Below are 144,179 nucleotides of genomic sequence, written 5' to 3'. Positions count from 1 at the left end.
TGCTCCTTTTTTGTAGTTTTTCAAGGTGGTAGAATCTGAAATTAGTGATTTAAGATCTATCTTCTTTTCCAGTATAAATACTTTGTGATATATAGTTTTTTTTTCCCTAAATGCTGTTTTTTACTTTACTCCACCAATTTTGGGATATTGTACATTAATTTTCACTCAGAAACAAAATTAATTCTAAATTATCTTTCAATTTCTTCTTTTACAAATGGATGTTTGTTATATAGTTTCTGTGATGGTTCATCTTTTGTGAGTGTAAACTTGCCTGGAGCGTGGTGACCAATTGGTCAGACACTAATCCAATTGTTGCTGTAATGGTATTCTTTTTTAGATATAATTAGTTTTTACAATCAGTTGACATGAAATAAAGCATATGACCCTCCATAATGTGAGTGGCCCTTATCTACTTAGTTGAGAATCATAAGAACAAAAACAGATTTCCCAAAGAAGAAATAATTCTGCCTCCAGCCTGCAAAAAAAAAAAAAAAAAAAAAAAAAAAAAAAGAGTTCTGCTGAGTTTATATGCTTCAGACTGGAGATTGAAATCTGTTATCTATCTGTTATGATTTAGATATGCAGTATCCTCCGAGAGCTCATGTGTGAGACAGTGCAAGAAAGTTCAGAGGTAAAATGATTGGGTTATAAGAGCCTTAACCTAATCAGCATATAATCCACTTGAATGGATTAACTAAACAGGAGCTGTAGTAGGTAGGGTGTGGCTAGAAGAGGTAGGTTACTGGGGGCGTATCTTTGTAGTCCCCTGTGAGGGGACCTCCCCACCCAGCTCCTGGTGCCATATCCTGAGCTGCTTTCCCCCACCACAAGCTTGCACCCTGTTATTTTGCCTCACCTCCGACCCAGAGCAATGGATTCAACCATATATGGACAGTGACCTCTGAAATGGTGAGCCCCCAAAATACTTTTACTCCCCTATGCTGTTTTTGTCAGGTCTTTTGGTGACAGTGGTGATAAAGCTGACCAAAACACTATCCATCTATCCACCTGTCTATTATTGCCTCTGTTTCTTTGGAGAATCCGATTAGAAGAGTTTTCAAATATTTGGAGATATTTTAGAGATCTTTCTATTTTTCATTTCTAATTAATATCACTGTAGTCAGACAACATACTTTCTATGATTTGACTTGTTTTAATTTAATAAGACTTACATTATTACTCAGAATAAGGCCTATCTTAGTAAATACTGTGTGTGCAGTTAAAAATGATATGCATTCTGCTGCTATTGTGCAGAATGCATCAGAAATGTCTTTTCGGTCAGTTGATTAAAGTACTGTTCAAGTTTCTGTACCTTTGCTTTTTTAGTATTTCATATAATTAACCATTTTTACAAGAGGAGCACTGCAATGTGGCACTGTAATTATAGATTTGTCCAATTTTTTTTTACAGTTTAATTTGGTTTTGCTCTATTATTTTCAAACTCTGCCAACAAATTCATAGGATGTTTTGGAATGTAATGCCCTATATTTGACCTTCATTATTAAGAAATGAGTTTCTTTATCCACGGAAATACTTTTATTGAACTAAAATCTCTTTGTTTGCTTTTTGGTATGGAAACAGCAACTCCCAACTGAATTGTGATAACATTTACTTTCTGTTTATTTCATCTTTTTCTTTTTTCCATCTATTTGTCCTAAGTGCTTTTTCTGCCTTTCCCCTCTTTTTTTCTGTTTTTTATGGATTCCGTGTTTTTCTTTTCAATTTGATCTTTTTTGACTTATTAGCTATCACACTTTCTTTTGTTACTTAGTGGTTGGCTTGGTATTTTCACAGTACCTCTTTTTCTTATCATGGTCTACATCTAGTAATATTATCTCACTTCGCTTGGGAATAAGCTTACCTTCATTTTCCATCTCCATCCTTTGTGTTGTTCAAAATTCAGTTCTACACATTATAAACCCTGGTACACAAAGAATGCGTATTCTCCAGCTGATTTACATTCACAGGCTCCACTGCTAGTCACACTGTTTCTTTTTCCTTTGGTAGAAAAAATGAACTCTTCCTACCTGAGCTGAGAGGTACCTAGGCAGAAGAGAACAAGCTCAGATTTTTAATGCCCTCAGTAAATAATATTCTATTGTAAAAATAACTATTTTAATAACCTTAGATCTGTTTTGGCACATTTCAGCTAAGATTTTCTTACTTTGATCATGCTAAGCAATAATTGTACTAACATGTAGTGACATTGTGGGGAAAAAAAACCAAAATGCACTTGTCATTTTATTTGTTATCACTAACAATTAATAGGTGATAATTATTTATGAGCACATATAAATATGATCTTTGTACATCGATATTAAAATTTCTATATTGCATAACATTAACATCCACTATTTTGCATAGTAATATAATGCATGTCACATTTATAAAAATTGCAGGCATACTAGCATCTCTTGGTTCCAACTCTTGATAAATTTCCCTGTCTTCTTCAAAGTGGATAAAGTCACTGATGAATACATGGCAACATTTGAACTAGTGAATTATTAGAGTTATTAATTATTATATGAGAAGACAATGAAATATATGAACAGGTAAATAAATCACTTCCATATTTTAGTAACTTATGACCTAATTGAATGAAATATTCTATACAACATTGAGCTATTTCAATAAGGAAAATACAATTAATTGCAGAAATTTTTCTTTAAAGATGTACTATATAACCTGAATAAATGCTGAAATATTTCATGTTCCACTATTATTTGATATAATATCCTTAAAACATCAACTTTTGGCTGGTGGGGCACATTGGTAGAAGACACCTACAATCCCAGTAACTCAGGAGTCTGAGTCAGAAGGATTGCAAGTTGGAGGCCAGTTAGTGAGCATATATATATATCTATATACAAATATCTATTTACAAATTTAAATATATAGATCTGACTCTATCTATATATGTAATATATGTTTGTATCTATGTATCTATCTATATGTATATTTAATGGAATTAAATTACATTTGATAGAATTTTTAAGAGAATTTTTTGAACTGGAAAAAAATCATCTTAAATTTTATAATGAAGAATAAATTTATCAGAATTTACAAGGCATTGCATTACTTAAAAAGAAAAATGTATATCTATGTTATTTACATGTAAAGAAAAACATGGCATTTTGGTTAAAGGAGAACTTTATGCTCACATGTTTATATGACAATATATTTTGTATATTTCTTATATAAAGATGTATGTGTATTTGGATACATCTGTACATACTTTAGAAAACTTGGAAAGGTTATAGATCAAATGATTAGCAGCAGTTACACATGAATTATTAACCTATATGACAAATAGGTGAGATATTTAAATTATTACTTAATAAAATCTTTTAAAAGCTTGTTGGAAATGCACTTGGTTGCTTTTGTTTGGGAGGAGAGCATACTGGGGATTGAACACAGGACCCCTAGCCCATTTTTTTTTGTCCACCACATTTGGGCTGGGTTGCTTTTTGTGTGTAAAATTTTAAGGCTATTGTTTAGATGGGTCTAAGCTAGTGGTATCATCAAAGACACAGCAAGAAAAACATTACTTTCAAAATAAGTTTTTCCTTATTTGCCTTTGTTGAAAACTGTGAAGGAGAAACATGGATCAAAGTCACACTCCTTAAAATCCCTTCTGCTTCACTTCCTCATACGCAGATGATTCTGTGCTTCTTTCCTTGAAAATCTCCCAAACGTAGACTTTGAGCAAAAATCATACGATTTTTGCTCAAACTGCCACATTTCTCCATAACCAAACCCTAAAGAACCAGTCTTGCAAGCAATGGCTTCACCACATGCTGCATATTTGGTGGTATGTCCATAATATCCCTTCCTAATCCCAACAATGACGTGAGAGATATATATCCCCTCAGGTGATGAAATTGTGCTTGCCAAGTGACAGGTTTTGAACAATGGAATACTTAACATGTCTAGGCTTTAAAAGGCATCACCATGTTTTCACTGTGACTACCTGCATCCTTTACCACAATTAGATCATATTAGAACATGTCAGTGAAAACTATTACCCTCCTTCTGGGACCAAACTGACACACAGACCTGTTATGTGCTAGATATTATCTTAATTGCTTTGTATACATTAAGCAAATTCCATTTCAAAACACTACTGGGAGACAGGTCAGATTATCATCTTTATTTTACAAAAGCTGAAGCTGAAGCAAAATCACATTAGGAAATTACCCAAGTTTATAACAATGAGTTTTTAAAAGAGCCTAGCTCCCTTGCTATTATTTGATTGCACAATATACTTATTTTAATAATGTTTTCTGCTATAGAGTGCATGTGTGTGTTCCTTAAAATCCTCAGGTTGAAACCGAATCCCTGGTGAAAGGATACTAGGAGTCAGCACATTTTGGAAGTAATTAGGCAATTAGAGCAAACAGGATTTAAGCCCTTAAAAAGACCCACAGAGCTTCTTTCTCTTCTCCACCATGTGACGACATGGACACCCATGAATCATGAAGACCCACACTAGACACTCATTTTGTTTGTTTGCTTGCTTGCTTGGTTGCTTTTATATTAGAGATTGAACATAGGGGCAATTTACTACTGAAATACATCCCCCCAGTCCTTATTACTTTTTATTTTGAGATAAGGTCTCACTAAGTTACTAAGGCTGGATTTGAACTTGCAATCCTCCTTCCTTAGTCTCCAGAGTCACAGGAGTACAGGTATGCACCACCACACCTGGCAGTCATCCATTCTTTTGGCACCTTGATTTTTTATTTTCCCACCTCCAGAAGTGTAGAAATGAATTGCTGTTGTTTAAAAGTCATCTACTATTATGGTCTTGGTATAGATAGACTAAGGCACTTGCCTTTTCCAAAATATTACAAAAATATTATTGTATGTTTTATTCTAAATTTTTAAAAGTTTTGTATTTCAATTTTATGTCTTTCTTTCCCTTTTACCATCTGAGACTAATTGATTTCTGTAAGGAATGATGTAGAATTCTCTTTTTACTTGAAATGCCATTTAATACTGAGTATCTGAAACTTATTTTTTATATAGAAAGCAATCAACCAAATCTCAGTAGAGTTAAAATAATGTTTCTTTTGGTGTTTGAATTTTCTCCATTTAGATAATCATTTATAATTTATAGTGTAGCACATTAGTAATTGTCTACTCCTGATTCTCTATAGCACCATTGTTCTGATATGTATTCACAGGGGTAAATAAGTGGATACTAATATTATATAATATGTATAAAGAAAAATATTCAAAGTTGATACAAAAAAATTCGTTTCAATTTTATTACCTGGAAGCAACATGAGTAATCAACATGCTTGGATTTGTCATATAAACCAGACCACAGAAAGCTTCTTTCCACATAGCTAAGAGAATACTAACAGGAGAGATCAATGACCAAATTCATCCACAAATTATGATTTAAGATTATTAAGAACTTGAAATGAAGAAGAGGTGAAAGAGAGTTAAAAAAGTGAAATGCTAATATGACTCATGTACTTTATATAATCCACTTATTAAAAGTTTATACTTGCCTATTTTATTTTTGAGTGACAATGAAAAAGAGAGCAAGTATGATATATAAGAGGCCAGAGTGCAGTCATCTGTCACTAAGCCTTAAAAATACATTAAACTAGATAATAACTCATTATAGAGAAGAAATAATTGATAGTTTTATACTTACGATCACTAAATTTAAAAAAATAAAAAGGTGAGTTAAAATACAATTTAGGTAATTTTTAAAATTTGATTTTATGAATTATTTATATTCAACATATCAGTAATTTATATTGTGCCTGCTAAAGATAAAAGATTAATGAAATTGCTTTGGGAATATTTAAGCTTAAGGGAACATAACTTTTAATGGAAGTATAGACCCAATACTCTTTATGGATAATTCATTGTTTTCAGCTTTTCATAGCATTTATGTAAAGGTATATGCTTAAGGTACCATGCAATTGTTTCTAAAATTTGCCTTATCACTTTTCAATGATCTAATTCAGTATTTTAAGGTATGATGCAATTGTTTCTAAATTTTGCCTTATCACTTTTCAATGATCTAATTCAGTATTTTCATCTCCATATAACTGGAAGTAAATGTGAAGTTGAGGATTAATTGAAGTACATCAGCTTTCCATACAAAATTAGAAAATTTGGTATTTTATTTCTAGATCTTTTTGACTTAGCTATGAATTTATATCCCTCAACTCAGAGTATTTCTAATCTTAGCACAGAATGTGCTCAGGCAGGGAAAAAAATGTTTTAGTAAGGACATATCAAAAATAGGGGCCAAATTATTCCTCTAACCTTTTAAAATATTTATGTGCACACATTTGTGTGTGTATGTATTTGTGTACAATAACCACTCACCCCCAAAATTTCTTCCTAGTTTTCCCTGTTGTAGTACTTCTCCTAACATGACTGTAGTATAAAATATGATTCAGAACATAATGTCTAACTCACCCTCAATTATTTCCAGAATTTGCTTCCTGTAAATTGAAATCTCCAAATGGTTAAATGAATGGAGTAGATGCTGGAGCAGTAAGGAAGTAAGGAGAAGGGAAGAAATGAGATGTTAGTTTGGCAGGGATGTGAAGGTCAAAGAAGATATGGGAATTTATGCATGACTTTTCACCTGATGTATGGATCAGAATGATCTCTGCAGCCAATTAGGTGCCATCTCAACACTCCGTCTTTTATTCCCTTTTTTGACCAATAATACTTTTTGGTTAGAATATTAAGCATCCATATAGCTAACTTATTCTTTTAAAAAAAATCCTCAATGAGAATTTTGCTAATTAAAAAATTCCAAGCAAGTCTATCTTTAGACCTTATTTTCAAGTACACCTGCAAGATGTTTGTGTGTATGCATGTATATCTTTACACATGTTTTTTACAGAAAGTTTGGGAAAATGTTATTGGTCTCCAGATTTGCTGCTCAAACAATCACTGTCCTCAATATTTTTGGCATTAGAAACTTAACTAAATATTGTATATGAGCATTAGCCTGATTTCCAGGACTAGATCTGAGAAAGCAAAGTCTGCCAAGTAAATAAGCAGAATGGGGACTCTCTGAAAATAAATAGGAGGAAAAACAAAAACCAAAATGATATCAAACTTTGTCAAAACATTTTGCTGCAAAGGAAGATGGATTACCGAAAACACTAACTTTGCAAATTCCTTCATTGGGCATGGTGGTGTATGCCTCTAGCCGGAACTACCTTGGGAGGCTGAGGAAGAAGGATTGATTGAGTCCATGATGTTGAGACAAGCCTGGGTAACATAGTAAACTCTGCCTTCTAAAAGGCAAAGGGAGGAAAGAGAAGAGGAGGGGAGAGGAGGGGAGAAAATGACTTTACATAGAAAACAGAAGAAAATTTTAGAAACATGTTTCATAGCTTGCATAAACTTAAATGTGCATCTCCACAATGTACACTAAGCAAGAACAGCTGACAATAAAGTTAGAAATGAAAAGAAATGTGACCACATAAGAAAATGATTCTAGGAACAAGGCAGCAGCATGCGAGAGAGGAGGAGAAACTGTGGAGAGAGGGTTCTGACCTTTCCCTTCTTAAGAGAAACACTCAACCAAATTACCTCCCACAAAAGAAGAGTTATACCAGATTTCCCTGGGTTAGAGCTCCATCCAGAGTAAATAGGGAGAGAAACGCTTTTGTTATTGTCCCCAACCAGCTTAACACAAAAATGTTAAGGATTGATATTGCCAGTGGGTAACAATGCAAAAAAAAATCCAAATAAAATATTGGCAAGTAGAATTAAAAGAATATTTTGCTCTGATAAAACAGTCTCTTTCTATGAATACAAGGATGATTCGATGTAAAGCAATCTATTACCATGATCCCCCAGAGGGAAGGAAATGAAAATCTTCCTAGGCTAAAAGGTATTGGGTAAAATTCAAACATTCATTTACAAAAAACCTCCTATTAAATTAAGAGAAATACCCCCTATTATGATGAATGAATATGCATATACCTCCAAGTATGTGATGTGAAGGCTTAATCCAAGTGCATGTGAGTTAATACATCCCTCTAGAAGTTAACATCAGGCTAAAGGCAGCAATAATATAAACAGTCGTGTTAAAGACAAAAATGGGAAATGTTCATTACTGGTATAATCATTAGACAGATTTAACTAAGGTAAATAACAAGAGAAAAAATGCATAAATATTTAAAACAAGAATTCAATATTATTGTTAAATGTAGCTGTAATTATTGTTTACTGAGAAAATTCAAGAGAATACATTGTCTGGCTATTAGACACAACCAGAGAATTCAGTAAGTATACTGAATATATTAAAAACTTGTTGCATTACTATATATAAACAGCAGACAATTGGAACATATAATGGAAATAAAGTCACTTTATATGAGTAAACTTCTATATGAAATACCAAAGAAAAGCATTAATACGAAAGGTTTTCATTTTGAATGAGACTGAGAAACATTGAAAAAACGATTTGAATACATGCAAGATTTATCCTGTTCTTGAATAAGAATAATCAATATTGTAAAACTGAGAGTTGCAGCCTCAGCAACAAAGTGAGACCCTAAGGATGAGACCCTGAAGAACTCAGTGAGATTGTGTCTCAGAAGAAAATAAATAAAAAGAGCTGGGAATGTAGCTCAGTGGCAGAGTGCTCCTGGGTTAAATTCCCAATACCAAAATAAAAATTTTTTAAAAAATTTAAATAAATTGTATAAGTAGGATCCAACAGTTTGGCAGTGACTAACTGTTCTTAGTAAAGTTTACAGAGAATTGGCCTAAATAACAAAGATTTTATGTTTTATCAAGATAACTTCTTATATTTTCTACTGATATTGTTACATTTTTAATTTAATTAAGTCCTACAATGTTTAAGATTTATTAAAATCTTCATTTGTTCTAAAGTCTCTTTTTGGTTTATAACTCTAATTACTACTAATAACTACTTTTAAAAAAGGAAAGAGTTCTAATTTTTTAAAAAAATTAAGTAAACTTATTTTACTCTTCCAAATAGTAAATACATTTACATTATATAAAATACAAAACGGAAAACTATTTCAATCTATAATCTCACCATTGAGATGGCCGCTGTCAAGATGTTGTTTATCCTATTTCATCAACTGTAGGATACGAAATTTATCAGTTTTTAACATTGCTATGGTTTCCCACAATTGCTTCTGGCCTGCGCCGAGGTCTAGTTTGCAGAGATTTCTGTTTGCCTTAGTCAGCCATCTGGAGGCACCACCAACCTGAGACAACTTTGAGTTAAATTCTCTGCCTGTAAAATTCTTGGGACTACTCCAGTGGTGTGAATTCGAAATGCAAGCTAGCTTGAACAATGGCTTGTAGTTCAAAATCTAAAATTCTCTAAAATTAGAAGCTTAGACAAGCTAATTCTAAAGCCTGTATGGGGAAAAAATAACACACACAAAAATCAAATATTAGTGAGAACAGGCAGGCAATTTTGAAAAAGAAAATACTTATTCTAAATACTAATTCTACCAGACATTATGAAGTTATAGTAATTAAAACTGTACTTATAAAATACATATAATAAAGGTGCATAAAGGATGTATTATTCAATAAAAAGTTATTAAAGTAATCATTACCACATTCCTTTTATCAAATTCCTTTTATCCAATTAAGTTTGAAACAGAAATGATTTAGTGAAACCATAAAGGTTCTAAAATTAAATATGGGAAGATTTCCTTCCACAACAATCTTAGAATTACAAATGACTTTATAAGAAATAAAACACAGAAAGCATCAGGGAAAGATCGATCAATTTGACTGCGTGAAAATTAAAACACCTGGAAAAAAAAAAACTCTGAAACAGAAGACAAAATGTAGGGAAAATGCAGTATATCTCACAAACAGTTAATTTCTTTGATCTTTGTAGAGACATTTCAAACACCAGCAATAACCGAAGCAAAGGACAGATATTTAGAAAATGAAGACTATCAAGTGTCTGAATATTTTTTTACATTGCTTTACCTTACTTATAAACACATGCAAAAGAAAAATAGGAATATCACTTTACCTGTTATTTTAAGAACTGAGAAATACTTGAAAAAATCACACTGTTAGAGAGAATAGAGGACAAAAGATGTTCTCCAACACTGCCAGTGGGAGTGTAAATTGACATAAACTTTTGGAAAGCAATTTGACAATGTCTATTAATATAAGAAATGTATATACTCATTTATGTAAATTATCTATCTTGAAGTTCTACCTCAAGAATCACCAAAGAGGTAATAGTAAAATTACCAAAACACATACAAGTTTATAATTGAAGCATCATCTTAGTAGCAAATCATAGATTATATAAATGTCCATCAATGGTTAAATAAATTATAATTCACTTATACAAAGACACAATTAGTAATAATGAAATAGAATTAAGTATATCTGTATCTCTATGTGACAATATAGAATATCTTAGAGATAGATTTATAAAATCAAAACTATGATGCAGGATAAAGTAGATATTTTGCAGTTAGAAGTAACAAATTGTGAATACAGTTATTTACATATGTATCTACTTTCATGGAATATTCTTGGGATGACAGATGCTAAAAGAATCTGATAGTAATTATTGTGAATGTATCAATAATCTAAATATAGGACAATATAGGTTCAATATAGGACAGGAGAGAGACTTTTCCTTATAGAGCTATAGCAGTTTTTATACTATTCTAATATTTGCCAATATTGTTTAAATAGAGCTTTAAGAAGTGGTCCTGAGTGTGTGGGGGTACATGTGTGTATATCAAGAAAACACATGATAAAAGAAAAAAGTGGAACTATTATAATATTTTAAAATTTTAAAAATATAAATTTTTTTGTCTACAATGGAACAATGAGTCATTTTATGCTAACAAAATTTATAATTTAATAAAGTTACACTAGTTGTTATTCATGATGAGGCAAGTTATTTATCACTGAGCTCTTTAAATTATAAAAACTTAAAAAGACAAGTGGGAATTTTTAAAGATGCAGTTATATTGGGATACTGAAGACACTAACCAGTCCCTCAACATTTGTGCGAAATTAATTTGATCTAAAGCTGCCCCCATACCTGTAAATCCTATATAAAGAATGCAACCTAACTTACTATGTAAAACAAAACAAAAAATCTGCAATTTAATTTAAAAGTAGATTTATATAAAAAAAAATTTAAAAAGTTGATTCTTAGCCAGTCACAGGAGTTGTGCTTCACAGTCAATCACAAGCTGCCAACTAATCAGGCCATATGCATATAAGGCAATGCCTCATCACATCATACCTAAATAAGACAAATGCTGACCTATAACCATTCAAGTTTTATCTCCATGGCATTTCTTTTTTCTTGTTGTGTCTTATAGTCACAGTATCAAAAGAGCTGACTAAAACAAATTGCTATCAGGAGTAGAGTTCAAACCCATGCAGACATATGTCCTTGGAAATGTTGAGAATATGGGAACTCTTGGAGATAGACTAAATGAATTTCATATTGTGAGATGGTCATGAGCTTTTGGGGTCCAGGGGCACAATGTTGTGGTTTGGATATGAAGTGTTCCTGAAAAGCTCATGTGTGAGACAATGCAAGAAGGTGTAGAGGACAAATGATTGAGATATGAGAGCCTTAATCAAACTGATGAATTAATCACCTGATGAGATTAACCAAGTGGTAATTGAAGGCAGGTGGGATGTGGCTAGAGGAGGTGGGTCATTGGGTGCATGGCTTTTAGATATATATTTGTATTTGGCAAGTGGAGATCTCTCTTTGTTCTGATCATCACATGAGCTTCTTCCCTCTGCCACATACTTCCTCCATGATTTTCAGCCTCACCTTGAGCCCTAAGGAATGGCGCCAGTGGTCTATGGATTGAGATCTCTGAAACGGTGAGTGCTCAAACTTTTCTTCCTCTACAATTGTGCTATTAAAATCTTTTAGTCACCACCACCACCACAACAAAAAAGCTGATTAAAACAGAAACTGACTAAAACAACTCATAAATAAAAATTGTTGACTGAAACACAGTAGAAAGAGATAAATTTGTATACTGAAAACATAGAATATGCCCTTTCCCCAAAAAAATCCATTTAGCAATTTAAAAAAATGGCCTATTGTGAACTAAAAGAAAAAGAATTCCAAGGAGTAATTTTTTTTCTCTCATCACTTGCAATAAAATAGTAAGGGATATCTCTATCCAAATATGGGGATGATGGGGCTTTGGGGAAGTGAATGGATCAAGGGTCTCTGATCTCATTGAACTCATCAGTTGATGGGTTCATAGCTAAATGGGCTTTGGGGAGGTGGTGAAAACTTGAAAGTTTGGGATCTGGTGGAAGGGAGTAGGTCCTTAAGGTTGTACCCTTAGGGACTATATCTTATTCCGAGTGAGCTTCTTTAGCTCTTTCTGTTTTCCAGCTGCCATGAGTAAAGGAGTTCTTCTCTACCATGCCCTCTCCACCATGATGCACTGCCTCACCATAGGCCCACAGCAATGAAGCCAAGCAGCCCTGGGTGGAAAACTTGGAAATCAAGAGCCAAAATAAACTTTTCATCCTTTCAGTTGATTTATCTCAGGTTTTTGTCACATCAATGAATAGATAACTGGCACAAATAATGTGTTATCTAGGATCTTCTTTCAGAAACAAAACAATCACAAGTGGGAGACGGATACAGAGGAAATATTATTGGCTATGAGTTCATTATTGTTGTAACTGGATGGTGAATATGATTAATTATTATGCAATTTTTCTACTTTATAATTCCTTACAATTTTTCATAGTGAATAATTTTTAAAACATCATGCTTGCTTGTAGTTTTATCTCTCTTAGTTAATTATCTTTTGTTTAGTGTAGTTTAAAATCATTCTGTTTGGTGCTACAAATTTAGAACTCATTTATCTTCCTGGCCCACCATATATTTTTATATTATGAACTTTTTAGTAACACTTCTGACCTTAAAGTCTGCTTTTATCAATATGATAACAAATACTTGGCTAATAATTGCATTTTTTTTTATCCTGTATGGTTTAGATATTAAGTTCCTCCAAATATTCCTGTGTTAAAGATTTAGTCTCCAGCCTATGGCACTCTGGGGAGGTAGTGGAAACTTTCAGGGGTGGGACTAAGTCAAGGGAAATTAGGCCATGGGGGGCATGAAAGGAGGCCCTTGAAGGGGGTATTGAGGCTTTGGCCCCTCCTCTGTCTTTACTTAACAACTGCCATGGAGTAGGCCACCTTGATCTACCACACATTCCCTCCCAAAGGCCCGGATCCATGGAATCAATCTGACCATGGACTAAAACCAATGAAACACTGAGACAAAATAAACTTTTCCTCCTTTTAAATTAATTAACTAATTTTTTTGTCATTACTTTAGAAATATGCCAGAAACCATAGCATTAAAACATTTCTGGGTCCTGCTGGGTACGGCAGAGAAGAAATGGTAATTTAAGACATATATTAAGAATCTAAATCAGACATCATGGTGGATACCTGTAATTCCAGCTACAGGAGGCTGAAGCAAGGGATGATCACAAGTTCAAGGTCAGTCTGCACAACTTAGCAAGACTCTATCTCAAAATTAAAAAACAAAAATAAAGGCAGAGGATTTAGCTCCGCAGTAGTGTGCCTATAGGTTCCGTATTTGGTGCTACATAAAAAAGCATTTTGAGGGCTGGTGTTGTGGCTCAGTGGTCAACTATGTGACTTTTGTAAGATATATGGGCTTGGATTCTGTTTTCACCTAGACTGAAATCTGCATAACTTAAAGTATTTGACTTTAGTGGTATTTTTAGGTAAACTTTTAACATATTTAAAGGTAAAAATTATCTTATTAGTCTTCTTCCTTTTCTTCCTCTTCTGTTTCTTCTTCTCCAGTGTCTTGACTTTTCTTAGATTTAATCCACCTCCTATAAGTTTGATACTTATATATTATTTGGATATTTAGCATACCAATTACAGCATGCATTCTTGACTTATTAGAGTTTATTACTTTTTCTATTTTTTCAATAAGTAAAAATATCCTGTCATGCTATTAATTGAATTCTTTCCCATCTTTTAGTATTATTATCATGTGTTTTAATTCTACACATTGTTTGTAATGTATAAGTGGAATTACAGTATTACTCACTTGACATTCACTTAGATTTACCACATTTTACATTCTCTTCATAGTTTTTGTTCTTTCTACACTTTCATGCTCTTATTGGGCAGCATATTTGTAGACTTTAAGAACTTGTTTCAGTATTAGTATTGTGTGAATGTACCAGGAAAAAATTCTCTCAATTTTGCTTTTTTCAAAAATGCCCTAATATAAGCTGGCTATGGTGGTACACTCCTATAATCCCAGCATTTTGGGAGGCTGAGACAGGAGGATCACGAGTTCAAAGCCAGCCTTAGCAATTTAGCAAGGGCCTAAACAACTCAGTGAGACCTTGTTTCTAAATAAAATGTAAAAATTGGCTATGAATGTGGCTTAGTGGTTACGTGCCCCTGGGTTCAATCCCTAGTACAAAAAAAAAAAAAGCTTTAATTTCAACATTCATTCTCATGTTTTCTAATTTCCTTGGGTTGCAGCAAGTATTTTTCAACATGAAACACTTTGTTTCTGGTTTTGATTTATTCTGTAAAAAAAAAATAATAATAATCTAAAGGTCATTATGTTTGTTTGTTTTCTCTTTTAAATTAATGTGTCTGTTTACTTTTGATAACTTCTATATTCTTTGTCTGATGAGCCTTAATGTGCTTTTCTTATAAAGAAAATTATTATAAAACTATTATAAATCATCTTGATTAGGATTTGCAACAATTCTTAAATCTATCCTTAATGATTGCAATTTTCAGTTTGCAACATTATCAACCACTGTATATTCCAATCATCAGAAAGGGAAACAAGGAAAACTACCCCAGTAACAATAGCCTCAAAATAAAATAAAATAATTGGGAATCAACCTAACAAAAGAAGAGAAAGACTTCTACAATGAAAACTACAGAACACTAAAGAAAGAAATTTAAAAATACCTTATAAGATGGAAAGATCTCCCTTGTTCTTGGATAGGAAGAATTAATATTGTCAAAATGACCAAAATCACTATACAGATTTAATGCATTTCCAATCAAAATCCCAATGACATTGCTCATAAAAATAGAAAAAGCATTCATGAAATTCATCTGAGTATTTGTCACTGGTATACCGAAATGTCTTTGATTTATGAGTGTTGATTTTGTATCTTGATACTTTACTAAATTCATTTACTACTTCTCGAAATTTTCTGATGGAATTTTTGGGTCTTCTAGGTATAGAATCATATCATCCGCAAATAGTGCTAATTAAAGTTCTTATTTTCCTATCTGTATCTTTTTAAATTTCTTTCATCTAATTGCTCTCGCCAGTGTTTCAAGAAGTATGTTAAATAGAGGTGGTGAAAGAGGGCATCCCTGTCTTTTTCCAGATTTTAGAGGGAATGATTTCAGTTTTTCTCCATTTAGAATGATGTTGGACTGGGGCTTAACATAGATAGCTTTTACAATGTTGAGATATGTTCCTGTTATTCCTAGTTTTTCTAGTGTTTTTAACATGAAAGAGCAATGTATTTTGTCATATGCTTTTTCTGCATCTATTGAGATGAACATATGGTTCTTAACTTTAAGTATATTGATGTGATGAATTAAATTTATTGAGTTCCATATGTTGAACCAACCTTGCATCCCTGGGATGAACCCACTTGATCATGGTGCACAATATTTTATTCTAATAATGTGGTATATTGATTTGTATGGGGCACTTTCTTCCCTTGTCTTTTCATATTGTTTGTGTGTTTCACTTTTAGCACTGTGGATCCGAGGTGTCACTTTTTCTTACCATATAGGCTTATAGAATCCTGTAGGGATCCAATATCTCTCCTTTGAGGTGAAAGACAATGTTGACAGATCCCAATATAAACAATATACACCCTAAAAACAAATGTTTGCTGTTAAGACGTTTACAGTTTGGTCACAATTTACAGAAATGGTGAATTCAATTATTATCTACAATATACTCAGTAGGTTTATAAAAGAATTTACAGTTTCTGATGGTGTACAAAGAACTGGGGATGAGGAGTAGGATTATATGCAGAGGAGGTAGGAGGTAAGGATATAGAGTTATTATATTTTAGGAAGTGTGAAAGAGAAACCTAAAGAAGATTAGTAGCAGGATAAGGCAAAGGAAGTAATTTTGGGTAGATAATTAAGTGGGAAGAAAGTAGAGTACATAAAACAAATACACATATATTAAGAAAAATTAAAAATATCAAAATAGTAGAAATTGGTGGAAAAAAGAAAAAGAGAATATACAACACAACTATAATATACTATTCAGACTTCCCAGTCCTCAAAATCCTAATTCATGTCCTTGGTTTCACATATGTTAGGGGATGTGAGGGCAGGAGAATAGAGAGGCAGAGGGAAAAATAAATCTTGAAGAAAGAAGCAGGTATTATTTTGGTTGGAGATCAGTATCTTTCCTGCTTCCCTTCTCATCCAATAGGTGGGGTCTTCTGTTGTTAGCTGGTATCTCCACCCTCAGGATGGTGAAGGCAACCAGGTTGTTACTGTGCCAGGGTAGCGGCTGCTGGTGAGAGTGGGGGGGAGTTAGAAACTGGGTGCTTGGCCAGCTGGAGTTCCAGCCTGGGAGTTGCCCTCACTGAAGATGGTGATGAAGGTGGCCCAACATGAAGGTGCCTGCTTTCAATGATGGGGTGTCCCATCAGATGGGGGGAGCAAGGCGATGGTGTTGGCCGATGAGTTCAGAGACAGGTCTGTGGCATGCAGTGTGTGGATGTTGGCTGACTTCAGAGCCTGTGTGAGGTTATCGGGTGCAGGCAGGCCATTGTGCACAGGGGACTGTCTCTGTTACTGCAGAGTCCCAAGATGGGGGTGACCAGGGGAGCCCCATGTTAGTAGACGGGAGTCCACATGAGGGTGGCAGCAAGAGTTCCTACTTGTGGGAAGCTGCCAGGTGTCCTGTGTGGGAGCAGCATCTGTGCTTTCTGCTTGGGTGGGTGGCCAAAAGTTCTTTGCAGATGATGCTGCCATCAATGGTCTCACTGAGTACTCCGTAGTCCCGCATGGGTGAGTAGTTGGGAGACCTACTGTGACACTAAGGCCTGGAGCCCTGGAGGGCACTCACAGAGAAGCAATATTGTCAATACTTGAACTCTAGGTCACAGAGTGTCTCCTTCTGGGCCGCCATCTTGGATCCCCCCTTCTTGCTCTTTTTAATGAATTTTACTTAAAAAAAATTCAGTTTTACTTAAAAAAACTATTTAAAATACAATAATTTATTTTAAAGAACAAGTATGTTAATTTCAATATATTGATCATATATAGTTCTACTCATACTGCTTATTTTTTCTCTTTCAATTATTTCATACTAAAACTTTTTATGTAAGAAAGTTTGCTATACCTTTTGTTTTTAATTCCAATGTGAACACACATATTTAGGCTAATATGAGCCAAAGACATAGCTTCTTTTTCCAAAAAATATGTGTTTGTTTCTGTTAGCCTAATTTGGGAGATAAGCACCTTATCTCAGATGAACAAGTTGTTGAAAACATAAGTTTCAATTCATTTGAGGGGTAATCTATTTTCCATTTTTTGGTATTCCTAGGATATAATGTTCTGGAATCCCAATAGAATGTCTGGGTTAACTTCCACAGCCATCATACTTGGTAGGTCTTCAACTGAATTTTGTCTTCTCATACAATAAGACTTCTGAAAATTCTGCTAATTTTTTCCAAATTTTAGCTGCAGTTTTCTGTTTCACTTCTCAGACTTTCACCTCCAACCTCCAAATAACAAATACTTCAAGCGGAACAGTTAGGCTGATGGCATATTTTTCTTCTCTCTAGGGTTTTGGTCACTCAAATTCTAAATGTTTTCAGAGTTTTTTAATGTTTACCACAGTTTTTTTTTTTTATTCATAAAACTTTTTTAGTTATTCAATGGGAATGTAGGTCTTATACAAATCTTTTTTTTTTTTTTTTGGCCAAAATTGGAAGTCTGAATTGGACATTTCTGAGGTATTGAAATTGTGAATAACTTAATTACTATTATAATTAGATAAAAGCAATAAATTCAGTTTGTCTTACAGTATGTCTATTATATAAAACACTTGCACAGGTTAAATATAGGAGGAATACATTTACAGAGGACTAAAAAGAATTATACAAAGTAAAATCAAAAGGGTATATAATAGTGAAAGTCAAGGTGCAAAGATTGTTAATCAAGAATATGGAAGAGATTTATTGTCAACTGATATTGCAGGATAAATTAAAGAAAAAAAACACATGTGTAAGGATGTCAATATTGGTTACAGCTATTGAAATTAATTATTAAGCCATGAATATTATAAGTGTGGTACTGATGTCAGATCTAGCAATTAAATAAAATGAAAAGCTGATAAACAGACACAAAAATCTATACTAATACAAATGCCATTATTTTGTAATAGATGTGATGTTATGAGTTAGTGAAAATATAATAATTTGTTAAACAAATAGTATCACAACTCCTAAGTGCACTTAGTGGGAAAAAAATTAGAATCTTAATCCATATTTTCAATCAAAAACAAATTCCAGTTCAAATTCAGAAATCATATACATCATCATATGACAATAATGATAAATAGGTTTTGATTATTTTCTTATTAGGGTGAAGAAAAAAATTAATTCATAAATATTCAATAAGTCATTGTTTTCAAAACTTTAAAAACACTATGGAAAATACTTTGGAAACAAAATAACATTGTAATGAAATAAAGCTAGAATTATATAAACAGTTATATAGAGGGACCCTTAAAAGTAAAATCAAGAGAAAAACAGAGAGAAACCAGAAAAACATTAGAATAACTAACTAAGAAATAAGTATGACTGGATAAATCTAATTATGAAAAGTGAGAAAATAAAAATAATATGAAAAATAAATAAATGAATAATAGTTGGTGGCTGTAATTTAAAATAATGTTATATACAAACCTAAACTAATAAATCTCAATGAAACATATGTTCTTTTTTTTTTAATCAATCTGTGAGAAACAGAAATTTATTAAGACCATCCCTGATACAGCAGAGAAGAGCAGGGCAGGGGAAGAGTCTGAGGGGAAAGAGTCTCTGATGTCGCTGGCAGGTGGGGGCAGAGGAGAGTCCCTGTGGATCAAGATGAGCTCCTGCCTGGAATCCACATGGAGAAGCCTGAGCCAGTGGGCACGCCTCACTTCTGGAGCTGTCGTGGCATCCGCTTCCTGACCGGTGGGCGCACCACGATGTTCGGATGCTCAGACATGCCAGGGTCTTCTGACTGTGCAATGGTCCGTCTGTCTCACGGACACGTTCATGGGGCCACTCTGCCAGGGAATCTAGGGGGTCTGTGGCCTCCGACCATTGGAGCCACTCTTCTTTGGCCCACGGGCCCTTGGAAGCACGGCCATCGTCCTGATGAGCCCCCTCCAGCCTCTGCTTCTCTCATGGGCTTGCCCAGTGGATAGATCCTGGGAGGCCGAGCTGCCTCCTTCTGCCACCCGCCCTCGAGGGTTGGGCCTGAGGTACACACGCCACTGGGGCCCAAGGTCCTGCTGGGGGGCTGGGCTGGCAGAGGATGGTCTTCAGGTGGAGGAAGCCCAGAGGAATGGCAGGCACACTGGCACTTGGTGCAGCGTCCTTCTGCCCTGATGGCCAGGCCACCTCCAGCCGCTGCTGCTCACGGGGCAAGGCAAGGGCAGGTTCACTGGGGCACTTGCTGGGGCGGACACTGGGAGGATCTGTGGCGGGGCCTGGGCGAGGCCCAACCACCCCAGGACCCACAGGCTTCTTCGCCCAGAGCCCGCAGCCAGCTCCCTGGCTTCTCTGGTGCTGGAGGAGGAGGTAGGTGGCCATGGCCTCATCAAACTGGCAATTTGCCAGGGACAATCAGGCCTTAGAGGGGTTGTAACCCAAGTCGAACACGAGAGTCATGATGGTGGGATCCGGCTGCTGCTTGGGGAGTGGCTGGCTGCGACGACTGGGTGAGGAGTCCTCGCCCTGACTCAGCCACGGGTGCCCCATTACCTGCTCTAGGGTGGGCCTCTGCGTGGGGTCCACCCTTAGGATTTGCTGGATGAGGCTGCCTGCTCCCTGGTACACGTGCTGTGGGATGTGGCAGCTTCCCTGCAAGATCCGCCTCCGCAGCCTCTTCCTGGTGCTCGCCCTGAAGGGCCTTTTCCCTGTGAGGAGAAAATAGAGGGTGACGCCCAGGCTCCAGACATCCACAGGAGGGCCCTCGAACACCTTCCTTTTTAAGATTTCTGGGGTGCAGTACGGAAGCGTGCCCTGGAACTCCTTCAGCTTCTGCCCAGGCGTGAAGCTCATGCTCAAGCCAAAGTCCGTGAGCTTGAGGTGGCAACCCCTGGCATCCACCACGATGTTCTGTAGCTTCAAATCGAGGTGCGAGAAGCCCTTCTCGTGGTAGTGATGCAGGACTTGCACCATCGCCCTGACCACTCTGCGGACCTTCTCCTCCGGTAGGCCACTGGGCTGCGGGATGTGATGCTGGAGATGTCCCCCACCTGCATGCTCTATGACGAAATACACATTGTCCATGGTCTCGATGACCTGGAAGAGCTTGATCACTTTGCCATGCTCCATGGCCATCAACCCCTCCCATTCGCCTAGCACGTGCTCCTTCCTCTCTGTCTTTGGCATGACTTTCACCGCCATTTCTGTCCTGGTCAGGAGATGGCGGGCTAGTACCACCTGCCCAAAGTTCTCCTCCCCAATGGCTCACAGGACTTGGTAATGGTCTGTCAGGGCCCTCTCATAGCAGGGGCTGGGCCCCTGCGTTCCTACTCTACTCTCTACTCTCTCTGTGCATCCCTAAGCTGGAACACCAACTAAGGATGCTAGCTAAAAAAAGAAAATAAAAAACCCAAACAAAACACCAAAAACAACAACCCAAAAGCAAAACACAAGACAAAACAAACAAAACACCCAAATCAAAAAACCAACAGCAAATCACCACAAACACCAACCACCAATCCCCAAAAGCGCTAACTATCTGGGAGTCCGACAGGTCACTACCAAGAGCTTCCTGTACTTATGGACAAAACCCACCCGCAGCCAAGCACTTATATAGCAGGTGTTTGGAATTACCTCAAGTGGCTCCTTGTGAGGTCCCTGGGCATAGCTCCCAGGGGTCATCTCACTTTGGGGTCTCCAGGACCTCTTTGACTTCCATGATAAGAAGAAAGGACCCCAGAAGGCTTTTGTTTCCCTGGGTTGGGCAGACTGATATTTGCCTGTTTAGGGACAAAAACCACTAGGATGCTTTGATGGTCTTTGCATTTGAAGTCTGAAAATCCGTGATAACTTTCAGCTTTTAAAGACCTCATCCTCTGTACACCCAAAGTAATCAATTCCTCTTTCTTCCAACTCCCAGTGACTGGGGGTCCAAGGGACAGGTGGTGCTTCAACCCACACCGTGATGCTGTAAGGAAAACTCTCTGCTGCCTAAGACGCTCCAGAGCTAGGCATTGACACCTATGGGGTTGAGAGGGAGGGAGGGTCCATCCATCAACATTTCCCCACAAGGTCCTCATCACATTTCTCACTAGAAAGCCTGGAATGCAAAAGGAGTGGGTTGATAAGTTCAAAGTGATGAGGGATCAAAGGAGGAAGCCCATAATCCTAGAACCAGCTAAAGTGACCTTCCCACAGGGGGAAGAAATGCAGATGTTCCCCATACACCTGGGTCCCTTCCTGCTGCTGTTAACAAAACCCCTTACACTGGGTAGTTATTAATAATAGAAATGCACTTCCCACCATTCCAGAGACTGGAAAGTCCAAGGTCAAAGTGCCTTGCTGCTGTATCCACATGATATGGGAGGGGCAGGGAGTTGACCACCTTCTTCTCTCAAGAGGCCCTGCTTTTTGTTTGTGTTCTTTGGCCGAATACTGGCCTTGAACCCCGGGCCTCCGGCATGTCAGGAAAATGCTCTACAGCTGCAGTACTTCCCTAGCCCCCCAAATTTTCTTCACGTTTCTTTGTTTTCTGAAGACATGTCTCACTAAGTTGCTCGGGTAGGGCTTCAATGTGGTGTCCTCCTGCTTCTGTGTCCCAGGTTGAGAGCATCACAATCTGTCATGGCTCAGAGTTGAGGTGTCCCCCGCACAGGCTCCTGTAATGCAGGAGTATCTAGAGGTGAAACCATGGGACTGGGAGAGCTGTAACCTTATCACTCCATCCTACCTTGAGTGGGCTGCCTGAATGCTTACTGTACGCAGGCGGGACATGGCTGGAGGAGGTGGGTCACTGAGGCCTTGCCCTGGAAGTGTGCCTCATCCCTCTGGCCCTCACCCACCTTCTTTCTGTCTCTGGCTCTGGCTCTGCCTCTGGCTCTGCTGCCCTCGGATGAGCAGATTTTTCCTCCACTGGGCCCTTCCCCCATGATAGGCTGCCTCACCTTGGGCCCAGAGCAATTGAGTCAGCCATCAATGGTCTGATTCCTCCAAACCCCTGATCCCAGGTAAACATTTCCTACTCTGACTTGCTCTTGTCGGGTGTCTTGGCCACAGTGATGGAAAAGTTCATTAAAACACTGCCACACAGCTATGCACGTTGGCACATTGCCTGTAATCCCAGCAGCTGGGGAGACTGAGGCAGGGTGTTCCCAAGTTCAAAGCCAGCCCCAGCAACATGTCAAGGCACTTAACAACTTAGCAAGACCCTATCTCAAATAAAATATACAAAAAAAATCTGGGGATATGTTTCAGTGTTAATCACATCTGGTTTCAATCATGAGTACCAAAACAAACAAACAAACAAACAAACAAACAAAAAGAAAAACCCCATCGCTATATGCCATATCACCCAGCTTGATAAACTCAATTTTGTGTGTGTGTGTGTGTGTGTGTATGTGTGTGTGTGCGCGCGCACTGGTGCGCACATGCCCACACGTAGGGTGTGTGCTGGGAAATGAACCAGGTCCTTGCACACAGGGGAGAAGCACTCTTCAGGTATGCCTTCCATCTATGAGGTTGGAGCCTCATGGCCCAACTACCTCCTTAAGACCCAATTCTCAATGCCATCACCTTGAGGCTAAAGTGTCAACTGGAACTTTGGGAGACATACACACATTCCAAACACAGCACCTGATACACAAGAGCCCAGATCCCTGTCTGAGGGGAGTCCCTGAAGGACACCTGATTAGGAACTCAGCTCTCCGTGAAGGCAGAAAGATCTCTGGTAAAGCAAATTCATGGCAATTATAAAAGCTATAGTGCCACTTCTTTTTCCTACAAGATGTAAGACATCCATATAGCCGAAAACCCCAACTGTGTTCTAGGGCATGGAACACACAGTGCCTACACATGTGAGAATGTCTACACTACTGAAGTTACCCTGCAGCAGATTGCTAACAGGGTGGTGTCCCATTCTCTTGTTAAATGGATCCCTCAGTGGAAACCACAAAGGAATACCTGTAGCATATACCCAATGTGAGAGGTACAGGAATTAAAATGTTTCACCACAAATATCAACTAAATGGAAGAGAAGATAGTCATAGAACAAAATAAATCACACTATCAAAACTTGCTTTGCTCTCCTTATGAGGCAGCAATCCAGACAGAACCTTTATATGCACCCCGTTCTCTTTATATGGATGAAAGCTAGGCTGAACCATTTGCTCATCCTAGCACCTAGGATCTTTAGTAGGTCATTACTTCATAATAATATCACTTCTAAAAATAAAGCCTTATCCTCCTTAAATTGGATATCTGATATCTCAAATATTTTAGCCTTCTTCACTTCACAAATTGTTGTAGCTTTCAGTATATTAGTGTTTTGCTTCTTTAATGAAATTTATTTCAATGTATTTTTTCTTCTTAATCCTGTTTTGGATGGAACTGTTTTTTCATGTTATTTTCAGAATTTCCACTACAATAATATAAAAATGCAATTAATTTTGGTATATTGACCTTGTATCCCGCAACCTGACTCTATGCATTTATTATCTCCACCAGATTTTTCACATTTATTATTTTTTCTTAAATGTAAAGATATAAGGAGAAGGATCTTATATATAAGATCATGTCATCTATAAATGAGGGTAGTTTTACTTCTCACAATCTGTATGCTTTTTATTGCATTTCCTGATTGTCCTGACTACAGCCTCCAATAAAACATTGAATAAGTTGGTGAGAGCAGTCATCCTTGACTTATTCCTGATCCTAGTGAGAAAATATTCAGTGTTTCTCCACTAGAAATAATAATAGTTGTGGGGTTTTCAGGATACCTCTTAGTCATATTTTGGAAGTTTGGAATCATTTTTCTCTAAAATGTTCCTTTAGAATTTTGTCTGTTACAAGCCTGCTGTTAGAGAATGCTCTTGGTTCTATTTGTTTGGAAAATATTTTTCTTCACATTTCCTGGAAGATTTTTTTTTTTGCCAAATATAAATTCTAGATTGGCAGCTTTTTTTTTTTTTCAGCACCTTGAATATGACAGTCAACTGCCTTCTGTCTTTCATGCTTGCTGACAGGCTTACTGCTACTTCTTTGAAGGTAATCTCTTTTTTCTGCTATTAAAAACTCTCTTATTTGATTTTTGGCAATGTCATGAGTTGGCTATAGGTTTATCTCTTGTGATTTATCTCATTTAGGATTTGGGCAATTCTTGAATCTGTGAACAGATGCCTTTCATCATTTCTGGAGAATTCTTAGCGGTTATCTCTTCAAATTCACATCTGCTGCATTCCCTTTCTTCTCCTCACAGGTTGTCAAAGCAAAGGTCCTTATGTAGGCTCAGCAAATGTCCTCAGGTAAAAGTGACTTCCATCCTCATTCACATCTCAGGGTTCTGTTTTTCCTTCACTTTTAACCAACATGATTTGTATCACAGGCCCATCCATGATGCAAACACTGTGGCCAAGTGGGCAGGCTTCAGCCGTATGCCCACCTTCAGAAAGAAAGCCATCTTTCTGGAACTAGAATACTGGATAAGAAGTTGTTCCTTCAGCTCAAGAGTCACATTTTTGGCTCCCATATTCTGGCATAGGTCTCCCTCAACAAACCTCAGCCATGAGCCTCTCACAGGCTGTAGGGCAGCAACTAGCCCTGCAGCTCCAAGATTCTGCACCCATGGATTAGCCTGTTCCATGATGATGGTTTCCCCACCTTTCTGTTGTATTCTCTTGTTCTCTGCTCTGTCGTCTGGTGCTCTCCAAGGATAGCACGATTACACTGCACCTCCCTGGATATGTTCAACATCTTTCAAGGATAAGTAGGGGCAATTCTGGATGTGGTGGGATGGCCATCTTTGTAATTGTCCTCTAGTGTGCACAGACTCATGTATGAGTTCAAGGGAAAGTCCAATGGCAAAGGATCAATATTTTCAATATATGAAGAACTCCTGAGGAGGAATAGGTTCTGGTGATGGACAGCTGAGGCCATCTCCTGGGCCGCCTGGTGGCCATTGTGGTCAAACATGTACTGCTGGACCGCCAGGTGGTGGTGGTGTGCCTCCAGGTATGTTGATGCCACAAGGGCATCAACATTTCTGGAAATTTCTACAGAAACAAGTTGAAGTACCTGTCCTTCCTCCGTAAGCAAATGAAAAACAACCCATCCCCGGACCCGAGTCACTTCTGGGCCCCCGAAACATATGTTCTTGTAGAAATTGTACATCACCATAATCAATTCAGGAAGATATCTACTAATTAAATAGACTATTATTTATGGGAAATGCATTGTATCATTTGCATTCCTGAAAAGATTGGAGACCTACAGTTGTGTTGATGTAGGCATTCAGTATTTTGAAAGTATTATGGTTTGGACATGAGGTGTCCCCCAAAACTCCTGTGTTAAAAGTTTGAATAGACTACTGGGTGGTAATTGTAGACAAGCAGGGTGTGGCTGGGGGAAGTGGGTCACTGGGTTGTGCCTTGGGGATTCTGTATCTTGTTTCAGGCTGCTTGCAGTCTCTGTGCTTCAGAGCAGATATGAGCTGAGCAGCCTTCCTCTACCACGCCCTTCCACCATGATGTTCTACCTCACCTGGGCCCCACAGTGATGGAGCCAGCTAACTATGGAGTAATCTCTGATACCTTAAACCAAAATAAACCCAGGTATCTGGTTGTGGCAATGAAAAGCTGACTAATCCGGACAGATTTTTCTGATAGTAACATAATTTATTCCAGGCAAAGAAAAATGAGAAAGAGCTACCAAATTAATTGGATATAACCAGGATTATTCTAAACCAAAATCAATAAAGGATGCAGAATACAGTAATAAAGACAATTTGGTTTGCATAAAGATTCTATATTTTAAATAAATTATTCAATTTTAAAATAATTTCCCAGATCTTTAGATTTTGTTTGAATGATCAGGTACATTACATTCCATAACATGTGATAACATTCTATAGCCATTGCTTATTCAAAATGTGCTTTCGAGGAAGTATGTATTGTAGAATATATCCTCAACATAAATACAATCTGATTTCAATGGTCGAATAGTATTTAAGAGTAATTTTAATAGTGCCATTTATTTTGCACTTATGTCAATCATCTCAGCAATACTTCCAGGTAAGTTATTATCTTTATTTTAAAGAAAATTTTAGTTTACATGGATTGTAAATAGATGACCTGGGAGAGGAAGACTGTAATCTTTATAATGAAACAATATAGGCGATCCTATTCATTGGAGTCCATGACAGATTTCTTCATGAACAATAAAAATCCCAAGTCAGAGAGAAAAACAAAAAGTGAAAGATCATTTGAATTCTTGGGCATAACTCTTGCAACTCATCTGACAGAAAATAGGTTAGTGTCATTAATGTAAAATTCAGGAAGTTTTTTAAAATAGAATACTTTCTTAAAAAGAATCATGAATTCAAGTCTAACTCTGGGTGTTATAACTGTTTTTCTTCTGATAACATTTGAGACTTCTTTACTTCTTCCTCAAGCTTTCTGTCATTTCTGGAGAAAAAGAAAAAATAAGCAATGCTGAAATTCTTGATAAAAATTACGCTGTATTTAATTTCTATTAAGGTGCATTAGCTTTGATGATTCAATTCACTTTGACTTAAAAGTATTTTTAAAATATTCATGGGCTTTGTAGTAAGATACCATCACATTTGTATTTTTTGAGTCTTCAAAACATGCAATTAACTTTTCTCACTTTCGTATATTGAGTCTATTCTTAGCCTGAATGTGTCCTAACTGCATATTTCAGAAGACTTCTGTCTTGAGTCATTGAAGAAATTTCATTCTCTTTGATCAGTTAACAAGGTTAAATAATTTCATCAATAGATAAAATTTTAATTAACAAAAATGCTTTGGAATTGAAAGAAAAAAACATTGTTAAAACAAATTTAATTTAAAATGTTATCCATCTTTATTCGTTCATGTAAAAATATTAGCTGAGCATGTATGATACAGCAGGCCATTCGAGAATCCTTTTCTTGTGTACTTTTAATAATCCTTTTACTGAAAGCTTGATCAGTTGCCCCTTCTCTGTGTCACTTAGTTGCCAGGTATCATTGTATTTGCTTCACTACCTTGAAATATCAAGCCAACAGGCACAGTGGCACATGTATGTAATCCCAGCAGCTTGGGAGGCTGAGGCAGGAGGATGGAGAGTTCAAAGCCAGCCTCAGAAATAGTGAGGCACTAAGCAATTCAGTGAGTCCCTGTCTCTAAATAAAATACAAAAAAGGGCTGGGGATGTGGCTCAGTGGTTGAGTGCCTCTGAATTCAATCCCTGGTGCCAAAAAAAAAAAAAGAGAAGAAGAGAAAAGAAAAGAAAAGAAAAGAAAAGAAAAGAAAAGAAAAGAAAAGAAAGAAAAGATCAAGCCTTGACTGTAAGAACAGAATTATATCATGTTCATCTTTATATCATTACCATTGACTTATTGGACATAGTAGCCATTCTTTAAGTGTTTATTGAACTCAAGGAAACCACCTGCACTAAGTTAAATAAGTGAGTAAAATAAGTAAGAAGGGATATATTGTAAAATAAAAAATATGTATAAGATAGGGACAAAGTGTTACAGAATGAGAATGCAAAGAAAAGGAACTCATTTTGTTTTATATGTATTACCTCTCAGATCCGATCTCATTGTTTTTCTCAATAATTCTGGAACTGCCTTGTTGTTTTGTCAAAAGCAAGAAAGAGAGGGAGATTGTGTAGCAAAAAGAGGGCTTCCTGATTTTGGTTCTGCTTGCTTGTGGATCTTGATAGTGTTAAGCATCATTGTAGACTACAATAGTTGGTTCCAGTGTCTAGATGCTTTCAAGACTCTTAGAACCACACTCATCCTGGTCTTTCATAGATGCGGCACTAGCCAAGCAGGATCCCTTCTCAGGAGACTCAAGTATAGCTCCATGAGGTGCCACCTCTGAGCTTCCATATTCTGATAACCCCAACCTCATTCTTTTGTTTCCTAACTTTTGAATGGTAGTTGCTTCCTGTAGTAGTTATTCCCTAGTTACTCATGTTATGTGTTTTGATTTGCAAATATGTAACCAGTTTTTATCATCATCATCATCATTATTAAATACTTTATGTGGAATATCTTGGCAGTTTTAGATGAATTTTTTTTAAATCAACTGCTCCTGATGACTAATACATTCTACTGAAGATGAAGTAGGAAGATTACACAGAAGTAATACTGGAGCATTTATTTTTGAAGGATATTTGAGAAAACTACAAACATAAAAAGCAAGAATGTGCTAAACCAGACTATTTTAATAAACTAATCAATGACTAGGGTGATGCCAATTCTAAATAGAGTTGTGCAAAATGTCATATAATAAGAGAGTTCTTCTGAAAAAAAAAATCAATTTTGAGAAATAATGCCCTAGTCCAAAGATATGAATCCAATTGGGAACACATAAGTGACCATTATGTTCAATCCTATTAATGATACATTCTCTTGTTCTTTATAAGTATGATCTGCTTTGATATTTTTTATAACAATGAAAAATAGCCTATGAAGATATTATTTTTATAATTTTACATTTGAAAAAATATTTCAAGCAGATTTTCTAAAGTCATATAATTTATGAGACATTCTATTAGAATGTAGATTTTCTAATGTAAAATCTAATGGACTTTTTTGTTACATTAGGTGGTCTTTCACTGCAGACTTTGTTGTTTGAAAGCAGAGGGTGTGTGGCCCTGTCATATGACCGCATGCTCTTGGGGGGGCACTCTATGTGGGGGAGTTCTTTGTAGCAATAACTAATGCTCACTTGGACTTATTATTTGAAAGTGTAGTATTTTACTAAATGTTTCTCATGGATGTCTTCACTCAATTCTTACAACCATTATTACCTCCACTTTAGAAATGAGAATACAAAGGCTTGGTGATGTTAAATAATTGTCATATAGTTGATAAGATCATAATAGATACCAAGCATTCTGACCTAGAACCCATGTAATTAATCATTATACTCTGTCTCCTATACGGATTTTTTTTAAAAATGATGTTATGGACGGAACATTTTCATTCTAAATGTCTGAGTGAATAAATAAAAAAATTATATCACAAATTAAAACTGAATAAGTTTAGTTAATTTGTATACCTCTATAAGTTTGGAACAAAGTGAATTTGTTATAATGGAATATTTAAAATTCTGTAGAAGGGGCTGGGTTTGTGGCTCAGCAGTAGAGCACTCGCCTAGTATATGCGGGGCGCTGGGTTCAATCCTCAGAACCACATGAAATAAAATAAAGGTAGTGTGTCCAACTAAAACAAAATATTTTAAATATTTCTGTAGAAATCTTAAACAATTGAAACAAAAAACAAAAGGGCAGAAGGAAGTTTTTGAAGGTGATAAATATGTTTATTATCTGGATTGCAGTGATCTTTTCACAGGTATGTGCATGTATTTAAACTTACCAAATTGCACATATTGAATTTGTATAGCTTTTGTGTATGCATTATACCTCAGTGAAGTGAAAAACATAAAGCTGTTAGAAACAACTAAATTCTAACACTAAACTGAAATTTCCTTAGTTTTCCAGAAGAGTTATTAAAACTTACTAATACTGGAAATTGAAATCACCTAGATATTAATTACTGCAGTAGATATGTAAATTTTCATAATTATTCTAAATAATTGTGTTTCTTCTGTGAATTTAAAATATGATAGCATGTTCTAAACTGAATTATGTGGAAAAAAATGCTATTATTTTTCAAAAAGCTTTTATATTATTGTATACATTAGAAGCTAAAATATGCCTCATCTTCTTACTGTGCCTTCTTCCATTCATAAGTATAATGAAAGGCACGAGCCACTTTATTTTCTCTCACATGATCTGTCCATGACACTGCAATTTCTAAAGCACATCAATTACTTTTTAAAAGCTATTCAATTGTCAATTGAACTGGCAAATAATATTAGGCATAAAATATATCACTTTTATAGTCTAAATTGATTTTTAAGAACACTAATAAAGAAAACATTCATAGAAATTTACTTTTTGAAATACAAATGAGTGCCTAGTAATTGCATCAAATAACAATGTAAGTCACAAAAACATTTTTCATAAAGATTTGTTAATGATCACAATGAAAATCACCATATTTGAATATATGGATATGAAATACTTTAAAACTTGAGCTTATAAGGGTAATCAAATCTCAGTTGATAATAAAATTATTTCACTTTATTTGTATAGTATGTTGAGTTTTAGATTAAACCATATCAAGAATGATTCATGATGCCTGAAATACTTCAGTGAACAAATTCACTATGCCATCTCCTATATTGTTATCCTGTAATTACTTTATAATCTCCCATGCTTTATTTCTAGATTGAATCTGAAAGCTGAAGAATAATAAATCAAACTTATAGTACTATGTCTATGTAAATGTGATTCACCTCAAGATAAGGTACTTGCTAAAACTGCCCGCACTGTTCCTTGAAAAGAACAGCCCAGATCAAGTAGTTTGTTCTCTCAAATTAATTTCAAATGTTTCACCATACTTTAGATTCCCTCTTGTCAGTACCACTTAATTTTACCTCCTCTATATACAGTTTCACACTTTCTTTCATGTTTCTGCCTGGCTTCCTTTTTTTTTTTTCTCATCATAAGAAGAAACATGTCTTATTCCTCAAAATCCCCTGTATATGACGTTTTATTTATGCTGTATGTCTTTGATATTCACTGTAGTGGTCTTCCTGATAACACTTTTTTCTTATGGTACATTTGTCTTCTGATACCATTAGGACCAGATATTCTTGCCAAACTGTTATCCCAGAGATCCTGTGCACTGGATTCTTGGGTTATTTTCACCATTTTTTAAAATATATTTCTCCCTTTTAAAATTTTTCTTTTTCCTTTGTTCAGTGTAATCTTCTGGTGAATAAATGATTAGAACCCTTGCATTTCACAAAAGACATAATTTGCCCACATATTTTATTAACAGTTTAGGAATAGAATTCAATGTTGAAAATAATTTTAACTAGAAGCCTGAGGATTTTTCTCTTTTGTCTCCTAGAATTTAATTTCAATGATCAGGTATCAGATACAAGCCTAAATCACATTTCTTCATAAAAGAATTTTTCTCACTGTATAGCCTTATAGACTTTTTCTTCATTCTTGGCTTTGAAATTTCATGATGATATATCTGAGAATCTTCATTTTTTTTTTCATTCAGAGTGAACAATTCCAATTTGGAGTTTGGTGTCTTTTTTCACTACTAGGAACTTTTCTTCCATTATCTCTTTGATAATTCCTTCCCTCTATTTTTTCCCTCTCATTTTAGACTTAAAGGAGATTCAACCACATGGATTCCTTATCAATGTCTGATTATTTCTCCCAAACTTTCTATCTCCTTTTCCTTTTTGTTAAGCGATATTTTAGAAATATTTTTAAAATCGTCCAATTATACATTGAATTTCCAAGAGCATTTTGTTTTACTCTGGCTTACTTGTTTGGAAGAGGTTCAAAAAATTATCTTCTCAAAGATTTCTCATGTTAATTATAGTAGTTATTATTTGTTTCCTTGGAAATTAAAGATCAAGACATCAGGAGATCTGGTGTCTGGTGAGGGCATGCTTCCTGACTTGCAAGTGGTTGTCTTCTCATTTTATCCTCACGTGGAAAAAAAACACCCAGAGAACAATAGCTTCTTTCTCTTCTCATAAAGACACTAAGGCACTAATCCCATTATAGGGGCTCTACCCACAACAGCCTCAGCTAAATCTAGTTACCTTCCAAAGATTTCACCTCTTAATATCTTAAGAGGTCACAGTCCTCCTTCTTAATATCTTAAGAGGTGAAATCTTTGGAAGGTTAGGATTTCAATAAATTCTTAGGGGTGAGGATTTTAATAAATCAATTTCTGGGGGACAAAAAAATCAGGAGTTAACCAGTACAGTTAGTCCATCAGTCAGACTTTCTTCTATATTCTCCTTCTAGTGCCCTTTTGCGTGCAAATGGATACATTAAGTCAAACACCTTGAACAAGAAAGTATGATAAAATTTTGAACATTTTGATCAAGATGATTAAAATTTTTACATTTCCGTGTCACCAAAAAGTGCTTTATTGCTTCCACACTGCCTTTAGTCTACAGCCAATATATATATTTTTGGAACAGAACCACATCAGGCCCTGACAATTTGATCACTGTCACTTTCCTATCTATTTGGTTTAAAAATGAACTCCATGCTATGCAGCCTTCCAAAGATGCTCCATACTTTCAATTTTCTTTCTTTCCCTCGCTTTCTCTCTCCTGCCTCCCTCTCCCCCCTCTTTTTCTTTCTTTCTTTCTTGATTAGAGCTTTATGGATCTACACAGTTATATAGTAGTTGGGTTTTGACAAACTCATACATACATGGAAATTGATTTTAGTTCATGATCCATCCTTTTCCTCCTCTTTTTCCCTCCCCACTTCTCCTTCCTCTGCTAGACTTCCTTTCGATGGCCTATGAATTAGTATTTGATTGGTTCTTTGTGTAATCTTATTCTTCCCTCCCTCTTTCATTTATTTTACTCTAGCTTCCACATAATGAGAGCCAACATTCAACACTGGAGTTTCTGGAATTGGCTAATTTCACTTAGCATGATGTTCTCCATTTTCATCCATTTATTGGCAAATACCATAATTCCATTCTTTCTGATAAAATCTCAGTGTGGTTTTGATGTGCACATCCTTGGTTGCTAGAGATGTTGAACATTTTTTAATGTATTTATTGACCTTTCAAGGTTTTTCTAGCCATAAGTTTCTGTTTAGTTCTTTGTAAATTCTAAATATTAATTTTCTATTGGAGAAGTAGCTGGCCAAGATTTTCTCCTATTCTGTAGGCTCTCTTCACCCACTTAATTGTTTCCTTAGCTGTGCGGAAGCTTTTTAGTTTAATGGCATCCCACTTATTGATTGTTGGTTTTATTTCTTGTGCTTTGAGGGTCTTGTTAAGGAAGTCTGTGTTGGCACCTATATGATAAAGGGATTGTTTCTGATCTAATTTCTAAGTCTGATGCATTTTGATTTGAGTTTTGTGCAGAGTGAAGGATAGGCATTTAATTTTATTTTTTCTACATACAACTATTCAACTTTTTGGAGCCATTTCTTAAAAGGCTGTATTTTCTCCAAGATACATTTCTGGCATCTTTGTCAAATATCAGATGCTTTCAAATTTCTGTGTCCTTGTTCATGCTTTTATTCTCTGCCTGGTGTCACAGTCCTCCTTCTTCCACTTTTTGAAAATGCCATCATGTTTCTAGAAGCAGCTGATACTTTCTTTAGAACTTTCTCCAAAGCACCAGGCAGGACTAATTATTAAAACATTCAAAGAAATCTATTTAGCAACGTGCACTGTGCCAGGAGATGAAGACATTTAAAGAGATGTAAGGCGCCTCCCTCACACCAACTTAAAAGTGCTAAAATTTTATTACCAATGACATATCTAATCTCATATTACAAATCTATTTACCTTTCCCAATAAAAAGTGATTTGAGTTTCACCGATTGTTGCAGGGGGGAAGGGAGGCCTTCCAGGAAACTGGCAGCTTAAAGATCCTTCTTCAAATTCTAATTCTTACAATCAAGTCAGAATGATTTCAAATATGTCACTCAGAGTAACAAGCATGAGTTTCCTGAAAGGATAGGAAAAGGGACATTTTTTAAAAAATATTTTTTTTAGTTGTAGATGGACACAATACCTTTATTGTGTTTATTTAGTTTTTTTTCTTTTTTTTAATGTGGTGTTAGAGCTCGAACCCAGTGCCTCTCATATGCTAAGCAAGCACTCTACAACTGAGCCACAACCCCAGCCCAAAGGGACATTCTTATAGAAGAGAGTGGATCTTCTCGGTGAGAAGAAGTACAGTGTGCCTCTCCTACACTCCAGTTTTATTGGACATCCTACAGAAGTTTCCACAGAGTCCTGCCCAGGTCCACTTTTTGACTTGTAACCAAGAGCAGGAGGACATCAGACTTTCAAGTGTCCACTGCCATGACCTAGAGAGGTCACTTTGGCCCTTGCTAACCAGTTCTAAATAGATTCTTTTTTTTTGCATTACAATTTTTAATACACCATTATACAATAATTTATCATATCTCTGATTATATATAAGGTATGTTGACACCAAATTCACATCTTCATACATGTATTTTGTATAATGATGAGGGTCTCCTTTAACCTTAAATTCTTACAGATTTTATGATTAGGAGGAAATATCCTTGTCTTCCTGAGTTTCAGGATCTGGTCTGTAGAAAGGGTCATAAAAGTCTCCCCCTTCAGGGTATTGGGTTGTTCTTATCTACATTATTTCAGGCCTGCATTTCTCCTGCAGATAACAGGTAGTTTGCTGAAGAATGTGACATAGCTTGTCCACTTGGGCCAGACATGGCTACAGGTAAATTGCTTCTAGGTAAAGAAAGCATGTAGGGGGTCAGCATAGTGGACCCATTTCACATGTGGAATGTTCAATCTGAAATATAGATATTTGAGTATATTGTATTAGCTCTAAAACTGAAAAAAAATGTGGGGGGAGATGACTTGCTAAAAGCACATGAGCAGAATAATCAATGTATGCACAGTGGGTGTGGATTATATTAACTCTAACATCAAGAGAGATAAAATGCTGCCCAGCATTCAAAAAGTTTTCAAGCTCCGACATCCAAATGCATCCTAATTATGCTTTCACTTTCTGAGATGAAATATTTCTAATGTTTTATCTTTTAATGAAAGACTGCCATCTTAGTGACAATCCAAACCAAATTGCTTTTCTAAGGGACTTCATTATGCTTTCTTTGTTGTTTCCACTATCATTCTGATAATACTTCTAGGTGAAATCATCATTTAAAAATCTGAGAAACTGGAATTGTTCATACATATCTTCTCAGTGAACACACATAGCAGAAAAGTTTGAGAACCTTAGGCTATTCACAGGAGAAGGGAATATGGGGGTTCTTGTTAATTTTTATGTTGATATTTCACCTGAAAGAATTTTAGATTTATTTTATTTTAGAATTTATTTTTATACTTTTAGGCTTTTTAAAATTTTAATATTAGTTTATGTGAAAGACCTTCAAATTTGCCTTAGAAGTACTTAGCAAATGCTTTTTAACTTTTTTTTTGAAAAGAATCATCAGTTTCTGCTTTTATAGAAAGATACAGAACACATTTCTTCTTTTTTGAAACTTAGTGCTTGTTTTTCTACTAATTTCAATATTAAACATTGTATGATTTCAGCAGTGATCAGTTATTTTTCCTACACAAATTCAAATGCTATGATTCAAAGGTGTCCCTCAAAATTTTTGTGTTAAAAACTTAGTCCCCAAAGTCATATGTTAATAGTGTTTGGAAGTGGGCCTTTGAGTGGTAATTTGCATTAAATAAGGCTGCCTTCTATGAGGGGCTTAGGCCCTCACCAGATCCTGTGTGTGAGGATGGCCTTAGGCCTGAGTCTAAGCAACTCCATTTTAAAAATTCCATTTTAAACCTGCAGTCTCACCAGGCACATTCAACAGAGCCGTCCAGTATGGCCTCAGACAAGTTACTTCCCCTTACCCTGATAAACAGAGTAAAGCCTCTGGCAGGCTGTCCTCCCCTGATGAGAGGGAAGGCGAAAATAACTGGGTGGAGACCACCAGACCAGATGTTTCTGACCCCAGGGTAAATGATGTCAAGGAGAAATCCTGTGATAGCTGATAAGGATTGAAACAGGGGTCAAAAGCCTCAAAATTTAGTGTAAATAATAGAGCTAATAATTAGAGATTCAGCCAGACAAAACACGGATGAGCTTGAGCTGGACAGCCTGATGAGGACCTGACATCCCATCACTTGTCATCATTTTCCTGATCCTCTGTGTGATCCTCACCGCTCTCAAACTCTAGCACCTCATCTGGACCTTGGTAAGAGCTGCAACTTCTCCATAGACCCTTTCCTCAACTGGTTGTCCACTCTACACCAGGAAAACCTGCCTTGGCTCCGGACCTGATCACTGCAGTCTGAGTGAGTGTGTATCTGCTGGACTTAAAGCCTAAGGTTTTAGATTAAATTTAGCAAGCAGAGGGAATGTCTATCATTAGCCTGTCATGATTAAGTGTGTTTGCAATGCTTAGAATTAATCTAGAATTGTTTGCTGTGAATTAATTAATCTAGAATTGTTTGCTGTGAATTGATTATGTCTATTGCAGTGCCTAGCATTAAGGATTGTCATTTCCTTGATTAAGAAGCTATAGAGTGAAATTTTATTGAGTAATTTGAGTGAATAAAATATTGAAAGGGGCAGAAGCTGGTGGACATTCATTATTTCTCCCCCTCGGCTTCATATGTCCCAATTTTGCCCCCTTGCAACACTGCAGCTATGCTTGGACTTCCCAGTCTCCAGAACCATGAGCTAAATAAACCTTTAATTGTAACTGGATGTGGTAGAGCACATCTGTAATCCCAGCTATCCCCGGGGGCTTGAGGCAAGAGTATAGCAAGTTCAAGGCAAGCATGGGCAATTTAGCAATACCTTATCTCAAATAAAAAATAAAAAGGGCTGGGGATATAGTTCAGTGACAGAGCTTTGTCACTGAACTATATCCCCAGCCCTTAGTTAGGGCCTCTCTAAATTGTTGAAGCTGGCCTTGAACTTATGACCCTCCTAACTCATCCTCCCTAGTCACTGGGATTACAGGCATGTGCCACTCATCTTAATCATTCTTCTCTTTACTGTCCTCCATGAATGTGCCAAGAATTGTGCTGCCTTGGAGAATTTGAACGTTGTTTCTTCTAATGTCTCACTCCTTCTTTTTGGTCTTTTCTCCACTCTTACCCTATAAAACCATCCTACATTAAATAGTAGAATCCCTGACCTACTATATAAAATAAAAATATCCTTCACCCTGGCATTCTCTAACTCCCTTATGCAGATTTGCCTTTCTTTTTATACCCATATCTCACCTAAAATACTCTGGTATTTATTCATTTTAATAGTCTGATTCCACCTATTAGAATGAAAGTTACCCAAAGGTAGGGACTTTTTGCCTTTATTTTATAAGTTGCAGTAACGCCAGCATTACAATATCAATCTCTCAAGAACTAGATGCAAAAATATTTGCTGAAAACAAAACTAATCTAAAAGCAAGTAATACATTGATTTTGTTTTGAATATATACTAGCATAAAGTGTGTATAAGTGATTACAATTTTAATATCTTTATAAATGCTAATTTTAATATTAACAAGAAACCGTTTTACAGTTTAGCAATAAATGTTTCATGAATTGTTAATTGCCTGCCACACCTAGAGTTTTTTTTATAAAGAGCACAGCCACAAGTCATTCTTTCCAAACAACAGTGTCAAGCTTTGGGTCACGTAAGTAATCTTATTTCTCAAGCCATATCTTGTAGGGCCAGTGATTCCTGCCCAAAGCAAACAGTAGCTTTCAGTTACAAGCAGTGGAAAACCTGGGTCAAACTAACAAATAAGAGGAATTCATTGTCTCTCTTGATTGAAAAGTCCCAAGAGTCAGAAAATTTTCTAACATTAGCACTCTGATTCTCTTTCTCTAATTTTGTCTCATCATGATTCTCTTTTATGTGGTGGCTGTTTCTCAGAAGGGTGTACTTTATTACAAAATGGATATCAGCAAAATACAGGGACTCATGCTTCTTTATTCCCCTCCAAGGTATAGAGAAGACTACTTTCATGAATCAGTGCAAAAATCCCACCAGCCCAACCAGGCCATGAGATTTTTGACAAAGATCCGACAAAGATCAAGTTTTGAACACATCGCTGTGGCCAAGGCAAAGATACCAATAAACATATCACTTTACAACTAGGGTGTGTTCACTTCTAAACCAACTACACTGCTATACTCAGGCAGAAGAATGGTGTGGGAGCTGCACAACCAGAATGTTTTGCAGATGTCACAATCATCAAGAGTTTTATAAAATTTTGTGGGAAGAAGCCACATTGGAGAGAAAAGAGATATGAATGTGTGGCAGCAAGGACAGAAGATCATACTCACATGGTTTTTATTGGAGCAAAGGAATGAAGCAATCAGGGTCGTGGAGTGTCAGGTCACAGGATGATATGTTTGTCTTAAAATAAAAGTCCCTATGGCTTACTTTATCCTTTGGGGAATAATCCTGTTGTGAGAAGAGAAAACAGAAAACCTGGTAACATAGAAAGAATGGACCAGAACTGATTTCTGTCCCCCCAAATTCATATTATGATATCTTTTTTTTTTTTTTTTTTTGGTGCTAGGGATTGAACTCAGGGGCACTTAACTATTGAGCCACATCCCCAGCCCTTTTTTGTCTTTTATTTAGAGACAGGGTCTCACTGAATTGCTAAGGGCCTTGATAAGTTGCTGAGGCTAGCTTTGAACTTGCGATCCTCCTGCCTCGGCCTCCAGAGTTCCTGGGATTACAGGCATGTGCCACCATGCCTGGGTATTCTGATGTCTTAAAACCCATCCAGAGTGCAACCATACTTGAATACAAGGTCTTTGAAGAAATAATTGAGTTTAAATGAGGTCTTTAGGGTAGATCCTAACCCAGCATGGCTGGTGTTGGATAAGGAGAAATTTCAGACACAGACCAACCCAGGAAATACCATATGAGAACTCAAGGAAGAAGAAGAAGGCCATCTACAAGCCAAGAGGAGCCTCAAACTGAAATGAATCCTACCATATATCCCAATTGTGAGAAAATGCATTGCTGTTGTTCAAATCACCCAATCTATGGGATTTCTTATGTTAGCCTGAGCAAATGAATACAATACTACATCAAAGCAGAAGAGGCTTCAAGAGGGCTTGGGGACAAGAGCATGAACAGAGAGGCTAGATGAATGATTAGTCTTTCACAGTATGAGGGACAATTCTTCCCTTTGAATAAGGAAAGGTTGGTTTCTATACAACTGTTTGTTGAGGTGATCAGGTCTCATCAGATAATTTCTTGCAATACTGGGGACTGAATCCAAGGCACTCACCACTGTGCCATATCCCCAGACATTTTATTTTTATTTTTTATTTTTGAGAAAGAGTCTTGCAGAGTTTCCCAGGCTAGTCTTGACCTTGTGCTTCTCCTGCCTCAGCCTCCTGAGTACCTGGAATTTCAGGTATGTACCACTATACGCAGCAATTTCCATTTTTAAAATGAAATACAATAGGAGTTATTTTTTGTTTAGGCATGGAGAAAGATAGGCCATGAGAAGTGGAAATTTAGGAAGAATATAGAAGGCATAGAATAATTACTATACGATAAGTGAAAAAGCAGCAATGCTTGACAAGCTAACCCTATTGTTGATATTCCTGTGTGATTTTATAGGCAATGATTTCAGAGTTTTCCTGCTGTTTCACAAAAACTATCCTATCTTAGATAGATATTTCAGTGTCTTGCTTAGTTTAATGCCATTTAACAAAATATTCTCCTGACTTCCTCTAATCGAAATTCAATGTCAAAAAGCACTTTTTGGTACCCACACTGGTCTACCGTCATGGATAGGGACACAATGCCCAGTCTTCCATCCCTGTGACAGTAAGGTCTTAGGACAAATCGGTACAATTGTATCTTATGACTTAGATTTTTCCATTGCTTCACTGAAGGGAATGAATACAATGATTATGTCAAAATGTATATTTTGGGACCGTTTCAAAATATATCTAAGGAGAGAATCAATGGATTCTTGGATACATTAGATGGTAAAGTTCAGAGGGGAGAGGCATATTTGCATCTACATTTCTGACTTGGGTAATTAGTTTGATAGTCATACCATTCGCTGTGATATGGAAACAGGAGGGAAAACATGATTGAGGAAGGAAATAATAAATTAAGCACTACAACCAATATAAAGCACAGGAAATTATTCTGAGAGGATTAAGAATCTTTGTTTGTAGGCAGTTTACCCAGAAGGTAAAAGAAAACCATTTACACAGGAGGCAGACTGATAAGGTAGAGCAGGTGGGTCAAGGAGGGAGGAGGGAAAGAAAAAGCTCTGAGGAATGAGACTGATCAAATTATGTGCATGTATGAATATAGCATAATGAATCCCACTGTTATGTATTTTAAAAAGAAAGAATGAAAGAAAAAACCATTTACAATCTCTTGTCAAAGCAAAAAGAAATCTTTATTTTCTTTCTTTTTTTTAGCAAAGAAAAAAACCCAAATTCTAGTTTTGTACCAGTGTCACATTTGATACTAAAACTCTCTTTAAAATCCCTATAAATGAATATCAAATCCTAGCTTTGTCTATAAAGAACAAAATTCCTTTCCTGTAAGCCTTCTACAACCCTTCACATTAATTCAGATTTTCCCATATTTTTTCCTTTCTCATTCTACAACAGCCTATCATTTTTCTTTTTGGACAAAATAATTCTTCATGTTCTATAAAAGAAAACAGCCTATATAACTTGCATAATTAATTCATCATGAATCTAAAGTTTTAAGTTACCCAAAGACTTTGGAAACTATCTTCAAGCTGCCATACTTCATACACAGCATAATTACAACTGAAATCAGAGCTTTGGCTATGCCCAATTTCATTAGTTACTGGAAATATTAGGAATAGTCAAGATCTAAGATAGTAAAGAGAGTAAAGAGGTGTTGGAAAGGGAGAAAAATAAGCCATTTTGAAGAATCCCCAAGTTTCTCAAAGAGCCTTTTTAAGTTCTAAATTGCCTTTGGTAAAATTTGGCTATTGAAGATATTAAACTGGTTCAATGCAATAATGGTAAAGTATGTAGTCACATGAAGACAGTAGGAAACCACAGGAAAGAAGATACCCATAGAATGAGAGTTACCCATGAGAGCAACACGTGGCCAACACCAATGAGAGCCAAGGGAACTCATGCACTATCTGTGGGTCTCAAGTATTTTAGGAAACTCCCAAGTTTAATCCCTAGGTGAGTGGATTCTGGGTCCTAGAAAACACAGAGAAGGCCTCACAGAAGGGCAAAGAAAACGTCTTTGCCCTACAGAACAAAAGTGACTCATGCTGTAACAAACCAATATCCTGAGTCCTGATGAGATTAAGAATTGTGGTCCACCACCATGGACTTGATTTCTCCAAGCAGGAAAGGACACAAAGTGTCCAAGAAGCCAGCATGAATACCTGGGTAAAGACAGCAGGGTCCGGGGATAATCAGCACTGCATCCCAGGATAATATCATTAGTAGTGAAAAAAAATTTACAGATGTAGTAAGGTGATGACTTCTTTAAAAGTATTATTAATGTATGTATGTATTTATTAATTAATGTATGTATGTATTTATTTCATTGGGGATACTGAAAGAGGAGGTGTCCTGAAAGCTGTTAGATTTATCAAGTTGAGCCTTAAAACAGAGAAATCTCAAAATACGGATTGAATAGTTGTTGTCATGTAGAAGCAATTGAAACCATTCAAGTGAATGGAATGATTGTAACCAAAGGAGAACGTGTAAAGAGAGAGGAGGGTAAAAACCAAAATTCTAAGTACCACTAACCTTTAGAGACAGAGTAAAACAGAAAAGTCTTGCAGAGTAGCAAGTAGTACCTAGATAGACAAGAGAAAATCCAAATCCACATAATCCAACCAGATAGGATCTTTCATGAAGGAAGCAGAAATGGGAATTTTGGAGCAGGGAAGGTTAATATATCTGCAATACAGATTACAGATTGTAATGAAATGAGCCAAACAGATGTGAAAGATGGGAGTAGAGAAGTGACCTGTCTGGTTGAATTGCTTGTTGTGGCTGATCATTCCTCACTATCCAGGAATACCATTTTATATTAGGGTGAATTAGTTAGGATACCTCACAGTCTTCTCTGAGGCCACCATGAATGCCCAATAGGAACACTGAGGAATGTCTGCCCAACATCACCAAGGATTTCTCTTTTCTGATATTTTCCTGAAACTAATATTTATTTATGCAGTGTTCTTCAAAGAAAATTTAAATATTCATTTACTCAAGAGTTTATATGGTGGGTATTGAAAACACTGCTAGATGTTAGATGCTTCCATGTCTAACCAACTAATCCAAGCTTTGCCTAATTTAAAAACAAACAGAAAAAAACCTCAACTAAGTATAGGGGCATATGCCTGCAATCCCAGTGACTTGGGAGGCTGAGGATCCTAAGTTTGGGGCCAGGCTCAGCAATTTAGTGAGGTTCTGTCTCAAAATAAAAAGGGTGGAAAATGTATCTCAATGTGTTAATACCCAGCATTGTAAAACAAATATAAAAACAAAACACAAAAAGAGAAACAAACCCCCCTTCCGTTTTCCAGACTTTATGTAGCTATGGATGCTTTTGTGACACAGATCTAGTTAGTGAGAAGTGAGTGGATTGTTACATATTGGTGCTTCCAAAAACAGTATGTCTTTTCCTAGTTTTAAAAAGAAAGGACAGATTGGTGACATTTACATTTTTCCTTTTGCCTTTACTGTTTCTTCCTAATGAGAATACAGACTAAATAGATGCAGACTAAATATATAAAGGCAATCCACTATCCATTATGAAATCTTGAAACCATAAGCCACATACTAAGGATGTCAAGCAGGTAGCTAGAACAATTATCTCTTCTTGACTTCAGAATGCCTGACTTCTTGTTGCCTAAAAAAATAACAAACAATAACTCCTTATTTTTTTAAATTTACTCTAGATACTATGCAACTACGATAGACAATATACACCTAAATACTATTCTCCCAGACTCATCCTACCCAAGGACAAACTCATGGGAGAAATATTTGTTTTCATGCTCCCAACACTACTTTTGCCTTTGGCTTCTTCTCTTATTATCTCCTTTTCCCCACATTCTTGGGGACACTGTTTTTCATGTTTGTGCCACTACACATTCAACCACCCCTTCCTAGAGCTCACTCCTCACCTCCACACATCACTTACCTCATATAGATAACCAGATTCCCCATAAGTTTCTGCTTAGCTTCTGCCTCCTCCACCAAGCCTTCTGGACCCTTCATATTGAGGTTGGGGTTTCTTCTATGTGTCCTGTGACTACCTTCTCCTCACCCCTGACCCCTGCAATGCTGATCACATGATGCTGTCCACTTGTTTACTTTTTTTTTTCTTTCCACAACCCTGTCTAGAATGCAGTCCCCTCAAAGCCAGCATTTCTGTTTGGTTCACTGTTTAATATAAAACCAACAATAAGGCATGGCTCAAAGTATATATTGAACACATGCATTTGGAATTGATAAATATGCACACACAGATACATCCATACATACATGCTTACAAACAAAAATCATCTGAAGTCTTTGGCACTGGAAGAAGAAGACACGTAATTATAATTATATCTGTAGTCATACTTGAGTTTTACTACTTATTTACTAACCCTGTGTTCTGGAGTAATTTATGTATTCCTCTAGTGCCTCTAAATATTAAATAATACAATAACTAAAATAATCAGTGCTGTGAGTTATTGGTGTGTACAAAGTAGAATGGTATCATAAGTGCTGACTTTATCCTCTTTATCCCCAACACACATCTTCTCTTCCAGTTAACACAACCCTCTGCTCAATAATTCATTTAAAGCTTTCAGCTTCTCAGTGGTCTCAGTATCCTTGTTTACACTCAGATTCTTTTAATTTCCTCACCTATATTATCAGAAAAAAAATGCTACAATTTCTAAAGCATATAAAAAAGTGTAAAAAGAAATATCTGTTTAGATTTTTTTCACAAATATAAGTTAGGGAATATGCACACATGAGGAATATTACGTTTTTAGTCAAACTTAGTGAATGCAGGTTTTACATGTGATGAATGGTATCAAAAAAACTATGGACTGGGGCTGGGGTTGGGGCTCAGCAGTAGCACACTTGCCTGGCATGAGTGAGGCACTGGGTTCCTTTTTCAGCACCACATGTAAATAAATAAAGATCTATCAACAACTAAAAAAATATTTAAAAAATACTTTATGGACTGATGGAAATATTTTATGTTATCATTGTGTTTGTAGTTATGCAATTATATGAAATTGGCAAACTCACATTTAAATTTGGTGAATGTATTGAATATAAACTATACCTAATTAATGTTAATTTAAATTTTAAAACCAACGATAGCATCTATTTCCAGTAATAGAAGACTAGGTAATTGAGACCAACTTCTCTATCAGAAAAAAAGGAAAACAAAACAACAACAACAGCAAAAGACAAAACTGAGCCAGGCATGGAGGCATGCATCTGTAATCCCAGCTACTCAGGAGGCTGAGGCAGGAGGATCATGAGTTCAAGACCAGCCTGGGCAATATTGTGAAACCCAGTCTGAAAATAAACAAACAAACAAAATAAGAACAAAAACGTGAATTAAATATTCAAAATATATGAAATGTGATTTTTGTCTTAAAGGCTTTTGGCAATCTAGAAATATAGAATTTTAGCCTTTCCCATCTCATAGGAGTACACCAGAAGCCCATATCCTCTATAATATGGAAGTTCAGTGGCAGCATCCCATCTCATCTCCCACAGCAAACTGGGTTCAAAAGGGTTACACAGCTGAGTAAAGGATACTAGAAATTAAATTTAAATTTTCCTTAAATTTAGTTCTTTTTTTTCAGAATATAAAGGGCTTTAGGAACAAGTAACAATAAAAAAAAGATACTTCAACTAACCAAAGCAATAAAAACACAAATCAATTTATTTCTTCATATTCAGGGTCTCTGATATAGACTTTCAAACATGCTTGATAAAATATGTAATGTGGATCCAGGTATTTTCCCATCTCTGATCTGCTAACTTCATGATGTTGGTTTTGTTTTTTTGGATAAGTCTTGCTACCGTTCCAAAAGAGGCTCAATAGTTCCTGATGTCCTATTCAGAATCAATGCCACTGGATCTTCAGAAGTGAGATGAGTATCACATGATAGAAGTAAGGAGAATTGCATGTGGACAGAAATGAGTCCATCTGTATGTTTGAAAACTGGAGCTTCTATTTTCTTTATAGAAATAGCAGAGAGACAAAGTCACCTGCTGGGAGTAAGGAGGGAGGTTGGGCAAGCAAAGTTCAGAAGACATTTGAAACAGTCATTGCAGGGAGTAAGAATGAGAGCAGAGCAAAGGAACACAATAGAATAACTGAGCTTCAGTGAGGACCCAGCTGAGGAGGGTGATTACAAAGTTAAACTGATCATGGTCTTTCATGTACAGTGATTCTTTCCAGCAGTATAAAGTTCCTCAGGTGTGGATATTGAGACGATGACTAGTTGTTAGTATCCAATTTGGGGACATTAGAGGCACCTGCAAAAGAAGAGAAGCAGAGCAAGTGGTTTGAGTGTTAAAATAACTGGACTGAAGAAACAGGAGATCTGAGCTACATAGAGTTGAATTACAAGTTAAGAAAGCATCCAGTGAGACACAAGAATGGTATAGGGACAATATTGTAAGAACATGTTAGAACAGAAGGAGATTGTGCTCAGGAAACAGAAGGGTTGAATTTGTACATTTGGTGACAGAAGAAATTTTGAAAAAAATCTAAATTCCTTATAGACCAAGAAAACATGAATGTATTTCTCCTTTAAATTTAAGAGAAAAGTCAAAATTCTTTGTTGCATTTGAGTAAAAGCTAACTTCCCTGTGGATATCCACATTATCCCTCTCTCTGGAAAAAATCATGAGTTTTGATACCTATTTCATGTTCATAAATACATAGCCACAGAAAATATATATTATTGGTTTGCATGGATATATATGGATAAGTTGATGTATATATTTGATGTTTATAAATCATTGTACAACTTGATTTTCTAATTTTGTAATATTTTATTTAATAATCATATCTGATGCTCTTGGATATGTATAACAGTTTTTCATTTTGTTAATTAACTAGATCATTTTATCACATGAATATATGACATTTAATTTAATTTATTCTTCTTTGGAAATGCATCAATAAGGGTTCAATGCAAGAAACAAACATCTGTGTGTATATTAAGCAAGTAGAGATAGAATAGGTCTTAGAAAATAATTGGAAAGGTTAAAAATGGAGGATTCTCAGCAGGTTCTTGAGAACATCTTCCCAAACAATATGGAATTAACCAGTTAAAGCAGCTATTACCTCTGAGATTGTCTAAAGCTCTAAAAAATTAAAACAACAACAATGCTCCTATTGCTTCCACCAAAACTGCCTCTCGATTCTTTGGAAGCTGGAGATTGGATCCTGGAATGCTACTTTTGTCAGAAACATTCAATCAAATAATAGCAATAGCAAAATCTGTGCATTTCTACCACCTCACTTACAAATTAGAGCAGGAAGATAGTGTCCAATTCATTTCTGCCCTATGAATTTTTAATGTATCTGATTAGTTCACCCTAATTTTACCTAGAACCTTTTCTGTAATAGTTTCTGGGAAATGAAGTTTTAACTTTCCAACTTCTAAGCATAGGAGGTAATATGAAATGTGAGTGAGCTGATGTAGAATATCCAAAACCAAATGAGGGCTTTTGCATTATTCCCAATTCTTTGAGATTACAAAAATGCTATGATAGGGAACCCTGTGTGTGTTTAGGAATCTGTCTTGCCCTCTGAAGATTTTTTACAAACTTAAACTCCATGTAACAAAATTTGAAAAAAAAATTAACCTTGGTTTCTTGGACGATTATATAGATAAAACACTTGAATTTATCATAAACTTTATGTTTTTGTGTGTGTTTCAGAACTTTTCTTACATACTTAAAATTCACTTGCATGTATTTTTTTTTTCTGACAGTAAAAGTGCTTGGCTGAGTTGAAGTAGTCAAGAAAGTGTTTGGAGTTGAAGAAAATAAGGAGATAAGTAGATGAGGATGAGTAGATTCACTCAGAATGACTGCAGGATTTTGAGTTGAAAAACAGTGAACCTGATTACAAATATATCAAATGTTAAGAAGAGTTACAGAGAAGTAATGAGGCGGGCTACCAAAAACAGGTAGCATATGCTATATCCAAATTAACTATGGCTTGAGGGGTTGTGGATATGTAAGTTCACACAACCAATGAGTACCATAGGTTCTTGTGAAAGGCAGCAGGCTAAGATGGCTACCTTTAGGGAGCACATGGTCAGATGTTCCTCAACACTGTTGTCAAGTTATTCTTTTCATACAGCCAATTTAAAAAGAAATAAATCATTTTACCTATAAAATCCTTCCTGTTATCTTTTAAGAAGAAAACAATAAAGTTCTACCTTGTAATATCAAAATTTTTTATGACATGCTTGTAATAATAACCAGTCCCATGATAAGAACTATTATTCTTCCAAAAGGATAAAGTCAAGGTTAAAAATTGATGTTGATTTTCTATAAACATTCCAATTGCTGTCTCTCTCTTCTCAAAGTATGTTAATAATTTACTGCAAATTATATCTTTGTTTTCAAGAGTACTTTGGACGTGGTAGTTTTAATATACTTACTTGTCTCATAGTTTTTTTTTGGATCATCATTATTCACAGTCCAAATTTAAAAGTTGATTCTTTAGAACTTTTCAGTTTTCTTAATCTATATCTAACATCAATTATTTAAAACATTCCTACAGGCCAAAGTGTTGATACCGTTGGTCAGTTTTCTATTACTGTGACAAAATACCTGAGCTAAGAAACCTTCAAGGAAGAAAGGTTTATTTGGGTTCATAGCTTTAGAGTTTTCAATCCATGGTCTTGCTTAGGACTGTGGTAGCACAGTACATCATGGTGAAAGTACATAATAGAGAAGGTTTCTTTACTTCATGGCAGCTGGGAAGAGAAAAGAGAGAGTTAGGAAGGAGCCAGGATACCAATATTACCTCCTAGTGCATGCCCCAATGATCTGACTTTCAATAGTTCCCACCTCATAAAGACTCTACCACTTCCTATAGCTCTGTGGGCTGGGACAAAGCCTTCAACACGTGGGTATTTACATGCAGATACTAAGAAAATTGTTTAATGGGTTTCTTTCTGAAACAAAACTGCAATTTTAATTAATGATGATTAAAGAAACAAAAAGTTTCCTCAAAATCGTGCATTACAAAAATCCTCTTTCAAGCTTTGTATCATAACATAAAGTGAAAACTTCTCTTGCTCTGAGCAACTTTCTGAACTTTTCATGTCATTCACTGAAAATAAGCCTTTGAGACAACTTCCAGAGTGGCTGCATGTGGGGATCTGCAGATCCATTCCTCAGTAAAATGACAATAAATCATGAAAATTGTTGTTGTTATTATTATTGTTATTATAATTTTATGATACTAGGGATAGAACCCAGGGTCTTATGCCTGCTGGGCTCTACCATGGAGCTACTTCCCAGTCCTTTTATAATCTAACTTTGAGACAAAGTCTCCCTATGTTTCACAGACACCCTTGAACTCATGGTTCTCCTGCCTCAGCCTCTGGAGTCACTGGGATTATATGCTTTTTGCCACCATGTCCAGCTAAAATATTATTTACATTTTTTTAAAGTCTGGAAGTCAACCTAAGGGCATATGGGAAATTAGCAACATTTAACCAGGGAAGTCTACTGAATCTTGGTTTGAGCAGATTGGTAACTCTTAAGTTACAACTTTCTTCCTAAGGTCCTTCACTCCCAGCTCATGGTGTTGGAAGCTGTATTCTAGGTGCTTGTGACAATGAATACAAGGATCCCTCTCCCTCTAGGTCAAATTAAAGGACTACAGTAACCCCCTGTAGGAGAACAGGCCATCTATACTCCTGTTTCCCTCTCCTCTTCTCCCTGATGCTTAGGCTAAATGAGAGGCAAGTGCAGCCAAGATGAAGGGCACACTTATTTCCAATGCTGGCTCACAGAGACTCTGTCTTACATGTGACAGGCAGGAGTACTATGGCCCAGGTCATCCTTACACTGCTCAGGTATGGGGCAGAAGTTCCACACTCTGAGGACAAAACCCCCATGGTCAGATCAATCCACAATGGAAAAAAATATTTTTTTTTTGAGAAAAAAATCATTTAAACAATCAATGGACTATCTCAATCTTTTAAAAACATTCATAAACATGACACAGATAACATCAAACTTCAAAGTTAAAACTGAAAGCTTTCTGTGTAGAATCAAGACAGAGATCTTAGTTACAAAGGGAGGAATATTGCCACCAGGGAGCACAACCATCATTCCAGGACCACCTCCTGTCTCCTCCGAAGCAACAGAGAGCGAAGGGTGCTCCTGTGCTAGCCAGGTGACTGTTACAGCAGCATGTACAAAACACTCAGGGAGAGACCTGCTAAAGATTAATGAAACGGAGAACAGCAGAGCACTGCAATATGGAGTACTCATGCCAGAGAAAAGGAAAGTAAGGAAGCCTAGTGTGCAAGACAAGAGATCCCCTGGGGCATGTGTTGTTATGTTACTATGGCCAATGACTGCAGTCCATGGGAAACTGTCACAATTCAGACCAGATAAGACCAGCAATGGCCCAGAACCTTCAGAAGTGAAGGACTGGTTACCCCACCAGCCTAAGAACCACAACCAGCTGAGGTGCTTGCTTAAGGAAAAAATAACAACAGCATAGGGAGTGGAAGAAGGTAGAATAAATATCAGCTTTAGCACAAGACCAGCTGCAGAAATGTGGACTTTAATTGTCATGAGCATTTACTCTTTATTTTGGTATGGAGTGTGTGTGTGTGTGTGTGTGTGTGTGTGTGTGTGTAGCAAATATCTTGGTTTTATTTCTCACACTCCCTTAATCTGTGACAAAGATGTATTGAATTTATATTATAGTATTTAGAACTTGGTAATTTTACATCATAGTCATTATGCGATGAATTATTGCTATGGTTTGGATATGTGGATCCGCTAAGGCCTGCGAGTTAAAGACTTAATGGCCAGCTTATGGTGCTATTTGGAAGTGGTAGAGAACCTTTAAGTAGTGGGGCCTAGTGGGGAAAGTTAGGTCACTAACGACATGCCCTTAAAGGGAGATTTGGGGATGCCAGCGCTTTCCTAAATCTCTTTTGCTTCCTGGCTGCCCCAGAGTGAGCAGCTTTTTCCACCATGTGTTTCCTGCCATGATATTCTGCCTTGCCACAGACCCAAAGGCAATGGGACCAAGAGACCATAGATCAAAACTTTGAAACTGTGAGCCCAAACAAGCGTTTTCTCTTTGTAAGTTGATTACCTCAGATACTTTTTGTCTCAGTGATGGAAAGCTGGCATAGTTATCGAGGAGAATAGTAGTCATCACTTGAGTACTTTTCCTCATTATCAGGAAAAGGATTATTATGTTGACAGTTGTATTCAGTATAGCTGTAGCACATTAGGTAGAATCACGACCTTGTTATTTGCTTTATTTGTGGATCAAGCATAGTATAAGAAGATATATAGACACACACATGTGTATATGTGTGTGTGTATGTGTGTGTGTGTGTGTGTGTATTGCTAAAAGGGAAAGCCTCTCTGATTTCTTCAATATTTTCATGACAATCTCAATACTTCAGACATAAAAAAGTTGTATTTACCCCACAACGATTCAATTCAATTCTCAGACATCACCTAGATATCATATACTTCAATTCTATTCTGATTCTACCCAGAGTTAGAGTCAGATCCCAGAGGACAAGGCCTCAATCTCATAAGACTTTCCCCATCACCTCAGATGCCAATTGCAAATAGTTCATGTTAAGATTACTCACAACAACTGCCCAACTTGGCTACAAATCTAAGCTTCCTTAGTATGCAAAAGCTAGAATGGCTCACAGAACCAAGGAAGTTGTTTACTTATTAGGTTATCAAGTTTACTATAAAAGATAGAACTCAGAACCATCCAGAGGGAAGGGGTGCCGAGGTCCCTGTATGGGGTAAGGACTCCACACCCTCTCCAGGAGTAGCATGCGCACTGCACCTTGGCATGTTTACCAACTTAGAAGCTCTCCGAACCTCAGCTTTTGTGTCATTACATGGGTGAGGTCCCTTAAATCATTGGTTATGGATGATTAAGTTGATCGCCAGTCCCTCTGCCCTCCCTGGAGTTTAGGGAGAGAGTCTAAAAGATCCACTCTATCACATCATTGGTTCTTCTGGTAACCAGCCCTTGAACCTTAGGGGATTTCCAAATATACCATATCAACATAAACTCAGGTGTGATTGAAAGGGGTTTGTTTTGAGTAACAAATGATGCTCTTTTTTATCTTTATCACCATTATCATTAGGAAATTAAAAGTGTTTTTGGAGCTCTATCCAGAAATCACAGATGAAGAATGAATATACATTTTTTTGGGGGGGGTACCAGGGATTAAATTTAAGGGCACTCAACCATGGAGCCACATCCTCAGCCCCTTTTTTTCTATTTTATTTACAGACAGGGTATCACTGAGTTGCTTAGCACCTCGCTGTTGCTGAGGCTGGCTTTGAACTCTCGGTCCTCCTGCCTCAGCCTCCTCAGGTGCTGGTATTAGAGACATGTGCCACCATACAGGCTACACATTTATTTTTATTTATTTATTTGGTTCTGGGGATTGAACTCAGGGGCACTCAACCACTGACCCACACCCCCCAGCCTTATTTTGCATTTTACTTTGAGACAGGGTGTCACTGAGTTGCTTAGTGCCTTACTGTTGCTGAGGCTGACTTTGAACTTGTGACCCTCCTGTCTCAGCCTCCCGAGTGGTTGGAATTACAGGCGTTTTCCATCATACCTGGCTACATTTATCTTTATATTACAATATCATGGGTATCAAGTTGACAAGAGTTGGTCTTGTGATGGTTAATTATATGTATCAATTTTACAGAGACACAAAGCGCCCACACACTTCGTCAGTTATACTAGTCATGTTTGTAGGGGTTTCTCTGGATAAGTATAACGTTTGAACTCGTAGTCTGAGTAAATTGAATTGAATTTGCTTTCTTTGTTGTGGTCTTGTCCAATGAGTTGAAAACCAGATAAAACCAAAGGCTCCTACAAAGAGAGAACACTTTCTGCCTCTGAACATTGTTTTTCATTTTTTCCTGAGACACTGCAGTCCATCAGACTGGGATGATACTCTTGATTCCTATGTCTCTAACTTGTCAATATTGGGAGTTATATAGTTTCTATAATCTTGTGAAGTCTATGTCTTAAAATAAATCTGTATACATAGGTAAATAGATTCTATTTCTTCAAAGAACTCTCACTAAAATTAAAATAGCAAGAAAATAAAATAGAAGCCAATTATATTAGAATAGAAGATGGGAAACTATTTTTGTTTTGAAATTAGTTGATTTTTGTATATTTAAAATTTTAAAGAATCTTAAAAATACTATTAGAACTAACATTCCAGGTAAGCAAGCCTAGAGGATACAAGATAAATATTTTAAAAATCATATTTCTATACATTAACAACAATTTGAAGGTAAAATTAATAATGCAACTATTTATAGTAGCCTCAGAAAGAATATAATGTCTCAGAATGAATTTAATAAATGAAAATTTATATGCTGAAAACCACTAGAAATTTTTAAAATTGAAGAAGACTTAAATAAATATAAAGATATCCATATCTTTATATGAAAAATTCATTTTATTAAGATTTTTCCCCAAAAAATTAATCAAAAGAGTCAATGAAATCCCTACCCAAATCTCAGACTTTTATTTTAGAAATTGACAAGTTTTTATATATTTCATATGAGGAGACACAAGCGTTCAAACCACAGCATTTCAACACCTGTCTCCCAAAATTTATGTCTTTCTTACATGAAAAACATGCATTAATTCCACCCCCCTAGCCCCCGAAGTCTTAACTTGTTCTAGCACTGACTCAAAAGTCTGAAGTTCAAAGTCTCCCATAAATCAGGTGCAGGGGAGACTCACAGTGCGATTCATTCTGAGGCAAAGTTCCCTCCAGTGGTGAGCCCGTGAAGCCTTACAAATTGTGTGCTTCTAAAATAAAATGGTGAGACAGAAAGAGAACATGAGAGACTTTCCCACTCCAAGAGGGTAAAATATGAAAGAAGAAAGGAGTGAAAGGCCTCAAGCAAGTAGAAAATCCAGTAGGCCAAACAGCATTAACTGCTAATGTTTCACCTTAATGCTCTGCCCACCAGGTCCCACAACTTTGGACAGCTCCACTCCCATGGCTCTGCCCACACCACAGCTCTCCCTAGTTGAAGTTGGGTGTCTGCTTTTCTTTCAAGATATAGTCACAGCCTAGGAGCTATACCAGTTTGGGATCATGAAGTTGGTCATGCTTTCAAGGCTCCACTTGACTTTCTTCAATTGGGGTCCTCTGTAATGAACCTCTCCTTCTAGTGGTTCTCTGTACAGGATCCATGGCTCTTGGAGGCATCCTTTGAAATTTTGATAAAAGTAGCCAACTTCCACAGATTTCTTGGGCACAAGCACTCTGCATTTATCCTGCCAGAGCTGCCCCTAGGGGGAATGCAGAGTGAGGCTGCAGAATGCTTTCCCTGCGTGGTAGCACCAGTAGTGGGGATCCCTCTTTTACAATAGTATGGCCCCTCATCAGGCCCTTAAGTTCTGGCCTGATGTAGGGGGTCCAGCCCCCTGTGATCTCTAAAATGGCTTCAGGGTTTTCTACCATTGTTTTGAAGAACAGGTCCCTACTTCTGTTTAAATTACCAACTAATCTCATTATCCTCTTAATGAATCCCATCTAGCTTCCATGGAGGTGGCCAGTCCATACTAATATTATCAAATTGGCTGCATTCCTTATATTTTTTTTCTGTAAGAGTCTTTCTAATTTTTTAGCTCATGGAATTTCATGAATAGTCTCTGTCCTTTGGATTTTGCTGAAAATCATGTTTTCTTATTATTTTAACATATTTATTTATTTACTTATTTATTTATACAATAAATATCAGAAGACTTGACATTGCCAGTGTCCCATGATAGTGAGGGAAAGTTTTTAAGAACATATATTTTAGTTAAAACTGCAAACATCTCATTTCATTACAAGAACTAACCCCATCGTTGCTGTTGGGAGTCTGAATGAAATTATGGACAAATACAGTAAACATAATTTAACTTAAATTGATAATATTAACAGTCATAGGAATAAAATAATTAAGATTTATATAGCTATTTAGTTCACAAAGGAGTTCATGTGTATTGCTTTTTTTGATCCTCATAACCTTTGAAGTATCTGCTATTAATTACCCCAACTTTGTTGATGAGAAAATTGAAGTTAATAATTTGAAAGACATGCCTGAGTTCTCAAAGCTAGAAAGAAATTTCATGTTAAAAAAAACTGTACACTTGCAGATAATTGGGTATTAATCACAGGCTTGAGGTTATGGCCCTTCCATTAGCTCGTCTTTGCTTCACGTTAATCACCTAGAATTAACTGTTTAAAGGTTACAACTGTCATTTGTGCTATTCAAGTACTTTTGACCCTCTGTCTACCAAATACATGGTATGATTTTTGCCTCATGACACCCTTTAGGTTGAGTGAAACAACATGATCTGTTCTGGCCAAACAGTTAAGAAAAAAATAAACATAAAACAAAACAAAAACAAATGAGTCACTTCTGGGCCAAAGAGATGGGATAGAAAGTAAAAATTTTGCAAGTGGATTATTAGGGGTAACAGTAAGAGGTGTCTCTCTCACTTCCACTCCTTGATTCCTGGGACACATTTTCTACTTATGGGGGAGGAAAACAATATAATATATTCTGATGCAAAGTACATAATCTGGACTGAACCCCATTATTTCAGGATGTTTTCTATCAAATGGCACTATGACAATATTCAGTAAGCCAGTCCATATTTCAGTTAAGCCAGTTATTTCCAGAGTATTAATATTTGGTAAGAACAGTTTATTCATGCATGTAAGCCCATAATGACTTTCTTTGTTGCAAACTATGATCAGCTGTAATGCTAAGGAATTTCATGATGGTGAATAAGACATTCTGTGAATACACTGATGGTGGTGTTGGCAGGAAAGGTAAATTCATATCCAGAATACATGCATTTCAGTGAAGAGGAAGCTACCTAGTCCTAGAGTACAGAGGTTTAATGTAATTGGCCTGCCACCAGATGCTTAGCTTGCCTCTTACACACCAGGAATATTACTATATTGAGTGTTCATTGTTGTTCTGTGCTATTAGTAGATTAGGTACACAAAAGGACTACTAGCCAGGTCAGCTTTGGTGAAAGAATATCCATATTATTAAGCCAAAGCCTAGACTCCATTCCTGCCATCACAACCACTTAGTTCATGAGTCCAGTATGCAATGAATTTGATGGGTAAGGAGAAAGTGCGTATTATGGTTTGGATATGAGGTGTCCTCAAAAGCTCATGTGTGAGACAATGTAAGAAGGTTTAGAGGACAAATGATTGAGTTATAAGAGCCTTAACCCAATAAGTGAATTATTCCCTTGATGAGATTAACTGAGTGGTCACTGAAGGCAGGTAGGGTGTGGCTGGAGGAGGTGGGTCATTGGGGGCATGCCTTTGGAGAACATATCTTGTATTTGGTGAGTGGAGTCTCTCTGCTTCCCTCCACAACACTCTTCCACCATGATATTCTGCCTCACCTGAAGCACTGAGGAATGGAGCTGACCTTCTATGGACTGAAAAAACTTTTCCTCCCCTAAAATTTCTCTTATCAGGCTTTTTAGACACAACAGCAAAAAAGTTGACTAATACAGTGCATAATTCTGCCTACTTACTTGATCATTAAGAGTCACCACTGCAGTATTGGTTCTATGGTGGGTATTTCACATTTATAAACATCTGTAATCATTATGAAAAATCCATCCATATACTTTTTTCAGTTCCCTTTCCACCAGTTACCCAATACTGTTCCTTCCAAGTCCTTGACCATCCAACCCAACCATATGCAACTACTTAATACAAATCTGTATTTTTGGCCATTTTTTTCAGACATGAAGAATGAGAAGTTAATACTCCATTTATGTATTATATGTCAAAATTCAGTCTACTGTCATGTATAACTAATGAGAACAAATTAAAAAAATAAAAAAGAAATGTCTCCTGAAAAGCTCATATTTTGAAAGCATGATACCAAGTGCAGGAAGATTCAGAGATGGGTCTTTTAGGCAATGATGAGAGCTGTACTATCTTGAGGAGATGCATACATTTGGAGGATTGATAATTTGAATTAGTACTGGTTGGTAACTATAGGCAGTTGGAATGTGACTGGAGAAGTAGGTCACTGGAGGCATACCTTTGAGGACTATATCTTGTCCCTGATTCTTTTTTTCACTCATTTTTTTTTTTTTTTGGTATTGGGGATTGAACTCAGGGGCACTCGATTCCTGAGGCACATTCCCAGCCCCATTTTGTATTTTATTTAGAGACAGGATCTCACTGAGTTGCTTAGCACCTCATTTTTTGCTGAGGCTGGCTTTGAACTTGGCAATCCTCCTGTCTCAGCCTCCAAAGCCGCTGGGACTACAGGCTGCACCACCACGCCTGGCCTCTTTCACTCTTTGCTTCCTTGTTGTCATAAGCTGAGCAACTTTACCATGTTCTTCCTCCAATGGAGTCAGCTGAGAATGGACTGAATCCCTGAAACCATGAACCCCAAAAAACTTTTTCTCTTCTAAGTCACTTTTGTCAGGCATTTTTTAACAGTGATTAAAAACTGACTAATATATATGGTGTATACATGTTGAAAATTCTGGGTACTGAAAGGATTTTCTTTCACCACTATCCTTCAGGTCTACCCTTGATTGGAGCTGTGGTGATGCAACTACTTACCTTCAGACAGTACTAGCATATGGTAAAGAATAATGGTCAGAATTAGAGTCCAAGAAACAAGGGAAAGGGCTGGGTATAGCACCTTTTAGTGTTTTACCTGCATTTGAAGTTTTGGACCTTGCCTATTTATAAAATTTAGTATCCAGACAAGAATTCTTCCATTCATCCAGCGATAGTCCTAATTAATGTGAAGTTAAGATTATAGGAGTTATGCATATTAGAGTTGGAGTTGTATCAATAATGAATAGGTTTGGGGTTTTCTTCCTTTAGGGAGCTGTAGTCTGTGCACCCAGATGATTGAGGTTTAACCATACTATATGTATAGGGAGTGGCAGGACGGGGGAGGTATGTGACGAAAGATTAGATTGCCAAATGGGTGAATTATAAGTAGGAATTTTTTTCTCTCCTTCTCTCCTCTACCCTTCCCTTTTTCTTCCTCTCCCTTCCCCTGCAATTCCTCTTAACTGACCAGCATCAATATGCCCTCACTGTTTACAAAATTCTCTGCCTTAGGAATCTTATTGGTACCTGGCCAACTGGGCCAAGTCTATAAAATCTCTAGGGTTTTAAAACTAGGATTATCAACACAGAGAAAGAACTATGGGCACATTTTTTTTTTTTAATGACAGTTATAAAATGGGAGTTCTCAGAAGCAGTGTAGTCCTGTTGTCAGGGACATCACTGGACTCCAGTGATATCACGGTCAGTGGCACTATGTGAAGTGGCATGGCATTTAGTATCAGGTAGTGATGGCAACAGTGTCTTGCAGGAGCGGTCCTGTGCATGGTTTTGACTGTGATCTGAACTGTGTAGTCTTGGTTTGTTCTGCCTATTTTCTCAGCCTGTTCTCTATGCTCCCTGGGCAATTATGGTGAGTCACAGTATCATTAAGAATTTCCTGGTTCAGAGATTGCAATTAGGAAATGTTAAATTTTCCTCACTAACCACAATGAGCTTAGAGAGGGACAAATAAAGTCTTATATTTCTGTAGACTTCAGCAGAGAGCCTTTTTGAGTGAGTACATCTGAACAGGCATATCATGATCTCTATTCTAAAAATGTTATTGTTTTCTAAAGAATATAAAACACATGCATGAAGCAAACACAATCTATATAGTGCAATAAATTAAAAGAGACTGTCATTTGGAAAGTCTGAAAGAGATGGGACTATAGTTAATTCCTGAAAGATAAGCAGGAGATAACATTTTGGGTAAAGGAATCATAAAGCTCAGTAAACTTAACTGACAATGACCAACCTGTCCAAAATCAGTGAGAGGTATATTTGACTGGATAAGAAGGGATATATTGAGGCTAGCGTCAGAAACAAAAATCAGAAATAAAAAATATTCTCTATTTCTATAAATAGAAAATGCTTACATATATCTTTGGTTTCCTTAAAAATTTAAATAAGGCCTACAGAAGAGGCCAGGCTTAGGGGAATAAAGAATAAAATCTGAAGATTATTAAAAACCTATCAAAGCAATTTGCTTTCAGTTTTCCATGATTTTTGTAATTTTTAAATATAATAATAAACAGTGAACTAGCAGCTAAATAATTACAGCTTTGCACTGGCAACGCAAGGACTGCAGATAATTTCTTTCTAGTCCTGCTAGTTGTCCTTGGCACTAATATTCTTGCTCATTAACTTCAGGAAGACTTCCAGGAGTAAAGATACATTGGAAAGCGGCTGAAAATAGATCTGAAATCTCAACTTCCCTGGCCTGACCATGAAATAACCACAAAGTTCTGTTACTGGGTCAAAAATCAATGACAAGAACAGGGGAGGTTTTCAAGTCTTCTATTTTTGCATCAGCCTTTAGTAATGATGGATTCCAAAATCACAACCAAGGAGAAAGGCAACCTTTAAGGGCAGGAAATACAATATTGGTTTTTGTCTTTTGGCGGGTTGGGTCGGCTGCCTTCCAGCCCGCTGTGGATCCCGCGAACCCGACTGTTCCCTCCCAGGCTGCTTCCCAGACCAAGTCACCTCAGAAACCTTTCCTCCGCGGTCCCTGAGCTGCGTCAGTGCCCGCCCGCAACTCTCCAGTCCCCCTTCCTCAGCGGGCAGCCGTCCTTCTCCCACCCTCGCCGGGTTCCGGGCCCCCCACTCTCGCTCCTCCAGGCGACCCCAGGCCAGGTGGGGATGCACCCCAGGCCGCGGCGGCCCTTCCCGGCCCGGCGCTCGTCCCGGCAGTTCCGCGTCTGCGCAACGGGCGAGGGGCTGGAGCAGGGCCGGCCGGGGAGGCGCAGGATGCGCGGGAGCCAATGGGCACGCTCGGGGGAGCCGGGCAGGCGGCGGCGGCCCGACGGGCGCGCACTCTCGGGATGGAGGGCGAGCACCGGGCATCTCAAGCGCGCTCCTCGGACCTCCCGTCCGGGGGCGGGGGCGCGGAGAGCCCTGGGGGCGGCGCCCCCTTCGCGGGCAGCAGCGGATCCTCCACCTTGCTGCAGGCCGACGTGCTCGATTTGGAGGAGGACAAGGATGACCTGGAGGTGTTCAGTAAGGTGAGGGCGCGGCGGCGGCGCGTCCCGGGAAAGTTCCAAAGCAACTCTGGGAGTTGCCACCGTTGATCCGGCGGCCACCTGGAACGCGCCCGGCCTCTCCCGGCAGAGCCTGGGAGCTAGAGGTGGGGGAGGTCTCCTTAAACCGCCGGACCCCGGCTGCAGCGGTCCCGGCTCTCAGGGCTGCGCCCTGGCGGGGTTCCGAACCGTAGCCGCTCCCTCTTCTGCACTTTGACCTGCCACTGGGTAGGGCCTTGGCTTCACGAAGTCTGAACAAAGTTGTGATCCCCACCCCCGCTTTTTGATCTTTGTCTGCCAGGGACATCTCCTCCAGACAGCTGTCTGAACCCGGGAAGCGGGTAGCCTGAAACTGTCCCCGCTCCTGCCAGCTGCTTTTCGGGCGCGGCCAGCTCTGAACTCGGGGAGAGAGATCACCTGAGTATAGGGAAATTATTTTTTTATTTAGTGGTGTTGTTTTTGGATTTGAGAGTTGAGTGACACCCAAACTGAGCCTGGAATCCAGTGGGAGTAGGTGCGAGGATATCTCAACCGGAGAAAACGGTCGTGTGTCTAACAGGAAGCTCCTCAGCTGCTGAGCTAAGGGTATTTCAGAGTCAACTACTGCCATCCCAACCCACAGCCGGCAGCTTTCGTTTTCCCCTTCCACTTCCCGCTGGAGGAAATTGTAGGGCTAAAGGCTTTTCCTAACTTGTAATTGGAGGAAAGTCTTGTGGGGGTTAGTGGTAGACTTTTGGTGCGTGTAGACTAGTACTTGATATTTCTTAAAGGTTTTGGAAAAGAAAAAAATAACTTTCTTTTAGAGTGATTGAAAGCCATTCTGGTTTCTCAAGTTGCTAATAGAAGACTTGAGTTCAGATCAGAACAATGTACTAATGACTAAGAAGCAATAGATAATTGTTACCCTGAGATGTTAGTTAAAGCAACTAACCTACTTAACCATTGTCTTTATTCTGGAAGAGAGAACAGTAGCTAGAAAGTGAACCAGCATAGTCTGGCTCCAAAGAGGAATATGTAAAATTCAGTTTTTTCTTGGTGTTAAATGGAATTGTAGGCCCACTTGCATTCTAGATACTCGGACACAGTCACAGTTTTGTGCTCTTTTCTATTTAAATTGCAAAACAACGGAATTATGTTTAGTTGTAAAAGGTTAATATTGTCTTTTTATATTACTCACATACTTTATGTTCAAATCAATGACAATTGGCCAATTGGTTGATTTATTTTTAACCTTCCTTTTTTTACATTGCTTTTTAAGTCTGTGAATATTAGTCTATGCTTATACATTGTTTAACTTCCAATATTGGAAAGGGGAATGTTGGGATTGGCAACTGTGTATCAGAATCACCTGGAACTGTTTTAAAACTTGTCAGGTAGTATCTCTTTCCCCAGATTCTCAGGATTCCAGCCAGCTTTTCAGGACCAGTTTTATTGGAGCACTATTGTCAGATGTGGATCTAAGGTGAAACTGATGAAATTTAAGATGCAGAGCTGTCCATCTGCAAGGCCTGTGGGAATATAGGGAATGGCTGAAGTTGTAGATATTGGGTGGGAAGGAATTGACATGTTGCAACCTGAAGCATTTTAAAGGAATCATTCCTGGTAAATTATCTGATGCACTCTCAGAAAATATATCCATGGCTCCAATTATTTTTTGAGATTTTTTTTTCTCATTCTAAATAAAAATGTATTTTTCCTCAAAATTTTTATTAGTAATTTTGTATTTTCTTATTAAGGTGTCTTTCCAAGCTGAGTATGGTGGTGTATGCTTGTAATCTCAGGGACTTGGGAGGATGAGGAAAGGAGGATTGAAGTTGGAGGCCAGCCTCAGCAACTTAAGTGAGACTCTGTCTCTAAATAAATAAGTAAATAAATAAAGGATCAGTATTAAAGTGCCCCTGAGTTTAATCCCCAGTACAAAAATAAATAAAATAAGGTATCCTTATAAATTGTGTAACCTTCAGTTCTCTGCACCTGGATCCACTGTTTATTAGGGTTGTATAATTGCATTTGCTGAGCACTTGGACAGTGTTAAGAAACAACCACTTCTAATAGAAACTGGCCATATAGATAAAAGTAAAGATATAATATTGGTTAAAGTCTAAAAAGAATCCATATTTGGAAAAATTTGAAATTAGCCACTGTATTATATTTTATAAAGTTAAAAATTTTAACCACTAGTTATAATTAGACAAGCAAATTTAAGAAAGTTTCCGACATTTTTCTTACTCTTTAAACTAATCCTCTGTTAACCTACTTCTCTGCAGAGTTGTCTAGCCTACTCTAGGATAATATCTTCCAATTACTCATGAAGCAGACTATCATTGCCCTTCAATATCTTAAGACTGGCTGTAATCACATCTGTTCCCTTAGATTGTTTGTGAATGAATATAGCTCAGTGGTAGAGCACTTGTCTAGCATGTGTGAGGCCCTGAGGTTGATCCCTAGCACGAGGGGTGGGGATGTTGAAAGGAATACACTAGTAGGCTTAATTCCAATCCCCAACTAAGCCATAAAGTGAATTTAGTGTTTTTAATAAATACATTGGAAAGAAAGAGGTTTCAATAGAGGCTAACATTTTATAAGAATAATGTAAAATTTAAGATTATTCTGGTAAATCAGACTCTTTGAGCAAGGTTTTGAAAATAATTCATATTTTCACAGAAAAGGATACTTTTGAAAGAATGGTAGGTTATCATTATTGGGACATTCAGTTTTCCATTTACTATAACATTTCTAGAAGTTCAAGGGCAGGGTTCTGGCATCAGCCGAGCTTTCAAGGTCTTAGGGGGAGGGAAGAAGGAAGCCAGAGAGGCTGAAGAATGGCCAGTTTTGCTCTTTAATAACAGCCTTCTTGCAAGACCTAACTCAGTGTCCCATGAAAACACTTAATCCCTTTTGAGGATAGCACCGCTAGTGTCCTAAGAACCTCCCACTTGGGCCAACGCTTAATGATTCACCACCTACCACTATTGGACATGTGAACCCTTGGAGGAAAAGCTTATATCTTATTTGACCGTAGATACAAACCATACTGGTAGAGGGACCTAACTATGTTGTTCAAAAATTCTATCAAGTACTTTGAGGAAGATATGAGAAACCTACAGATTAATTTTTCACATTTGATTTCTCAATGTTTCATTTCTATGATATACCTGTATCGGTCATCACTCTGATAAACAGAATTCTCTCCAATGAGAGAATGTAAATGAGGTTTTAATCCAGGGTCTACTTATAGAGTTGTGGGCAGGGTTGAGAACAAATAAGGGGTATTGAGGCACTTATAGTCTTGTAGTAACAAAAAGCCATTAGGACCCCTAGCTCTAAAGTGACAAAGAATGGAAATACTGTTGCTGGAATTTAGTGGGAACTAGGGCTGTAGGGAAGAGGCCACTTCTGCAGAAACCATATTTACAGAGAGATGTGGCTATTTCCTCAGATTCCCTTGAGGGAATAGGCAGCATATTCTCTGAGGTTCTCTCCTTTGCACTCCTTCCTCCTGTCTGTGCCCTGCACTGGTTGAGCTGCTAAAGATATATCTTCCTCAGGGGTCAGACTCCTGGATGAGTGGAGGCCGATGGTTAAAACAAAGCATAACTAGTTTAGAACACTATAGCAAAGGGATGGCCACGTGCTCTTCCGTAATGTGACCTCCTTTTATCAAGAGGTAGGATCTGTGCTTCTCTCCTTGAATCTGGGGTGGGGTGGAACCTTTGGGGGTGGAATTTAACTGTTTCTATAAGTTCTGCTGGCAGTGATGCTGTGCAGCTTCTAAGCCTAGATCCTAAAAGAAAACAGAGAATTCACTTTCTGAAGCTGCCACGTGAGAAATGCAACCTAAGCCCTCCGTGTTGTGAAGTTACGTTGAGATCATGTGTAAATGCTCTACCAGCAGCCCCATCCAAAGTCCTAGTCCCCGTCCGTCATTAACTTGAAGTCTGGCAGATGTTCATGATTACAGCCCCCAGCATACAGGTACCCTCAGCCATCAAATCCTCCCAGTTGAGGCCTCACATGTGGTGAAGAAGAAACAAGCCATTTCTGCTGTGTGCTACCAGAAAACCAGGGATCGTAATTAAATATAAAACACTGAAGTTGTTTTCTACCACTATGTTTAGGGATAGTTTGCTACGTAGCAGTAATAACTATAACAATAGCTAGTAGTCTGTGTAACATAGTCAGTCTTCCAAATCTTTTTGTAATTTAGAATAGTGGGTTCAGGGGAAGACTGAAATTTAATTGGGATAAATGTTAACTTCTGAAGAAGAAATCTGTTACTCATTATAAATAAAAATATAACAAAGATATAAGCTTAGTGGTTAGGAGCAGAGATTCTGTAGCTATATTGCCAATATTTGAAATCCTGGCTCCACTGCTTGTTAGCTTTGTTTTTCTTTTTTTAGGCAAATTATTTCATGTGAATGCCTCATATTTATCATTTGTAAAATGAGGATAAACAGTAAATATGAGGATTGAATGACTTACCAGATGTGTTCCTTTTCCCTGAAATTTACATCTTGATTCTGGCTCAGTGGCTTTTACCATTTTGATGGTTTAAAATGGTTGGGGGAGAAACCAATAAAACAAAATAAGGCTGAGCTAGGACTATTTATATTATACCTCTTCTGGAAATTCCACTCACTGCCATCATAGTTCTCTTAGTATTAAGTACTCTTATATTTCTTTCTAAATGAAATAGAGAAAAGATAAAAAAAATCGTCAGATTTTCTCTTTGAATTAGCATATGCAATCAATGATAAAAATTAAAACATAAGGAAAATTCAGAATAAGTTTGAGAAGACCCTTCATAGGGTCATGATCATATTATGTTTAAATATTCCTTGTGGTTTTTTAGTACATGAAAAATCAACATGTACAAATACATAATGTTGAATCTAAACAAACACTATTGTTTTCAAGGTCACATGGTGTATTAATTGTACTGTAATCTAACCTGTCCATGATACTTCTAAAGATCCACTCCACCCTCTGTTTTGAAAAGGGGAGTTGAGAGTCTGTCAGAAATAGCAAAGAAATATCTCATCTTGAGATGCCAATGCTTTGTTATTGATTCTTTGGAACATTGTGTCTAGATGGAACCTAAGATGTTATCTGGGAGGATCTTGAATCCATTAGCAGTGCCTTGATTGCCACAGAAAGAGTAACCATTTTGTCACACATTTCCTATCCATGAAGAAAAATAAAGGATTTCTCTGGTTTTGGTACCATGGCCTCTGAAGAAAGTCTGGGGAAGAACCAAAGTGGTTTAGCTTAGAAAAGACTTATATTAATTCTTTTAAAGACTCTTTATGAGGAGTCATTGTGATTGAGGTGGATTAAATGTTTGTAGTTTTTGAAAGGCAGAAGGGGAAAACTAAGACCACTGGGTTAAAAATCTTTCTTTTTTCCCAGGGCTAGGGATGAAACCCATGGTCTTGTGCATGCTAGGCAGGAGCTCTATCACTGGGCTGAATTCTCAGCCTACTGGGTAAAAAGTATAGGGAGAAGTTTTAAATCAATTTAAAGAGAAGTTTTCTAACTGAAGTTTCCAAAATGAAAAAGATTGCCTCATACAGTCATGAATTATGTCACTAAAAATGGCTAATACAAGCTGGATGACTAATTGTCCCAGAGAAGAAGATGATGTGACAGTTGACTGTCCTTTTCCATAATTAAGAAGTAGTTTCAATGTAATTCTAGCTTACCAAATTTAACTGCAAGAGCAGTGGAAAAACTTAATTGGATGATCCTACTTATCCCTTCAACTTAATTCCCAAACTGAACTCTATTCCACCATTTCCCAATTCCTAATATTTCCCGTCCCAATCCTGTTGTCCTTTCCACTTAATTTTCTGTTAATGATGTCATAATTCCTTAGGTATCAAGGATAAAATGCTTAATGTTTACCTTTTATTCATCCTACTCACTGACTCTCCATGTCTGCCCATATATATGAAATGTTCTTGGAATTGGTGTCTTTACAAATGCCTACAGCTGCAATCAGAGCACTTATATGGTTACCTCTGAGAACCATTAATATGGCCTCATGGTCTTCATTCTCCTCCTCATATCTTGCCTTTCTCTGGTCTATCCCATGTGCTTTCAGAGCTCTACTTAGATTGCTCTTCAAGGCTCTTGGTGATCAGACCACACCCTGGCTCTTCTTCCTTCTCCCTCACTACTCTCTTTCCCTCTTCTAGAGCCTCGCTCATTACAGAGTGTACCATGAATCAACTATGTTACTAAGAGCTCGTTAGAATGCAGTCTCAGAACTCACTCCAAACCCAGTAAATCAGAATCAGTGTCTGAGCAGATTTCCTGGTGGGCGGTTTATTTTCATCTTACATTTTGCCCAGCATTGGTCCAGAAGTTCTGATCTAGTTTGATTTGCTTGCCACTGCGTGAGCTTACTCTGTATTTGTTTACTTTTATAATTATTGCTGGCTCAACAAAATGAAATCCTTTCTGATTTTTATGGCCCAGTGTAGAACTACCTTTTCCTTAAAAGCCTTCTTCCCTCCCCAGATAGAATTAATTTCTTTCCATTCTGTGCTTTCCAGAATAATGTTTGAATATCATAATACTTAATACATTTTTCCTTTTAAATAGATGTTTATTTCTCTTATGTAAAACCATGATTGTCTAGTTCCAATAGACTAAACTTCTTGAAGGTAGAAGGCTAGGGACATCACATAATTATGGGATATTTAGATTGCATATTAATCACATACTTACATTAATGAATGACATGGCCTCTGACTTTTTTTTTTTTTTAGATCTTATAGATCCAGTTAAAATAGTAATTTGTTGATGATCTTTCAGAAAATTCAGTTTGTATTGTATTGGTCTTTCCTAGCAGGATACTATACTGAATAGAATTAAATTCTTAATCAGTGGTGAGTGATATTATTGCTAGATTGGTGCACAGCTCTCTGGACAGGATCTCCTGCTTAGTTTGTATGAGAAGAAATAAACACAAAGCATGTAAAACCCAGGGAAATCATTCAGGAATGTCTTTTACTTAGAAAAATAAATTGCTTTAAGCTAATAGCACCTGACTCAGGATTTGGTTCCAAGCCACAGAAACCAACTCTGGCAGGAAAGGAGTGAATTGGTATTAGGCAGCTCATATACCAGATCAAAAGGTTGGAAATGCAGGTGCAGAAAGGGAACTACAGTGCTTTCCTGCAGAAACAATGGTGTTTTATTTGTTTTTTATGTTTATTAGGTGCCGTGGAGGAAATTATTATGAATATTTTGGGAAAATGAGGTCAAAACACTCCAGATTTAAATATAATGTACTCTACATATAATATTTTATCCTATGAGCTTTAAAAGTGGAGTTTCATGTTTATATCTTTGAGGATCCAAGCACAACTCTTAACTAATAGCCTTCTATAGTTTTATAAATAGCTAGTAAAAGAAACACATTTGGTAGTTAATGAAATTATGGTGCTCAAAATTAATTTCATTCATGCGCTTATTTATTTCTATTCCATACTTTCTAAGGAAGAAGTAAAACTTAAATATTTACAGTTAACCACCTCATATATATATTTTTAAGGTTTTCCTTATAAGTAAGTGAAGAATTATGTGATTAAAAAGTTTTATTTATTTTAAATGGAATGTTTGATTAACTCTGGAAGTGTATATATCAATCATACTTCATGACAGTTACCTATAGTATTGGTAAAAAGGACAATGAAAATCAGTAGCAAATACTGACATAAAAAATCATGAAAGTCCACTTAGATGGTAAAGCCAATAGTTTTTAAAATTAAAACAAATAATTTTACTATTACTATTTTTACTTTGAGAAATATTTTATATGACATGTTTTCTTTTTGTTTATTTTTGAAGATAACTTTGTGGAGGTATATTTTACATAGCATAAAATCCACCTGTTTGGGTGAATGAGTTTTTTTCAAGTAGGCTAATTGAGTTGTACAGCCATCCTGTAAGCCTGTTTTAAAACATTCTCATCTCCATAATAAGATCCATCATTGCCCTCTACAATTAATCCCTGTTTTCCCACCCAACCATAGATACCCATTTGCTATTTTCCATCAATCTACTTAGATTTTCTTCCTCACATCATTTCATATAAATAGAATTATTTAATATGCGGCCTTAATGTCTGCTTTCTTTCAGTTAGCATTACATTTTTGAGGTTCACTTTTGTTGTAATTTTTATCATCATCTTAAATTTTTTGGTATAAGAAGCAAGAGTTCTTCTTGTTGTTGTTTTTAATATTGGGGATTGAACCCGGGGCCTTGCACATGCTAGGCAGTTGCTCTACCACTGAGCTGTGTCCCCATCCTCAAGAGTTCTTGTTTAAAAATGAAAAATAGCTTCATTAAAAATGAAATATGAAGAATAACAAGTCTGTTTAGAATTAAATTGAAAACCTTACTCTGTGTGACAAAAATACATGGTAAATTCTTGTCATATGAATGCTGAAAATTGGAAGAAAAAAATCCCAAATTTGTTCTATTCTACTATTTCTGAGAAATCTTTTTAACCTGTTTGAACATTGAATATTACCTTCATCAGCTCTAAGTTATGCTGCAGTATAACACCTGAATATCTAGTGGCTTACCTACAATAAAGATTTGCTTCTTAGTTGTATATCTTTTAGGGGACTCAGCTGTGATTCTGTTGTAGACTTTGAGTCTGTTCCCCTTAGTAATGTGCATTTCAGTCACTAAGGAGTGACTTCTAACTGGGACACCATTCCTTGGCAGAGGGAAAAGAATGCATGTGCTGGTGGAAAGAGGCAGCAGCTCTCACATCTTCTGCCCAGATGTGTGCATTGTCTAGAGCAAGTCACTGGCCAAACCTATTGGAGTAGGGGAAGCACTGAAAATTGCCCAGCAATTAGCCAGCAGGTATAATCCTCTCAAAGGAAGAATACTCTTGCTACCTCCAACAATGGTTTTGTGGCCAAGTTATAGGCAAATTACTTGTTAGACCTTTCAGCATAAAGAAAACCAAATTTTTAATAGAGCATTCAACATAAAAAAAGGAAATTTTCCATTAGTTAAGAGATTATCCAAGCATAATTGAGATAAGCGGAGTTGCATTAGTTATGATGAGTAACCTCTAATAGACTAATGCTAATAAATAGGTGAATAAGACCTTAGAGAAGCTGAGCAAGCTCTAGCTGGACAAGAAATGTCTTCTTTTGGATTTTCAGGTACAATATTCATCATGGAGTTCTTCCCTCACTGTTTAAAGACTTACAAAATAAAGACATGAATACATGAAATTCTGACATAGTAAATGTGACAATTAAGCTTTGTTGGTTATTCCCCTCATCAAAGCCCACGTTGGAGTCTGGCATGTCCTTTTCTTGTCCTTGAGTATTTCAACCCTTTTCTGCCATGGGCTTGCTGGTCTTGGACTAGACTTCTCATCCCTCAGTATTTTACATAGTTGGCTGCTTCTCCCCTTACCTCCTGAAAGCCTCCCTGAATGTAGCTACTAACAGCATTCTTCCTGCTCTGGAACTTACTCCCTTATATATCAATGCTTAGTCTCTAGTCTTGTTTTTATCTGGAATTATCTTATTTATTGAGGTGTTGATTTGTTTCTTGTCTGTACCTCCTTTGTGTTAGCTTTTCATCCCTGTGACTGTAATACCTGACATGATCAATTTAGAAGAGGAAAAGTTCATTTCATTCACAGGTTCTGAGATGCCAGTTCATGATTGGCTGACTCCATCACTGTGGGCCTGAGATGAGGTGGAGCTTCATGGCAGAAGGGCATGGCAGAGGGAAGCTGCTCACCTCATGGTAGCCAGGAAGCTGAGAGAAAGCTGAAAAGAGATCAAAATACATAATGCCTAAGGCATGCCCTAGTGACCCACTTCCTCCAGCCATGCCTCACCTGCCTGTAGTTTCCATGCAGTAATCCATTCAAATTCTTAACCCATCAAATAAATTAAACCACTGATGAAGTTATCTCTCTCATAATCTGATTATTTCACTTGTATTAACACAGAAGCTTTGGGGGGATACCCATATCCAAACGGTAACATTCTTTTTACCCAACTCAAAATATAAGCTTCACAAAAACAGGACCCCTGCCATACTTGACCATGGTTTTGTTCCCTGCCCAGGGCATTTGACATAGCTGGCCTTTAGTGAAAATTTTCTAAAGGAAATAAAATTATTATTTTAGGTGCTTTGTGCATGTGTTTAACTCAATGAAATTAAGAGATATGTGATTTTGTAAAAATTATTAGAATCCCTAAGCCAGAAACTTATTTAATTGTAAAATATGGATGATAAAATCATACTTACTTTCATCAGGTTGTTCAGAGGATTAAATAAATTAATGGACATATTAACTGTTGTGAAGGCACAGTTGCTAGTGCTTAGGAAACTGAGTATTTACTTACACGTTGAATAAGATGAATGATTTTGACTTAGGTAAACTCCCACTTTGATTCATAATGAGATCTTCAGAGAATCACAAACATATACTTGTTTCTATCTTTATAGGGCTTGTATTTGTTTAAGGCAAGACATTGTGGTACTATATAGATGATCTAGATGGAGCTATATATTACAGCTTCTTAGATACATGCAGAAAATATATATTAAAAAATCCTTTCAGGTAGTCAGAGAAGGTACCATTGGGATGAAATTTAGGAGGATTCTTACTTTTCATTGAAGTAATTAGAGCATGTTTTTCCATTTTTGAGAGTAATGCCAAAATTCTGGTAATTGCTTCTTAAATGTATGTGTGTAATTCCTTCTTGAGTGAGTCATTGCCTATACTGTCTGCTTGTCAATTTAGAATTACCCAGGGAATAAGAGTATTTGGTGCATCTCTTTTAATCCCAAACTGGTTTTTCTAATACATGTGTGAAATGAGTAAGTACACATTAAGACTCTTCAGGAATGCCTAGTACATTTGTTACTGGAGATAGATATTGACACAGTTCAACCTTTTCCTGGGGAATGTCTATAAAAGCTACCTTTTGGTTGAAGGGACTACTTTTAGTTTAATGCAGGCCAGGATTGATTTGAGCCACACCTAGTAAGTGCACAGCTGGCTGGCTGCGCCCCTTAGGAACCCTTTCTGGACACACTCCTGGGTTCAGTCTGTTGTGTTGTCTGTGTACAGCACAAGCCTTCAACCTCCTTAGCAGTTCTGGTTAGAATATTTTTTCCTGGCTCATTCTGCTCCAGTCTGTTGTCTCTGGATCCACTTTTGGCTGATTCTACATTTCCTGTGTGAATCCAGTACCTTGGGCTTGCTTTAAGGAAGGTTCCATACATGCTCTGTCCTTGGTAGACTCAGCAGTCATGGTTTGAAGGATCTTTGATTGGCAGCAATGTGACTAAGTGTTGAGGCACATGTGTGAGTGCATCAGTGTGTTTGAATACACACTTAGTGACGGACAGTAATGTAATTTTCAGCCCTAACTCCCTAACCTTTTAGTTGTTCTTTGTCTTTGGAGTAGTCTTTATTGAGGTGAATAAAAACATTGATTTCTGAATGTGTGTGTTTGTGTGCTCATGTGTGTCTAAATGTTAAGAAAGAAACAAACAAAGAAAAACCCTTAACAGAAATGCAAATACTGAAAGTTTGAAATTTACCTTCTGCCAATTTGCCAGGCATTAAAAGGACTTTACTTTTATTTTTAAGTTCTATGAGAAACCTGGGCAAAGAAAATTAATGCATACTTTTCCATAATCAAGACCATATCGTTGCTGGTGTGTTGCTGCACACCTATGACTCTAGCTACTTGAGACTGAGGCAAGAGGATTGCAAGTTTGAGGGACAACTTAGGGAGACTCTGTCCCAAATAAAAAAGGGCTGAGGGGGTAACTCAGTGGTAGAGTATCCCTGGGATCAGTACCCAGTATTGCAAACAAGAAAAAAATTATTATTATTGTTCTACTTAAACGTACTTTTTAAAAACTTTTAAAATAATTCTTATGGAATATTCTGATGCATATAATAGTATATGAATATCTATATACATATTTTATTGTTATTTATAGAATATCTATAGTGTAAAGCAAGGGCAAGCAGCCTATGGACCAAATGTGGTTTTGTAAACAACATTTTAAACATTTTATTAGCATATAGCCACACCCATCCTTTTTTATTTTATTTTAGGTACCTGGGTTTTAATCTAGGGCCAATTTACTTGAGCAACATCCCTACCCCCTTTTCTAAAATCTTTTGAGATAGTCTCACAAAGTTGCTTAGGGTCTCACTAAGTTGCTGAGGCTGGCCTTGAACTTGAGATCCTCTTTTCTCAGCCTCCAGAGGCCCTGGGATTACAGGCTTGGGCCAACTCACCCAGCCCCACAACCCATTCTTTTATGTATTGTCTCTGACCTGTCACACCACAGTGACCAAGTTGAAAAATTTTAAGAGAGACCATATGGCCCTGGAAGCCCCAAATATTTGCTGTTTATCTTGTTCCTTACAGATAATGTTTGCAGACTCCTGGTAATAGAAGAATGAAATTGACATCCATGAACCAATCCCCAGCAGAAGAAATAGAAAATTCAAATATTTTAACATAACTGTACTACCTCCCCAAATGATTCTATTTAGTTAAAAAACAACAAAAACAAAACAAAAAACCCCAAGTAGTCTGGAATCCATATTTGCCATTGATTTGTTATTGTATATATCTTGAAGCAGTATATTTTAAAGATTTGTGTTCTTTTGGACTTTGCATGTTTTAGGACTTTTAAAAACTCTACACTCCTGTGTGAAATCTTTTATGATTTACTATTCTTTTCTCCTCATACTTAGTTTATGAGATTACTCCCTGTCATGGCACAAGGTTGTAGTTAATTTTCATTGTTGTGTAGTATACATACCCTTGTATGCATATGGACGATTTATGTTTCCATTCTTTTGTTTCTAGAACTTTTTTTCTAGTTTCCAACAGTGCTGCCTTGAATGTACTTGTACTTCCTCAGATTTTGTGTGCTATATAGGTATATATTAATCATAAATATTTATTTACTTGCTTTAGATTAATATTTAATTTCATGAGAAACTGAAAAGAGTAAATTCACTGATGACTCCCAGAGATCAGTATCATATTTTGATATAAATTTGACTTAATGGCAGTTAGAAGGTCAAATCCTGGTTTCTCCACTTAATAGCAGTTAGAATTTGAAAACGGAATTTAACCTATTTCCTCATCAGAAAACCAGGAATCAAAGAGTTCTTGCCAACAGTATTTCTATCTAGTTAAGAAGGGAGAATAATGCTAAGTGTGAAAGTAAACACCTGTAATTTAAGCTACTCAGGAGGCTGAGATAGGAAGATCTCAATTTTGAGGCGAGCTTTGGCAAGGCAATAAGACCCTGTCTCAAAATAAATTTTTTTTTTTTTAAAAAAGGGCTGGAAATGTAGCTCAGGGCAGAGTGTCCTGGTTTCAATCGGTAGTATCAAGAGACAGGGGGATGAAGAATAAAGAAAAGGAAAAAGGGGAAAATATATTCCCTAGGATTGTGGTGAGGTTAACATAATTCATATAAAGCTTTTAAGCAGGCATTGTGCACATCACTTTCATTACTCATTTTTGTGCTCATTTCTATCCTCCTTAATCCAAGGTGAAGTATGACCTTTCTAAGGAGTTAAAAGTGTGAAACTGAAACTCAGAAAAGTGACTTGACCAAGTTCACACAACTGGTATATAATCTAAGCTTGGATTAAGGTTAGCTCTTTTTTTTTTAAATTAAAGATATCATTCCTTACTTTGTTTTCTGTTGCTATAATAGGATACCAATTATACTGGCCAGTTTATAAAGAAAAGAGTTTTATTTTGATTCAATTTTGAGGTAAGCTTTGGCAAGGCAATAAGACCCTGGAGTCTGGAAAATCCAACACTGAGTGACCATATCTGGCAAAGACCTTTGATTCATAGTGGAGAGGGGCAGGACAAGAGGGCATGTTCAAAGAAAGAACAGGATACAGTGAGCTGACCTGCTTTACAACAATATACTCTGGAGAGAAGTAACCTAGTCCTGAGATAATTACACAAATCCTTTCATGTGGGCAGTTCCTCCATGACCTAATCACGTTTTAAAGGACCCACCACCACTCAATATTATTATATTGGCAATTAAATGTCAACATGACTTTTGGTGGGGACAAAGCATAGTCAAACCATAGCACGACAGTTTTTATTTTATTTAATTAATTTATTTTGTCAGAAGGAAAAATTATGTGCAAAATTTCTTTGGTCAGTGCGTGGCTCCATAAAGCATGAAACCAAAGAAAGCACAAATGTATTTGAGTTAGCACTGTTTGAAGGTTGAAGAAATAAGAAACAGACGAATGGATAAAGGAACTGTGGTATGTGCATGCAAGGGTGTCTCTGCTACATGGCAATGGAAATTATGTCAAACAAGATTAGAGTGTTGTATGCCCCTTTATAGAACATGACAGGCTGGCTTTTCCCCCAATCACATTTTCAGCAGTGTTCCGCAGAAGGCCTTTCTCATTTATTATTATTATTATAAGCAGGCAGATTGGAAGGATTTGTAAACCAAAACACAGCTGGTAGGTCTAAATTTAGGCCTATCAAGATGAGTGTCCCTCTTCACAACATGGTTTCTCAAACTCCTTCCACTTTAAGTTGCTGTTTTACCAGATGTCTCTTGGTGTGCATGTTTCTTGTGCATCAGCAATTTTATTTGCATGGCCTTTTCATGCCAGTATTCTGATTTATCACACTTCTCACATTGATTTTTTCCCCTCTTCTACTTGTAAAAAGAAAATAGCTGTTTGTGCACAGATGGTGGATGCAATTTAGTATTATCAGAGTAATTCATGTTATATTTATGAGATGTTCCTGAGTAGCATTTTAGTGAGGGATGTTAAGGAAGAACATCTCTGGTAGAGGTCATATCTCACCTTTTAACTGGTTTCATTTGATGTTTATCTCCTGAGTGTTCAGATATCCACTAAATGTCATTTATTTTAAATTTCAGCTGTGTTTTATTTATTTCAGGAGTAAAACTTTGGAAACATCTAATAACATAAAGCAGGGGTGGCAATAACCCTTTTCCAGAAATTACTAGAGTTGTTATTAGTCTTTAAAAATAAATGAATGATTAGAGCAAAGAGGAAATATTTGAGATGTGGTATCTCTCTTCCTTTCTACCCTTACCTCCAACTTCAGGTTTTTATTGTGCACAACTCTAGCTGCAGATACGCTATTTTAGTTTGCTAGGGCTGCTGTAACAAAGTACCAGAGACAGAGTATCTTAAACAACAGAAATTAATTGACTTGCAGTTCTGGAGAATGGAAGTCCAAGATCAGGATGTTGGCGATTTGCTTCCTCCTATCTGTTCTAGGCCTCTCAGCTTGGCTGGTATGAAGACAGCTATCTTCTCCCTGGTTTTCTTTGCATTCTCTTTCCTCTGAACATGTTTCTGTGTCCAAATTCCCCCTTTTTGCAAAGATACCAGTTATAAAAATAACTACAGACCACTTTAATGAGACCTCATTTTAACTTAATCACATCTATAAAGACCTTATTTCCAAATAAGGTTACATTCCGAGGTATAGTTGATTATAGGACTTAAACATGAATTCTAGGGGAACCCAATTTGGTCTGTAACAAATGCTTATAATAAACCAAGAGTAACAACAGGAAAACTTACACTTAATTTGTAAATCATTTTGGCAATAAATTCCAATCTCATGCTAACACTGTTCCAAATCCACTCATTTCAGTAAAGTTACTGAAATGGTTTTCCTTACAATGGATGTATTGTTTTGGAGTAAGGATAAAATACAATGAATTCTCACAATACACAGAGCTTTTTTTTTTTTTTCTCTATTTTGCACATTCAGATCTCAGCCTGAAAACAACTCAAGGTTTTCTTGGTTTTGTGTGTGTGCATTTCACTATGGTAGCTATAGGAACAGTACTAAATGTGATTTAAAAAGCAGAAATTTGTCATACAGATAATTTCCCTTTTGTACTGATCTCTTGAAGGAAAAATGAAAAGTTGTGTTTTCATCATTTAAAAGACTAAGATAATGGGCATGTATCCAAATGTTGGAGGCGGTAGAGGATAAGAGAGACAGAGAGTGATTGTGGAGATGAGACCTCTGTTTAGAAAGAACAAATTTTGATGATCCATTTCTCCTGAAAAGCATCTACTGCAAAAGGTTAAATGCAGCTCTTTTTGGTTAATTGCTTCTTTGCTTCTTTTCACACACTTATTTTCTTTAGTTATTCATGTCCAAATGTAAATTTTAAAAGTATTGTCTGTGTCTGTGTATTTTCTTCCCCCATCCCCCCCTTTTTTTTTCAGAGTGAATATAAAGCACTTTGGATAGTCAGTTTTATTGAGGTTTTAGGAATGTTTGAGTGATTCATAGTAATTTAAATCCTTCTACTGAAATCTTAGATGTTGCTAAATTTCAGCCTGTAATTCTCCTCCTTTGCCAGATATCGAAACGTATTTTTGTGACACCACACACTACACTCACTGGAATCGTGAGCCTTTGAAAATTCATGCAGATCTTTCCCACTCTACAAAAGGGTGCATTTTAAGCTGAAGAAATGGAATGCTAAATTATGTAGTAGGTAAAAGAAGTGGGTTGTGGTAAGTTGGGAGGGTGAATATGAAAAATGCCAGAGCACATGGCAGCATCAGTGAAATTGAAAGTACATGCGCCCGTCATATTGAAATATGTCTGCTTAAAAAAACTCCTGTTTATATGAAATAGTTTTTGAGAGAGATTTTTGTACATGCTGATTGCACATTTATTTGTAAGTTCTGAGTTCTGTTAATGATTGCTTAGTTTTCCTTTATGTTAGCATCCCATACTTGCATTGGGACAGTCTTATTTTCATTTGTTCTGATGTATTTTTGCATATTTTTTATTTAACTGTGCAACCTTGATGAGCCAAGGAAAAATGACCAAATGTCATCTGAAGTCTTCTGCCCCATTCACCTCTTCTATAACCGTGATTTCCTATCTCTGAACATATCACGGACAAGGTTGACTCTGACAGATTTCACTTTTTTTCTGATTATGAAATAATATATGTTTGTTTAAGAATATTTGGAGAATGCAAAAAGTCACATAGAAAAATATGAAAGTCAACAGCAGTCCCAGCATCTGGAATAACTTCTGTGTGTGTGTGTGTGTGTGTGTGTGTGTGTGTGTGTGTATATATATATATATATTGCTGTATAGCTTCTAAGTGCTCCTCTTCTTTCCCTCCCTCTTTCTGCTTTCTCCCAGTCATACACCTACTAATATTATATATTGAAACCTGGTTGTGCATGGATTTATAACATGTTTTTGTTTAATAGCATACTATCAGCCAAGTGAGGTGGAACATTTCTGTAATTCCAGCAATTCAGGAGACTGAGACAGAGGGATCACAAGTTCGAGGCCTGCCTCAGCAACTTAGTGAGGCCTTAAGCAACTTACTAAGACCCTGTCTCAAAATAAAACTAAAAAGGGCTGGGGATATATATGGCTCAGTGGTTAGGTGCCCCTGGGTTCAATCTCCACTTCTCTCCCAAACAACAACAACAAAAAACAACATATAGGTAGAATTATTTTTTTTATATTTACATATTTTATTTAAAAGTTCTCTTATGTTAATAAAAACAAGTATACATAATCAAAGATATGAAAGATCCAATCAAGTACTTAATATGGGTATGGGTTATAGACTTTTTTTTAATTGATTGTTCAAAACATTACAGAGCTCATGATATATCATCTTTCATACATTTGACTCAATTGGGTTTTGAACTCCCATTTTTACCCCAAATACAGATTGCAGAATCACATCTGTTACACACTCACATTTTTACATAATGGCATATTAGTGACTGTTGCATTCTGCTACCATTCCTATCCCCTACTATCCCCCCTCCCCTCCCCTCCCCTCCCATCTTCCCTCTCTACCTCCTCTGCTGTTGTTCAATTCTCTCCCCCTTTTCCCCCTCCCCCTTGCCCCTCACAACCTCTTATAATTTTGTGTATCATTGAAGGTCTCCTACCATTTCCATATGCTTTCCCTTCTCTCTCCCTTTCTCTCCCCACATTCGTCTTTGTTTACTGTTAGTCTTTTCCTCATGCTCTTCCTTCCTGTTCTGTTCTTAGTTGCTCTCTTTATATCAAAGAAGACATTTGGCATTTATTTTTTAGGTCTTGGCTAGCTTCACTTAGCATAATCTGCTCTAATGCCATCCATTTCCCTGCAAATTCTATGATTTTGTCATTTCTTAGTGCTGCATAATACTCCATTGTGTATAGATGCCACATTTTTTTTATCCATTCATCTATTGAAGGGCATCTAGGTTTTTCCACAGTCTAGCTATTGTGAATTGTGCCACTATAATCATTGATGTGGCCGTATCCCTATAGCGCGCTCTTTTAAGGTCCTCAGGGAATAGTCCGAGAAGGGCGAAAACCACTCCATTCACACTATCTTCAAAGAAAATAAGATACTTGGGAATCAACCTAACAAAAGAGGTGAAAGATTTATACAATGAAAACTACAGAACCCTAAAGAGAGAGATAGAAGAAGATCTCAGAAGATGGAAAAATGTACCCTGTTCATGGATAGGCAGAACTAACATCATCAAAATGGCGATATTACCCAAAGTTCTCTACAGGTTTAATGCGATGCCAATCAAAATCCCAATGGCATTTCTTGTAGAAATAGATAAAGCAATCATGAAATTCATATGGAAAAACAAAAGACCCAGAATAGCAAAAGCAATTCTAAGCAGGAAGTGTGAATCTGGAGGTATAGCGATACCAGAGTTTAAACTGTACTACAAAGCAATAGTAACAAAAACAGCATGGTACTGGTACCAAAACAGGCAGGTGGACCAATGGTACAGAATAGAGGACACGGAGACTAACCCACAAAGTTACGACTATCTTATATTTGATAAAGGGGCTAAAAACATGCAATGGAGGAAGGATAGCATCTTCAACAAATGGTGCTGGGAAAATTGGAAATCCATATGCAACAAAATGAAACTGAATCCCTTTCTCTCGCCATGAACAAAAGTTAACTCAAAATGGATCAAGGAGCTAGATATCAAATCAGAGACACTGCGTCTGATAGAAGAAAAAGTTGGCTACGATCCACATATTGTGGGGTCGGGCACCAAATTCCTTAATAGGATGCCCATAGCCCAAGAGTTAATAACAAGAATAAACAAATGGGACTTACTTAAACTAAAAAGTTTTTTCTCAGCAAGAGAAACAATAAAAGAGGTAAATAGAGAGCTTACATCCTGGGAACAAATTTTTACCCCTCACACCTCAGATAGAGCCCTAATATCCAGAATATACAAAGAACTCAAAAAATTAAACAATAAGATAACAAATAACCCAATCAACAAATGGGCCAAGGACCTGAACAGACACTTCTCAGAGGAGGATATACAATCAATCAACAAGAACATGAGAAAATGCTCACCATCTCTAGCAATCAGAGAAATGCAAATCAAAACCACCCCAAGATACCATCTCACTCCAGTAAGATTGGCAGCCATTATGAAGTCAAACAACAATAAGTGTTGGCGAGGATGTGGGGAAAAGGGTATACTTGTACACTGCTGGTGGGACTGCAAATTAGTGAGGCCAATTTGGAAAGCAGTATGGAGATTCCTGGGAAAGCTGGGAATGGATCCACCATATAGGTAGAATTTATTGTATCCCATCATCTGAATATAAAATGATATATTTCCCAAACTCTAGTGATAAGCCATTTGTTGCCTCTCTATTTTTGTGTGTTTGATTAACCCAACTGAAATTTGTCCTCTACTCCTTGGCCCAAGTCATGCCTAGATGAACCCTCTTATTCTTAGGGCCACTATTAGTCTTGTGTCTTTAGTGTCCCATATTATATATCTTCTGTTATCCCATCAAAGGGTTTCCTAATTCACCACATTGGAGTTTGCATAGCTCAACTTTTCGTTGCAAGAGTCTTTAGAACAGCGCTCTGGATGTTACTGATGCCTCAAAAGCATTTTTACTGATTTGGTTTGATATATTATGACATTATCCTGTTTCTTCCACTCACAGTTCTACAAAAGTGCCTTTTCTTCAATTACCAAAATTTATTACATTTTACTACTTTAGTGCATTTGGGCTATGAGAAATTTTAGAGATCAAGTCCAACTCCTTAATGTAATGTAACTTAGAAAGGCTGCATTAATGGTTCAAGATTACCTACTTAGTCAACAGCAGAGACAGGATTAGCAGCAATTTTTGGCCTCTTTACTCAGGATTGGCCAGATTAGTTGTTAAACTAGTGGCTGGGTTGCAGATTTAATCTCTAGTTATATCAGATAACTTTAGTTTTTTTTTAATAAAAGTATGCAAAACTTTTAATTCTAACATCCATATCCTTACTTTTGGAGCAAATGTATGTAATAGGATATAGTTTAAGAAGAAGTCATTATTGCTATTGTAGAAATAATTCAAGTGTCCTGTTGAGAGTTGGCTTTATTTTTGCATATGAATGAGGCATTATTTGAATTTAAGATTGATTGTAGAGTACATTTAAAATTTTTTCATAAAACATAACCTCTAGCCTTTCATTACCCATTCCTGCCGGTTCCTATTTATTTATTTAATTTTGCTACATATTTATTTATTTATTTTTTTACACAACTAGCATTTTATAGAAAGTGTATAACGCCAAAACCAAACATTTTTTCTTCATTATACATGAGCTCTCTTATCATTATTATTATTTTTTTGCATTACAATTCTTAATACACCTTTATACCACAATTTATCATATCTCTGATTGTATATAAGGTATGTTGGCACCAAATTACTATATTTAAATAAAACAGTTGAAGGCAAATGAACAGAAGACCAGTGTGACTAATTGGGACTGTGGTAGAGGAGGCATTCAACAATTTGGGGGTTGAAAATGAGGCTAACTTGGCATGTGTGGTTATAGCTGAGGGGCAGCTTGTGTGTGTGTGTGTGTGTGTGTGTGTGTGTGTGTTGTAGGGGTGGTATAGGGGTACTGAGCAAATAAGTATATTCAGGATGCTAGGAGCCAGGCTTACTGCTAGAGAAAAGAGTTACAAATACGTAAGGAAGAATACATCACGTGGTATCAATTTAGCATTAGAGGTATCAAGTTTGAAAATGAACTCTTGGAATTTCACTTCTTTTTCTATTTATCTATAGATCCATATCTAAAGGAAACGTGTGGAGGGGTATCTTATACATTTATTTCCTAGCACTCATATTTTTTTTTGAAAGAGAGAGGGAGAGGGAGAGGGAGAGGGAGAGGGAGAGAGGGAGAGGAAGAGGGAGAGAGGGAGAGGGAGAGAGAGAGAGAATATGAATCTTTTTTTTGTAGATGGACACAACACAATGCCTTTTTATTTTTTATGTGGTGCTGAGAATCGAACCCGGGTCCCGCCCGTGCTAGGTGAGCATCTATTGCTAACCCACAATCCCAGCCCTCTTATTTTATAAAAAAAATCAGAGTATTGGAACAAAGCAGCCCAAATGGGTTAAAATAGTGGGGTTTCACACTTTCCTGCCAATATCCATGGGGCCAAGTAAAGATAGGAGACTGGATGTCTTTCATCTGGTATGCAGGACTTTCACTTCATATCTGTATTTTCATGGGCGTCTCCCCTTATACTGATACCCTGGAGTTAGAACCTTCCATAAAGTAGTTCTGCAAAATAAAGTTAGGAAGTGACCTGATTACATGGGGTGAAGAGGGAATTTGAAGTTCTTGTTTGTTTGATTCGATTTTAGACCAATGTTCTCATTTTAACTTTACCACCACCTCAGTGTACATGAACTTCCAATGACTCCAGTCCCTGAGCCCTTCTGGAATTCTGCTTCGTCAATATGTTTGCATCGTTCTAGTTTACCTTTGTTTTCTAGGTCACTTTTCATTTTTGTACTGGGATTTCAGTGCCCACTGATTGATCAGGTTCCCAATTTCTAAATATATCTTGCTTGCCGTAGTTTTTTCTTTTAATCCTTTTCTTGGCCTTTTGGGGCTTTTATGAAATATACCCGAGGATGGGTAATTTACATATAACAGGAGTTTATTTCTTATTGTTCTAGAGGCAAGGTACTGCTGACAGGTTTGGTGTCTGGTGAGGGCTGCTCTCTGCTTTCAAGATGGAGCCTTGTTGCTGTGTCCTCACATGGTGGAAAGCAGAAGGGCAAAAAATGGCTAGTTTCTGCCCATTATAAGATCACCACTGCCATTTATGAAGTCTTCATGGTTGTGATTTGATCACCTTGGGAAGACCCTACCTTTTAATACCATTGCATTGATCATTAAATTTCTACTTGAATTTTGGAGGAAACACAAACATTTAAACCTTAGGGATCCTTAAGGGTGTGTGCCTTTTATTTGTTCTTATCTTTTGGTTTGGGTGGGAGTTTATAGAGTGCAGAAGTAAAAATAAGTGTTTAACATACCATGTGCAATCAGATCTTCAATAGTCTTTTTGTTCTTAACATATTTGGGTAATATTGGCTATATCTAAGAAATAGAGAGTTTTAACTATTTTTTTTTTTGGTATTCATTTTTGTATGTTCTGTTCCTTAGGATGCTTCATTGATGGACATGAACTCCTTCAGTCCGATGATGCCAACATCCCCTCTATCGATGATAAACCAAATCAAGTTTGAAGATGAGACAGATTTAAAGGATCTCTTCATTACAGTTGATGCACCTGAAAGCCATGTTACTGCAATTGAAACTTTTATTACTTACAGGATTATAACTAAGGTAAACATTGAATGAACATTTTCTTGCACATCACTGCTCTCTTTGAATATTTTGGAAGTGCTTCTTGGTCATTATGTCTCTTAATATGCAGAATATCACTCAAATTGACTTTTACTTTTCAATCATTTTGGGTAAGATGTTGTATCTTATCTGCCATTTACTTGTTCTGTTTGAAGTTTAAAATTTGAATTGACTTAATAACTAGTAATGAATTTAGTTATAACTATTAGAATAAAAGCATTTAGATTTTTACTGTAAAAAATAAATAATTGCCTTTGGAAAAGAAAAGCCAAAGGTTTCTAATGCAGATAGTAAATGGTTAAAAACATGACATAATATTTTGTATTTACAATTCTTCTAAAGATTACAAAATGTAATACTGTGGTTTTTCAGGAGAAGATGGCCACTTTATATATGATTTACCATTACTTCTTTAATAATACAAAGGCAGAAGTAGATTCAAAACCCAAGACTCCTTTATCCTCTGAAAAAAGACAGTTTACCTCAACCAAATAGTATAATCCGAATTTTATTAAATACTTTATTTAGAGCAGTCTTTGATAATTCTGTTTATAAGTTAAATATCTTGTTTATAAAGCCTCACCCTGGAGTTGTGTGGTTCATAAATATAAAAGATTCATCTCTTTTTTTAGCTGAAAATATTCTGAACTGCATTCCTAATGATCCTGTCTCCTAATACAAACTTGAGTCTGTAAGCTTTTCAAGGGTGTTGACTACATCTAAAGTGGTTAGTAATTGCAAACAGATTTTTAGGTCATAGTAAGTAAGCAATTAAATTTTTTGGTGAATGAGTGAATGAGTTTACAATATCTTAGTTAATATCAAGAGGTGATAGAACAAGATATGCTGGAATTAAATCTTGATTTCTCCCCTTCCTTATTATGTGTCTTGGACAATTCAGTTAACCTCTATTTATTAGTATCCTCATTTGTTAATAGGGTCATAGTTCCAATTATTTCATGGGGTCTTTATGAAAATCAAATATGTTAATATAGGAATACTGCTAGGAGTAGAGGCAGGGTTCTCTGATTACTACTCTTATAAGCTTTGGTTGTCATCATCCTTCCAAGCAGAGAATTTGTGAAACAATTGTTTTCCTATCATTCACGTCTCTTGGAAAAATGCTCTTCATAAGCTCTCTAGTGGATTTCATTATGATCATAGGCATACAATGAGTTATTCATATTTGTATCACGCTTTAAATGGACTGCTTTAGTATTAATACTTATACTAATAATAGTATTAATAGGAATCGTGACTACTTGTGTCAAACAACACTCAAACCACTTTCTAAATGTTAACTTATTTAAATTTGTAACAGTTCTAGGTCTTAGATATTATGATTTACCTTCATTTCATTCATAAGGGCACCAAAACTCAGTAATTTGCCAAATATTATACATCATAGTAATTAGCTGAGCTGGAATTAAACTCAGTTTACTTTCATAATATACATTTTTTCTATTACATTTTTGTGTATCTGTATATGGATATGACAACTTTTCATTGTAACTATTACAAACTAAATTTCTTTATTTCCTCTTACTTTTACCAGCATCTTAATATAATACACTAAAACATACTTTATAGATACAAATGATAAATGTCTAATGGATATGTTATGTTATCAAATAATCTCTTCTTTGTTTTTTACTTATCTTTATTTATTTATTTAATAATTTATTTAATAAAGTTTATTGAGAGCCAATTGTGTCCCAAGTTACTGAGTTTGTATATTAAGACTACATCAGGGGCTGGAATTGTGGCTCAGTGGTAGAGTGCTCACCTAGCACATGTGAGGCACTGGGTTTAATCCTCAGCACCACATAAGAAATGAAATAAAAAAGATATTGTTATCTACCTACAACTAAAAAATAAATATATTTTTTTTTAAAAAAGACTACATCAATGATCAGGACAGACCTGGCAGAAAGAGCCTTTGTCTTCCATGGATCTTTCAATCAGGAAGATGGATGGGGGCAAGGGTGTAATATTAAATAATTAGATACTTATTTAATTATAAGTTGTGTTATGAAGGAAAAATACAAGATATGTGTATTGAGTACCCCCATCTAATAAGCATAGCTTCCCTGAGGAAGTTTTAATTTTATAAGTACTTACATTCATAGACTCTAAGGTAAAAAGGATAAATGCACATGTAAATATGCATATATGTGCACTGATAATCTCCTGCTTAGGAATGCTTATGAACTTACTGTTCATAATGAGCACCAGGATACCCATGTCCTTGGCATTAGTTCTTATGGGAAATTACCTCTTCTTCTCTCATATAGCATATTTGAGGTGACTGCTCTCAAGGAATACTTGCTCTTTTGGAAAATCTAGAGATTGCTTTCTCTTAGAACTTGTAGAAGGAAGGACTAAGAAAATCAACAATTGATTTTCTCCCACATCCTTATCATGAAGAAAAACCTAGAAAAGTCTACAGTATACAGAGAGGTTAAATTATATTACTGATGGGTTGCATTGATTGTTAGGATCATTTAATCTCAAAACCAGTTTTCTAAATTTTCAGAGCTTAGAATAACTGTTGACACTTGACCAAAGGTCAATGTTAGTTGAATGGATGCAATTTGGGTATCAGCTACGTGAGAATATCGGTACTAAATTTCATATTTCTGAGCTAAAAACTCACTCAGGAATAACGGGTCAGCCATAAAAAATTAGCCATGAGTTAAGAGTTTAACAGTGTGTACCAATTTATCGATATTGATATGAGCTGTTTGTCTTGTCATATTCCCTTCTGGAGTGGAATTATGTCTTAAATTAGTAAGAAAAATCATATTCTTCTTGATACTTGCTCTCTTTTCTTCCTCTGTTATTGTATTTTGTTAGAGAATTCAAGTCGATGACAAAGTGATGAAGACAGAATCAACCAATTATTTAACTTGATTTTTCCATCTTCTGCTTGTTGGAATTTATACCAAATTGTTTTATGTTGAGTAAAGAGTTGGAAACTCTTAAGCACAACTTAATCTTATTTTGACTGCCCATTTTTAGAGTGCATTTATTGTTATTTATGGTAATTTAATGAACCTGTATGCATACACCTGGCACAGAAGGGTGCTCATTCTCATTAAGTGTTTCTTAATGAGTGACTCTGGACTATGTTTGTGTGCGTTTGTATGTATGTATGTTTGCATGTATGTGTATTTGCATATGTATGCACACATACCAACTAGTATGTATACACTGTTAAAGTGTGTTTCTACTAGATTTAGTTTTCCTATTTTTGCCATTTTTATATTTTCCACCATTTTGCAAAATAGTTAAGATTTTTTAGGGTTTCTTGAACATTTAATTTCTTAGACTTCTGCATCTCATTTACCCCCTCTTTTTAAAAAAGGGAGTATTTTACTAAGATATAGTGTATGATATTCTAAACATTCATTTTAAAAGAATAATCTTTGGAAAGCATAGCTTTCACGGAGTTTATTTTATAACAATTAAAATTGCATCTTATTAAACTGCTATATCTACAATTGGATCATCTGAGTGGGTGACTAATATTTCTAGAGAGAGTGTAATATATGTGAAATATGTTATTTCATGTTTACTCCTCCAGAAAATTTCAACCTAAGTATTTACTGCATTTAATTTTTAACATGTAAAATTTAGTTAAATAAGGTATCAGTGAAAGTGACTGTTTTCTTATAAAAGGTGAGTATGCCTTTGGAAGCCACAGTTTTTGTTTTGGCCTGGAATTTAAGCAGTGGATGTGAGGTTAAAACTGGACTCATGTTCCTCTTGTCATATGTGTTGGCATAGATTTTTGGTTTACTGGGAACAGATCTTTTAATGTATTTGCTTAATTTTCAGGAATTCAGGCATGTGATTCAAAATAAAACTCCTTGAGAAATGACAGAAAGATTTTCTTTTCATTGCAAATACCCATTAATTATATTTTCTTAAAACGGTGGTAAAAATCACTCTGTAAAATGTTAGAATTTTTATATACTAAAAGCAAATTTTAGCAAAGCAATTCATTTGAACAAATTCCAAGAAAACATTTTTCTCAGTTATATTCAGGTTATTTTCCAAATTACAAAAATAGGACTTTCCTCAAATTCTGAATTATAATCATCTTGAAAAAAGAAATATATTTGAAACCTAAATTCACAACACACTTTCTTCTTAAGTGAGAAAGTCATGCCAAAGATAATAGTAGTTAAAATCTTGTGGAAGACAGATGGTTGTTGTAAGACAGATTTTTCAGTTTGGACTTTAAATTTAAGCATGATGTTTGCTTTCTTTTTGGAAATACCGGAAAGTTTGCTTTATTTCATCTGCTACATGAATAGATGACTTAAAAAAAATACAGGCTGACAAACACTGAATAATTAGGATTTGTTAATTTTTCTTAGAGACCCATTTATTTCAGAATGTCTGAAATCACATTAGGCAAATGTCTCCTGGCTTCTCTTGCATGTGCTGTTATTTTCTCCTACTTTGTTCAGACGTCTCGTGGGGAATTTGACTCCAGTGAATTTGAAGTTAGGAGACGTTATCAAGATTTCCTTTGGTTGAAGGGAAAACTTGAAGAAGTACACCCTACTCTGATTATTCCAGTAAGTTTGCGAGTTTTTTCATGCTACTATTTTTTTCTTGAGTCTTTTAGAATGCTTAGAACCTAACACCAGATCTTTACATTCATTGCAATTTATTTATCTTAGAAACATTTATTTCTAAAGTTTTGAATCTGAGTATAGATTTAAAAAAAAACTATTATTTTGCATGTTTTGGTTTTAGCATTGGAATTTTTAAAAATTATTTTTATAAGAATCAGATATTGAACTAATCTTTCAAAAAAGAAAAAATATATATATACAGAATTCCTTATAAACCTTTGCCACAAATTCTCAGATTGCTTTTGTTTTTGTTTTTCCTTTTTTTGGTCTCAGCCATTGCCAGAAAAGTTCATAGTGAAAGGAATGGTGGACCGATTTAACGATGACTTCATTGAGACCCGAAGGAAAGCATTGCATAAATTTTTGAATAGAATTGCTGATCATCCAACTTTAACATTTAATGAAGACTTCAAGATTTTTCTCACTGCACAAGCTTGGGTAAAAATTTTGATTTCTACTCATATATGAGCATTTGGTATTTGAATGCTTTCTTTTGTTTACCTTTATATATTCAGCACTAGTATCCTTGAATTGAGATGGAGTTTCTTAAAATCACTTGAGGGATATACTTGAATGAAGTATAATCCTGTGTCTAATCTACATGTGAACATTGCAGAGATCTTGTATCTTCCTTAAATGAACTCACTGTTATTTCATTTGGTTGTTGGCCTTATTTTAAAATGTCAATGTGTTCATTGTACATATAGTTAATACTGAATATATAGGAATGTATTTTTTGACACTATTTTGAGCAATAATGGGTTAGGACTTTTCAAGTTTGGATAAAATTATTATTAAATTCATAGATAAACACTCTCTTTTATTTCAAATACTACTTGGGAGGGTAACCTAATTTTTAATACAGAAATCCTATGTGTATTTTATTTGGTTTATTTTCTATGAAGCTCTCAACAAGAAAGATAATGGGACAATAGGAAAAATAATTAAACAATTATTAATCAATGTTTAGTTTTCTATCTCTCAGTTGCTGCCAAAGTGCTAGAAGCTAAAAAGTGGTTCATCTCTATCTTGAAAATTCTGCTCTCTGGAAGCCCATTGCAACTTAGGTGTAATAAATGTGTGGCCTGACTGCAAGCTATGGAAGCCCTTAGAAATATCCTCTACAGGCAACAGTTGGAATAACAGCCTTCCAGTTGTAATTTGGGCTGTCTCTAATGACTTACTGTATCAAATGGTGCTGTAGCACCTCTGGATGAATGTATCACCGGGTCAATGATGACACCTGTTATTATTTGTACACAAAATCATACTGACTTGAAAACAAACAAGTTTATATATATGTGTAGTTTTCTGTAAGACTTTAAGAAAACCTGGACAAAGATGGATAATGTTATTCATTATTTTGGTACATAATAGATAGTTTTTAATGTGTGAATTATATAGTCAGTATTATTATTTATGGATTTATTTCATCTGTGTTACTCTTCATGTATTTTGATCTTTAGAAATCTGTGTTTCAACAAATGCTACAGCCATCATAAGAATCCTTGTCCTCTTTTTTGTTGTTCTTTTCAAATATGCCGTATTTCTGAAGGAAAGCATTTAAGTATACTATAATAGCTTTATAGCATTTCTTCTGTATTGCAAGTTTGTTGCTGTCCCTGCTAGGTTAACTCTGAAATAGATAGTTACATATCTTATTGAAAATCTTTCTGTACAGAGAACCAGCCAGTGGACGTAGTGTCACAACTTACCCATTTCAGTTGGATGAAGAGCTATTTTAGGTAGTATCTGTTTACAAACTGTTCTGGGGACTTTACAGAGGCAAAGTAGGTTGGTCAGCTTAACAGTGATGCCTCTGTGGTCCAATCCCCAGTCTTCCAATCCTTGCTGTACCACTTCATTGCTCTGAAATGTTGAGTAACTTAATGACACTTTCTATGTTTCTGTTATCTTCTGTAAAAAGACAAAAATAGAACCTACTTTGTAGGTATATTGTGAGTATGTGTATACAAATATGAGTATAGTGCCTAAGAACATATTAAGCTCAATAAATGTTAGCTCTTATTATACCAAAAGAATTAAGGATTTTTTCTAATTTTTTTCCAGAGAGTAATGTAGGTCCTGAGAAATCTTCTCTCAATCATTTTTCTATTAAGTATGTATTATAAAACACAAATGTCATATCATATCACCCTGTTTTCTTCTCTGGTATCTCCTTGAGCACTGTTCCCTGTTACATTTTGTTCCTTTAAAGATTTATGCTTTGAAGAAAGACAGTACACCTGTTTCACATGAGTTCTTAGAAAAGGAATATTATCTATTATCTAGGGGACTAAAACTTAGAGGAAAAAGTGTACCATAATGAAACTCTTCTGCTTCAGAGTAACGTTTTGTAAAAAAAAAAAAGATGTGTAAGAAAAAGTTTTATCATCTTTATCTCATTCTGCTTATTGAGTTTTCTTTATTATTGAGTCTTGGAATGTTGTTACTTGTTTCTCCAGTTTTTTTTTTTTTGTTGTTGTTCTAGGAACTTTCTTCTCATAAGAAGCAAGGGCCTGGATTGCTGAGCAGAATGGGCCAAACAGTCAGAGCTGTCGCATCCTCCATGAGAGGAGTTAAAAACCGCCCAGAGGAATTCATGGAAATGAATAACTTTATTGAAATATTTAGTCAGAAAATTAATTTAATAGATAAAATATCTCAGAGGATTTACAAGGAAGAAAGGGGTATGTAGAATCACTGCATTGTGACTTCAAAGTTGTTTACTTTCTTTTGGATCTTCACATTTGCTGATGTAGGACAATATTATTAGATTAGATATTGTTGTCACCTTCAAAGTGTGGCTTATGCACAGCAATGTAGGGAAAATTCTAGTTCCTAAATGATTTTGGAGGTACTCAGGGCAAGTCCCCATTTGCTTTATCAACCACTGGCCATTCCATTCCCACTTATACATAATAGTGGTAAAATGAGCACCAAGCTTAAGATTTTGGGTGTGGTTGTCTGAAGTTGGCACCAAATATTCATCATGGACCATACCTTAAAATCAAAGAAGTGATGTTTCAAATAATAGGTGTTTTTAGTTCCCTTATATTTTTTAGTTACTTTTATTTTTAATTGCTTTTGTTTTTTAAATATATGATAGTGGAATGCATCACAATTCTTATGACACATATAGAACACAATTTTTCATATCTCTGTATATAAAATATGTTCACAGTTACTTTTTTTTAGAGAGAGAGAGAGAGAGAGAGAGAATTTTTAATATTTATTTTTTAGTTTTCGGCGGCCATAACATCTTTATTTGTATGTGGTGCTGAGGATCGAACCCAGCGCCACGCATACACGCCAGGCAAGCGCACTACTGCTTGAGCCACATCCCCAGCCCCACACTTAGTTACTTTTTTGATGATGGTTATTAATATTATGTATTAGGCCTATCTAAGTATCTTTTAAAGAGTTATATAATGGAAAATAGGTCTTTTTTTTCCCTTTTTTTCTGTCACTGTTTCTTTTCCTATTTTCTACTTTTTTTATTTTGTAAATTAGGCTTGAATATATGATGATCTTCTGTAATTCCAGAATGATTTTTTTCTATTTTCTAACTGAATTTATCTACATTAAAAATAAATGACCAACCCAGCAAACTTACTTCGTAACATTAAGTTGATTTTTAGAGATGGCAAACAGCTTACAAATAAACAAAAGTCCTTATATTGAAGGCTTATTTATTAATTGTCTGTGTCTATCATTAAGTTTTTATATCTATTAGGATAAGCAGGGAAAATATTTATTTTTTAGTATCTAATGTCTAGGTAGTACCCAGCACAAAAGTGCATGCTCAGTTAATTAAAATTTTCTCAGTGTTTGAAAATAAATGACTGAGTATAGGATTGGAATAGTGGCTGGAAAATTTGCTTTATCCAAAATTGGTTGGAGAAATCGGGCACAATAGTGTAAGCCTGTAATCTCAGCAGCTTCAAAGACTGAGAAAGGAGGATAGCAAGTTCAAGGCCAGCCTCAGCAGCTTAGCAGTAGTGTCTCAAAATAAATAAATAAATAAATAAATAAAAGGCCTATAGATGAAACTTAGTGGTAAAGTACCCTTGGATTCAATCCATAATACTGGCAGGAGAAGATGATTTGATTGGCTGTTAAAGGAAACACAGAAAAAGTTCTTATATAGCTAAATGTACTTTGCCCTTTGTTCTTTCGACGTACTGACACTTGATGAGATTGTTGTGGTGACTGAATGCATGTTAATAAAAATCCATTGGTTTGTTCTTGTTTTTCCTATTTGCCATTTTTTTTTAAATCTCAAAAAGCTAATAATTCTTTTAACTAGCCTCTGTGATTCCAATTCAGTTAAGCAGATGCTGGATGCACAGTTAGATTGAATAGCAATTCAAAGAAACCTCAGGAAACTTATTGACAGTTAAGAGCTTTATGGGATATCAATATATTTTGTATTTGCTAGTGCCAGGAAATAGTTTTAAAATCTTTGATAGGACTAAAGTGTTTTTGAAATGTTTAGAGAGAAAGTTAGATTTTGATAGATTTATAAATCTGAACTCCCTTTTTTAGGAGCGTTACAGTCCCAAACTTGAGGAATTTATTGGTCTTTGGAATGTGAAGCATACTCATAAAGGTTCTATGCACAATAATTAAACACTTTCTTTTGTAGATTTGGGCATCTAATCTGTAGGGTGATTCATTCACACTGATATTATCAAGAATTTGGTAACCATAAGTCGTGGTTTCTCTTTGAGCTTTTTTTTTTTTTTTTGGTACTCAATGTTTTCTTTTGATATATTTGTGTTTCCCTCTTTATTCAGCTGAATCGTATTGACCATATGCTGTATTGCTTCTCTGTGCTGGAGATTAAAGGAGGAATTAAGATATTATGTATCCTTGAGCTGATATTATAGTTGGGAAATGGATGTATTGACAGCGTATTACAGTGAAGCTCATTAAATGTTTGCATATAGATGTGATTTGAGTGCTATGCAATTTTATGGAAGCTCTGTGTAGAGAAATATTTACCCATTTAATGACACACATTGATATAGACACAAATTGAGAAAAGAAATGCAGAAAATTTTCTAGAAGTACTAGTTTAGTGTGGTCACTAACATAAAGATAGCCCTAAACTCAGGAGAGCAGGATCAGGAAAATTTTTAGAGGACATTAATTCTTATATTTTCATTAGGTAACAACTAGCAGTTCCATTATTTTAAAATTTAACTTTCTTAATTTCACTTGATTATACAAACTTTTGAAGTCCCAGTAGTTTAATTTTGACCAATATAATAGATCTCAGTGAATTATGATGAGAAGTAAGATGATTCGATAGAGAACTTTAAGACAAGTTTTGTTTAGAACCTGTTGCTTATGAGGCACTCAGATGTGGTGGTTGGTAGGCAAAGTTCATGAAAAGCATATATGAGGATCATATAATTTATTTTCTAAGCAGGACAGTTTTGACAGTAAAAAAGATGCTGATATTGACTATACTTAGGAGTCTTTCAGAAACCAACATGGGCATACTGGGATGGTTGGTCAATTCAGTGAAAGACAATATCCCTTTTATATTCATATGTCAGAACATGTGGACAATGAAGGAAATCAAGTCCTTCCACACTATTTCTGATATAGAGACTTTGAAAATGTAAATTCAAGAATTATGTTATTTTTTAGACTATTTTGATGAAATGAAAGAATATGGCCCAATTCATATTCTGTGGTCGGCTTCAGAAGAAGATCTGGTTGATACTTTGAGAGGTGTTGCCAGCTGCATTGACAAATGTTGCAAAGCCACTGAAAAGCGCATGTCTGGACTTTCTGAGGTCTTGCTTCCTGTCGTACATGAATATGTGCTTTATAGTGAAATGTTAATGGTAAGAACACCTAATTATAGTTTCACCACAGTCCCTTACCTGATTCTAAGCTCTCTATATGGCAATTTCTGTTTCTGTTCTTCACTACTTTTTTTTTCCTGTCTTGCATGTAGATTCTGCTAATAAGTATCTGTTTACTGTGAACATGAATAGATGAATGGAAGAACTTTTTGAAGACAGGACTACTCAATAGCAACACTAGCCATTTAGAAGATTAAGAAATTCAAAACATCTCCAACTAAGATTCACTAAGAAAAATGATTTTTTTTCCTAACCTTTTTAAAATTTTACTCTAAAAACTTTTCAGTGTTTTGGGGATTTCTTTTCATGAGAGTTGGTTATCCACTTGTGGGTACATTCATTTTAACATGATTCAGCACTATTCTATAGAAAGTATGTGAATAGGATCTTGATGTTTTCTACTGCCTCTGGTTGCTTCTAAAAAAATCCTTCAAGTTAAAATGGTTTTCTTCTACTATTTGTAAAAGATTTTATTCCTGTTATATCTAAGTTTTGCATTTTACCTCCTTGATTCAAGTTAATTTTACTAGATATTTGGAATTTAAGTGTTCTGTGCGAAGCTATGTTTTTTCATCTAGTATTATACTGTGCCTAAGGTACTTGGTAGTCAAACTGGCACTGTCTGGTGTCTGACTTTTAGGGTGATGGTAGAGGAACGAGTCCTCTTATATTCAGATATGGTCCCTTCTGCCATTTATTATTGGAACCATGTCTGATTTCTGGTGTTGTGTACCTTTGATTGTTAGGACTCTTAGCTTTGCTAGGACTTTTAGCTTTGACTCTGTCTTGATCAGAGAAGATATTTTAGCCTTTCAGCATGAAATTGCTTTTCCCTGTTATCATATTTAGGCTTCCTTTGAGAGAGTGATTAGCTATTGCATGGGCATTCCAGGCTTCTGCTGTTATCTGACTTTACTGGGCTCTTTCTATAAACAAACCTGGCTTCCCAAAGGCCTCTGATGCTTCCCTGCTGAGGAGTCTCCTGCTTCTCTGAGTCAATTTTCTTGGCCACATCTGTTTTTATTTCATTATTGATCATTCCTTTTGTGGCTCTGAAGAGAGAACTGATTTGTATATTCACTTCCCTTAATTAGTCTTCCTCTCCTATACTATGTCAAGACGGGAATTATGCAAGTAAAATCTTATTTTATTAAAGGTGTACAAAATCATAATAGTAACTAGAAAGTTATTGTATAGGTCCTCAATTAGTTGAATCATAGTATAGACAACAATGATGTAATCAGTATCATTTATTTTGCATTTCTGATTCTGTTTTATGTTGAAATGTTTCTTTAACTCTGAGCTTACATAATGAATAGTAATGCCTTGATAAAATGATTAAAGTTATTAATATTTTTTCACTAGTTCTCTTATGAAGCAACGTCTTACAACATATCTGTATATAGGAAGCCCAGTACTGCATAGAAACGGACTTTAAATATACGGAATTAAGTTACAGTATAGGTCATTTTGATTACAGAAAGGAAAGAGTTTCTTGACATTAATGGTCTCTTAAACACTTAAGTAAAAATACTGAAACATGGAATTGTGTTTCAAGAAGACAAGATGGACCTATCAACATAGAGGCTATGGTTTCTCATCAGAAGTTTTATTAATGAGTGAATATTTATACACTTTGAGCTACAATGAAATGCTTAAGATAGGAATGTACCCTTCAGTTTTCTGATTCCCACTGTGATTTTCTGTCTTGTTAACTGCCCCTTTGGGGTCAGAAAAGAGGCTTCCATTGGTTCTAAGTATTTCCAGGTGAATGGTCCATGTGACTCCCAGCTATACTTGGTATATCCACTAATGTTTTTTTTATATTTGCTCTTTTTGAAGAGTTCTCCATCAAATGTTAGACATACATATCATACTTAAATTTGTAGATTGTATATTGGGAAAACTAATAAAAGAATTATAATAAAATAATTTTCTTAAATATTTGCTTGTACTTGAGACTTTAAACATTAAAGAAAACAATTTTTAAATGTATTATATCCTCAAATGCATGTTGGCATGGGGAATAAATTCCTGAGGGCTACTTATTTTCTGAATTGTATACTATTGTGTAAAAAGATTATTAAAGCCAAGTACAAGTTATTTGTGTCCTTATGTTTCAATATGAAGGGTGTTATGAAGAGAAGAGACCAAATACAAGCAGAACTCGATTCCAAAGTTGAAGCTTTGACCTATAAAAAGGGAGATCCTGATCTGGTATGTTTTTAAATTTCTTGATATACTCATGTGGAATTCATTGTCTAAATTTTTATTTGTGATTTATGACTTCATTACATGATTGTTTCTAAGTATTCAACAAATGTACTAAAATTTCTTCCAACATTGTTATACAGTAAGTACCTGTGAGTCATCAAGCTTAACAAGGATGCTTTTCTGCCTTTCTGACTAATTTTGACTCATACTCTGAAGGAAGTATGAAGTTAATGTTTTAAGAAGGACATTATGTGTTAGAAGAAGGGGTGAAAAGTACCCATCTTTATTCTAGGTTAGGAGGTATTCAGTAAATAAATTCACATTTCCCTTTTTGTTTTATAAAAGTTGTTATTCAAAACAAGTTAATGTTGCTATATACTTTTTTTCTAGTTATTATAAAAATCTTTACAAAGGAAGCTTTTTTTAAAATTTAATCTCTTCCTCAAAATTCTTTGATTTGGAGGTTTTTTCAAATATAAAATGAGATTGAATAATATAATGAGTTCTCATATCCATCACAGAGCATCATTAATTCTCAGTGTTTTACCCAACTTTTCATATGTTCTTTTCCCATTTTTATTTTATTTATTTTTTACTGAAGTATTTTAAAGCAAACTCCAAACATAACTTTGTTTTACCCACAGCATTTAATGTTTATGTCTTACTATTTGTGCATATTTTTCAGAGTAACACTATCAGATTGGATTTGATTTTCAATCTGAAGTTGAGGAAGAGACATGGGGAGTGGAGAAATTTGCCAAACTCCACATCACCCTTGAGACGTATGTGTAGGACTGGAGGTGTTGGTGTCTCTTGGCTGCCTTAGACCCTGCTGCTTCTTATATGGCAAGTGTAGAGGTGCAAGAGTTATCTGTCAGTCTACTTAACTTCTGTTAGCTCTCTGAAGGATGCTTTTTACATTTTTCTTAAGGATTTAGGTTAGCATTACGTATGCTTACATTAGGTGAGTGGGGAGTCCTTAAACCCTACACCCCTTCATTCACCTGTATTATTGTAGCCTCTGTCACCCTGACCTGCTCAGAGATTTTCATCCTTCCTGCCTTAATTTTCCCCATAACTTTAATCACTTTATAATATATGATTTCCTCATTGATTTTCTTTACATTTCTCTTTCTCTCTCTGATCTAAACACCTTAGCAGAGCAATCATTGATTTGTTCATTGAAGTGTTCCCTGATCCTAGATCACTGCCTGACATGTAGTGATCACTTGCTAGGCCCTTAGTGAAGAAATGAAAATTGCAGTGACTCCTGTGGTGCAGGAGAACATACCGAAGGCTTGAAGTAGGATGTTTTGGCAAAACCAGCTTTGTGCAAAGCATTGAGGCTTCACTAAAATATGACTATGAATTATACTCTTGTTTCTTGCTTATGTTTTCTAAAGTGAGATTCTATTCTGCTGAGTGGAATGTTGAGGGGGAATGGTGGGCAGCTATAGACAGAGTGAGACAGAGGAATCTGTGACAGAGAGAAGCAGATAACCGACCACTGGAGGAAGTAGTACTTGAGGAAAAAAAAAATCACATTTATTTTACCTTAAGATGAGAAAAGAGGGACCTTAATAATGATTAACTTTTTTCATCCAAGAGGAAACTTATATAAGTATATGGCTTTTTTAAAATTTAATCAGCTAGAAGGAAAATGAATGTTTTAAACTTTTTAGATTTTTTATTTGTTAAAAATCTTAAAGAATTTGAAATCAGTGTTTAAATAAAAATTTCCTACTAACTAAATACTAGGGAAAGTATTGTAAAATTTCAGAGGAATAATAACATGATTTAAAAACCAATCACCTATTCAAAATGGCTTGTGTTCATAGTTTTTAAATGAAAGGAAAATAAGTTGGGATTATTCCAACAAGAAAAGCACAGGAAAAATAGCTTAGGTCCACATGTAGATAGGATTTCCCCACTCAATTAAAACAAAACAAAACAAATACATGTATTTTTTTTCATTTGACTTGCAAAGAGGTTTTTTTTTTTGCTATATAAATTTTCCTTGGTGTCTCATTATAGCCTACTGATAACTCTGTATTACTTTGTGTGTGCCTGTTATGTCCACTGTATTTAATATCTTAATAGCTATTGTCATGATAACATGACAGTTAAGGTAGAGGTGTTCAATATGTAGCTGCTAAATTTTGTAAGAATGGAAGTTTGAAACTTGATTCTCTGCTTTATATTCTATAAGATACTTTTAATTCATTAAGGATTTGAAGCAGACACATTTAACAGAATCATTACAATTACTTTTTGTTACCCATCAAAACAGATCCTTCCTAAAACATACAGAGACTGATTTCATGATTTGTGAATGTCACCATTTACATTTTCAAATAGTTAATTTGTTTACAAGCCTCCTCACTTCCAAATCCCTCTGTGATATGATGGTTTCTTTGGGAGAAACCTTCCAGAGTTAATCTAAAAATGAACCTGCCATGAATGGTCGCAGAACAACCAAAGGGAAGTTGCTTAGAAATATGCAGGATAGGGTCACCATGGAAACCCGCCCTTGTGAGGTCCTTCTAAGGAGCAGTCCTTTGCAGTCACCATGGCGACCCTGGCAGAGAACTGAATATAGCAATCTGCTTGGTTGTTTACCATGGCAACTCAGACAGGACCACTTTGGAGACAACCCTGAGGCCATTTCTATGGAGATCTGCCAGGGCTGCCTTCAGAGGCTCCATCAGGGTAATCTTTGGGTGTGATGCTGTGTGCAAAGCCAGTAAAGCAAGTCCGAATGGAAAAGTGAAATGAAGCTCTACCCAGAGGGACAAAGATTAGGAAGGCTATAATTATTGGGTAGAATGATAGTAGTGACATAGCATTCCAGAGGTTATGTTGGATGTTTCAGGTGACCTTTATGTGGGTTTCGTGGTATGCAAATACAAGGCTCTGGTCTTTTTTCTTGCCTGAAACTCTGCATATTCCATAAATGAGCAATAATGGTATTATGGTTACTTTTACTCATCACACAAATCTGACCACAGATGTTACGTGTTCTTTTACAAAAATAATGTTCAGTAATGAGTTCCTTGATTCTTTACCTGGCTGGAAGTATCTGCTTCTTACAGTTTGTGGTTTATAGTTCTTATCTCATAACATAAAATTAATGATTTCCAAATGACCTATACTCAGTCAAGACATTTAAAATACTTATTTGAAGGTCAGTTCAGCTATTTATAGTTTTATTTAGGCTTTAGATTTAGATGGACCTAGGATTAGTCCTGGATTATCTACTTATTAACTCTGTGACCCAAGAAAAGTTTCCTTACTTCTTTTAGCCTTTTTTATTATCATGTACCATTTGGGCAAGTTATCAGTTCCTTTGTAATAAGCTTTTTTAAGGATTATGTGATAGAATGCAAGTAAATTGCTTGAATTATAATAAGCACTCAGTAGTTGTTAGCTGCTGTATTTTGATGACTATATAAAACTGGTATTTAGATGAGTCTTGTAAGATGATTAAGAATTGTTAATTGAAGAGGGGAGAAGATATTTTAGGAGAATGGATATTATTAAAAGTAGTAGAATCTCAGAAAGCATGTTAAATTGGGGCAAAAAAATTGGTGTATGGAGAACAGGGTACATGTGAGATAAGTTTGAGAGAGGAGTAGGTGGAAGATATCAACTTCTGTCTCTTAGAGAATGAGAGGCAGCACTAGTGACTGACATTTCTAGCTAGAAAGATGGCAAATAGTGGCTGCTCTAAACTGAACTATAGAACAAGAAAGGAAGAAAAAATTTGGAGATGCAACTTCATGTCATCATAATATGACATTTAATGTAGAAGTTTTCAACAAAAATTTTAGAACATATTTTGAATGCCTAGCGTAAGAATCACCGTTCTAGCCTTGGGTAACAGTTTTCGAGAAAGTAGATCCTTTTGATATGGAACAAAAACCAAACTGAATAAATAATTAACTAAAATCTTTAGTATATTGTTGTATTGTGATAAACATGGAGATTTGGATGTGTAAAATTGATGTGCCTACCAGATACCCAGATGGAGACTTTAAGTAGGGATTTATATGTAAAACCCATGGGTTGGGGGCAGGATCCAGCTAGAGAGGTACATTTGGATGTTGTTAGGAATGGATGGTATTTAGAGTTGTGAGATTAGTTGAGGTCAGTAAAGGAAGAGAAAAGAGAGAAGAAAGAAGTTGTAGACTTGTAGGCATATTCCACCATTAAGCAGCTCACAGTAATGGAAGAATCATAGGAGAGGCTGATGAGAAGGAAAGGAAATTTATATAGCTTTGACTACTGGCAAGTAATTGGGCCAGTAAGGTGAATTAAACAAATCTAATTAGGGTCATTCAGTATCTTACTTATCTATTTATAAAGAATTTGTAAAAAAAAATAATGCAGAATAATTGGCATGAATATAGATAAAATATTTCCAGAGATTTCAAAAGTTGTATTATGTAATGATAAACCAGTAAAGAAAAAGATAGTCAGTGACATAGATGTTGTTCATTGAAAATAAGAGAATTTCTCACTTGCAATAAAGGTATAACAACAACTGAGATTATGAGGAAAATTGAGATATTTGGAGGAACTTGAGGGTTTTGCGGTTTGGTTGTAGGTTTCCAGTCAGAGCTTCTGTTTGAAAATGCTTATTCACTTCACTACTTAACTGTAAAATAAATAAGGTTCATCTGTGGTGCTAAATAATACTGCATATCCATTTTATTTTTATTTTTATTTTTATTTTTGAATGGATGATTTATAGTTTCCTACTCAAAGCAGCATTCAAATATAAATGAATATGAATACATTTGACATTTAGCAATATGTGCATAGACTCTGAAATTTGGATCTAGATATAATGCCATAGCTGTTTAGCAGTATATTTATGTGAGCAAAAAATGCATTTTCATAAGATCATTATAATGTGGATTTGCATATAGCCATATTCAGTAGATGCAAACAGATACCAAATTTATTCAGGCTGGTCCTTGCTCTCTCTGTGTGATTTGCTATTTTTGAACTACTGTTTTACTCTCAGCCTCAGATGGTGGTTATTAATTTTCAAATGATCTTGGTAGTATACTAAATGCTGTGCAGAACAAGATTGCTTTCTTTCTAAGTCTAGGAAGTTTAAAAAAGGATAATATTGATATAGGAAGCTTTACCATGGTAGGAAGTATAGGTTATCTCCTCTTAGATATTTGCTGGCTCAGTTCTCTTCCCTGACCTTTTTATGAAGTTATGCTTTTCTATATGCCTCATTTTCTAATATGGTCTGTTTTCTTCTCTTTTTTTTTTTAAATCTATATGCATGTGTATGTGTCTCACACACATACATGGCCATGTATACATGTAAACATACATATGTTCATATGGCAGTGAAGAATATGACATTTCCTCTGTTAGGAGAGGAGGCTTTTTTCTTGTCTATTTTCTTTTATCAGGTTAACCTAGGGAGCAGGCTGCAAGCTTTTTTTCAGGTCTCGGGTCAGGATTATGAAAAGTCATGATCAAGTCAGTCCTTGGAGTGGTAATGTGACCATTAGAATTGACTGAGTTTAGCTATAATACACCCCAAGTTTCAGATACCTAAAAACAAACAAACAAACAAACAAACAAACAACTTTACCTTCAGAAAGTAAGAAGGGGAGTGGATGATAGATTCTGGATTTAAAACAAAACAAAAAAACAAATCCCCCCGCCCCCAAAGTGTACTAGCATGTTGGATCCACATGCACACAGCTGGATGGGAATGTAGGCTGGGTGGATGAGTGATTCTGTAATCCAGAAGACTTAGCAGCCTTATTTCCCCAGGGGAAAGTACCAGGGAGTACTAGAATTTTTCCCCATCTGTACCTTCTCTCAGTAGCCTGTCATTCAGGCTTTCAGGACTTGTATGATGGGGATAATCCATGTGTTCCTAGTCATATAAATTTTTAAAAATTTAATTTTGAAAAAGTTAATAAGTGCTTGATAAAATAGTGAAAAAGCCCTGTCTACCCAAAAAGCAAGAATCTGTTGAGCCAGGAATCTCTAGCTGGAATTTCAGTATTTTGGCTTTTTCTATTTGTCTGTTGTTTTTTCTTCTAGGGCATTTCCAAGTAGAGCAGTCCTTGAAAAAGGTATTTAATGTAAGGTCTTAATTCCAATTACAGGATTTTGCATGACTTCAACCACAGCAGTATAAGTCAGAAAGTTCAATACTACCTTTGTAGTTTTGGGCAAGTTAAAGTCTACTTTAGTTTCCTCAGCTACAAAAGAGGTGGGTAATATCTTTCTAGAGTGTTGTTAAACCAGCATATTCAAACTCTCAGCCCAGTGTGTTTCACCAGAGTTAGGTCACAAGCTATTTTTAACCAATCTTAGAGGAACTTTCTTTGGAGTATATGTTGTGCATTTTCTTCTTCCAGATCAAAATTTGGAAAGTGGTAGCTGAAGTCCTCTGTTTTAGAACTTCATTTTGTTTTAGGAAAAGGAAAACAAGACAGGGTGAGAGGGAGGGAAGAAGGAAAAGAAGGAAAGGAGAGCAGAAGGAATAGAAGGAGAAAAGAAGGGAGGGAGCAATTTCCTTGAGATGAATGGTGTCCACCCCACTTACCCCTCTCCTTTCTCTAGGCCATTAAATAGATCCTTAATATATATGACAGACTATCAAAACATTGTGTTTTGGACTCCTGTGGAATTATTTAAGCTGGATTATGCATGATATTGTATCATTGATATACAATGAAGGACATTTTAAGGAGAACCATAGATCCATTTATGAAAAGCATCAGCAGCACTGAATGCTTCATACTTTTCCATTATGAGGACTCAGGAGGAAGGTCTTGTTTACATCTCAACACCAGCAAGAGAGTTTCGTCTCTCCTGAGTAGTGGGTTGGGTTCTCACCTTGTTCATATCTAGGTTTGACACCCAATCCAATCCCGCTTTGTAGCCACTCCTCATATCCATTCTGGTTCAGATCTGCCTGTCAGCTGTATCCTTTGTGGTCTTCATACCACTGGCTTTCTCTACTCTTATTTTCTCTTTGTACTCATGTCCTTTTCTACTTATTGTTTTTAAACCAGTAGAGTATAATTTTGGAAGCCATTCTAAATCTAATATGGAACAAGTCAGAAACAATAAGTAAGAATTAGAGGTAAAAATATTCCGAATTATCTCAAAGACTAACTCATTTTTATGCATATTTGTGACAAAAAATAAAATGAAATTTTGGTTATTTCTTTTGGAATCCACAAACACGACTCGTCTGTTGTGAACATAGACCTGGGGGCTGAATGGCTCCTGCAACTGTTACCCAGAAAACTAGTGAGCAGATATTTGAGGGTGATTGTACTCCTTTCACAATTTAACTCATGCAGTCTGCTTAGAGAAGGTTCTGCTGATTAAGGTATGCATTAAGAAAAAGACCACATCACCTTATGGTCTTGAATGTAGTAGCCTGTGTGTTATGGTTGGAAAGCATGGAAGAAGAGAGAAGAGGAGCAATGACTGGAGAGAGGCCTTGTAACACTGTTGTAGATAATATTCCAAGAAAGATTGTAAGCTCTGTGTCTTTCCTTAGAAACTTTATTATTTTTTCTTTATTGTCTTCACTGTAAAAGAACAAGAAACACAGAGATTAAGTAAAAGGAGTAGTTTAAAATTCCAGTCATTCTTTCTCTGGATTTCAAGAAATGCTACTTCTTGTGTCCTTTGGATTTATGGTTTGCTTTGTGGGATTTGCCCCCCGTGAGTATTATAGTTTCAACAGCTGTCCTATGTAGAAATCAAAACAGATTCAATTTCTTTCTAATTCAAACATTTTGTTAGTAAGAAATGTGTCCTGAGGGTGTGTCTTACATATCTTTTTCACACTGGGCCCTGCTTGGCCACTCAATATATATTTGATTATGTTTAGAGCAAGAACACATTGGAAGCCAGAAACTTGAAGAGGGCTCTGATTCGCTTTTTTTTTTAAGAGAAAAGAAAGGGAGAGAGAGAATTTTTTAATATTTATCTTTCAGTTTTCGGTGGACACAACATCTTTATTTTATTTTTTATATGGTGCTGAGGATCGAACCCAGTGCCCCATGCATGCCAGGTGAGCGCATTACCACTTGAGCCACATCACCAGCCCTCTGAATCACTTTTATTTAACTTGTGACCTTAATCAGACATTAATTATACTTAGTCCCTGAACTTACGGGAATAATGCTTGAAGAAAGTTTTTCGAAGATGGTTTTCAATCTAGAACTTGTGTTACTGATAATTTTAGTATGTTCATGTATGAAAATGTAAAATATTAGACAATACATAATGGCAACCTAAAACATAATTTTAAAGTATGAACAGTTTAAATAGTATTGAGAAATTAAAAACACATTGTAATTCTGTGAAGAATAGAACCACTAGTCTTATTTAGTTTTTTTGTTAGCATAGTATAATATCACTACATTAAGTACATTTTGATTAATTGTAGATTTCTCGGCCTTGAAGTCTCAGCTGTCTCTATTGAGTCTTTGCCAATTGGGGAGTCAATTTAGTAGGAGGAAAATGCGTCAATCATATTACCATTCAACTTTCAAAGTAATTCTAGGCTCCAACTAGTGCTTTCCTTCTGTGACCACATTTAACATCCTTTAACTCTTGCCAGGAGTGTGCTGATCATTTGCCTATTACCCTCCAGTAAGCAATCCTGTGAGGTATATAGTAACTTAGGCCTATTTTTATAGATGAGAAATTAAAGTCTAGCAGGTCAATCAATGATTCCTTTAATGTCCAAGCACTGGGTGGAGGGAAGCCATAGTGAGCATGACTGATTAAACCCCTGTCACTACAGAGCTCACAGTCCAGTGGGAAGAGACTGAAAATGGGCAGAAAAAATATTAAACAAATATAATTTTAGATAGTGACTAGTGCTACAAAGAAGATAAAACAGGATAAGGTGATGGAGAGTACCAGGAGGGGAGGAGAACTTTAGCTAAAGTGATCAGAGAAGGCCTCTGTAGGTGGTGACATTGAAAGGAGAGCCAGTGACCATAATGGGCAGCTGATGCAGATTCTGGAGCAGTTCTGGAAAAGATGAAGGATCCATGAGAGAAACAAGAATGAGCACCACCTGTTCCAGGAACCTGGTTATGTCCTGTGAGGCTAGAAAATAGACAGAGGGGTTAAGCAGGGGAAGGACATGTAAGCCTTTGGTTTGGTGCTGGTTGCAGTGGAAAGTGCCTAAGCAGCTTTAAATAGGGAAAGTTACGATTTGATGTTATATGCTTTTAAATTTCTTCTTGAAGTGACAGACTTCAAGTACAGCTCAAAGATTTTTTTTTTTTTTCTTGAATCACTGGGGATGGTTTTAAACCTTATGCTCGTGACTCCCGAATAGTGTGCATTTCTCCATGAACAAGGACATTCTTCTCTGTAACCATAATACAGTCATTAACATCAGAAAGTTACCATCAATCTATTTCTAAATCTAATACTCAGATTCCAGTCAGCTTTTGCCAGGATTCTATAATGTTCTCGACTGCTTTTAGTTAGATGTCCACTTCAGTCTAGACCAGTTCCTTTGTCTTTCCTTGATTTTCATGAACATTACAACTTTGAAGATTAGAGGTGGAGTATTTTCTACAGTGCCACCAGTTTTAATTTGTTTGATATTTCCTCGTGATTAGATTTAAATTGTCAATCTTTCCAGCAATGCTGGAATCTTTTCATTGATTCCTGTTAAGATAGACCATGGTGTTTAATTGCCCCAGGAATGATGGTGTCTCTTTGATGGTGCTCTTTGATCACTGATCAAGGTGATGTCTGCCAAACTTCTCTGTCATAAAATCATTCCTTTCTTTTGTTGTTAGCAAAGTTTCTGTGGGGAACTTCGAGACCAGACAACTATTCCGTATACTTTTAAGCTTCCAATTTATTTGTGTGTTTGTGTATATTTGTGCTTTCTTATTTCATTCAGTAAATAGAATTTAGTTCATTATTATAATTAATTATCTGCATACATGAATTGCCGCCCCAGTGTGCGCGGTGGGACCGTCTTCATTTTGGCTTCTAGGACCTTTGACATTTGTCAGAATTTTGAACCCTTCTTTGCTTCTGATGCAATTAAATATTGTGGGCTCTCATATTTTACCTGTATTAGCCTTGAGATCAACCATTCTCTAATGAGCCTTGGTTCCTTTCAGTGAAAACATTACATTTAGAATATAATATCTTGGCATAGATGTGTTCACTGCTATTGAGATATCACTATCCAAGACCTGAGTACACAGAGCCAAGAAATATCTGTACATGTAGTCATTGCTTCCCTATTGTTATATCTATGTTTGTTTTTCTGTTTATGTACACTTTTCCCTTGTGTCTTGAAGGCATTGGTTCCAGGATCCTCCTTGGTTACCCAAATCTGCAAATGCTCAAGTTCCTACTATAAAATGGCATAATATTTTAATATAACCTACAGATATCCTCCTGTATCATTTGAATCATCTCTAGATTACTTATAATACCTAATACAATATAAATAATATGTAACTAGTTGTTATACTCTATTGTTTGAGGAATAATCACAATAAAAATGTCAACGACAATAAAAATGTCTGCACATATTCATGACAGATACAAAATTGTCCTTTACAAATATTTTTGATCTATGCTTGGTTGAATTCAAGGTCATAGAACTCCATGGATATATTTAAAAAGGGAGTTTGCACCAATGCTTTCTATTTTAATCCAGTTATTAGGATTCATTCTAGATTTCTTTTCCGTTTGTAGTTCCCCTCCTGATTGAGAAGTAGGGTTCCGTTTTCCTTTATGTATCTGCTTATCTCATCATTCCCCCAGAATGTGTCCTGTGTGGTCTCCTTTCCTAAGTAGAGACACTCTTCATTCTACTTGGGCTTTTTCACCCTGGACTGAGAGCCTCTACCTTACTACTCTAGTAAGGTGTGGCTGCCTCCCCCATGCAGTGTCCTCCTCACCTGGCTTGAGCTGTTGCTCCCTACCCGGGGCCCTTTCTGTAGGTACTGCCTCCTTTGTCATTGCTTTGCTTCCTGCTTTAGGCCACTACAACTTTGTCTTCCTTCTTCACTAGCATGGACACCAGCCTTGCTCTGCACCCTTGAATTGTGTTCGGACCAAGTTGTTCAGAAAGGGAAAAGGAAGAGCTGATACTTGTTTTCAAATGCTCAGTGAGTTTCTTGCACGAGAAACAAAGTCGAGTTCAGAGACCAGTGCAATGGGAAGGACGTGATACTGGCTCAAACTTAGTGGGTGGTAGTAGAGATTTTCAGAAGAAACATTAAGTGCATTGCCTGGTTATATAGCTAGTTAAATAGCAAACCTAGAACTATACATTAACCTTGTTTTCCCTGATCACTTGTAAATACTTTCTTTTCCTTTGATGGGTGGTTTGAAGTAGAGGGACCAGAAGAATTGAAGACAAGTGATAATTATCTCCTACTAAAATCAAAACAAAAAAGAAAATTTTAAGTATTTGATGCTTTCTTCTTTTGTCCCTCCAATCCCCCAAAAGAGAAAAGCCTGGAATTCATAATAAATTGGAAATTACAACTTGAAAATACTTTGGAACATGTAGACTTATAATGACCTCAGAAGGTGGAAATCCTGTTTTTCTTCTTTCAAGGAATTATTATTACTTTAAATTAAATAGTTTAATTGAGTAGGAAAAGGTTTATGAATTGGGTAGCACTCAGGACAAAACTGGTCCAAAGTACTCCCTCAAGAAATTATCATAAGAGCTGTATTCTAACTAGATCAACAAATCATGCTAAAACGAATAATAATAGCTACCATTTCTAAGTAATTGTTATGTGGCAAGAAAAATTTGAATCTAAATGTATTGGGTCATTTACATCTTATAAAATATAGTGGAGTATAAGCACTATTATTTTTATTTTATAAATGTGATACTTGAGGCACAGAGAAATAGTTACTGGCTCAGCATTGCACTTGTAGGAATTACTAAAGCAGGGCTCCAAAAATTGTGCGGTTAACTGTATTTGAAAATTACAGTCTACCTCAACTCCTTTGAATAGCCTGCTGCCCTTTTACCCATAGCAGAAACCACTGATCCATCATGGCATTTTATAACAGCCCAGAAAAATCCTCAAAAATATTCTTCAGATGACTGATGCTGATTGATTAGCATTTGCATGTTTATGTCTGCTTGCCATTCTTGTTGAGAGCATTATTGGTTACCTCATATAGTCTCTCAAAACACAATGGCATTTTTAATAATTGTCCTTAGTGTCCATGGGGATTGGTTCAAGGACCCTGCAGATACCAAAATTTGCAGATGCTCAGGTTCATTATATAAAACAGCATAGCATTTTCTAATAACCTAAAGTCTCCTCCCATGTATTTTAAATCATCTCTAAGATACTTATAATTTCTAATACAATGTAAATGTTATGTGAATAGTGGTTATACTATATTGCTTAGGAATTAGTGGCAAAGAAATGTCTGTACATATTTAATATGGATCCCATTTTTTTTCTTAAGTATTTTCAGTCCTTCATTGGTTGAACTCATAGATACAGGACTCTTGGATAAGGTAGGGTGACTATATTTATTAGATGAAATTGACTCGCCTTCTTTATCTCAGTCAAAAAGAGGGTTGGAAATGAGTTTGGGAGATCCGGTATTTTTCTCTTGATGTATCAGTGGTTCTCATAAACAGTGTGTCTGGGGAAAGGGTAAGAGATATTTTCAAAATATACAAACTAACCCAGATTCTGTTCTAGAAGCTTTTAATCTAAAATTAGTTAGCAAGTAGACAAGAGACATCAAGGAAATGCACTTAAAATAAAATCTTAACAGTAAAAAAAATCCTGTGGCAGATTCTTGCAACAGAAAAATCTTGTACATATTATGAGTATTCTGTAAATGAGGGAATGAAAGGGCCATATGCATAATATAGATGACAAGAAAGGTGATAGGTATGATAATCACCTGTCATACATAAAAGTATAAATACAAGGCTTCCCTGATACAAGTTTTCCATAGACGATTCTATGTCAAAAGGTGAAAGCTTTATCCAACCTCTGATTTTTAGTTGTAGTATTTTTATTAGCTTATTTATACATATTTAAGATTACACATATGAATGCATCACTATTTAACATACATTAAATATATTAGTGTAGAAGTATCTTTTTCAATTCATGTGTATTCTCAACACTTCTTTTGGGTCATCTAACATTTTCTTATATTGGAAGAGGAAATTATACATATGCATTTCAACAGTCAGAAAAAAAGGAACTCAGAGTCTTTGTTTCTGTACTTCCTTTTTTGAATCCAGGTATAATGTGTCCCTAGAGGTTTACCCCTAGCTACCACTACTCATTTACACAATATTAGCAACTTCAGCATTTCATTCGTCCCATGAGATATTTTCTCTTGATCTCTAACGTAACTAATCGGTATTATTCGTGGCTTAAAAAAAAAAAAGCAAGAACAATTTATTTGAATAGGTAATATAGTTACATGGTTGAGAATTCTTAAATTTAAAAAAAATTAATCTGGTGTTATTTCCTTCCCACCTCCATAGCCTGCTCTGCTCATGCCTCAAGCACATTGTTAGTCACTTCTGTCAGCCTTCCTGACTTCTTTGCAGATATAAAGCAAGTATAAATGCACTTTCTAATTCTTTTGTCCTATGTATGTGGTAATATGATAAAATAATTTCTGCATGTGGCTTTTTAAATATGATAACATATCTTGGAGTTCATCCTATTTATTGGCCTTTTATAGTCTACATGATATTTCATTATGTGGATGTTCTAGAATTTATTTATCCTGACCCCTGCTAGTAAATATTTGTTATTTCTCATCTTTTCTTTTATAAACAATGCTTCAGCGAAGAACCAATCTTGTACATATATTATAAATGCAAAAGTGTACCAGTAGGTCTGAAAAAATAAATGCCTAGAAATGAAATTTTTGGGTCAAAGGATGCATTTAATTGCAGTAGCACTTTTACTAGATGTATGATCTTGGGCAAGTGAACTAACTTCTCAATTACTGGATTTCTTTATTTGTGAAATAGAAATAATATTACCTAGCTTGAGGTGCCTGGAGTAGTGCTTGGCACATGGAAAGGGCTAAAATAATTAACTGTTGTTACTTGGCACAACTTGGAAAGGGCTAAAATAATTCACTGTTGTTACTACCAAATTGTTCTCCAAAGGCAGAGCTATTTACATTCTCCAGTGCTTGCCTATTTCTGTACCCTCAGCCCCCAACCTTGTCAGTGTTATCCAATTGTAGATTTGTTACCATCCAAAAAGTGAAAAATGTTATTCCACTGTAGGTTTCATTTGTGTGTCCCTTATAAAGAGTAGCATAAGCATTGTTTTTTATGCCTAAGTAAAACTTGCATTTCCCATTTTGTGATTTTTTTTTTTTTTTTTGATCATGAAATCCTACTAATTCTTGCTCTTTCTTTGATTTCAAAGGCTTCTTCTTAGGGAAATTAGATTTTATTTGTCACTCATATTTTAATTTTTTATACTGATTTTTGCTATGTAGATTACTAAATTTTATAAAGTCAGATTCATCTTAAGGATTTTGTTTTAAGACCGAGTTAGCAAGTAGATAGAAGTCTTCTACTTCATGTGAGAGAAGAATTGTTTCATGGTTTCTTATATTAACTTTTTGGGCTTTCTTTTTCATATTTGAAACTTTGAGTCATTGGGAATTAATTCTAGCTATAAATATGAGGTTTCAATTTAGCTATAATATATATTTAAAGGTAACTATCTAGTTTTGCCAAACCTAGTCATTGAATAATGACATTTTCCATAGTGATTTTTGATGCTACCTTTTAAATATACACGACTTTTGTTTTTTTATACATACCTATTTTAAGACTTTCCATATGTTCCCTTCATCTGACTGTTGGGAAATGCTCCAGGACAATACTGTTGAGGTTTTAGAATATGTTTATACAGGCAGGAAGATTTGTCTACCCCTGCTCACTGCTCTTCTTCTTTGTCTGTTTACAGTGCTTTAAAAAGTAAACATTGAAATATTTATAAAGCTAATAAAACCTTTGATTATGAAGTCATTTTAAGAAATAATTACTGTTTCTTATAAAAAAATCACAACTAATTCCACCAGTAGAATTATATATATATATATATATATATATATATATATATATGAAAACATTATTGAGTTTGCTTATTTTTTCTAAAATATTGTTTTTTTCAAGTAATTTTTTAAGCAATTGCAATAATACTCAATAATATTAGAAATTTTCTATGAAAATGAATAAAAGCAATAAATAAAATAAAAGCAACTTAGGTAAAGGGACAGGTACAAACTCATGTACTAGAGCACAGACGCTGTTGCATGTCTGTGATGTCAACTTTCTAGAACTGTACTGCTGCAAGTGAAAGAGCTGTTTTTATTGTATGATAGTTTGGTTAATTGAATCAAAGAGGAGAGGTTGTTTCTCGTGGAAGTTTTAGCTCTGGTAGAGATTCAAATAGAAAATAAATGAAAGAAACAACAGGAGGATTTACCTGATTAAAAGTATAATGTACTATAGCAAAGGTAACATGGTAGTTACTAGACTTTTTTGATCTCATATTGTGTCAGCTAATTGTCACTGTGATGAAATACCTGAAAGGATTATTTTGGCTCAGTTTTGAAGGTTTCAGTCCATGGTTGGTTACCCCTGTTGCTTTGAGGTCTGTGATGAGGCAGTACATTATGGTAGAAGGATGTGGCAGAGCATTCCGCTCACCTCATGGTGACTGGAAGCAAATAAAGAGAGGAAAGAGTAGCAGTTCACAATTCCCTTCAAAGGCATGTCCCAGTGATGTAGTATCTCCCACTAGGCCTGACATCCTCTACCACCTTCAGATAGTGCTGTGGGCTGGGAACCATCCTTTAACTCAGTGGCCTTTGGGGGAATCTTATCGAAACTATAGCATATATGTATCACCTAAATACTTTTAAGCATATCTCCCAATATATAAACATTTTTTAATTTGTAAATGACTTACTTATACTACTTACTAAATTATTATACATATTAAATTATTATAATTGTTATAAGTAAATATTTATTATACTTATAGTACTTATTTTACTTAAACTAGTATATTCATGTATTTTATCTGTATTACAAATTATGCATGTAAGTAGGTACTAAAATATCTGAATAAGAGTTCAATATAAATGGAATTTTCTTTAGGCAGCACTGTTGTCTATCTTAGGCATACCCTGAAGTTCTTCTATTCTATTTGAGAGTTTTGTAGTAGGTTGGGGTTTGTATCACAAATTAGAGAACCTGGACTGTAGGCAAAAGTTTCCAAATAAGTCACTTCAATCTCAATAAACATTGCCAAAAAACTGGGAAAAATAATATTTACCTTATAGGGGTATATTGAAAATTAAATATACTAATATGTGAGATATTATTTGGTTAAGTAGTGAGTGAAATAAACATATTTCATGACATAAAATTGTATGGCCTGAGCCAGGTATGGTGACACAAGCCTTAATTTCAGCTATTAAGTAGGCTGAAGCAGGAGACTTTTGCTGATTCAAGGCCAGCCTGGGCAACTTAGGAAGACTCTGTCTCAAAATTAAACAAGAAGAATAATTGAGGATATAGCTCAGTGGTAAAGTGCTTCTGGGTTCAATTTGCAGTACTGCAAAAAAAAAATAAATAAATAAATAAACAAAAAGTATGACTTAAAGGCCTTGGAAATAAATAAGTTTTAGATTTTGGCTCCAGAATAATATATGACCTCAGGAAACCTAATGATAATATGACATATGGTTATAACTTAAAAAAGCACATTACTTTTTATGACTAAAGTATGTTCTTCAGAAAGAAATACAGAAAATTATCATGTCAAAAGGCGTAAAAGACCTTGAATTTTGTGGTTTTTATTGTTTTATTTTTGAGGAGCCACATCATTTCTTTATAAAAGATTTTCTATTAATGGGACTCCTGGAGACACCCAGAAAGAAATGGATCCTCTTTATTCCAATGGATACTTAGTGTGCTTCACTTGTGCAGAAGATTCAAAGGAGAGCTCTTCATTTCCTAGAATGCTACCATTTAAATAACTGGCTTTCTGTGCCTTCAGTATAACAAGAAATCATAATTATCATTTGTGAGATGTTAATGCTGTTGAAGGGGCTGGCTTGAAAGGTGATGCGTCAACTACATTTGTGGGTGTTTTATGACTCAATGTGTCATTTTTAGAAATTGCTTTTGTGTTTTACTGAACAAGTTACATTTGGATAACAAAATTGGCAATGGGTTTCAGGGAGAGAGGTTTCCACTTTTTGAGAAAAGTGTGTATTATAAAGCATATAAAGAAGGTACTATTTAGTAATCACATGTATGCCTGAACAGCATTGTATAATCAAGCATCTGATTTCCTCAGACACATCTTACCTCTCTCACGAATCAGAAAATAATACAATTTTATTGTTAAGAGCCCTCTTATCTCTCCCCTGCAATTTAATTAATGCTTGTTAAAAAGAGGTAGCTGTCAGATTAAAATTGAATTTTTGAATTTTCTATTGTCTTCTGACGGAGTGGCAATCTAAATCTTTTTATTTAGGTATGTTATTTTCAAGAACTTTTCAAAATGATAATTTCCTAGCTTTTCTGATTGTGAAGAGAAATTTTTAGCATTTGAATAAATAGATTGAATGGTTAAAGGTTTTTTTTTCCATAAAAGGAAATAATAGAGAAGCCATTAAAAAAGGAAAACAATAATGATAATTTTAAGTAAGAATAACTATCATCCTCAAGTTGTACTATTTTTTCTCATAAATTTTGCTGGTATATACCTTTATGGGTAGGTACCTACCTGCCCAGTTAAATTGTTTTGTGGTATTTACAAATGTAAAGAAATAATTCTTGGAAAACTAGTAGAACAAGTCTATATTCATCAGTAACATTTTATTTTCCTAATATTTTTTGTTCAGCCTACAAGTATTTATCAAATCCCTATAAACACTGGAGATAGTGTTGAAAAGATAGACATGTGGTCCCTCATGGCAGAGCTTACCTTCCAAAGGGAAAGTATAAAACAAAGTAATTGCTATTTCTAATGAATGTTAAGGAAATGAACAGTGGACCGAGATAGAATATAACCAACAAAAAAAAAAAAAGGGAAAAACTCATTTTGTAGGATAAATGTTTTTCTAGGTAGGGCTATCTGAGGACTGTTATTTAAGCCGAATTAAAAGAAAGAGTCCTTGACCCACACCCTTCACGCATGCCCTTGCCTGCAAAAAGTAACTTGAAGGTAGTCTTCAAGTGCTGGAAAAACTGTATGAAACTGTTATTCAGCCCTGGCTTCACCTCTCCTCCTGCCCCTGACTACTGTACCTCTATAAATATGAACACCCATATTAAATGTTGCTGTCTGTCCCTCTACATATGACCTGTATTCCTTTGTGTATTTCTTTTTTTTAAAATTTTTTTTATTGATTATTTAAAGCATTACATAGTTCATGATATATCATCTTTCATACATTTGACTCAAATTGTGTTTTGAACTCCCATTTTCACCCCAAATACAGATTGCAGAATCACATCTGTTACATATTCACATTTTTACATAATGCCATATTAGTGACTGTTGTATTCTGCTACCTTTCCTATCCCCTACTATCCCCCCTCCCCTCCCCTCCCCTCCCATCTTCCCTCTCTACCTCCCCTGCTGTATTTCTTACTTTACTCCAAACGACATCTCTCTCTCCAGATAGACTACATTCTCCCATGAATCAATATCTGATTTCCTAATTAAATATCTGTGTCTTTAAAATAAATAAATAACAAACAGAAGAGAACTAGCAAGAAGATTTATTTTTTAATCAGAGCATTCTTGTTATATAGCACTTGGGTTCATCCCAACAAAATCATACATGCTTGGAATTTGATTTCAGTTCATATCCCCACTTTGCCCTTCTCTCCTTTCCCCCATTTTCCTTCCTCTACTTTACTAGTCTTTCTTATATTCATCTATTTTTTTAAAAAAATTTGATTGATTCTTTCTACTTGTATATACAGGTGAAATTCTGTGTGGCATATTTATATATGCACATAGAATGATTTTTTTTCAATTTATTCCTCAATTACTCCCCTTTCACATCCCTCCTTTCTCCCTTCAGAGAGTAGATCTTCTCCTCTATGGATATTCCCTATATCTTTATGATCTTAAATCCTCCCTTTTCTTTTCCTTTATTTTGCTGTAGCTTCCATATCTGAGAAAAAACACTGGACCCTTGATTTTCTGAGTGTGGCTTATTTTTCTTAGCATGATGTTTTTTATTTTCATTCATTTACCAGCAAATGCAATAATTTCCTTTGTCTTTATGGCTGAGTGAAACTCCATTGTGTATATATACCACAATGTCTCAATTTAAAATTGATTTAAAGGGCTGGGGTTGTAGCTCAGTTGTAGAGTTCTCTCCTCGCATGTGGAAGGCACTGGGTTAGATCCTCAGCACCACATAAAAATAAAATAAAGGTATTGTGCCCATCTACAATCCAAAAAAAAAATTTAAAAAATAAGTAAAATAGATTTAAAGTAGAATAATTGCTTAAATATTTCCCCATTAAATGCCCTTTAATATCTCTCAGTGAAGATTTAATTTTTTCCCTATAAGATCTTCTATATCTTGTTTTATTTATTTTTAAGTAACTTACTTTTTGATTTGTATTTACTATAAATTTTATATGTGAATACATTTTATTGCCTAACTTTTTTTTTGTTAAATTATATAAATGTAACTGACTTTTTCTTATTTATTTTATATTTGGCAACTTTCTAAATAATAATAATAATTATATATTACATATACCATTATATATAATTATATACATGATAATTATTGTTATCATTTTTGTACTGGGGATTGAACTCAGGGCCTTATCCATTGCTAGGCAAGAATTCTGCCACCAAGCTTTATCTCCAAGCCCTTTTGCTTTATTTTGAAAATTACCTAGGTTTGCCTTGAACTTGAGATCCTCCTGCCCCAGCCTTCTGAGTAGCTAGTATTACAGGATGTGCCATCAAGTCTGGGATCTAAATTATTTTAAATTTTAATACTTTGTTTATAGAGTCTGGTTTTATCTGTAGACAATCCTAATGTGAGTGCACATGAATAATTTGTCTAATTTCTTCAATAATTGTACCTTTGTAATTTTTTTTTTCATTTGTCGTTAAGCTAGTGAAAGAAGAGGTGACAATGTTATCAGTATGGAAAATCCTTGTATTACTCCTAATTCTAGAGTAAATGCTTTCAATATTCTTTTCATTAGTAATGATGTGTGTTTTAGTATGTGTGTATATATATATATATACACACACACACACAGTATTTTAGTCAGGGTAGGATATTTCTTATCACTTTTACTTGACTAGAGGTTGATTTACATAAGTGGGTGTTTAATTTTATTGAGTGCCTTTTGGCACTTACCCAGGTAATTTTTATTTTCTCTATGTTATTCTCTTATTGTGCTGATTTAACCTAATTGAATTTCCCATTTTAGCCATACTGTGATGCCTGGGGGACACCCAAACTGGTCACTGCTGGATTTGGCTTGATCACTTTTTTTTTTCCCCTAGGAATTTTGAATTTACATGTTTGAATAAATGATTTTAATTACTGTTTTTTTGTACCAGAAATGCCAATATTTATATTAAGGTTATTCTGGTCTGATAAATATCTATGCAGTAGATTAATTTGTGTGAGATTGTCATTATTGTTAATGAAGAGATAGCTCATGATTCTACATTAGGAATAGCTTTCAAACTGTTTATACATTAGGGAATCAGTAATATGGAGAAATCCTAAATATTAATTGTGCTGACATAAGCCCTTATAAATGTACTTGGGAATAAAGATCTCCTAAGGTTAGGATAAAGGTTTTTTTATTTGCTACTGGTTCTAGATTTTAATATCAGGAATAAAGGATGCAGGATTGATGATTGAATATTCAGCAAAGGTGATTCTAAGAGTGGTAGGTTAAATTCCTCCTAGATTGCTTTTTAGTAGTGACAGATCACAGGGATTGAAAAAAAAATTTTTGATTGGACATTTTCCTCTGTCGTCTGGCAACTGTTCCTAGAGAAATAAACTGTAGAGAAACTTCTTTCTGTATCCATACTTTTTATACTTGGTACCTTGACAAAACCATTGGTACTTATTTTAATCAGCTTTTTTGCTGCTGTCACCAAAAAGACCTGACAAGAACAATTTTAAGAGGAGGAAAAGTTTATTTGGGGGCTCACTATTTCAGAGGTCTCAGTTCATAGCTTAAGGTGAGGCAGGAGATCATGGTGGAAGAGTGTTGAGGAGGAAAGCATCTGGGAACAAGGCCCTAGGAAAGAGAGAGAGAGAGAGAGAGAGAGAGAGAGAGAGAGAGTGAGTGAGTTGCTAACAAGAACAAAATGTATACCCAAAAGGCACGTCCCAGGGAGCCACCTCCTCTAGCCATGTCCTACTTGCCTAAAGTTACTACCCTATCAGGGAATTAATATGCTGATTAGGTTAAGGCTCCCATAACCCAATCATTTCACCTCTAAACTTTGTTGCATTTTCTCACATAGGATAACTCATATCTAAACCGTAGTAATCATGGCAGTTGATGCCTCTAGACTTATCATGCCAAAGTATGTTAATTATTTATTATATATGTAGTTTAGCAGTCAGCAAATTTACTCCTAACACATTTTTTTTCAGGAGCTGGGGTACCCAGCCATATTTTGTATTTTATTTGGAGACAGGATCTCACTGAGTTGCTTAGCGCCTTGATTTTGCTGAGGCTGGTTTTGAACTTGGGATCCTCCTGTCTTAGTTTCCCAAGCTTCTGGCATTACAGATGTGCACCACCTCGCCTAGCCCTAACACATATATCAATGTAGTACGTAGTTCAACTTTTTTCTGAAAGAGTTTATTTTCTAGAGTATGGGGAAGTTGGAATACATGCACGTGATAAATGTTAGACCCAATAATTCAAGTTTAAAATATCTTTCTTTAAGATCTTTTAAAGTTTCATATGAGTACGACTACTCCCATACATGTTAATTTAAAAGTATTTTTCTGTCTCTCTGTAAAATATTGACAAGATTATGCCATGTTTATTCATGGCTTTGCTGATCCTCTGAGCCATCGCTGAGTATTGATGTGGGAATAGGAATCCCAATTTGAGAAACACACGTTGAAGCCTTCCATATTGGTCTCATTTGTGAAGCTCTCGGCATTGGGAGGACTTTTTGATGTTAAGTAAAGATATGTCTCTATGAAGGAAGTGTTTCAGAAATTGAACGAGAAAGGAAAGAAAACACTTCACACAGGGGCACTGTGCCTAGCTTGGTACTTGGCATATAGTAAGTATTCAACAGATAGTTGTTGGATGAATTAATATGTTTTCTAAAAACTGAGCTGTGGTAAACAAGAAAAGCTAAAGGCTGACAGATATGTTTGGAAGTATGGAGGGTCCTTGCTTCTATTTTTCCAACTTTGCTAGACAGGAATTTTTAGTTACTAAGAAATATAAAATAACTTGCTGAATCAGGAAAAGTGTTCATTTGCATATTTTGTCTGAGGGCTTTATCATTTGTAATTTGCATGATATTAATGCTTCTTGGATTAGAGAGGAATGATTTATTAAGGTTAAATGGCTATTCAGTTCTTTATATCTGGAACTGATTTGTAGAAGGGACTTATGGAATATCCTTACTTAGATTTTTGGACCTACAGTATTATCCAGCTAAGCTACCAACATCCTCAGGCATATTGGGGCTTTAAGGGAGCTTTCTGAGCTTTTAATAAAGTAGTATATTGTGTTCACTTGACTGTTGTTCCCTTCTTATGCAGGTCTTCTTTAGGGGTTCCATAACAGAATAAGTGAATGAAAGGGCAGATTCTGTCAGGATGTTTCTGATATCCTAACAATATCCTCTCATAACCACCTGGAACCACTCTAACCCTCACATGAAATAAGGGAAAATGCACAAAGCAATGTGGATCTTAAGACCCTGCCAACCTATAAGCTCCCAGTGGAAAAGTCTTCCCTTCTCTGTTTATCCCTGTGCCCTTAGTCATATGCCTGGGTCAAGGCCTGGCTCACAATAGGCACTTCAAAATAGATTAATTAACCAAATTAATATTTTTCATGAAATATATTTTTTCTTCCTTATTGAAGGTAATAGGAATCTGCATTTTGGTTGGAAAATAGATTGTGATAGAGCATGAATAAGTAAAATTAAAAGTTTCATATGGAAAATAATCCTGAGATTGAGCCTGCCAAACAATTTGGAAGAAGAAAAACATTGTTGAGAACTAGCCTACACTGGAAGTGTAGTTACAGGGAGGGACCTGTATCTCATGCCAAATCTTACTTTTGTGTTACTGAAAGTTGGGCCAGCTGGATTGAGGGGAAAGAGTTACAGAGACAGTTGAGTGAGAAACCATATGTGACTCACAGGGCAGGACTGATCATAATAGTTTTTCAGAAACGGTAACTTAGCAGGCATATGTTAAGAATCTGCTGTGTGCTACAAACGTGCTGGATCATAGCTCCCTGAGCTAACTCTACCCTTCGCCATAACCTCTAGACATCTCTTGTGAATTCCCTACTCCTTATTACTATTACTATCAAGTTGTCTTTGAGGTGTTAGAGACAGAGAAAACAAAGATATTAGGATGATCAAAAAGCCTTCAAACAAGAATGTAAAGTTGATCAGGGCAGTTTGTTTTCTTGATAACAAAGGCAATATCATTCATCTGACTGGGTAGATGTTTCCTCATTTTTTTTTTTCTTTTTGGACATATCCCTCCAAAAGCTCATCCCTCTCTTTCCTTGCTAAATCCAGAGCTGTTCTAAATTATGAAATAGTTGTACATTCTGCTAGAAAATCCAAATAATCTCTCCAGGTCCACCTGAAAGATAGCTCAGTGAATTAAAATAAGTGTTATTTTTATTGGTAAATGTGGAATTACTTGCCTCTAAATGGAAACACTGCTTAGAAATGGCAGCAAAAAGGTCAAACTTAAAGTTTTAAGAACAGAAGACTTAATTGTTTTTAAGGACATTTTAACCTCTATGAAGAAAATTCTAGTTATTTCAAGTGTGTAATGTTAAATCAAATATATGTATACTTTCAACACTGGATTTATCTCTTCTTCAATTATGGGCATACAAGTAATCCAATTTTACAACATTTGTCTCCAAAATTTGTTATAAAACATTTTTAGCGATTTGTATTTGTGGAGCACATGGTTTTTAACAATTTTAAAAGTCTTTTCTATACTGTTTTTGCTACCTTAATCTTGTGATAATACAATTCACATCTGTAAATTTTAAGTATAAATAAATAGATATTTGTGATATAATTTCAAAGATAACATTTTGTCAAGAAAAAAAAATTCTCTTAAAAGATTCTAAAGTGTTCTATCCCCTTAACCTTTTTATAAATTGGTAGAGACTGTTCTTAAATACTCTTCTGGGAAAAAAATATTTTTTTACTTTTCCTATTTGAGTTAATTTGGTTAAAAAGCCAATAACTTAATCATTTGCCTATATTTATGTAACTTTAATATGGGATCTATTTCTGACGGTTGGATTTATGTGAAAATATGTTCTGGCAATTTTAAAGTTATAAAAGTAACAGAAAATTAAAATTTCCATAAACTATTTATGAAAATTATCAGAATCCTGCAGAGTTTTGGATCAGTTTCATCTCAAGCCAGTGTTGAGGGTTTGTAAGGAAGAAAACTGCAGTGTGACTGAATGGGCTTGAGAGATTGTGTGCACCTATGGTGTTATTAGCCGCCATATGTGCTTCAAAATTAAGTACGGTTAAAAATAGCACAATGGCTTACAGTGATGAAAATGTTCCCACAAGGCCACGCAACCAGAAGGTAGCTTTCATTTTCTAGTAATAGTGAATGATATGCTTGGATTCACCCACATTAATTTCCCCATGTGACCTACAGACATTGACAATATGAAGGCCAGGGTTCTGAGTTGTATCTGGTATTTATGGGACCTGTGCATCTGCTCTTGGGCTTTTTGGTTACAGGATGATTCTCCTTGAACAGAATCAAAGAAACAAAACAAGTCCAATCTGACAAGCAGGAATGGGACCCCCTTCTGATGGCCTGGGACCCCTCCAGTTGATGGGATATAAAACAAAGCTTGTGGATCTTTTGTTCTTCTGCTTGACACCCCACTTATTGGAGTGCACTTTCCATGGATGGAAAATAATGAAATATAGTAACTAAATATTAATATTAATATTACTTTTAAAATTTAACATAGTGGATTTATTTGGGGTGTTTTTGTTGTTGTTATTTCATTTGTTTGCTTCATTATTTTCTTTAATTTCTTTCTCTAAGACTTTTGGGGGCTTCAACAAATTTTGTTCTCACTTTGTTTTTCTCTTATTTAATAATAGGGGGTTTTAGTGACATATGTTACAAGCTTACCAAAGTTTGATCATGTTCCTTTCTCAGGAACAATAGTTGAAACAGCAACAACATAATAAAAGTTTAATCTCACCTTTTTTCTAGAATAAAGGGGAACTCCAAAGTTTAAGAATCCTGTTTTGTTCTGTAATAACACTAATTTAGCCCCAAGTGCATGAAGAAACTATATGTTTATTAGGTTGTCTGTCTTTGGTCTGCCATATGCCTTGCCCACTGCAGACAGGAATAAACATTCACTAACTAAGGAAATAAAGTCTATTATCTTTTCAGGATACAGTAATCCTAAATTGGTTTTCTTGATAAGCAGGTGCTGCTTCTAAATTCTCTAAGCTGCCTTTTTTTCTTTGAGCTTTTAGTAGAAAATTTTTCAGTTACATTTCAGATCAAATTTCCTAGAATCCAATCATGATACATATCAACTTTCTTGAATTTGTTTACATTTCTTTTTATGACTTGATTCTACTATAGGTACATCATACTTAAAGCTACTATTTGAATGTGAATGACATTCAAATTACTTAGAACTAGTAAAATATTTTACAGTTTTCACATAACTCCCCAAACTTAGCACTTCAAAATAAGTGATTCAATTTTAAAAAGTCACAGGTAACAAATAGACCAGGCTTGTATCTGTGTGCATTTTACTAAAGTGGATCATTAATTTTATACAACCTTTTTGTTGTTGTTGTTGTTTGTTTGTTTGTTTGTTTTGTTTTATTCTTAATTCTGGAAAAAATTCCAAAGCATTTTAAGCACTAACGTATCAAGTTCAAAACATTACATATTAGTTTTCTGTCACTATGACCAAATACCTGAGGGGATCAATCATTTTGACTCACAGTTTTAGAGGTTTCAGTCCATGGTCACTTTACCCTGTTGCTTTGGCCCTGTAGCAGCATGGTACATTGTGGCATGATGGAGGGGCCAGTTTACCTTGTAGCAATCAGGAAGCAAAATGAGAGAGGAGAGGAACAGGGACACCAGTATCTGTTTCAAGAGCACACCCCAACAACATAACCACCTTCCACTAGACCCCACCTTCTAAGGGTTCCACCACATCCCAGTAGTGCAACAGGCCAGAAACCAAGCCTTTGACACATAGGCCTTTGGGGGACATCTGAGATGCAAACTATAGCACCTTGATAATGTAGAAAAGCCCCTCCCAAAAAGGATGTTCAGCTTTGCCCATCAGCTGTGCTGAGATTTCCTTATAGTTTTACTTCTCTTCCTTAGACATATAGCTCTACTTTGTTATTAAAAATATTCAGTTTTGCTTGGGTATAATTGGTATGTCAATTGGTATATCTGTCTCACTTCCAACTTGTCCAAAGCACCTAAATCAGTGTAGCAAAGTCATTTTGGAAGTTTCAATGTATAAATGTGACCCCGGCTCCTGCAGGTATCCCAGAATTGAATGAAGTTTAAAGCCATATGTAACTGAATGGGTTTTAATGTTTGTATAACACTGAGCCTCAGCAAGCAAGACAGGACAGTTTGGGACAAGACGTGTTTGTTTTACTGCTGTTGTCTTCAGGCTTTCAACTCCTACCCCACCTGTTCTCCAGTTCACCTTATCAGTAACACAGTCCTTTCTCCCCCTACAGCTATCCAGGCACCAGACTCTCCTGATTCTGCCTCTCAGCATTTTATCTCATCAATTTCGCTGGTACCAGGAATCTGATTGTTGTTACTGCCCCCAGTCCCTTTTCTTAAACTCCTTCAGGGCTCCATTTATCTTCTACTAAATCCAAATGACTGCAGGAAAAACTCCTCTAGGACCTGACAGTCACCTGCCTGTCTGTCTTCATCCTTCACTGTTCCCCCTTCTTATTCTCTGAGTACCAACCCTAATGAGCCACCTGCAACTCTGAAAACTCAAAAGTAAACATGCCTCTGTGCATTTACACCTGTCCTTTGATTTGCATGAAATACCTTGCATGTTCTTTATCCTGTTGCATTTATATTTCTTCATGTCTCCAGGAGTTCACAAGGGCAAAATCCATTTCTTCACCCTCTATTTTAGTTCTTAACAGAGCCTCTTAGATGGATGCTGAGCAAATGCTGCAGGGTGAGTTGAGTGAGTGGGAACAAATCAGATCCTGATTGGTGTTCCTGGTTATCTTCTTGGTGCCAATTTAATCTAAAAGGTTTCCTTCTTTCCCCTCTTCCCCTCTCCTTTAACCACCCTACACACCTCTTTCTAAGGAATCTATGTGAGTCTGTCTTGGTCGAAACCCTCAGTGGCTTACATTTCCTGCAGAATCCATTTCATGCTCCATATCATTTCCACCCTCTAGTGGTCAGTCTTCAATCTACCTTTCCACTTGGATTTCTCAGGTTTTTCCTTGCCCACTCCAGACTTTAAACTAGGCTCTCTCTGCTCTTTTATCCCATATTGTAGCATATCACCTCTCTGGTTGTGTTCATACCATTCTCGAAGCCAGGTATTTCTTTGCCCCAGTCAGTGCCGTGTGAATTAACAGTCAAAACATTCTATAATCAGAATTTAGAATTAATTTTCCATTCTGTATCTTTATTTTTTTCCTCCATGAAGATATGTGTCACATTTTGCTTTTTATTATAGCTTTTGGTTTTTGCTTTACTTTTGCATGTCTTTATTTTAATAGATTATGAACTCATTGAGATAGGAGCTGAATTAGTTCAACCTTGAAAATCACAGGCAAGCCAGCTCTGTTCCTGGTCCCATCCAATAGTTATAGAGGGAAGATATATTTGGCAGACCTTGATTTGAATACCTGAAATGCCACAAACAATTGTAATCTCCATCAGTTCTTTCTCCCAGTTTCCCAGTTTATAATAGGAAGATAGTAATACCCAATTTAAAACATGCTTATGCAAATTAGATGAAATAATGTAAATATATAGCTTAAAACAATGACCCGTGGATATGTAATAAATGATTCTTATTACTTCTACTACTCTTACTATAGATATGGAATATTGGAGAATGATATTGTTTTGTTTGAGTTCTTAGTATTAATTACTTTCATTTAATTGAGTGACTGTAGCTAGAAATTAACCTTTAGCTTTGTTGTTAAACATAAACCCTTTTTTATTATCTTACAATCTTCTATTGTTACTTAATTCTGGTATTGAGACATTTTGTGGGCAAAAAGCATTGCTTGCTTCTTCAGTTTTTCCAACAGAGGGCCCAATTGCTGCCAGCATCTGTGAAAAGAAGAATTATGCAAACTTTAAATCCTCTTTATCCCAACTTTCCCCATGCCATTTTGCAGTAGAGTCTATGAATTGGATTTCCCATCATTAGAGTTATTAAACCCTGCGTTGTGGTGTTGGGGGAGACACTGGAGCAAGAGAGGGGCTCCTTTGTCCTGGAAGGTATCTTAACACATCTTATTCTCCCACTTTGGTTAACTTTTGGTGTGCTCTTTCAGAACCTGGACAGGTGGTGGAGTCAGAATACATAATCCATGCACCAAAGAAATGGCTAAAATTGAAGTTAATCAAAGAGAAGGACATCTAATTATATTATGCATTTATAAATTGTTAGGCAAGATGTTGTCCAGATCATTCTTTGAATAACATGATCATACTCATTATCAATTAGTGTTTCTCCAGTTTGAAATCATGGAAGATTATTCAGTGTGAGGAAATTCCTGTCTTGTTTCTCCTTTCCCAGTTGAAATAATAAAGAAAGAAATAGCAATGGAAATCAAGTTAGACCCTGATCTGGCAGGTGAATGACATGTTTCCAGAGACCAAAATACCAAAAGAGAGAGGATCAGTGTCAGTTTTGCCAGGTAATATTGATGGCGATAATGGTGATGGGCATAGAAAGCATGTACTAGGCAAATTGTGAGGCAGGATGTGAAACAGTGTTTTTTTTTTTTTTTAATTTTGTGCAGTTTTCTTAAAAATCCGTATGAAGTGAGTATTATCATTTTTATGTTTTCTAGATGAATAAACTACTTCAACAGGGAGTCTTATCCAATGTCACATAGCTTATGAAAGAAGCAGGACTTAAGCTGATGTTGACCTAACCCATAGCCAGTCCTCTTCATCTCAGTCCTCTCTGGAGGTGAGAGTGAGTCTTACAAGACCTTTTCTCTAGAGAGTGAAGAAACCATCCACCTCCACCAACCTGACCTGGAGTCTTCAATGAAGGGGATTTACAGATTGACAAGGGAAAACCCTTTGCTATAAATCTGTTATTAAAGTAACCCCATTATAAGCTTCAATAGGAAAGGGAGGAAAAGAAAATATATGATTCTGATGCTGTGTTTCCTAAAGCCAATTCCTGGGGGGCCACCTCTTTCAGCAATCTCACTCCAATAGATTGCAACTTTAGACTGCAAAGTCTAACTAGAGAATAACAGTATGGTTCCAACTGCTATGTGTGCCTTTTGACCCTAGGTGGAGGAGGAGAAACATTGGGTTACTACTTAATATTTGAATGATAAAACCCCATCCAACAACTCAGAGAAGTGAGGCTTCTAACAGACCTGAAGCTTTGTCTATTAGACATAGATGTTAAATGAGTTTGACCTTTAATAATTTTACTTTTAGCTTATCCCTTAGCACCTACAGCCTGTCATTATTAGTTATTCAATTAATATCCCATTAGACAGGTTCTCTAAGAGTTAGCAAAATCATTGCCCCAAAGAATACACATACCCATAAAGTACTAAATGGCCCCATTGATATGGTTCTCCCCCCAAGAAAACAGAACAAGAAATTTAAAACTCTCTCTCACACACACATACTCCCCCCCAATGAAACTCAATGTTACCATTGAAATAGATTTCCCATACCATATATATATATATATATATATATATATATATATATATATATTCTCAGAAACAATACATTTTATTGATTCTAAGATATTTTCACATTGTAACATGTTTGAAATAGAAATTCTTCTTACTCAGGGACCTATTACAAATATATACAGTTATGAAATGGTGGTAATGCATAATATCCCATTTAAAACATAGGAGGGAAGAAGTCATTTCTTCTTAAATCTTCATGGCTTTGGATCTCATGCAGTAAAACCCAGAGCTGTCCCACAGACCACACAGCTCACTGTGATCCAATCACCTACCACCTGTCTGACCTGTCTTGAGTCTCCCCTGTTCCTTCTCACTGTGCTGAAGCTGTGCTGGTCGCCTTGTTCTAGAAGAGCCAGTCATGCTTCCACCTGAGGTCAACTGCCTTCTTGATTCCTCTGCCAGGATCTCTTTCCCATTTAGAATGCCATGGTTCACTCACATGTCTCCTTAGAAATTTATTCAAATGATGATTTCTTATTTTGGTTTTCTTTGGTCACCTTATCTGAAGTTTGAGCATTGTAACATTTTCTATTGAGATTTTTTGTTTCATTTATCTCTTTAGCTTGTATTACTGGCTGATAGTTAATATTTTATATTGCTTATAGATTCTCTCTCCCCAGCAGAGTATAAGCTCTACTAAAGCAGGGATTTTTGTCTATTATCTTCAGTACTCATTTTCCAGGTCCTAGATGAATGCTTGGTACAGTCAGGAAGCTATACATATATACACAGTCACGCTCACACACACACACACACACATATATACACACACACATATATATATATAAACAATATGAATAAAATATATAAGTATGTAAAATATATTAGTCTGCCACATATAAAGAATAAGTCAGTGGACTGCATGCTTAGTTTGGTAAGTAAGATAGGGAGGGGTGTAATTACCGCACTGAACCTTCCTAATGGACCTTAGATTTGGGGTCCAGCATCTTGAGATATAAACCTGTCTCTGTTGCCAGTTATCTGAGTAAAATTGTTCAAGTTAATCCCTGGGCCTCCAGGCTGGACAACATGATCTATGGGAATGCTATAACATGTCAGTTAATTGAGCTTTCTTAAAAGCAATTGAAGACTGGGAAGATAAAAGAATGAAACTACATCTTTTAACAAATATTTGTTGTCACAATAATAATAATTATTGTCACCCTAATGAGAGTGTTAGTATAAAAGAATTTTGAAATAATTTGTTGTTCAATTTACTTCTTTTCGTAAATAGTGAAACTGAAGCCCAGGGTTGAAAGATTTACCAAGATTAAGTGCTACTTGATGGCAGACCTTAGAACTCTGTTCAATGGCCCTGACCAATTTCAGTGTTCTTTTTACTTTAACTAGTACATGTGATAAATACTGGTAGCTTTTTAAAATGTTATTCTCAAGCTGTTTTGATATCATGTTCTACTTACATTCGATGAATTTACCTCATGGCAAGACTACATAGATCAATTTCTCTCTCTTTGTGGCTTACTTCAGCTTACAGAAGAGATTGGAAAACTTGAAGATAAAGTAGAATGTGCTAATAATGCCCTGAAAGCAGATTGGGAAAGATGGAAACTAAATATGCAAAATGATATCAAGTCAGCATTTACAGATATGGCTGAGGAGAATATCCACTATTATGAACAGGTAAGTGGTGCTACTTCATACTGCTTTTTTTTTTTTCCATGCTGCTTTGTTTTTAAAGCATTATATTCTCTTCTACTCTTTACTATCCTGGGTTGAAAGAACCAATTTAAATTCTTTTAAATTCTTAAGTCATCATTTTAAAATTCTTATCATTTTTCTTTCCAAACAATTATTTTTCGTTATATAACTATTTCTCAAATGACTTTCTCAAATGAATTTTATAATACTGTTGCTTTTCTCTACCCAGCATATTCTAAACATTCTTCTTTAAATATTCTTATTTTAAATATATGTCTTTAACCTTATTTCTTGGTGAATTAATAAATACATGAAATTGATAAATTAAGGAAATCATATTTTAGTCTGGAGTGATTTTCAGTATAAGGTATTTTAAATTGAAATGTTCATTTTGAAAGATTAACTGATATTTTCATATTAACAAGAAGAGTTAACTGGGTACTTCCTATCCCCTCCTGCCCACCTGTGTGGGCACCTGGAGTATACAAGGCAAACACAATTGCAATTATTTCTCATGTAGTTGTAGTCAAATATGGAAAGAGTTAATGAAAAAAAGAGATCATGTTACAGTAGTATAAATTTCAGTGTAGAAAGTCATTGCAGAGGCATCTCACCTAATGTAAAATGAATAAGGAAGTTGCCTCGAAGAATGTTTAAACTGATACCTGAATGATGAGTAACAGGTTGCAAGACAGAGAGATGTGTGAAAGAGCACTGTAGAGCGGAAAAGAAATACAGACCAAAGCACAGAAGTGAGAGAGACTTATGTTCATGTAACTGAGGCTTATTTCTGGAGGAAGGAAATGTAGTGTTCAATTGAAAGATTAGGCTGAAAATGGCATCATGAATTTTTAGTCTTTTGTCATTCGTTCTAAGGGAAATGGGAACCATTAAAGAGTTTCCAGGAGGCAGGACTTGCCTTGTCCAGGGATCACTCTGGTTGTATGTGAATCAGGGTAAAGCAACACTGGCTGTGCTGAGCCTGTTTGGAGGAGGCTGCTGCAGCATCCCAGGCAGAGAAGTGAGCTGACCTGGGGTTTCATGGTAGTGCACAAGATGTTAGTGAATAGTGTCAAGGGATTTTTTTTTTCATGGGTAGAATTGGAAAGATAATTTTTAATCTCTTTTTTTAGTTTTGTATTCTGCATTAAATTTAAGTATCTAAAGGAATTCCCATAAATCTCTGATTTTTGAGTGATTTAAAAATATTTCTCTTTTTATCAACATAGGGTTTTGTTATCACTTGTTTAAATCCTCAGTAGTAACTACCTCTCTTTTATGGTAAAACCTGCATATACTTATATTTCCGAATTAAATGACAATCAGCAAGATAATTTATTTAAAAAGTCCTCAAAATTAGAATATGCAATATATTATACATGATTATTATTATAAAATATAAGTATATTAAGGTTTAAAAATTGCATGATATATAAAACCAATGTATTTTTCTTTAAATGATAACGTCTGCCAGAATTTTCGAATTTGGACCTTTTTTTTTAATGTTCAGATTCATCAAACTCTAAATAAAATGTTTGGGTTTTGACTATACTTCTTATATAAGTATGCATTTTGTCATTCTCATTGATTAAATTCAGTTTATACAAAGCACTGTTTTCTTAGAAACAATTAACTTAGCATCACTGTGTCATGTTGCAAATTTTATTCTTCATAGCAGTTTACAGTTCTTAACATTTCCCCAAGTGAATTATATTTCTGAATGTAACTAAAAATTTATCAACTGCATAGCATCTTGGATATATAAATTTGGAGGTGTCATTGATTTTATTTAGTGTAATTTCAAAAGATCCCTACTTCTTCAGTTATTTGTTGTTGTTGTTTTTTTTTTGTTTTGGTTTTTTTCATGTTAAAAAATATTTTAACATGTTTGTCACATCCATCCACTAAAGCATAGTAAGGGAAGTTGGAGTCCTTAAATAATCAATGATTCTTAATTAGCAGAAAGAATATGAGGCCTAAACAGTGACAATCTGCTGTTATCTATTAACTTCAGAATGTGTCAGATATGCAGGGAAGTGAAATATTTCATCTTGCTATTCCTTGCTTAATTTAGTCATATTCTAATGGAAGTACTTCCTTTTTCATCTGTATTTACTTGATAAGTCCCCAAAGGGGTCTGCTTTTAGTATGATAAATAAATGGGGCGTAAGCATTTGCCTTTGGATTTACTTGTGTGAAGTAAAATGATCACAGCTTGTTTACAACTTAAAATTTCTATATCAAGGGAAAAAATGAAAATCAGATTTACAACTATGAGGTAAGGATCTATATGAGATTCCAATTATTGTCGTATTGAAATGTTGTATTTAAACATATGGATTTATTAGTAGATAGTTGACTGCAAATACAGAAGTGGTATCTTGGACTAAACTTTGAATAGTTCAAGTGTTATTCCCATTCTGTTCTATATGACTAATAATTAAGAATGAATTTATTGAGACTGTAGAAAAACAAGAATAACAACACAGTAAAACCCAAAATCCAACTCAACAGGGTGAATAATTTCAATGTATGGCCATGGGGCATTTAGGAGTAGGGAGTCATTCTGAGAAATATGTCCTTAGGTGATTTCATAGTTGTGTAAACATCATAGAGTGTACTTACACCAACTTAGATGACTGTGATTTCACTAGGCACTATAATTCTGTGGAGCCACAATTCTATGAGGTCTGTCATTGATTGGAACATTGTGTGACATTTGATTGTACAACGGCACTCAGAGAGCCAAAGAAAATTATTTCCTGCTAATGTGAAAGGAATAGTGAAACAATAAAATAAGACACATTAGATAAAGTACATGGATATTTTTAATTGTTCCCCCATGGGCACAAAAGAGAATTTGCTGTTGCTGTAGTTCATGCTAACAATGAAGAAGGCTTCAGAGGACGTGATCCTTAGCAGATAAAATGAATTAGAAGAGTGTGTTCTTATGAAAACTCAACTGTAATGTCATGGAATTTTCTTAACTATCCTGTGTCCTCTTACAAATGGATGTTGAATGGTTATTTGGGATTTCGGCAGGAAAGTGCAGCTGATTAGGAATTGCTCTAGACTATTGTTGGGTTTGGTAAGTTTGGCCCAAAAAACAGGAAATTATCTACCAATCCAGTGGCATCACCTTTGCTATTAGGGAGATGACAAACAGCACTAATCTCTTTTACATTCTTGTTTAAGGCTTCTCAACTATATTAATGTTTTTGTTTTTTCATCTCTGATGTTTCAAGGACAGCTTGATATTAATAGAGTAAGGAATTCACAGAGGTAGCTTAAAGTTGTGGTAAAGGGAACTATGATCCAACACTTCTTTAACACATGGAAGATTTTTTTTTAATGGTGCTGGGAATTAAACCCAAGAGTGCTCCACCACTAAGGTATTCCCCAGCCTGTTTTTATTTTTTATTTTTGAGACACAGTTTTGCTTAGTTGCCACAGTTGGACTTGAGCTTGTAACCCTCCTTCCTGAGTCTCCTGAATAGTTGGAATTTAGAAGAGGGTGCTGCTACACCTAGCTCAGATTCTTAACACGTGTCTGCTAATTTACCATTTCTAAGTAGCTAGTGTGATCATCCCTGCCCTGTGTATCACACACAGAATCTCACTTAACTTTCTAAGCCCCAGCCCCACCCATCTCACCCAAGTTTCAAGTAATATAAACATTTTAGTGATAATTTTTGACAAATCAAGCAGTTTGTACCTAAGTGAATTTAATGAAGGATAATAGCTTAGTCCTTTACATAGCTTATTTTAAATTATTAGTAAATATGTGGGAGTCCTTGTTTTATAGCCTATTTTTCTGGTCATAAAATTCATACATGCTCACCAAAACAAACAACAAACAGCAAAAATTAAGTAGGTATACTAATGAATAAAGAAGAAATACTACATGCTTATAAGCCTATCTCTTAAAAGAGTGGTACTTGAATATTAACTAAAAAAATTACTATTTGAAATTTAATATTAAAACTTTTCTGCATGGTCATTTCTAAATGTGTTTATATGTTGATATAAACACATTAATTTTCTGTCATGATGATTAAAGTGAATAGATTATTTTGACTTTCATATTTTCTAATCCTTTTGCATACTTTTTTCACATGGTTACAATCTTCATATGATACATTGTATTACTATATTTTCATTTGCTTAGGTAATTACAAATAGTGAAACATAATAAGTAATACTAGTAAGCTAGTTGTGATGACAGACACCTGTAGTCACAGATACTCGGGAGGCTGAGGCAGGAGGATCACTTGAACCCACAAGTCCAAGACCAGCCTGGGCAACAGAGTGAGACTCCCATCTCAAAAAAAAAAAAAAAAACAATTATAAATAACTATTAATATTAGCTTTTTAAAAACTTGCTTGGCATGCTTGGCAAGAATTTCAAGAAATAACTCCATCAATGGGTATTACATTTCAAATGCTACCAGTCTTATTTAAAAAATATAATTTACTTCATGCAAAATCCTTTAAGATTTGATTAGCATCAAAGCACTATGGGATATCCAAATTCAAGCTTCTATCTTGCCTATAGTAGTTTAAAGTTTATTAGGAAAGAATAATATGTATTTTCACTTGACTAATACAATTTATAATGTGTTAACTTTTTTAATGGAAGAATATTTGAATTTATTTGCTTGAATTGTAATGGACAGACCTACTAGAAAGATTTGTCCTTAGTGGATGGCAAAAATATTTATATGGACATCTAGGAGGCAGAAAATCAATTATAGTGAAGTATATTCTCTAGAAGAAAAATGGACTAATACTTCTCTAAAATCCAAGTCTAGTTATTGATGGGTCATTGAAAATTACAGAAATTTTTTTAAAAGTATGTCTCATTACAGTCCTTCAACTAAGTAGTGGATGGACATTGAGTATCCAAAAGTTTCTTCAAGTATAGTTGTATTTATTTAGAAATGTATTCTATATTATTTTGGTAAAATAGTAAATTCTAGTGAAGAGGTAGTTTGTTTTAAATTCATTGTCATCCTACATACTTTAAACATTTTGGGGGTTTTGTGAACATTTACTAGAAAAGAAACATTCTGATTGTATGAGGTTAATCTATATCAATAATAATTATAAAATTGTTACCTAAGGAAGATTCTGATGGGTAGCATTTAGATTTTGTCAGAAATGTCAATCTTTTGGATGTAGAAAATCAGAAAATTAACTTTTTGAAAGGAATGATTAGCAGATCAGCCTCTAGTCTAGTTAATTTGCTAGTTAGTTCTAACTATCAAAGTAGAACTGCCATTAACATAGGGAGAAAGTACCCCCCCTTTTTTCCCCAAAATCTAAGAGGGAAAGCAATGGAAAGAAACCTTGGCCATTCTCAGTCATATTCCCTAGAATTTAGTAAAGTGGCTTTAAAAATTATAGAAAAGCTAGTTATACTTTCAAAGTCATCGACTTTAAAAGAGAACATGACTTAAGAGGAGTGAGCAGTTCTGAAAAGTGAAGAGTGAGGCAGATAAAGAATGAGCTCTGATTACACCTGTGGACCAGGGACTGTGACTGTGAAGATGAAAGAGGGGGTGCAGTCCCAGATGAATACGGAAAAGAACAGGAAGTGTCAGGGAGGGCAGTTCAGGAGGAAGTGAGGTTTGGAGGGAAATAGTGGAGAACTTCCCAACAGTACCAGAGTCAAATCAGAGTGGGTGTGAGTAACCCTTTGGAAGCAAAAAAAAAAAAAAAAAAAACTTCTATAATAACTGTAACAAAATTAATAAAACGAGTCCCTTATGGAAACTGAGCAAACGGAGTTGCCTCATGTCTATTCCACTCCTTCTTTCTCCATAAAGAAGAATGCAAGTATGTGTTGAAAAGGTTCAGCAAACACACACAAAAGAGGTAAGTAAAATCTAGTATGTTTGAAGAGATAAAACAAAAACTATACATTTCCACAAAAAGAGAAGGCTGGGCATGTTGTTTATTTATTTTTTCAATGAGTGGTATAATAATCCTTCCTTTACTGTCTGGAAAGCAGTGCTTACAGAGCCCCAGTTGAAGCCCTTCATTCTACACTGAGTCCTGGAGGGAAAATTGACAGGTTTCCACGTAGCAGGCCAAGCTTCTCTCCTAAGTTAATACTAAATATTGCTGCAGAATGGTGGGAATACTGGAACAATGACACCTGTTTCCAGAGTAGCTGACTTCCTCTGTAATTTGTGATGCGTGCTGTACACAATCACCCGATAATACTCAACTCTTTGTGAGCAGCCTGTCTTGGAGAGAAAGGATGGAAGTGGCAGAGGTTATATCCAGATGGAGTTATTTAGTTCTGAGCCAAAGGAATGACAGGTAGTATCTAGGTTTTCTTTTAAAATTTTGGAAAAGTGGCATAATAGATAGCCTGTATTAAATCATTTTTTTTTTTATTGGCTCTCTTAGGTTAAATCTGAGTAAAGGGGTACCTTCGCTAAACTCCCTTTCCTTATACAACCGAGGTTAACTAGAGTTGGATAATCCAGAATTATCTAGGACAGGAATTTTTCAATCCATATCAGGGTGCTTTTTATTTTACCTAACAATTACAAAACCCTAACTTAAACCCTTAGACTCGGCAACAGAAATTTTTTGATGATGCTAAAAACACTCCTTCACAAAAGAACAGTCAGTATCTTTGGTACCATATGAAGAATGTCTGACAACTACGTTATACATCCTGGGATGAAGAGAGCCCAATCATGTGTGGATTAGGTTTCCTGCAAAGCAAGCATACCTGCTTGAGAGGCTCAGAGGCTTACAAATTTTCCAATCTGTTACCTCCTTGAACTCACATTAGTTAGTCTTCTCCATTTGAGGCACTTACTAGAAGCCTGAATGCCTGGGTTAGGAGATTCAGGCTGTGTCACACTATTTCCGAGGGAACCACCCTCAGACATTGTGGTCTTCATCAAAAGGGAAATATCCACTTTTCATCATCTTAATGCCATTAAATAGCAATCCACTGATAGCTAGGCACTTTCTCGAGTTTGTTCTAAAGAAATCAACCGTGATTCATCTTGTCCTCCTTTTTACCATCTTGTATCATAGATATCATTTTATTATCAAGCAAGACAGTCTTATTTCAAACAGAATCTAGAAGTTTATGATATAAATGAGTAGACCACAAGAATAAGAGATGAAATAGCCTCATAAGGCCTTAGAACTTTGAAACTTTGTGTTCTTACTAAGGAGAGACTTCACCATTGACCATGTATCCAGAATCATCAGTGGATGATTTTTTTTAATTTTAAACCTTTTTGGACTGCTCCTAGTAGGCTGTTGCGGTCATCTGTTACTGGCTGACTGTTGGCGGGAAGGAGGTATCTTTGGAGACTAGCTACCTCAGAGAGCAGGAAACTGCCTTTTCAGTTTGACAGATTGTTACTAGGAATTTTGGATAAGTGAAGAAACAAGAATTATAATCTGAACTCAAGGACATCTGCAATTAAGATTAGATGATGATTTCTGTTCTAAATTAGATATTCAAAAGTCATAGCTATAGCTATGTAACACTTTTATTATGTCTAATATAAATCTGGAAGATTTTTGTTTTGTAAGTTTCTACTTTCTTAAAAACTTCTATTAAAATATTATTACCACTCCCCTGTATTCTATAATATAATTATATCTCAGTTATCTGTGCAAATGAAATTAAGCTTCGGTATAAAATGCACATTTACACCATAGCAGTGACAGTCTACCCATCCTTTGGATTAAATGCATTTTTTTGTGAAGTTAAATTAATCAGAGATTTGAATGGAAGGGGATGAGAAAAAGAAATGGTTTAACACACATGTTCATGATACAATGCATGATTCAACATCTTGAATAAAGAGTTGAATTTACTAATGAAAAATATTAGAGTTGTGTATCATGATGCTGCTGGCTAGTCATATGTCTTAACCATGTCCTCTCTGCCCATTTGAATCTGGCAAACAAAGATTTTGACACTTTTTCCTTTGTCCCTCAGCTTGCCCCATTCATACACTCACCCTTCACAAATCTTTAGGAGGCTAAAATAAGAACACATAATACTTTAAAATGATGTGCTTCAAACCAGAGTTGTACTTTGATACATTTTCCAGTAATCTAAAGCTAAATGTGCTGTCTTTATAGTTTGTTGTATTTCAGTAAATGGTTAAATAAAAACACATACACCCAATCCTGAAGTATTCATTATTAAACTGGACAAATTTCATGCAACTGACTTGTTTTACGTCAAAAATAGTGATGCTACGATATATAGAAAGCATGAGTTGAAAAGATATGAATTCAAATTTAGGCTTTTATATGAATCCCTCCTATAAAGATTTTCCATATTTTAGATCTTTTGGAACATAAATGTATCCCATGTGTAAAAATGAGAGGAAATGGTATAAATTACATCTAGGGATCTTTCTATCTTTATCAGATTTTAGGGTAGACATCTTCAGAGCAATACTACAGAATAATAAATAAATGGACCACAAGATGGCGTTTGTAGCTAATGAGTCCTTTTGCAGTCTCTGTTGCCGTCATTTTGAGTATTATTGTAGTGTTTACAAATGCAAACTTATCACTCACATTCCTGGGAGATGTATAAAAGTAATTTTAGGAAAATATGCAAATTATGATTTTAAAGTTACAGATACTTCTAAAATTATAAATTGGCAAATGATTCTCAGAAGTTGAATTTAGGCTTTTCCAAAAATGAAATTCAGTAGATAATTTGAGCTATTGTAAAATAATAGAAATTTATTTTCTCTATCAGAATCATCTTTGCTTTCTTTCCAGGCTTATTATAGTTCAGAATTTCAAAATATGCAGCTCCTGAAAGTTTTCATTAGTATTCCACATCTTAAGTTTAGGTGATAAAAGGCATTATTAATATGTTATACACCTATTATCCTTATTATATGATCTATAATTTTTATTTGTGCTAAATAACTTTGCAATGATAGTGACCTATTGTAAAAATAATTATGAATTAGAACTTCACTGTTTCCTTAAATGTAGGTGATATCATCTGTTCCCAAGTTCGTTTAAATCAACATTAAAATACTTAGGGACACTGAATTATATTTCATATTTGTTAGTTTGTTGAGAATGATGCAATTATCATGGTACTCTCTAGATTAGTGGAGAAAACTAGAAACACAACAACTTTTGACTTAAAATGGTTTTAATGGAAATATATAGTAAGGTTTGGCTTTTATCATTTTACAATGATAAGTATCATTGTTATTATTTTAGACAAATTTCTAGTTATTTTAATAATGTAGTCATACATAGGTCATACTTTACTAATTTTGACTTATGTGATAATTTGGATGGAAGTAAGTTTTCCAGTAGCTATTTCCATGAACAGGTAAGCTTTACCTGTGGAAATATCACATGTTGGCATTTGCCTATGATGGCTAAGAGGATGGGTTTTGGATCGGCATAACTTGTGACTTTGAGCACAGTGACCTTTCAGTGATTCTCTTTCATCTTCTTCAGTTATCCTCAGTATCCTCTTCTATCAAGTGAACTTAGTAATACCTATCTCATCATAGATTTACTGGGTATTAAAATATACTTGTACATATGTGTGTGTGCAATGGGATATGTGAAGATGAAAGAAAAGTTTTAGAAGCAAAGTTTAATATTCCCAGTGAGTCACCAAATGTAAGTTGATTTTAAACTTTCTTGTTTATTAATATATTTCCAGGAGTTTCAACTAGCATATATCTCAAGCCACTAATTTTATGTGAGCCTGTAATTGCCAATATATAAAATAGGTTTTAAAGTTGCTAAATGAATGAATGAAAAGCATTTCTCACTCAGTATCTTGTACATAATAAGCATTCAGTAAATGTAGGTTAGCATAGTAATAAAGCTGTGATTGAGAATATTTATCATATTTATCATACTTATCTTTAGAAACTATTTATAATGATAATTATTTTACAAATACAGTAGTTAGAAGGGGGAGGTACAATTTAATGCTTGCCACATTCCATACTGAGTCAAACTATGTATGTTATTAGCTTTTTGTTGCTGTGATTAAAATCCTACACTTAGAGGAGCTATGGTTGGCTGGCTCAAAGGCAGGAATATGATGGTGGAAGGGCCTGGCAGAAGAAAACTTCTCAGCTCATGGCAGACAGGGAACAGAGAAAGATAATGAAGGGACCAGGGAAGATAAACCCTCCAAGGCAAGCCTCTCCTGACCTACTTCCTCTATATCAGTCCCCATGGTTAATTCAGCTATCAATGGAATAATCTATCAAAGGGATCAGTCCACTGATAAGGTTAGAGCCCTTATGGTCTAACCATTGTCCAAAAGTCCTATCTCTGAACCTAGTTGGATTGAGGACCATACTTTCAGAGCATGAGCCTTTGGGGACATTTCAGATCCAAACCATAGCACTAATCCTATAGATGCCTATTAATAAATTGTATGTGATCTCATTTGTTGCCTTCCTGTTGACCATAGGTAAGCTCTGGAAACTTTTAAGTTTAGTTCTGGGAAGAAACTTAATGGACACACATATTCTAAGCCCCTTTTCTGTGAGTAGGCAAATAGGCCTAGAAATATAAAGAGATTTGCCTACAGTCACACTATGGGATAGAACATCCTCATACCCCATGAGCCTGAGAAAATATCAATATTAATTCTTATATGTGGACACTCCCATGGGAAGTTGTATTGTATCTAGAGTAACAACGTTAATGTCACTGTTTATTCTTAAGAAAACTCAATCATTTTGTGGGACCACTACCTGCTTATAAGAACTGAAGAGACTTTTACCCCTTCTTATGGTAAAAAGTCATCAGTACCTCTGCTGAAATGAAGAGATTTGTTTTCAAAACTAAGTTTGTCTTGGAATTAAAGTTTCATTTTCCAAGTGTTCCATCTTTGTGTTTGAGATGTTTTTAAACATGTATAGGAGCTTAAGGTTTTGCTTCCCAAGGATGTGTTTCCCTAGCCCTTCTGGCCTGCTGGTTGTCTTTGGATTCTCTCCTTCCAGAGAAGTTTCAACGTTAACCTTTGACTACTGGAGCCATCTGGGAAAAATAAGCACTGGATTTTCACTTAAGGGGCATTTGAAATAAACTTCTTTTTTAGTCACTCTACATCCTGGATAACAGCATGCATGGCATATTTATCCACTATCTTTACCTGGAACTGAGGAGGAGCATTCCCCATGGTTTCATATGGGGAAAGGGGGGGTAGGGGTGTACAGTGTGAACATAATACTGTACTCTAGAATCAGTTTTCTTAACTAAAATTGGGATGACCTGATTTCATCAGAGCATTGTTACATCAAATGGAATAATATGAATGGAAAATGAGAACTCTTTATTCAAATGAAAGTGGAGCGCCTTTTGTTGATTTTTCCTGTAATAATATGAGAATCTCAACTAGAATGAGCTGACTGGTAAACTAGTAAAGGTCAGGCTAGCACCGATACTGGGTATTTTCACTTATTACTCTGATTTTGACTGATGTTAACTAGCCTCATAGATTGTAATGATTTTAAAATGGGAATAAAGGCAAAGCCACATTATTAGAAACAACTCTTTAAAAACTGTAACTTGGAAATGAAGGCTAGTCTCACACTCAGTTTTAAGATTTTTTTGTTGTTGTTGATTTAATGATTATTTGAATCCTTCAATGATCACAAAGCCAAGCAGCACCACATACAAACAAAGATGTTGTGTCCACCGAAAACTAAAAAATAAATATTAAAAAATTCTCTCTCTCTCTCTCTCTCTCTCTCTCAAAAAAAAAAGAATTCACTATTTGTTATTTCTAAAAGATGTATATAAACTTTACACATGTGCAAGAAAGGTACCAGGTAACTCAGCTCATTATTGAACATTGGTTGGAAGGGGCAGTTGAAAAATACGATTTTTCATTTAGTAAAAAATCTTCTAAGATTCCAAAATCTTGATCTAGTAGCATCAGGAGTGACATAGTTCAGGGTCAAATCCTCATTTTGCAGGCCCAGATCTTCTTCAGTCAGCATCCAAAGTGTAGATCAGGCTTGTTTGGCAAAACTTATCATTAATAAGTTTAGAGAGCAATAGAAATCAGGATGTCAATTCATTAGTGTTCAGGTAGAATATAGTTTCTGTGATGACCAGTATTTTAGCATCAGTCATTCAATACTTTCCTTCTCTGTTGTCATATGACTTCATTTACTGAGCACCTGCCACATAACCTGCTGTGTATTAATGTAGTTGTCTTCAAGAAAGAAATAATTTCTAAGAAATATATAGAGAATCAATATACACAACCTTTGTATATACTCTTTCCTAAAATTTGATCAGCCTATTGCCTCTGTAGTCAAACATTTTCTTACCTCCTCTTCCAAAATTGTTCTTTTTCCACTATGTAAAAGAGAGAGAGGTCTTGTCTTGCTTGCCAGTGACTTTGTAAGTGTATCCCAGTGATAGTTCAGGCAATTGGTTACTTCCTATTTGGTGACAATAAACATTGACTATCCTATATATTTGTACTTAACATCATAATTGTACTACTTTAACCATTTGCGCCTTGGCTTTCTTATCTGTAAAATAAGATTCATAATAGTTATTATCATATTTAAGAAAGTAGTATGTAAATTAACTGTTATAATGCTTGACCAAATATTCATATCAATATAAGGGAGTTGTAATGTTATTTCTGTTGTTATTACATATTAGTGGTTCTATCCATTTAGTATTTCAAAATACATAAATCTTTCTGACTCTCGTATGGAATGTGGTAAGGGAATAATAGTTCAGTACCAATTTTGTCTCTTTTACGAGGTATCACTGTCCTTTTCAGTACTTACTTTAGAAATGAAAATGCTCATTCACAACACTAGTAGACATGGATGGCTAATGAAGTTAATATAGTTGAACCAGAATCCGATGATGGAAGTATGTTCCCTTGATGAGTAGTGCCATCTTTGATGAAATTTGGATTGGTTATTTGACAGGAATTCTAAAGAGAACAGAAGCCTCAGATTTTATTTTGAATTTTATTTCAGGGACATTTATAAGTTTGTTTAAATGTTTGACAGTTATCAAAAAGATATGAGATCTTCTGAGCAGTGAGTGCTTTAGGCTGCCTTGCAGGGTTACTGGCTGCTAGATCATGTGTGCATTTGCAGAGAGACCAGAAAGCTGCAGCAGAAAGAAGGTGAAGGGGTTCCCCAGATGTGAATTATGACTCCGCTCTCTATCTATCTCTATCAGCCCTCCCAACCCATTTAATAGTTTTCTTTATTTTGTAAGCTTCTAGATAGATTTCTTTTTTGAGAGAGAGAGAGAGAGAGAGAGAGAGAGAGAATTTTTTAATATTTATTTTTTTCAGTTTTTGGTGGACACAATATCTTTATTTTATTTGTATGTGGTGCTGAGGATTGAACCCAGCACCCCGCACATGCCAGGCGAGCGCGTTACCGCTTGAGCCACATCCCCAGCCCTAGATAGATTCTTTAAAAGTTAGTTTGGTATCTTTGCATTTACTTCATACTTTATACTGGAAGTTTGGTAAAGGAGATTTTTATTTGTAAAGCTGAGGTTTTAATTTCTTTTTTTCTTGGCATTGAAAATAAATAAAATACTAACAGCAGTTAATATTTATTGCATGTCTGCATGTAATGTTAACTGTAGGAATTTTATAGATATTCTTCCTCAGCATGTGGAATTCCTATTCCTAATTTGTTGAGAAACTTTAAAAAAAAATCAGGAATAGATATTGGAATTTGGAAATGTTTTTCCTGTCTATGCTGATATGATATCGAATTTAATATAGTCAATTATGTTGGTTGGTAGTTGATGATTAGTCCAACCTTATATTTTGAGGAAAGTTCCCATTTGGTTGTGATGTGTAATTCTTTAGATAGATTGAGGGATTTGATTTGCTAAAATCTTGAGATTTTTTTGCATCTGTGATTATGAATAAAGTTGGTTGCTCATTTTCTTTTCTTGTAATGGCTTTGGTTTTGTTCCAGTTGAAAAGCTCTCCTATATTTTGGTTTTCTGGAAGAGTTTGTGTAGGATTAGAATGCTTTCTTCCTTAGGGAGTTATAGAATTCACCAATGAAGAGTTCTGGGCCTGAAGTTGTCTTTGTGGAAAGATATTTACTGCAAATCTAAATTCATGTGGGCTATCTGTATCTTATGGAATGAGTATCGTAGTCTGAATCTATTGAGCATTGGGTCCATTTCATCTATGTTTTCAAAAGTATGGACATGAAGTTCTTCACAATATTTCCTTTTTTCCCCTCAGTAGAATTGGAGCTGAAATTATGCCTTTCATTCCTCACCATTGATAATTCATACCACCTATTTTTATCATCAGTATGGCTAAAAATTTATCAATTATAGTAATCTTCTCAAGACATTCAATATTTAGTTTCTTTATTTTTTTCTCTATTATTTTTCTTTTATCTTTCATTGATTTCCACTGATCTTTTCTGGGGTTTTCTGTTGTTGTTTTGATTTGGGGTTTTTTTGGTGTGTGTTTTAAATTTTCAAAGTAGAAATCAGAGTCATTAGTGTAAGACCTTTCTTCTTTTCTAATGTAGGTGATTAGTGCTGTTTCTATATGTACTATGTTTTTGAACTATTACAGTTTTTGATATGTTGACACAGGGGATTATTTATAATTGTCCCACTTGGATTTTAAATATTTGGTGTTTTTCACATAGTTATTACCAACTTCTAATTTAAATCCATTATATTCAAAGAACATAATTCATACTGCTTGAATCTTTTTAAATTCATTGAGATTCCTGTTATATGTGTACATTAAAGAAAAATGTGTGTTCTGTTTTTGTTCTATTGATACCAGTTAGGTCAACTTAATTGAAAATGTGATTCAAATCTATTTTATTGCTTTTTTCCTCAGCATATTCTATCAAACATAAGATGGGTATGAAAATCAATAATAATTATTTGCCTTTCTCCTTGTATTTCTGTCAATTTTGTTTCACAGATTTTCAAACTTTCTCATTTTGTGTGTAAACATTTGAATTGTGTCCTCTAGATAAATTAGCCCCTTTATCTTTGTGAAATTATCATTTTTACCTTTGATAATTATCTTTGCTCTAAAATCTACTTTTCTGACATTAATATAGCCATTCTAGCTTTTCTTTTGACATGTATTGCATGATATATATTTTTTCATCCTTTTAATTTTAATCTATTTGTGTCCTTTTATTTAAAACTGTTAGCAATTTAAACAAAATTAATGTGGGTATTTTTTCATTCAGTAGACCATCTGTATCTTTTATTGTGTATCTGGTTGATTTAATTGGTTGATTATTGATATGATTATGTTTGAGTCTTTTATCTTGCTGTTATGTGTGTGCATTTACACACACACACACACACACACACACACACACACACCCTTTTTTTTTTTGGTCCCATCTGTTCATTGTTCCCATTTTCCAATTTCTGCCTTATTTTGGCTTAATAGACTGTTTTACAGATATTCATTCTGTTGGTATATTAGGCATAACTCTTGTTTAATTATTTTAGTAGTAAGATAGCCAAGCATATTAATGACCAAATCTTACCACCCAGTCCCAGCAGATCATCATAATGTAATATAATTTATATTATAATAAGAATATTATAATATATTTGCTAACATTTTGAACTCTTTGTGCTAGGTATTCTGCAAAAGATTTATACAGATTATATAATTTAGTTTTCACAATTGCCTTATCAGTAAGTACTGTTTTTAACCTGATTTATAGTTAAAGAAATGATAATAAAAGTTAATCAGCTTTCCTAAGTTCTTCCGTGATGTGGTGGGATTTGCCTGCACAGGGCATTCATGCATCCTTTCTGTTCTGTTCAGTTCACCTGCCTAATGCCTCGTCATTTCCAAGTGGGTTCATCTTTTCATCTGTAACTTTGAGCTCTGTTTTCTCTCTTGACAATGGGGTAGCAGTGCATTATTTAAACAAAGTAACCCATGCTTATCTTTTAAGTCTAATATGTTTTAAGTCTGATTTAGCAATAGCATCCCTGGTTAAGATTGAAAATATGTGGGAAATGACGTAGATTCTGGTAGGCTGATGGGAGAGAGGAGTAGAGAAGATTGCTGTAGGGACAGATTAGGCAGGGTTTATGAATTCTTTGTACTCTGAAAGTGAACTTCTGTTGGTCTCCTCATCTGTGTTTCCGTTATTCAGTGCCTTGCTACGTGGGAGTCATTCCTTACATCACAGACTGACCTCCACTTAGAAGAAGACTCTGAAGATAAACTTTAATCCCATAAGAACTTCTATTTGGTCTTTGGGAGACAGCATCTATCAACCAAAGTTATTCTGTAAGGATTGGCTGTGCCCTGTATAAAGTGGATGAAAATGTTTCACACTGTCTGGAAAACCGACTTGAAAACTCAGGTATTCCAGGTCATTGACATGAATTTGGATGTATATATAGAGAAATCTATCTATATAGATATATAGATACATCTACATATCTATATTAAGAGAGATAGGTTTAGCTTAATTTTAATTATGTTCTTAAATTTATGTGCCAATAATTGCATATAGAGATTTTTTTTCTTAAATATTTGATGTGGAATATTTCATTTTAAATATGTTGTAAAGACTGAGTTTTAATAAAAGGTTTAATATGAAATGACTGGCTGTGGTGTATTCTTTTTCAATGGATAGCTCAAGACTCTGAAACATATTCTAATATGAATTCAGCTATGTTAACAGGTATGCTGTGCATTCATTTTAATTATAATTTTCTCTCAAATACTATTTACTTTTATATTAAGAATTTGAAGTAAATATCAAAAATTACTTAACATGAAAAATTAATAATAGCTCTTAAAATAATTGATTTGTTACAAGTTAACCAGTTTTTTCCTACACTTAAAAGATTAGTTTTCAAAAAGTAAATTTCAATTATTATTTGAGGTCTCAGTTAGAAATCTTGATACAGTCTTATTCCTACCTGTAAATATATTCTATTTCTTTTGCCATATTTTACATACTCTTCACAACTCATATCTAGCCTTGACTTTTTAAGGTATACAGGGTTTATCAGGATTATTCTCCTATTCATTTAAGTGTCTCCCTTTTGCAAGGTGTTGT

At 35.5% G+C, this 144,179-nt stretch overlaps 1 protein-coding gene across 1 annotated transcript; it reads left to right on the top strand.

Annotated features, from left to right (window-relative positions):
- Positions 1-59,274: 59,274 nt before the first annotated feature.
- Positions 59,275-143,709, top strand: SNX7 (sorting nexin 7). Its single transcript, XM_081308330.1, has 9 exons — positions 59,275-59,565; positions 82,177-82,359; positions 86,859-86,969; positions 87,303-87,467; positions 89,521-89,719; positions 92,691-92,890; positions 95,042-95,128; positions 126,910-127,062; positions 143,262-143,709. Exons 1-9 carry the CDS (start codon positions 59,326-59,328, stop codon positions 143,337-143,339), a joined length of 1,416 nt encoding a protein of 471 aa, XP_081164456.1. The 5' UTR covers positions 59,275-59,325; the 3' UTR covers positions 143,340-143,709.
- Positions 143,710-144,179: the final 470 nt, after the last annotated feature.

This window comes from Spermophilus citellus (genome assembly GCF_964194105.1).
Source record: "Spermophilus citellus genome assembly, chromosome: 9".
Taxonomy (NCBI): domain Eukaryota; kingdom Metazoa; phylum Chordata; class Mammalia; order Rodentia; family Sciuridae; genus Spermophilus; species Spermophilus citellus.
The sequence above is the reverse complement of the archived record's forward strand: the minus strand, read 5'-3'. Positions and strand labels throughout refer to the sequence as shown.

Coding starts and splice junctions, on each gene's coding strand:
- SNX7 (XM_081308330.1), top strand. CDS start 59,326: ATGGGCACGCTCGGGGGAGCCGGGCAGGCGGCGGCGGCCCGACGGGCG. Junction 86,970..87,302: donor ACCCTACTCTGATTATTCCA/GTAAGTTTGCGA, acceptor TTTTGGTCTCAG/CCATTGCCAGAAAAGTTCAT. Junction 92,891..95,041: donor TTTATAGTGAAATGTTAATG/GTAAGAACACCT, acceptor TTCAATATGAAG/GGTGTTATGAAGAGAAGAGA.